Here is a 126,191-nt window from a genome sequence, read left to right as displayed (position 1 = left end):
TGGTGCATGAGGGAGAAAACAGCAGAAACACCTCTCCCAAGACCTGGCAGTAAAATGCATCATAACAATGTAAATACTGTAACTATCAAGATGCTTCTTTTTTTTCAAACCCTGCCCTCTAAACAATCTGTTTTCTCAGGTTGCCACCTTACTCTGCCTAACAGTAGGACCATCCTTCTTTGGACTGCACTGAAGCAACTGACATTTGGAAAATGTGGAAATAACTCCCACAGTAAGAAATATATAGGAAGTGGTCTAATGTTTCCCATGTGGAACAGGTCACATGTCTCCAAAGCAACAAGGGTATCTTTCCCAAGTAAGATGGGAAGTTGCTCAATTTACTTTCCATTGTTGCTGTATCTTAGTTGAATCATTCTGCAAAAAGAATTTAAAAGCCTTTGAGCTTGCGTGGGCTGCTTCACTTTTATATTCCTCTCAATCTGTCCTCCTTTTGTTCCTCCTGCTTAACACCATGCACTCTGACAGCTACTTATTCACTGGGATGATCCAGCCTCCTCCTCACCCTTCTCTAAAGTTAACATGGGATCATACTGTAAGTTAAGGGACGTGCATATTCCTCACAATTAATAGGCTTTTCCTCCACCGACAGATTATTTTCTCAGTGGTGGGTGCCTCACCAATCAGACTTGCAACGTCAGCTTGCGTTCACCTTCCAGTGGCTGGCCACAAAACAGAATCTGGATACATGCAAGATACAGGGGTGAGGAAAACCACGTGCTATGCTAAACATAGGTTTTCAACACTTCAGGAAGTATTGCTTCTACACAAAAATATTACTCTCTGTTTTCATTTTGTTTTTTACTAAAACTCTCAGAATACCTCAGCCAACATAGCCATGGCAGGGGTATTCTGGGCATTATGGTCTTTAAAAATGATGTTTTAGAACTCTAAATATACAGCTATACTACAGGCATTAGGTGGTTTTAAGCAATGTGGCTTTATGGCCTGGCTATAGAAGCCTTTTTTATTTAGGGCCAGAACAATAATGAAAGAGGGAAATGGTTAAATAACAAGAAAGCAAAGAATAGGAATAAATGGCCTTTTCTTGCAGTGAAAGAATGAGAGTGGGATCCCTCGAGGAGTGTATTGAGTTTGAGACCAAAACTTTTTAACAGAAATGATCTCAAGTTCCTGGTCAGTAGTGAGATGGCCAAGTTTCCTAGTTGTTCAGGACAGAGAGAAAACAGAAACAGATCTTCTTTTGTTCTTATGATTAAAAGCCAAAGTTATGTGATAAATGCAGCTTTTAATTCAGTAATAACATTTTTGGTTTGGAAAGCACAAACATGAATTTGGCTGTACTGATTTCCTGAGCAACATTAGAGCTAAACATTGTGTTAGGTGTCACTGTGGGACTTTCTTCTGCAACACACACAAACCATGCACAACTATGGCCAAAACACCACAACAACTCCGGAGCGCTTCTTGTGGTACCTTTAAGATTAACAAAAGCTTAGGTCATAAAACATTGGTTCATCTCTATGGTGCCAAAACCCTTGTTACCTGGGACTAAATTCTACCTCTAATCACAGCTAGAGTAGCTTCACTGAAACAATGGCTAAAAGGTATCTCAACAGTTATGTAAATCTCCCTAATTCGATCGGTCTATTCTAGTTAGCCAATTGCATTCAGAACTTACTCATGAATTACATGTATATACTGCCTTTCTAGCAAAATTACAATCAAGCATCTTAAAACTAATCTACGTGTTAAAAAACAAAATCATAATTTAAATACTGTATAGGATTAAAAACAAGTTCACAAATCCATTAAAATGCTTTTTTAGAAAAAGGAACAGATACAGCCCATCCTATTAAATTCCATTTCTCCAACAGGCTGGCTTCTGTGCCAAAAGCTGATTAAAAATGGCCTGGCCTATTGCATACGGAGGGAATATTTAGGGAACATTTTAACCAAAATTTCCAGTGGCCTCTCACTTGATCTCTCCACGAGCCAGAAGATGCACAGGGGACCCACATATCAAGCAATGTAAATCACATAAGACTTTCCACTTTTCTCAGAGAAGCAGTACTTTATTGACATTTAGAAAGGATAAATGTTCGATTTAAATTAATCCAGTAAAGCTAGGTCCAGTTTGCAGAAGGTTGTTTTGACAAAATGGTATAACACCCTGGAAAAGTCTGGTGTAAAAGGCAAGGCTGTATCCTCATCTTCCCGGTGCTTCTCTTTCTCAAGCAGAATTGTTCTGTTCAACTCTGAGTTTGTTGTCAAGATCACAGGTCGCTATCAACAAGCTAGGGGAAATATAACTTTTGTTAATCACTTAGTTCCATAAAGCCACTGTTTATATACAACTATTGTCCTATCCTTGGGTGCAGTTCTATGCATATTCATTCAGCAGCAAATCCTGCTGGGCTTATACTGGATGTTGGAAAAGTTCTTTTGGGGGGTTTATAGGTCCCAGAATTCCCTAGCTTGGTGGAGGAGTCTGGGAGATGTAGGGTGTTTTCAGACCAGCATTTATCCCTCTGTAAAAAGCAGATCTTCCATGGAGGGTAGCCTTGTTTCCTCCAATTTCTATGGGATGTTCTTGTTGATGTTGACTACAGGCAATCTTATTGTGTGCCTTTACAAGCCCTTTGGTTCATCTTGGAACATGTGTGTGGGATGTGGGGGGATGTGATTTTCTTTTTCTTTTCTCAGTGATGTTCTGACAATTTGTGCAATACTGGGTGGTGCAGTCAAAGGCATTTATACTTTCCATACCTATGACAAGTGTGTCTTAGTGAGGCATGCCCTGCAAATGGCTCTCCCCTCTTCCTTCTTCTCTCTTTCTATCTTTGTTGTTGATTATGATCACAGGGGATCCATGCTATCATGGAGCGCTTAGGATATCAGCATTTAACAGGGGAGTCTGGCTCCCATCTTGATTTCATTAGGGAGTTATCTTATTTATTTATTTATTTATTTATTTATTTATTTATTTATTTATTTATTTATTTATTTATTTATTTATTTATTTATATCCCGCCCATCTGGCCTAAAAGGCCACTCTAGGCGGCTGTCTCTTCCAAATATGAAATCTCACTATTTACCTAATCAATTAAGATTTATTCTATCTTCCCCAGATATTTTCATTTGGTTTAGCTTGGAAAAATACATGATCTAAAGCAGTGGTCCCCAACCCCCGGGATCTCCCCACCGCTCCCCCAGACTCCCTCCTGCATGCATGCACAGATGCCCCTTCTCATATACGCAGAGTACTCCTGCATGCATGCACCGCCCCCCCCCACACATGCTAGACCAGTCCATGGTGTCAAAAAGTTTGGGGACCACTGGATAAATGTCAATAAAGAGAATAACGGCAAAAGGGAAAAAAACATACTTGTTAAGAGTTGGAAGACCCCTTTTTGAAAAACATGTTGCAAGTTTGGACTGAACAGTTTGTTGATTTCCCCTTTAAACACCCTAGAAGCTTCTAGAAAATTTTGAAAGTATTTTTCATTACTTATTAAAAAGGAAAGATGTATATAGATTTGAAGATTCCCCCCCCGTGATTCCATGAAAAACTTGCAGGGACAATGCCTGGTGAAAACATGTTTTGTTTGCTGGATTCTTGTTTTGTTTTGTTTCTTTTGGGGGTGGGGGATATTATTACTATCTTTGCTGACCTCAACCATTGACAGATAAATCTCCTGTGCCTCATTTGGAAGTCATGTGTCTTTGAAATTAACTCTTTCAAAAATCTGTGGAACACCCTTTAAATACTGATCCTCTCTGATAGATGTTTGTTAATGGTTTAGTACTAACACTGAAACCTCCCCCACCCAAGAAACTTTTCTGCCTGCACTTGACTATTTGATGTGAGTTAGCAAGATTTGTGGAGTCTTTGAGGCAAGTTAGCAAGATTTTTTAAAAGTACTTTGGAAATGGCTTGATCTCCCAACTCAAGGGTTCCATGCTTCTGTTAGGGAGAAGGAGGGGATAGATGTGGTGGACAGGTGAAAAGGGTAGAGAAGAGGGGACTGGGGGCTCAGGGGTGTCACAAGGCAATGCTCTTCTTGGTTTGCCCTCATTTGAAAGTGGTAATGTCAGATCCTGATAAGGGATCTGCTACTCAGAATTGTGAGGCCCTAAGTGGGGGTGATTTGGGAAGTGTCCCTCTCCCTCTCCACTGACAACAATGGCAGAACGGTATGTGATAAACTAAGGCTGTTGTTCACTCTAGCTGGGGAGCCCTTGCCCATGGGTTTTATGTAGCCTTATAGCCAGGCTTAGATGGTCATTTCCCGTACAGTTCTTTCTTGTTTGGTTTTAATAAATGTAACTCTATTAAATTCATCTCTTGTGCCTCTCTCTTTTCCTTCTCCTCCATCCATGATAAAAGTGATTTGCATTTTCTGACAGCACTATGTGGAAAATGCCAAAGATGGAAGTATGCCACCAGGTTAAATCTAACTGTTAATTCCCAAACAACAAAGACTCACTGAATTGGCAGGACTGCCAAAAGGATTCCCTTACCAAAGTCTCATTTCTCCAATGGATCTACTCCAGCTGGGAATAATCATTGGATTCAGCCTCCAACTTTCCATGACAAGTGACAATATTTAACTGCAAATGAGTCCAAAAGGTAATGTCACCTCTTGCAACGCACTTGCCCCTTGAGCTTTCCAAGCTGAGGTTTTATGAGAGAGTTAATGTGGTCCCATTTGTACCCCACCTAGCACTCACTGTGTGCTAGTCAGGAATAGGCATCTTCTCTGGAAAGACATAAAAAAGAGGAATTGATAAAAGCTCCAGTGTTCAGTCCTAGGCAGAGATGAATGTGTGCTATAATATCACTCAATAATAGTTTGGTATTCACCATGTTTGAACTTCATGGCACAGGTGAAACCTTTTCAATCCTTTTGTCTCATGTGATTGTAATCTGCACATTCAATATGGCAAACACTCGCCCAATCCTAATTTTGCTCTTGGCATTCAGAAAATTGGCCTTTTATTTTCAGACTTCACCTTGCTTGGGAATCCTTACAACTGACAAAATAATGACCTTAAAAACAAAAGTATTGTTTACTATGGATAACGAACTCAGAAATAAGAAAATCACAGATAAACCTGTCAGCAAATACCCATCACTCTCAAGTTCATTTGTTCACTCATCCTTCATTTGCTTTCTTTACATATTTTTACTTCAATGTCATTTTATTCAACTTATAAACTGGAAGTCTGCTGGTGAACTCAGAACACTATTCCCAGCCATACATATCAAATGCTGAATATTGTACGTTAAAATAACATGATTTCAGTAAAGCCCAGAGTGTGTTTATGGGTAAGAAATCCCATGGAAGGCAATGGAATTTATTCTTAAAGTGAGTGTCTTGGGGACTGCAGCCTTGTCACCTAATCCGATGCATGCTGACTCAGATATGTAAGTCCCACTGTGCTCCATGGGGGCATCTTCTTAGGTAAGTGTGCAGCATTGCAGCTTTAAGGGCTTGCCTACACTGGACATTTGTTCCAGGAGAATTTGCTCTTGAGCAGGCCAAGAACCTTATTTTCTGGGGTGCCTCTGTATTCAGAAGACCAAAGTGGGTACAGTGTAGTATCAAGACTGATCCTTTTATTATAGCCGGCAGGGATGGGGACTCAAGTCACGGGCCTTGCTGTCAAGTTGAACTTTAGTTGCACTGTTCAGCTTGCTTTCCATGCATGATACCTGTGCTTTTCCCAATGCCAACAGCAGGGTCAAAATGAGACTGATAGGCTTACTTTGCATAGGTTGGGTTTACACCAGCACCAGGTATTACTGTATTGTTTTCTTTCACATTGTACCAGTTCATGATCTGCTGGTGTGGATCCTTGTGGTGGATGCATGCTGTTTGTGTGTGTGTCTTTCAAGGTGATCTGTTGGTGTGCTTCCACTAGTTTTACACACAGAGACACACACACAGACACACACACTCCCATTTGCATCTCAGCACCAATCCCACCTGTTTGGTTTCTAGACAACAACCTTTCTCCCATTTCCTTCTTCCATCTTTCTTCTTTCAGTGTCCTATATTAATTGGGTGTCTGTAAGAATCAGGAAGACATCCTCATCTGCAACAGTACCTTTGTAATAAAATATTTCATTTACGCTTCTCCATTCCCAACCTCCTTGAGCTGGTAGCTCAAGCAAGGATGATCCAGTCTTCAGGTGAGAGGAAGGATCAAATGAAATGCACACCCCTTTTAAAAATTCATTGAGCTTCCTCTATGAACCTAGCAGCAATGCACATACTTTAAGAATTACAGCTTTGATACTGTGCAAAGCATTCTGCATGCCATTTCAACACCAGCGTAGAATAAACGACAGAGTATTATGTGAGGGAATAGCAGGTAGCAATTGTGACAGCATAGTGTACAATGAAAGTCTTGCATGAAGATCAACTACTGTAGTCCAAAAGCAGAAAATTGAAAAAGGTGAACTTAAAGGGAAATATTGTGATGCAGTGAAATAGGTAGATGGGTTAGAATTGAAAGGCTTTTCAATAGGGAAATAATGAGTGTGTGCCGTGGACAGGTAGTGAGTGGGTGAAACAAGGGAGCTAAGGAAAAGAGTGAGGGGGTGGAAATAGGGAGGGGAAGATAGGCAAAAGAGAAAGGCAGTAAGGGTCAGGAGCAAGACGTTGAGAGACAATTCAAGCTCTCTGGACAGAATGTACCAGTACATCATGGTACATCCAGCAACAATTGCCCTCATGCATCTGGATGCGAATATGGGGATGATCAAGTCAAAAGTTCAAAGTGAAAATGCAAACTAACCAGAAATGCCCAAGAATGACCAAGGATTAACACCATTGTGTGAATGAGTTCTCAGTTACAATACGATGTGTAATCATCCCTTTGTCCTGTCAAAGAGAGTAGGTAAAAGAGCTGAAACAAATCTTACCAGGTTTCTGTTTTGGCCAGAATCCTATTGCTGATTTATACTTGTGTAAGGGAAAGTACTGGGCGGAAATTGTTGCTCATTAGTGAAGTGCTGATTACATTATTGGGCATGAATAGGCTTTTGCCCAGGTATGCAACCAGCAACTCATGAATGAGAGGCAATTTTCAGCCAAGACTTAAGCAGTTTCCCTTATGTGAACATAAATTTGCAATAGGATTTCAGCTATGTCCCAGGGTGCCCCAGAAGAAGGGAAGGATGAACCACTTCTGTGTGCCAAGAAAACCCCTAGAAAAGGGTCACCATAAGTCAGAATTGACTTGAAGGCATCCAATATTATTATTATTATTATTATTATTATTATTATTATTATTATTATTATTATTATTATTATTATTATTATTATTATTATTATCATCATCATCATCATCATCATCATCATCATCATCATCATCATCATCATCATCATCCCAATCACATACTTTCATTTTTCTTCATATTACCAAATGTTTCTCTTGAATCTCTGTGGGAGGAAAAGTTAGGTTAAAGGTCAAAGGTCTGAAGACTGCTAAACAGAACTGCAGTTAGTGTGGTCAACGCCGTTGCAACAGGGGCCAGGTAATGGGCAGAACAGCTTCACTGGATTTGAATCCATCTCTGAGCACTAAAGTGGGGGTCCTTCGCTTTAACACTTTAACCGTAGGTCTTTTTTTCTTTCTTTTTTCTTTTTTTAGGAGAAAGGCAGGGTAAAAACATTTCATACAGTAAACAAGGTTTAGAATGTGGGCACTTGATAGAATGCCTGTTTCCACAACAGCCCGTCTGTGCACGGCAGCAGTCCTTGGGGAGTCTTGCTTCCAGGACAGCGTTTGTCAGGGCTTGAGCACAAAGAGCAACATCCATGAATTTTTAGCAATTTAGTGGGTGCCCTGCACGGAGGAGTTATTTCTTGAAAAAGTAGTATATTTGATGCAAATAAATGCCTTGTATAAATGGCACAAGTAAATTTCAGGCACTCCTTTATTTTGATGTGTTGGCTTTCTTTGTATTTCTCTTTTGTTTGTCTTATAGCTAGACAGCAGTCATTATGACCTGGTTCCCAAATCTATCTCATATGGAGCCATGTTTGTGCAACCCCTAGTCTCCAGCACCATCATACAGTATGCAGCTGATCCTTTTTAATTTTATTTTATTTTTATTTTCTGGCCAGGTTGTTTACACCAAATGTCAGCATTGTCATTGTGTTGCCACATCAACATCTGTCATGCTTTTAGAACAAATGGGGCTTTGGGCAAATAAGAGATGTTGTATCAGCACTCAATATATCTGCCACAGAAACAAAAATAACCCTGTTCTCTTGCCTTTGTATTCCAGAGTGTACAGTACGGTGATACGGAAGAGCACACTCACAAAATAAACAATCACACAGCTCTTCCTCATCTACCCCCACTCCGCCCCACAAAAAAGTAGGAGAGAAGCATTTGGTAGAAACATCTGTCCTATCAGCTTGTCTGCCTGAGAGGACTTCACCAGGGGCCTACACAGCCCAGATCCAGCTCTCCTTTTAGAGATTAGAAATCCTTGCATTAACAAGGCTTCCCAAATCTATGGTATATGCAACAGTGCAAAGGATCTCCATCCTCTGGCTGCTTACTCAAAAGCCCTCCCTTTGAAAGTATGGAGATGAATGAGGCTAATTCTCTGTTTGTCCGGGAAATCCAGTGGGGGAATTTTAGTGTTCCAAATAGAGATGGGGAAAGTTCCAAGAAAATGACACTCAGCAAGGCCAACTGGTCATCCAAAAAGTATTTTCCTCCATCCCTGATCATCTCTGACCTAGCCTATCTCATTTAGAAAGGTTATTCTTATGACTGCATGTCCCAGAATCCCCCACTGGCATAGCCAGTGGCCATGCTGCCAACCCATCTCTGTTTCCAGGGAATACAGGCAGGAAAATTATACAGCATTCCCTCAGAGAACAAGTCATATCGTGTACAGAAAGTCACCCAAGAGAAAAGGCTGTCAGCTTGAAGCTCAGCTGGACTTGAGTAAAGCCATAGAGGCACAAGTCCTATCCCCCCCACCCCCCGTTGTTACCATTTACCTCTCTTGACCTGTTCAAGTTACCCAAGGCAAGGCACTTTAACGTCAATCCCAAAGCATCACCTCCTCAAATGGATATTTCCATCAGTGTCAAAGCAATTCGTCACACAATGTGCAAGGCTATATCAAAAACAATGCTTGGGGGACTCGGGAGGGTGGGTTTAACCTCCTGTTAACCATGATCTTTAGCTTGCTGGTGCATAGCAAGCAGACCCTGCTTCTGCACACACGCAATGAGGAAAGGCTGCAAAATGGATGGCCCAGTCCTCAGACTCAGCAGCTGTCCTCCTCATAGCCTCATCAACATGCACTCCCAATTCCTTCTGATGAGGCTGGTCAAGTTGGGCATTGCCCCACTCAGGCTCCGGCTACCCAAAGCCCCAATGTGCTCTCCCATCTGCCCGGGTCCTCTTCCTGCCAAGCAGCTGGCTTCCTCACTCTCTGGGTGATAGTGGGCGGGAAAAGAGAGAAAATGAGAGAGTGACTGTGAGTGAACAGTGTAGTTGCCCACCGTTGAAACCTGTCCAGGGGAGGCAGCAGTAGCAGTGAGTAACATTTGTAGTATTGTTCTGTTCTTCAGCTGTGTTGTGGAGTGAATAAATGGGATGGTGGGTGAGGGAAAGTCTGAGAGAATGCTTATTTGCCTGCCCGCCTGTGTGTGACATATGTGGATGGATCGTGTCTACATGTGCATTTGCACCCATGCATATTAGTATGAATACCTTCCTTTGGCTCCCTTGCTACGTATATCCACCCTTGGTGGGTGCGTTTTCAATCCACCAACCACTACTGGACTGTAGTATCAATCTTTTTTACTATTCATACTCAGGGCACTAGTCATATAATTACCGTGGTCAAAAATTCCATCTTGAGACAAAGACTTCCGAAACCAACCAGCCTGCAAACTATGTATATAAAAAAGTTCAGTTTATGGAATAGGACTGCAAGCCTATGAATAATTACCAGGGTGATGTAGTGGACAGAATAATGGAGGCCTGGATTTGAATCCCCTGTTCAGGCACCAAAATTCACTGCGGCTGTGGATCTGGTAAAACCACTCCTTACATTTCTCACTGACCTTAGTAGGATTGTGAGAAGTTGGTTCCAACTTGTCGACACAGAACACAGTCTATTGAAAGCAATTGTGCTTTGCTATGCCTGGCTAACTTCCATCGCAAAATTTGCACAAAAGCAGACATCTTATACTGGAAGAAGGTCCATGGGAACAGTTGCATGGTGAATTGCGTGGTCACTGCATGGTTTGTTGTGCGGTTTGTTGTACAACCAGTTGTACAATTAGACACTTAGACTGCCTGGGCATAACTCTCTGTGAACTTACATAAATGTAACTTCAAACTATGCCACATCCAACAAGATTTCAGCCCTTGTCTAGAATCCTGTTTGAGAGCAACGGTGCATGGAATGGTCCGTGCCAGGTATGATTCCTCCTGCTTTACACTGCCTGCACAAGGGGGAGTCCACCAACCCCTTGCACAAGTGTAAGGGCCCACTGTCTGCAACAGGTCAGTCACTGGCTTGTGCAATGGCAAGAGACTGATGGGACAAATGCAGAGCACTATGGGTTCAGAGCCTGTTTGTAAACAGGATACTAAGCGAGCATTAATAAAAGATCTTCAGCCAGTTGAAATAACTCTTGAAATTTTACTTTGAAGTACAACCAAGAGACAATAAGAACGCCATTTAACTGTTAGTGTGAGATATGAACACCATTAAAGAAAAGAAGAGGGAACTAACCAGCTTCTCCATGATTTTTTCCTCATTCTCTGACTTCCTCCATGCTAATGTATCACCGTCATTGTTCTTGTGCTGTGAAAAAGTCCCACAGCCACGCCATCTTGTGCTCCTCCTCCACTACACAATGGGAACACAGGAGCTCTGTCCAGGTGTTCAATAGTAAGGTTCATCTTAATCCATGGGCAGAGGAACATTTTTCAAAAGGCTGGGAGTGCTTGGATTCCTACTGCGTTCTGTCTCGGCCTTCTGGTGACAGCATTCTGCCTGAGGCTGTGATGAAGTGTTTCACACAGGTCCCTGGTTGGTGTTGCCATCTCTGCAATGGTCCACTCCCTTCCTGGCTCCAGGTCCTCATTTGTACTGCCAAGCAATTTGCCCTACTCAGCCACCACAGCCTTGCCGTCATCACTTGGGAACAGAGTCTTCAATACTTACCGAATCTATTAAAGAATGATTGGGGGACCAGGAAGCAAAACGGCCATATTGATAGCGATGCGCATGAGGAGCATGCCAGAGCCTTATCTCAATAAAGGAACCAGGGCTTTCACTAATGCAACATGGCTCCCAAGGGAGAACATTTCCTCAGTGAAAATGCCATTTTGAACAGTGACCTTCATGATCCCTTTCTGAAGCCAACAAAATCTGAGGAGGATGAGAACTAATTTGCTCCATCCTCTCATACTAATACTTCCTTCCAGAAAGCAAACACAGGAGTGTTTTCCTTGGGCCTTGACGCAAATTCGGTGTTTCATATCTACACCTTTTGTGAACAATACTTCCCATTTCTTATGGGAAGGAAGGCAGAACATTTTTAATAGATTTCTAATTTAATGCACTTTATAAGACATTAGACCTCTGTGCGGATTTTGTTCTTGCAACAAATGGCTGAGAAACATATAGAAATAATCTTTCTGTTTAATATCTAATATCAGTGATAATATTAATACCTCTTGAGTTGCCAAGGCCATAAACTCAGTAAGCTGAGTTTCACTACATATCATTTAAAGGAAGTTCAAGTGATTTGTAGATGGCTGCTATATTGTTTGTGAGGGGTTTTTATTTGCTTTAATAGAGATGGTACAGTAACTGCATAATATTGTACACCACATACCTGTATTAGTATTAACATACTGTATATATATCATAGGGGGGGTGTGAACCACTCAGAGACTGCATATCACACTTGGGTGGTATATAAGTTTTATATATATATATATATATATATATATATATATATATATATATATATATATATATATAAAACCTATGAGAAAATCACACACACACACATACATGGTTCACACACACCCCTATGATATATGTGTTCATTTAAATGTCCTTTAAATGAAATGTAGTGAAACTCAGCTTACTGAGTTCATGGCCTTGGCAACTCAAGAGGTATTAATATTATCACTGATATTAGATATTTTTATAGATTAAAAATATCTAATATCAACAATAATATTAATGCCTCTTGAGTTTTTTATATATTAATACCTCTTGAGTTGCCAAGAGTTGAATTTTACTTCAGAGTAAATTCCAGTGAATACTTCTGAGTAGACATGTATAAGATGGTTCTGTTATTTACTGTAATTAACAGACCTTGGAAAATTTCCTTTTGGGGGACTACAGCTTCCATAATTCCACAACCAACATGATTACAAAAGAGTTTAAGGATATGTGGTTATATATAACCACATATTAAGGATATGTGGCTATATATAACCACATATCCTTAAACAATTTTGTAATCATGAAGGTAGCTGGCTCAAGGTTAACTCAAGCAGTATAAGTACCTAGCACCCATCAAATCAATTTTGACAGGTGCTTGAGGTGGGACAAAGGGGTCAAGAATTGACCTAGGTTCCTCCCCCAAAGTTGGTGGGGCACCTCTCAAAATTGATATGATGGCTGATAGGTACTTATACTACTGACTCAGCCTTCCATCCTTCCAAGGTCAGTAAATTAAGTATCCAGCCGCCTGGGAGGGGCAATGTATGTTGTTTGTTGTTGTTGTTTAGTCATGTCCGACTCTTCGTGACCCCATGGACCAATAGGCCCTCCTATCTTCCACTGCCTCCCGGAGTTGTGTCAAATTCATGTTGGTTGCTTCGATGACACTGTCCAACCATTTCATCCTCTGTCGTCCCCTTCTCTTGCCTTCACACTTTCCCATCATCAAGGTCTTTTCCAAGTATAGTCTTCTCCTCTCATGAGATGGCCAACGTATTGGAGCCTCAGCTTCAGGATCTGTCCTTCCAGTGAGCACTCAGGGTTGATTTCATTTAGAATTGATAGGTTTGTTCTCCTTGCAGTCCAGAGGACTCTCAAGAGCCTCCTCCAGCACCATCAATTCTTCGGCGGTCTGCTTTCTTTATGGTCCAGCTCTCATTTCCATACATCACTACAGGAAAAACCATATCTTTGACTATTCGGACTTTTGTTGGCAAGGTGAGGCCTCTGCTTTTTAAGATGCAGTCATGGTTTGTCATCACTTTCCTCCCAAGGAGCAGGCGTCTTTTAATTTTGTGGCTGCTGTCTCCATCTGCAGTGATCATGGAGCCCAAGAAAGTAAAATCTGTCACTGCCTCCATATCTTCCCCTTCAATTTCCCAGGAGGTGATGGGACCAGTGGCCATGATCTTAGTTTTTGATGTTGAGTTTCAGACCATTTTTGCACTCTCCTCTTTCACCCTCATTACAAGGTTCTTTAATTCCTCCTCACTTTCTGCCATCAGAGTGGTATCTTCTGCATATCGAAGGCTGTTGATATTTCTTCCGGCAACCTTAATTCCAGTTTGGGATTTCTCCAGTCCAGCCTTTCGCATTATGTATTCTGCATATAAGTTAAATAAGCAGGGGGACAATATACAGCCTTGTCGTACCCCTTTCCCAATTTTGAACCAATCAGTTGTTCCATATCCAGTTCTAACTGTTGCCTGTTGCTTCCTGTCCCACGTATAGGTTTCTCAGGAGATAGATAAGGTGGTGAGGCACTCCCATTTCTCTAAGGACTTGCCATAGTTTGCTGTGGTCCACACAGTCAAAGGCTTTTGCATAGTCAATGAAGCAGAAGTAGATGTTTTTCTGGAACTCTCTGGCTTTCTCCATAATCCAGCACATGTTTGCAATTTGGTCTCTAGTTCCTCTGCCCCTTCGGAATCCAGCTTGTACTTCTGGGAGTTCTCGGTCCACATACTGCTAAAGCCTACCTTGGAGAGTTTTGAGCATAACCTTGCTAGCGTGTGAAATATGCAATTGTAAGGTAGTTCAAGCATTCTTTGGCACTGTCTTTCTTTGGTATTGGGATGTAGACTGATCTTTTCCAGTCCTCTGGCCACTGTTGAGTTTTCCAAACTTGCTGGCATATTGAATGAACCGTAACAGCATCATATTTTAAGATTTTAAATATGTAGTTCAACTGGAATGCCATCACCTCCACTAGCCTTGTTGTTAGCCAGGCTTTCTAAGGCCCAATTGACTTTACTCTCCAGGATGTCTGGCTCAGAGTCAGCAACCACATTATCTGGGTTGTCCGGGATATCCAAATCTTTCTGATATAATTCCTCTGTGTATTCTTGCCACTTCTTCCTGATGCCTTCTGCTTCTGTTAAGTCTCTCCCATTTTTGTTCTTTATCATGTCCATCTTTGCACAAAATGTTCCTCTATCTCCAGTTTTCCTGAACAGATCTCTGGTTTTTCCTTTTCTATTATTTTCCTCTATTTCTTTGCATTGTTCATTTAAGAAGGCCCTCTTGTCTCTCCTTGCTATTCTTTGGAAGTCTGCATTCAGTTTTCTGTAACTTTCCCTATCTCCCTTGCATTTTGTTTCCCTTCTCTTCTCTGCTATTTCTAAGGCCTCGTTGGACAGCCACTTTGCTTTTTTGCATTTCCTTTTCTTTAGGATGGTTTTTGTTACAGCCTCCTGTACAATCTTATGATCCTCTATCCAAAGTTCTTCAGGCACTCTGCCCACCAAATCTCTTCCTTAAATCTGTTCTTCACTTCCACTGTGTATTCATAAGGGATTTGGTTTAGATTATAGCTGACTAGCCCAGTGGCTTTTCTACTCTCTTCAGTTTAAGCTTGAATTTTGCTATGAGAAGCTGATGATCAGAGCCGCAGTCAGCTCCCGGTCTTGTTTTTGCTGACTGTATTGAGCTTCTCCATCTTTGGCTGCAGAGAATATAATCAATCTGATTTCGATATTGCTCATCTGGTGATTTCCATGTACTGTATGGAGTCGCCTCTTGTGTTGTTGGAAAAGAGTGTTTGTGATGACCAGCTTGTTCTCTTGACAAAACTCTATTAGCCTTTGCCCTGCTTTGTTCTGAACTCCAAGGCCAAACATTCCTGTTGTTCCTTTTATCTCTTGACTCCCTACTTTAGCATTCCAATCCCCTAGAATGAGAAGAACATCTTTCTTTGGTGTCAGTTTTAGAAGTTGTTGTAAGTCTTCATAGAATTGCTCAGTTTCAGTCTCCTCAGCATTGGAGGTTGGTGCATAAACTTGGATTATTGTGATGTTGAAAGGTCTGCCTTGGATTCGTATTGATAATTCTATCATTTTTGAGATTATATCTTATTACAGCTTTTCCCACTCTTTTGTTGACTATGAGGGCTACTCCATTCCTTCTACAGGATTCTTGCCCACAGTAGTAGATATGATAATCATCTGAGTTGAATTCGCCCATTCCTGTCTATTTTAGTTCACTGACCCCAGGATGTTGATGTTTATTCTTGCCATCTCCTGTTTGACCACCTCCAGCTTCCCAAGGTTCGTAGATCTTACATTCCAGGTTCCTATGCAGTATTTTTCTTTGCAACATCAGACTTTCCTTTCATTTCCAGGCACGTCCACAGCTGAGCGTCCTTTCAGCTTTGGCCCAACAACTTCATTAGCTCTGGAGCTACTTGTACTTGTCCTCCACTCTTCCTCAGTAGCATGTTGGACGCCTTTCGACCTGAGGGGTCCATCTTCCAGCGTCATATCTTTTAGCCTTTTGTTCCTGATCATGGGGTGTTCTTGGCAAAGATACTGGAGTGCAATTGCCGTTTCCTACTCCAGGTGGATTGCGTTTAGTCGGAACTCTCCACTATGATTTGTCCGTCTTGGGTGTCCCTGCACGGCATAGCCCATAGCTTCTCTGAGTTACTCAAACGCTTTCGCCATGACAAGGCAGCAGTCCATGAAGGGGCAATGTATAGTCTGCTTAATTAAATTCTAAATCACCCAGGGGGTACTTTAAGTGCTGTGGGGCAGTATATAAGCAGAATACTTTGCTTTGCTCTCCAGAAAAATACAGAGAAATACTGCTGGCTCTTGCCAGTGGCTAATTCTGATACTCCATCCTGAAAATGCAAACTTGTAGGGCTGTGTAACCTGTTCAGCTGGATTCTGAATATCTAGCCAAACCAGGCCAATATGGATCAAATCCAAAATAGATCAGATCTGAATCCGTCTGAATTTCTCCAAGTGAAGTTCATGATTGAGATGATAAAAGAAAGACAGAACATGGTTTCAAATGTTGCAAAAGAACATTATAAAAGAAGAATCCCAGGGTGGAATCAATGGAAGGGGAGGGTTGGACTTTGCCTTTTGACAGTTCTAGCTTTTAATCTTTGACAAGAATCTCATGAGCACTTTCCAAGTCTAATGCTTGCAGGGAGGGACTGTGTGATGCAGTGAAGTTACATGCTCGGTTCTCTCATAAAGCTCTACATTTCATTGCTTTTCTTCATCTGTCAATAGCACCTTATTGAAAAACCTGCCATGTTTGTTGGTGGTCATCTTCATTGGTTAAACCTCTGTCTTTTAACTTCTCTCCCATACCTTCTGTCTCATGAATTTGAATGTTCTAATCCTAATTTTGCTTTCTTTCTAAATTGTTTAAATAGTAATGTGTTTATTATATGTGAAACTTTATGTGATATAGTGACATTTATCCAACCCCATCCTGCCTGTCTAGCTTCTGATCTGGGCTGGTCAAAAATATCTCCAGCAGTCCATGATCAGAGTTTTGTTGGGATTTGGTGGTAGTTTTGTGTTCACCATAGCTTGTATTTGTCCTTTGACTGCTGCATGAATTCTCCTCTCCTGGTTCTTTCCCAATGTAGCCCTATGCTTTATCTTTTCTATTTGTTGCTTATTTAAACAATTTGGCATGTTGACCTCAGTGCTGTTTTACTATTATTTCTTCTTACCTTGTCCTTTTATACTCCTCCCTCTATTTTTGGCCCTTAATTTTTTTTTGTTATGTCTTATTTTGATTTCAGTCTCTATTGCTTAGCGTGTTTGTTCTGTCTTTGTAAGTCTTACTGTACAAAAACCATATACAGTTGTGTTCAAAATTATTCAGCCCCCAATGCTGTAAAGGGGTTTAGGGACTATAGTGTACATTTGGAATTGTATTCAGAATGAAATCCTACAAGGACGTTTTAAAGAACTAAATGCAACTAAAATAACATCAATTGTTTATGTAATACAGTAGTAAATGTTTCTTTTGTGGTTTCTTCATTGCCACAATTATTCAACCCCTTAAAGACTACCACTCTGAAGAAGAGAGGTTCATTCAGGTGTTTTCGATCAGGTATTGAAAACACCTGTGGATGTTGTTACATACAGCACTGATGTTACCTGTCTGTCATGGGTTTGGAGGGAAAGTTCCATCCTATGGGGAGTGGAAGGCGGGACATCAGGAGGAGGGGCTGTACTGTATATATATGTGGAGCGTGTGTGGTGAAGTTCAGCAGATGCTGGGATGTGAAGAAGCAGCAGCTGGGAAGAAGAAGCTGGTGTGGGAGTCTGTGTGTCAGACAGGGTACTACTGTGTGTCAGTACCAACCTGATAGGTTCAGGTGTCTGAATGGTTAGCCAGAACTGATAGGTTCAGGGTCTGTGCTTCAAGTTAAGTGTTCTGTGTGAACCAAACTGTATGCATGTATGAATGAGACTAAGCCACGTTACTATATCTTATTCACCTGATCATTTTATTTTCCCTGTGTGTTGTTTTAAATAAACCTTATTCTTTTATTGGTTAAAAATCCATCCCTGGTCTGTGTGACTTCTTATAGGGAATGGTTGGTGGCAGCTTAGTTAACGTGTGGCAGATCCCAGTAGGTCTGGGTTTGTCACAGATGTCACCGAGCACCAATCAAGCATAATAAGCACCAATTAGGCAGCTTTAAAATGACTGTGATACTCAGCTCCTTCTAGACATTTACTGGTGTGGTTACAAACATGGTGAAGTCAAGAGAATGGTCCAGGAAGACAAGAGAAGAGGTGATTTGTCTTCACAGGAAGGGCAATGGCTATAAGATTGCAAAGAAGTTAAACATACCAAGAGACACCATAGGAAGCATCATTCGCAAATTCAAGGCAAAGGGCACTGTTGAAATGCTACCTGGTCGTGGAAGAAAGAAGATGCTGACTTCGACTGCTGTGCGCTACCTGAAGCGTAGAGTGGTGAAAAGTCCCCGTGTGACTGCTGAGGAACTGAAAAAAGATTTGTCAGATGTGGGTATAGAAGTTTCAGCTCAGACAATAAGGCGCACACTGCGTAATGAAGGTCTCCATGCCAGAACCCCCAGGCGCACCCCCTTGCTGTCTCCCAAGAATAAGAAGAGTCGACTGCAGTATGCCAAAAGTCATGTGGGCAAACCACAAAAGTTGTGGGATAGTGTTCTGTGGACTGATGAAACAAAATTAGAACTGTTTGGGCCCATGGATCAACGCTATGTTTGGAGGAGGAAGAACAAGGCATATGACGAAAAGAACACCTTGCCTACTGTGAAGCATGGCGGAGGGTCAATAATGCTTTGGGGCTGTTTTGCTTCTGCAGGTACAGGGAAGCTTCAGCGTGTACAAGGTACCATGAATTCTCTTCAGTACCAGGAGATATTGGATGAAAATGTGATGCAGTCCATCACACACCTGAGGCTTGGGAGACGTTGGACCTTTCAACAGGACAATGATCCCAAGCATACCTCCAAGTCCACTAGAGCATGGTTGCAGAGGAAAGGCTGGAACATTTTGGAGTGGCCATTGCAGTCACCAGACTTAAATCCGATTGAGAACCTCTGGTGGGACTTAAAGAAAGCAGTTGCAGTGTGCAAGCCTAAGAATTTGACTGAACTGGAGGCTTTTGCCCATGAAGAATGGGCGAAGATACCCGTAGAGCGCTGCAAGACACTTGTGTCAAGCTATGCTTCACGTTTAAAAGCTGTTATAACTGTAAAAGGATGTTGTACTAAGTACTAAGATTGAATGTCACTTGGGGGTTGAATAAAAACTAATAATGATGTGAGCACAGAAAAGACATTTGTGGTTATTTCATTATAAACTTAAGGTTATATTTCTCTGACCTACAAGTGCCTCTTTCATGTAAATGTAAGCAAGATGACTGAATGATCAAAATCAATGTCAAAATGGCCAAAACATTCAATTTCAGTGGGGGCTGAATAATTTTGAACACAACTGTATGAATCACTGATAATACCATATTGCACAAAAGAAGCACACATACGAACAATTCTTTTTATCATGTGTTATCAAGTCACTTTTGAGTTATGACAATCCTATGAATCTGTGACCTCCAGAAGGTTCTACGATTAATTGCCAACTCAGGTTTTGCAAATTCAAGGCCTTGGCTTTTATTAAGTGAAACAATCTCAAAATCGATCTTCCTCTTTTCCTTCCTGCCTTCTGCTTTTTCTAGCATTGTTGCTTTTCTAGATGGCCTTGTCTTCTCATTATTATTTTATGTCACACTCTAAAGTAATGTGTAATAATCTGTTTTATTACTTGTGAAAGATAATTCAGGTATACCTCTGTTATGCAAAAAGTAACTGTCCACAGCTAACAGTTTGCTTATTATTAGCTATTTCCAAGCTCTGTTTCATGCTTGCTAGGTCAAGGTTTGTTTTTCATTAATCTTCATCATCTTAGAACTGCAGAGCTGGAAGGGACCCAATGGGTCTCCTGTCAAGGAAGCACAGTGGGGAATCAAGCTCCCAACCTCTGGCTCTGCAGGCAGAATCTTAAACCACTGAGCTATCTAGCAGTCCTCCAACCACATATGGGTGCAAAATGCAATGTGCATAAAAGGTGTGGTAGAGAAGATCCACTCTCACAGCAGCAATATGGGGGCAACCCTGCAGATTTCAGAGAGGACAATGGGTGGCAGCCTCCTTTTCTCCCAAGGCTATGAGTCAGGAAAGCTACCATCTGGTTAAAGAGGAAAAAGATACCACAGTGTTGTTGCTACACATGTATATTTAGAGGGGATGCAACCTTGCTAGCAGAGAACCCTCAAAGTACTGGAACATTTCATGTTTCCTGCAGCATTCCTGCCTGTCCAACTATCTCTCCCCTGGAAGAGACTTTCAATATGCAGGGGGGGGGGGGGGGCGCTGTAAAGGAAAAGGAGATTTCCCTCCCTGCCCAGGCTCACTCATGGAAAGTGTTCAGCCAGAAGAGCAACACCAACCCAGAAGTAGATCTTCTGCTTGGCACAGGGTTGCTGCAATCCAAACGTCCCTGTGTGTTCCAAGGTCTAATTTCATTCTAAAGGCATCTCTTAGAGTTTTTCTTGCATAGGAGTAGGAAGTATAGGATATAGCAAATGCTTGGAACCCAAAACATGCTTCTAAAATTTGAAATATTTTCAACAGCCATTCCAGAGATACATTTATATTATTTCTGAGAGAGAGAGAGAGCAAAAGCCCCATCTTGTGGTGAATAGATGACGAATTCCTTGTGTAGCAGTGTTATTCCCCAAGTTGAAACTGAGCTGATCTTTTTAAGAGTTTAAAGAGGAGCACAAATAAAATATTGTGTTGAAAGTCTGCGTAGCCCCATTTGTCTCCCAAAGGTTTCTAAAGCATTTTCCTGGACTTTGGAGAACAGCACTTTTTGAGGGGCTTTTGTCTGGAACGAGAAGGGTTTAGAAGCTCTGCCCTGAAGCGGCATACAGAAGTGTGAACCGTTTTGTATACCTCTCAAAGGCAGAGCTTCTAAACCCTTTGGGGGAATAGTTCGTAGATTAAAATAAAATAAAATAAACTGTTTGAGTCTATGAAGTTAAAAGGTATTTGAATTTAAAGCACGAGAACTTAATTTTCATGAAAGACTGTATCTTTCCACCATCCCCCAAAAGACACCACATACATACTGGCTTTGATTCCAAATGTTTCTAGGGCCAGACCAAATAGACTGCTAGCTTAAGAAAGATCCTTGTGCTTCTCTAGAAAATTGGTGGTATTACTTTCCAACTTCTTATATTTGTCTTTTGAAACAATGATGTTTCAGGAAGATGGGGGAAACACTGTGATATTTGCCGATATCATACAATTGACATTGTCAGTGCCTCTCTTTTTTAAAAGAAATTATAGGTAATGAGATGTAATTTTTGTTTTCATTTGTGTTAAGGAGGGTTTTTGTTTTGTTTTGTATTGAGCAATGTTTTGTCTTTAATCTCTTTTTGTCGTGGCTTTCTTATTTTCAGTATTTTGCTGTATGGTGCTTTTGTTTTCTCTTGCTAATCACACTTTGGAATTTTTAGAATAAATCCCAAGATAATAATGTTCTCAAAGAAATAAAGGGCAAATAATCAGGCATTTATAGGACATATAAATTCACCCATGAGACTCTCACAGAGCATCTCGACCTCCAGCAGTAGAGACTGTCACCCCACCTGCAACTTACCCATATTGCTTTTAGGGCAGCGTGGGCAACATGCAGCCTATGGAGCTCACATGACCTTACTGCCATTTGTATGACCCCTAAGACTATCTGAGGTGACTCCATTTTAAAACCAAATAGGATTTTTGAGATATATGAGATGTTCCAAGAATGTTTTGCTGTTGCCAACTTCCAATGAGTTCCTGTGGCCAAGCAAGGATTCAAACTCAGGTCTCCCGAATCCTAGTCTGACACTCTGTCCGTTATACCACAGGGGCTCTCCTTTCTAAACGTCCTTTCATAGGTTCATATACATCTAAATACAGACCAAGACATCTCATAGATGACCTTCTCACAGCCTTTCTGACTATAGAGTGTTCTGATCTTCTATACACATTTCTATATTTCTCTATTTCTCATTGTGTGTGTATAACATATGCCGATTGGCATCTTTTCTTTTCTTTTTTGTTTTACGTTTTGATGCATTTCCTCCTTTTTGGGTGATATGTCAATAGCCACCTTATCCATATTCTAGGCCTGTCATCTACCAATTTGCTATGGCCCTTCCTTACCAAACAAAACATAAATGCAGACTTGATCCAAATGACAATCCTCAAAAATGCAGTGTTTTGTTTTGTCCATTCACTGCCATGCTGCAGTCCTGCTACGGCTGTGAAGTCGTGTGCAGGTGCCGCAGTGAATGGAGACACCCCAGTTCCTTGGGGTTGCTCTATGTGATTTCCCATGGAGCCCTGAACTGCGGTTACTGGCTGTTCCCTTCAGGTCCAAGCTTTCCTGAAACTTGGGTTCAGCTACATGCATAATATCAAAGAAGCAGTTTATTGAGAGGGAAAAGGCCCAGAATGAATATGCATGTCAAGTTGGCTGGAGCTTTCTCACATTTCTGCGTGTCACACAACTGCTAAGAATCAGAAATGAATATTCATTACCATTTTGTAACGAATTCCTCTGGATTCTGTTTGCCATACTTGAGTTGCATATTCTGCCAAATACATTTGCTGGCAAAAATGATTGTGGTGAAGGAAACACCCACAAATATTTAAATGCATCCGTTTAACCATGTATTTAAAAAGTGGCTGCAAGTCCTTGTGGACACAGGAAGTTGAATTCAGACTTTTCTCAGCACACCTTATGAAATCTATGGGACTTCAGCTGGACCAGTTTAGTCACATTTACTGATTCAATGGGACTATTACGAGACTATCGCACTCTGGATCCAAGTCAACATACATACGTTTCTCACTGCATTAGAGAATCACAACCCATCCATATGTTATGGGATTAATACACTCCAAGGACCTTTACTGCACTTTCAGTGTCGCCCACGTAGCAGATTTACTTAAGAACAATGTGGTGTTCTTTCCTAATCTTATTGTTCAAAGCAACTTGCCAGTGGTATTTCAAAACATCACAAATCAATAAGTGAAACAATAAACATTTGGAAGCCTGAAACAGTAACAGAAACAGCAACAAACCTAAGACCACCACATTTCATACCAAGCATGAAGGACAGTGATGGACCTACATTTTGGGGGGGGGGGGGGCTCTGATGCTTGAACTGTTATGAGGGCCACTTTGCAACCAGCAATGACGCCTGGGGAGCCATTGTTATCTTCTTCAATGGGGCTGCTCCATGACAGATCACCACAATTAAAAAAAAAATGCAAGCTAAAGTCATATCTGGGGGCCCTCCAGGATTAGTGGCTATGAAGCTTAAGTCTCGTTAGTTTCATAGTAGATCCACCCCTGATGAGAGAATAAGTAAGTCTGAACTTGGGAAATAAATGAGATCACAGTAAGCACCAAGTAGACATCTCAGGGGAAAATGTCTCCAGTCACCTCACCTCTGAAAGCATGGAACTTCTTACTTATAGAATTATCACATAAGAGGTCATCTGCTATGCATGCTCTGTGTGGTGAGGGCTTCAAGCCATCCTTGACCCCCAGTTACATACATTCATAGAGAAAGGGGTAGAGGACATGCTCCAGTTAACTTTCACTGAAGAGTCAATAAACCCATCTTGAAGTCAACCAGTACCAGTTCCCAAACCAGATGACATAGTTGACTTCCACAGGGCTTAGCAGGATGTCAAAATTCAACACTAATCCTATGCCTGGAATAGACAATTTACTGGAACACTTGGGCCAAGCAAGGTATCTGATGTCATTAGATCTAGCCAATAGGTAAAGGCAAATTCCTCTAGTGAAAACAAATAAAGAAAAGACAGCCTCTGTAGCCACTGAGGAGTTATTTCATTTTACCCAAATGTTGCAGGCGCCTTCCAGAGGTTTATGGACTTGGTTTTGCACTCTGCCCAAGACTGTGCCAATGCCCATATTGATGACATTATTGTGCTTAGGAGGAACATATCAGAAATCTACAGCAACTCTTATATGCTTATAATAGATTGACAAGACAGTCAAGACCAATGTAAGGTCTTGCACAGTAGTATATATAGGTTTCATCATGGGCAACGGGGAGTTCCAACCTGTCCTGGGAAAAATACAGCAGGTATCTAACTAGCCCCAATCTCACATGTAAACACAAGTCCATCTGTTTTGGGGGCTTGCAATAATTAATTCACCCCAGGCTTTGCCTCTTTCGCCACTCCTCACAATAACCTGATTGATCAGATACCCCTTCAAACTATTTTTTGGGGAGAATTGGAGGAAGCAGCTTTCTAAAACTAAAACAGTCCTTATGTAGGGGTGCAGTCCCATAGGCCCCCAATTTCTCAAAATCATTTATTTTGCAGACCGGTGCCTCAGAAAGAGGCCTGGAGCCATCCTCATCCCATCATAGTCATAAACTTAACCCCTGCAATGATTGAGCAGGTTTCCAAAATTCAATGGGCCATTCATGCCCATCTGTTGAGACCTATGACAGCACCTTTCACCCACATGGAAGACGCTAACCCATTACCTCACAAGATGGTAACTGACTCTGCAAACATATGTATTCCATATTCAGTTTTGACACTGGAGATTGCTCACTAATGAGAATAATTTCTCTAGGAAAGACCCATGAAATGTGGAAGGTAATGGCAGTGAAGCCCTCTTGGATTGGGCTGTGTGGAGTGGGCTCTAGTGGGCCCACCGCTATGCCTACCGGGCTTTACTGGCATTCTGGTGGCCATCAGGATGAGCCGTGTGACTACTGACCTTCCCACTGAAGTTGAGCCAGGTGCTGGGCTCTCCCTGCACTGTCACAACAGAAGAAAAGCAGCAACACATGCCACCTTGGCATGGGGTTGCCTGTCCATCTGTTAGTGTCAGACTAGCAACAAGGAGAAGGCAGGGAAGCAAGGATTATAAAGGAATAACAGGGAAGATGGCGAGAAGACCTCAAGGACAGAGAGGCAAGAAAGGCAGGAGACCAGGGTGGTGCGTGATGAGACAGAAGAATGCAGGAGACTCAGGAGAATAAGGCAAAGAAAGAAGAAACTGTGACATGGCCCTGGCAAGGAGGCCATCAGGAGCAACAACACCCTCCCTTTAGTGGGATTCTCAAGTGGAATGCTAGCCCACTCAGAAGGGGTTTGTCAGCACAAGGTGAATGGGGAGCTTTGCCCAGGGGGGCAAGGAAATGGTGGGTCCTCAGTCCAGGTAGCTGGCTGCCCAAAGCAGGGTTGGGTGTGGACTAGGCCCCTCCAACAAGCCAGAAAGTCTGTCCACCATGACCTAGCTGGTTGCCATTAGCCAGCAAAACCCAGGAATGGAGTCCATCTGCAATTACCCTTCCCCTCTCCCTCAGAGACCAGGACGCTAGCCCCTCAAGGTGAGGAACTCCATGGGCTCTAACTGATCCACCAAGAAGCCAACTGGAGAGAGGGACCCCCAAGTGGAAGTCAGGCCCTGATTGAGGACTTTGCCAGGCAAGATTAGAAGAAGCTGCCCCACCTCTTAGTGACTCTTGCCTCATCTGTCCTTGCTTTATTTCAAAAGTTTGTCCCATAAAGACACCTCCTACTGGCTCCTCTTCTGCAGAGGCTTGCAAGTTGCCAACAGAGTACCTCAGGGCATTCAAGACCTCACCTAGTCTGAGCTTCTATTTACCTTCTGATCCAGTGCTCACTGGTGCAAGTGTTGCCCCAGATGCTGAACCTACTGATACTCATGAGAGGCCTCATGCTAGCCCTCTTGACACCACTTATGTCTAAGACTCACTCTCTGCTGATACTTACCTGGAGTCTGCTTCAGGGGCCACCAGTACCTAAGTACAATGGGGTAGGTAGGCAACACTCCTCATAGGACTTAGGGATGGGGCTGTGTCAGAAGAGCACTATTAGAGAGGAAGACTCCACAACTTCATGAAAATAGATTTTATGTAAATAAACTGAGTTTTGAAACAATCGTGCGATACCTGACTAGAACATATGTCCTGCTACCATTGGATAAGGTAACATCTGCCTTATGATTCAGCTGACCTTGGATTATTGGCACTGCTTTGTACTGTATGCAGGTTCCAATCCATAGGAAGAGGGAGTTTTTTTTTAAAAAAAAAAAACCCTGAAAAATAGAGGGCCATCAGTGGGAATGGAGTTTACAAGGGTCCTGAAAGGAATTCTCTCTGATTTGGACAAAAGAATCATGATTGCCCATGCACTGAATTGTGACTAATATCTTAAATGCAAATGCCAACACACAGGGTGCTATCCAAAATGCAATAGTGGGCTCAGAAAGCTGCTAATGTACCCATGTCCTGGATGCGGACAAGCAAGAACGCAGGCAGTTACATTTCTTGACACTGTATGTATTTTCCTAAAATGCCACCATCTTACATTTGCGAAAGTACAAGAGAACACCTGAGCTTTAAAAACAAGTCATATGTCTAAGTGTATACATGACTTTTCCCCTCAACCATTTTCTGCAGAATTAACTTGATGGCACACATTATTATTGTACTGTATAAGAAAATATGAAGGGAATTGTTAGGATAATAATATGGTAAAAATCTGCTCCAAGAATACACCTCAAGCTACAGCATATGACTGTTGTGTATAATACTACCATGACAGCATTGGAATGCTATTTATTATATCAGCTTACAGATACAGGAAACATATTTTGCAGATTTCACTTGCAAAATTCAGATAGTTTTTTTTATAAAAAAATACTATATCCAGTCTGGTTAGTAGGTAAAAGCAAACAGTCTTGTTGTTGGTTTTGTAAATAAACACACACAGAGAGAGACATACATACACACACAAACATTGCTTGTCAATTCTCTTTAGCAATTCCATTATTTCAAAAAAAAAAAATCCAAATTGCAAAGATTCTCCTAGGTTAATGCCCAAAAGTTGACCAATTTAGTTTAATGGTTTCACTGCAACAATCTAATTAGATAACCTGTTTCGTAACTGATTATGTTTTGGTAATTTCAACCATCTGTTTCAGCATTTGTTTATATGTGTATCAGGTTTCAGTGCTTCTCTGCTCGAATCATAATTATTGATACTTTTAATAAGGTACAGGCATCATTTCATGCAGCAATAATTCACCAAAGGATCATTTTATGAGACAGATTATATTTAGCAGTGATAGAAAATGCCACACACTTTTGCATGTTGCATACTGGTAACTGGTTGTTTTACTTTCCTCTTAATGAAGCTCCTAATTAATGTAATGCACACTTTATGCATAATCTGAACATTTAAAGACACCATTGAGTCAGATTTTATCATATTTTATTTGAAAAATGCTGTCTACTTTTCAGGGCACATATTCACCAGACATGACACTTCTACACACGTTGCAAGAGACCTGACAATGTTTTAATTCTGGGCTCACTGTATTCCAGAACAGATCTATTCCTACCTCTGGTTTTCGAAACTGATTCTTATGATTTTACTATATTTTTCCTTCCTTGTTTTGTTTTCAAATGTGAAACACTGAAAATGTTGCAGCAGGATTCAAACAAGAAACCATATGCATCTCCTTTCCTCCCTCCCTCCCTCCCTTTGATTGGGTGGTTCCTCATCTTTAAATATAATTTAGTAGTTTAGGTATCTGACTGTGGAGCCAGAGGTTGGGAGTTTCATTCCATACTGTGTTTCCAGAGAGAACAGCCATCCTGTATGGCCATGGGCAAACTGCACACTCCCAGAGTGTCCACAGGAGAAGGGAATGATAAACCATTTTTGCGTATTCTCTATCTGGAAAGCCCTGAAAAGGGTCACCATAACTCAGAATTAACTCAACAGGACATCATCATCATTATGGCAGACAAATGAAAATATGGCCCCTCCACCTCGAAAATAATATTCAGTTTTAATTTGGCTGCTACAAGTGAGAAAGAATTTCACTTCAGGGTTTTTTTTTTAAGCATTACCAAAATTTGCAATGGTCTTCATATTTGAGAGTTTTGTAGTTCATATTTAATAATATTTCCTCTCTAGAATTGAGCATTACCTATTGCAAATCTGTAATCTGCCACACATGTAAAGTTTCTGCAAGACAATTCACGAGAAATCATGGAAGCTAGAACTATTCTTATAATTAGTTACTCTGTGTCACGTAACAAGTCTTTAGGCATGCAGGAATGTTAACATCTCATTACCACTTATGTGATAGCTAACAAAACATTAGTAAAGTGGCAAATGTTGGCAAAGTGGTAAAGTGTGAAGCTGCAAAGTGACAAATTTTCCACATGAATGGTACAGATCAGAAGCGTTGGACCCACAGTTCAATTATGAAATTGTGAATACGAAATACTTAACAGAATTTGCATGAATATTCAGAACAAACCTAATATTCAGCCATGCGTGAGTGCATCCACAGTCTGGAAGACAAGTTCCTCCACCTTATTAGCAAAGCAGCTATTTGAGAATTCCAGTAAGTGTAGCAAAAAGAACTACATGGGGGGGGGGGGAATATATGGTTTTAAAAGAAGAACTAAAACCCACTGGTAGCATTCAGTTACATTTATGACTGGGAGGTCATACTCTGATCTCAGGTATTTTGATCTGAAAATAAAATGTAGGAAGCAAAACATCAGCTGCAATGAATTTTTAGGTGACTCAAAAATAGTTCATAAATCCCATGTAAGCTGCCTTCCAAGGAATTAGCCTGACCAAAAGCAATGGGCAGTTATAATTAGTTAATTAATTACATATGATCATATTCATTCTGACATATGACAACACTTCTCAGGATTTTCTAGCTATAAAGTACTGAGAAGTGGTTTACCATTTTCCTTCTTCAGCTACTCAAGGACTACGCAGCTTGCCAAAGGATACACACACTGGCTCTTCTCCTGGGATGCACAGCGGGGAATTGAGCTCCCAAATCCTAGCTCTCACATTTAGGCCTCTCGTGATGCAAATACATGAAATAATAATAAAATTTAAAAATTCAACCTATGTGGTTATTTGATTTTGTATTGCATGTGTACCTCTGCCTTTCTTCCAAAAGATTCAGGGCATCCTTGCCAAGTGGTCTCCCATCTCAGCACTGACTGATTCCTCACCTATTGCTATGCTTCCAAGTTACTGAATACAAATCACTTGTGGTTCAGTTATGTTGGATTTCAGAGATAGTCTGCATGCTGAAGCTATATAATCAGTCATGTCCTGATGCGTGCAAACAATCTCTCAGGTTCTTCAGACTGTAAGTGCTTCCTTTCTTTTCCCACTTTTTTTTTCCACAGGAGCGTAAGGTCAGCCTGAGAGCAGGGGATGAAGGAGGAAATGAACTTGGGCTAAATCTCTAAAAAATTTAACCCTGCCTTGCCTGGGTAACAGAGGGAAACAGCTGACACTGCTGGGTGGTTTCTTCCTATAGACTTTTAATCTCATTACATGGTGAAAGTATTCTAGCTTTTTGCACATTATGCCTTTTATAGCTTTTATAGCTTCTTAGTCTTAATTATTTTATGTTAGTAGTTCTTCATTGGTCACCCTCTTAATCCAAGAAACTCTTAGGATCTTCTGATAAATCCACATTTCAAATGCTTCACATTTAAACTGCACTAAAGCCCTCTATTTCATGATGTACAGTCGAGCTGACAGTACATAATATGAAGTGTTCTCAAACACTTGGAAGAAGTAAATCATCAGGAGTATATGGGATAACAATAGAATTATTTCATGCTATGAGAATGAATGTGTTGAAACCCTAATAAGAATATGCCAACAAAGAGGGAAAACAAATAATGGCCCACAGACTGAAAACACTCAAGAAAGGATATACTGTACTAATGAATCCAGTAACTATAGGACCATTGTATTAATTTCCCATGCAGACAAAGTGATGCTCAGAGGTTTCAACAAAGACTTTTACCGTATATGGAGTGATACACACCCAATTTTCAAGCTGGATTCCAAAAAAAGGAAAAGGCACTAGAAATTGTATTAGAAATATATGTTGATTATTAGGTCATACCAAAGAAGTTCAGAAGAAAATCAGTCTTTGCTTTATATATTGAAGCAAGGTATTTGACTACATGAAAAAAGAAAAGCTATGGATTGTTCTGAGAGAAACGGGCATGGCTCAACACTTGGCTGTCACAATACATATCCTATATTGTAGATAATAAGTTACTGTTAGGACAGAATATGAAGAAAAAGATAGTTTCCCGTAGGCAAAAGTGTCAAACAAGGGTGCATTTTACTTCCCTATCTGTTCATTCCGTATGCAGAATAATATATCATATGGAAAACCAGATTAGATATAGACAAAAGGAGGAGTGAAAATTGGTAAAAGAAATATAGATACAGTGGGGTCTTGACTTGAGAACTTAATCCATATTGGAAGGCGGTTCTCAAGTCAAAAAGTTCTCAGGTCAAATCTGCATTTCTTATAGGAATGCATTGAGAACCATTTGATCCGTATCTGCTCTTTTCCGTCCATAGAAACTAATGGGAAGCTGCTATTCTGCCTTCGACCACTAGAGGGGGATATTTTGTTTCTTTTTTTCTTAGGTCAAGAAAGGTTCAGGGAAGGCAGGGAAAATACAGTCCAGGCAGTACAGAACCAGGCAGTCTGAAGACTCCCAATCCACTCTCTAAACGCTGGGAGGAGTGAGGAAGCAGACAGGCACCCTTTTCACTGGCCAACAGTTAACTGAAAGTTCAAATTTTGCACTTTCCCTGCCTCGCACGTGGTTTTTTTCAGTTCTTAACTCAAATCTAAGTATGTAAGTCAAGTCAATATTTTCCTATGAGAGTGGTTCTTAAGTCAAAATGTTCTTAACTCGAGCCGTTCTTAAGTCAAGACCCCACTGTAATCTAAAATATGCTGATGACACTGTATTACTGGCGGAAAGCCACGATGGCTTGAAACAACTGCTAGTGAAAGTGAAAGAAGAAAGTGCAAAAGCAGGACTGGAATTGAACATTAAGATGACAAATATCACAACTTCAGAGGAACTACACAGCCTTAATGCTGAAAATAAAGAAACTGAAATAAAGATTTTGCATTCCTTGGTTCAGTCATCAATTCAAATGGAGACTGCAGCCCAAAAAAATGGAGGGAGATTCAGACTTGGAATGGTAGCAATGAAGGATAAGAAAGATCAACAAATGTAATTATGTGTCACTGGAGACCAAGGCCAAGATCATCAACACTATTGTACTTCTGATTACTATGTATAGATGTGAAAGCTGAAAAGTGAAAAAAGCCAAGAGGGGGGAAAAATCAAACTGATTCATTTAAAATATGATGCTGGAGGGGAGCTTTATGGATACAGTGGACCACCAGAAAGATAAACAAGTGGGTCTTGGATCAAATGAAGCCTGAACTCTCTCTAGAGGCAAAAATGATGAAACTGTGACTGTTACTGTTATACTTTGATAAATGTTACAAAAGTTGAAGGCAGCAGGAAAAGAGGAAGACTAAATATGAGATGGATTGACTCAATAAAAGAAACCATGGCCTTGAGTTTTCAGGAGCTAAGCAGGGCTGTTAATGATATGACAATCTGGAGTTCACTGATTCACAGGGTCATCATGGGTTGGAGGCAATTTGACAACACATAACAACAGGATGGTAGATCTCACCTCTCTAGAAGTAATTTGGTTAGACAAGACACCACAACTCAGAAATCTGTCTGCCTCTGATTTCAGTGGAAATCAATGAGACATAATTCTTACAATAAGCTATTATGGTATAATCCTTCCATTTTCAAGAGCCATGTGGATGAGAAAGGCAAAAGGAGTCCTCCCTGAACTTTTTGGGAAACTGCAGGCTAGACTATGTAAGTCAGTAGCTCTAATTCACCATTGCTCTTCTCCTGTTCTTCCATGCAAATTGCAACTGAAGTTATTTGCAGTTTCCCATCAGACTGTGCCCCAAATGACAGATATGTATGTATTAGGATCTGAACTCCTCACCTTAAGATGCATTTACAATCTGGTTAGTTTTCAGACTTTAATCAGAATATGTTTGCACTTTTCTTCGCCACTGTGCTGCACCCTTCCTCACCACCAGATTTTAACAGTTACAACTGTTAAACCTTGTTGTTGTTTAGTTGTTAAGTCGTGTCCTACTCTTCGTGACCCCATTTAACCCCACCCCATTTAACCCCACTGTTAAGCCTACAACTGTGTTAATTACAACCTTTCAGTCTCATCTCTTTCAAAAACTTATCTATGCCAAAGTTTGTTCTAGTTTTGAACCATTGTTTTCCAGAAACATTTGCTTTCTTTGCATGCCAAACACCCAAATACAGAGCTTTCACCTTCAAAATCTTTCTTTGGAAGTCTTTTATCAAATATGTTTGCAGTAAAATGCTAGCAGAGAAATTAATATTGTGGTTTAGAGCTATGCAAATATGAAATGAAGTGGATTTGCTTAGCCACTTCATAGTAGTCTTTACAATACAGTAACAGGAATCGGCAGAACCAAATATTTCCAACTTCAAAGGACCGTGCTGTCAGATAACCTTCAGGGGAAAAACACAAGTAACCTAAAACTAGTGGGCTGTGGAACTTAGCATTTTCTAATATAAATTTGTAAGTCATGCAAAAATGACTTCTCAAATTCTTTTAAAATGGAGCAGAATTCTGATTACTATTTTTTAAGGGGAAAATTCCAGCTGCAATAATGTATGCACTTGTTTTTGTTAAGCAAGCTAATTTTACAAATCCCTAAACAAGTTTTTTGTTTTATACAGAGAGGGGCTGCTTAAGGACTGCTTGCTTTTGTGCCTGTGAAAATGGTATTCAAGCTTGTAAAACTCAGCATCAAGGATTTACATTTTAAACGGCATTATTGATGGCATTCAGTGCAATTTGAGAAAGCTTAATGATACCATAAAACAGGTATGAACTCATTACTGGTAACAATAATAGCACAGAAGAAAAAAGAATCATCCTATCCATCTAGATCTGTGTTAATATTTATGGCATATCAACAGCGTCAAAGTGAAGAAGAACAAATTAATTTCCAATTTATGAAAACTTCCCAACCTAGAAGTTTTCTAGGTTGGGGGAAAGGGGAAAGAACCCTCCTAGTTTTCTTCTTTTAACAAATAAATGATCACACAATTGGTTTAGCAAACAATAACTATGAGATAAGAAATTCATCACACAAAGTATCTATTGTTAGACAGTACCGTGTTACTTCTTATTTAATTTTAGTGAAGCATTTCCATCCCATTTGAAAAATTAAATACCCCACAAAACAGCTTAGACATCAGGAAAGAATTACAGTAAAAACAACAGTTACTAAACAATGCAGATTGTACTGGAGAGTGTCACCCATGCTAGATGGAAAACTAACATTATCAGGTAAAACAGTGGTCCCAACCTTGGGTAACCCGGATGTTCTTGGCCTGCAATTCCCAGAAGCCTTCACCACCAGCTGTGGCAGTTGGGGTTTCTGGGAGATATAGTCCAAGAACACCTAGATACCTAAGGCTGGGAGCCACTAAACTAGAAGATTTGCATTAGAAGATTCTACCTGATAAACTGATATAAACTCACCAGGAAATAGTTTGCAATCTGGACTGCTTGTAGAGCAGTCCAGTGAAATATTTTCCCCAATGATCACATGATGCATGGGGAACTGCACGCCAGACCAATCCCACTCCATCCTCAAGCTGAAACTTTTTGGCCCACCTGTAAGGCCTCTCTTTTTTGGGTCAGAGGCTGGAGCAATTCTCCAGCAGATGGAAGGTTCGCTTTAAATGAGATTGCTGTCTTGTGTGATCAGGCATGCACTTTTACAGCCACCTGATTGCTCCCTTAGTTTGTACAAGAGAGAGCACTCTGGAAGTTGAATCATGGCAACTTGACTTCTTTCTTATTAGGTTGAAAATGTTTTGCTGCTCATCCAAGTAGCTTCTTCAGAGAGGGTTGTGTTTGTGTGTGAAATGACAGAGTCCAGCTCATCACATCCTTTACCACTCTGGTGTCAGTAAGAGATGCTCACTCTCTATTTCAAGATCATCAATGGATTCAGGAAAGATGGAACCTGGGCTGCACAATACCTTGCATCAGGGTGGCACTCCAGCAGAGCCAGGGAGAATCTACAAGGTCATAAGCAGAACTATTACAGATTCTCAGTGACTAATGGCAGTCTTGCAAACCATGTATTTTTACTGACTTTTCAGGTCTGGACCCCTGGCTTAGTTGACAGAACACAGTTTAAAAAAAAAGCAAATCAATCATATCCTGGCTGATTGGTAATGCTACTTCAGATTTAATTTTAACAATGGGTTAAACTTTCCTTTCCAGGAAAGCACAATACAATATTTAACACAGTAAGTGTTAGCATTATCAGGTACTTTTACTTGCAGCGTGTCACGCCCTAATACTAAATTTGTGACTGTTCTGGAGTCTGGTAACAGGGCCAAAAGATACTGTTTATTTACTCAGGGCCAAAAGATACTGTTTATTTACTATTTAGGAGAACAGGAAAGACAGCGTACTTCCTATATCCTAGGAACATAAGACCATAAAAAGTTGCCTTATGTTGAGTCAGACCACTAGTATTGTCAGCTCTGAATGGCAGTGGCTCCCCCAAATTTCAGCCAGGAAATTTGCCTCTCCTAGCCCTATCTAGACATTCATGATCTTGTGGCTTGCAATCCAATCAAGAACCAGGTAAAACACTGCTTAGCATGTGAAATCAACTGTGATCCAAGTGGCATGATGGTAAGAAAGGGTAGTTGGCTGCCCTTGGTAATAGAATCCCCCAGAGCTGGGTTTCCTGTGTGCAGACCTGTCTCTTTAGAATGGAAAAGCAAAAAAAGCAGGAAGTGGCCTCAGAGAAGAGGACGGAAGCGTCTGCATTTGGATTTAGAACAAACAAGAGACAGAAGGATACCTAAGCTGTCTACCTGCCACTTGTTCCCAATGCCCTCCCCTTGTGTGTAGTTCAGATCGCTTGCCACATGCCTTGGTGTTGTGTTCCAAGAATCAGACACCGCAATTTCAAACTGGAAGGGATCAGGTGTGTGATGGCTCGCAACGCTGTTGTGTAAAACTAGACTTTATAGAGGTGTTAGGCAGAGGTGGGATTGATTCCTTTCTGAACCTCTGAGGAAAAACTTCCCTCTCATTGTACTAGTAAGTACTATTAGCATGGTAAAATCACCCCCTTTTCTCAAGCCCTGAATTTTAGAAAATTAAATGATGGTTTGTTAAAAAAAACTCTCTTGTGTTTTATTAAACACCAGATTTTCTTGCCAGTATGAGACTGACCCTCCATATTATTCTAAAGTTAGAGTGGCCTGGACTTGATTAATCAGTCCAGACCTATAAATGTTGCTGTCTTGTGCGGAGCAGATCTGTTTAAACAAACCCTGCCCATTTGTATTTGCTAAGCAGGAAAGCCAGATGGCAAAGATTGCACTGGGCCTATTTGACCATGCCATTCCCAGCTGTGAAATGTTTCATGATTCACAACATGCAAGCACAGTTTATAGCAAAGGTATTCCCCTCGATTCACTGTGCACTATGCATTCATTTGATGAATAAGGGCATCTGGTTGCAGCATCCCATTTTGTTTTGGCAAATCTCCTCTAGTCACTTGCTGGCCATAGCTGTAACAATCCTGATATCTGTATGTGGTAATTAGAAATGTTTGTGACCACAGAATAGCAGACTCTACTGTTCTCATTCAGCATGCAACCTACGAAGATGTGTAGATGGATGCTACCTCTACCAGGAACACAGGTCTGGCTCTACCATTAGGCAAAGGGAGGTAGATGCCTTAGCCATGTGATGAGAGCTCATCACAGTACTGATGAGAGATGTTGGAGAACATAACTATGTGTGTCACATACAACCTGCCCTCTATATTCTAAACTAGCGTGCTGCTCTCAGGTGAATTGGAGGACATCTCCAGTACTGAAGTTAGCTACAACTCCACAACAGATGGCTTATGTGTGTGAAAAGGGAGCCATCTTCTCCATCGCCTCAGGTTGGGCCCGGCTTCCCAAAAAAAAAAAAAAAGCAGTAAGTGCAGTATAAGGCCATACATTGGCTTGAAAGGATTAATTTTGGTGATATTTTCTTTATTTGTATCAGAGTATTGAATAATTTAAAATTATGATCATATATGAAGTACTGTATAGGTAAAATTAAAAACAAATTAAAATATTAAGATAGTTTTTGACCAGAAGTAGGATACTTCCAGCCAGTCCTGGTGGGAGACACTGTTTAGCATTCATCCATTTGGCTGAAGTGCATGGCCTTGGTACATGTGCCAATGATCTCCAGGATTGACTACTGTAACACTCTCCACACAGGGCCTCCCTTGAGGTTGACCCACAGATTGCAGCAGGCGAAGTTGCCAGGTTGGTGGAGGGTGTAAATACTCGGCATGCCAGCACTGGTTATCAGTGACATCTCAGGTCAAGTTAAATGTATTGGTGCTCACCCATAAAGCCTTCCAGACTTTGGAACCCCATTACTTGGCAGATAATCTTTCCCTGAGATCATCTACCTGCATCACCAGATCCTCCCAGGCAAAGCTAGAAGCCAGGCCCTCCCAGCTGTGGCACTAAACCTTGGGAACTGGCTCCTAGTCAAGCTGCATCTGGACCCCTCCCTGCCCACCTTTAAGAGGATACTGAAGAATTTGCTCTTCAGAGAGGCTTTTGATTGCAATCTTGTAAAAAATTTTGCCTTGTGCTCCGTCATTCGATTATGAAAATGTTGCACTATCTCAGTTATGAATTAATATGATTTGACTGTTATCTTTATGATTTTCATTGGTCTTTTCCCATTGTCTGTTTGACTGTAATGACTGTTAACCACCCAGAATAGTGCATTGCACTAATGCGATGGTAAATACAAAACTATGATTCATTTCCATTCCCCATCATCCACATGCAAAGCTTTTCCTCCTCGCCCCCTCCACAAAGATCATACTTCTGTGGAGCGGTCATTTTTATTTGTGCATTTTGTATACTAATATGCTTCCATTTTTATCCTATGTAAACTGCCCAAGGAACATATCTGAAAGGTTAGTCCTACATTTAAAATAAATACACCCACCATCACCCAGGTTTTGCTCCTCTGAATGTCACTGAGAGGCTATCCTATCACTATCAGACACAGAGACCGAGAATCGTCAGTAGTGAGGAAAAAAAGGTTTTTACACATGCCCAAAGGCAATCTTTTTTTTTTTTTTTTTTTGGTAAGGGGTGACATTGCATGTTCCATTAATGCTTGAGCCATGCCACTCAACACACCACGGTTTAAGTATTTGTTAAATTACGTGTCCTCAAGTTGCCTCTGATTCATGGTGACCCTATAAATGAGAGACGTCCAAAATGTCCTGTCCTGAACAGCCCTGCTCAGCTCTCGTAAACTCAACCCTGTGGCTTCCTTTAGGGAGTCTGTCCATCTTGTATTTAGTCTTCCTCTTTTCCTACTGCCTTCAATCTTTCCCAACACTACAGTATTGTCTTTTCCAGAGAATTCTCCATTCTCATGATGGCCCCAAAGTAGGAAAACCTCAGTTTCAACATTTTTACCTCAAATCAATCCTACTTGATTCGATCTAGGACCCATTTGTTCATCGTTCTGGCATTCCAGAGTGTACACAAAACTCTCCTCCAGCAAATTTCAAACGGATCAATATTTTAAACATTCTTGATGGTCCAGCTTTCACACCTATACATGGTGATAGGAAATACAAGAATGTGGATGATCTTGGTTTAAGTATCATCACTCTTTTAATAGTTTTTACTTAAAGTTGTTAACACCCTGCTTTAAGAAAACGTTTATATATTTTTTTTTTAAAAGGAAGAGAGGAAGCTAGGAGAGAAAGTGAAATCTCTCTCAGAGGAAAAAGGCCAAGAGTGGCGCCCACTTTCGAGTAGGCCAGGCTAACGAAAGCCCACTTCCCTGTGACAACAAGGAAATGCCCGCCTCAGAAAACTCGCACGGTCCGCCTTGCTTGTTGCCTCAGCTTCTTCCCCCAACAGACACGAGAAGGTGCAGCCGGGCAGCCCCGCTCCCGCCAAGTTTCCAGGCTTGAAATGGTTTTCTTCTGGTGTTGAGTTACGAGGAAGAAATGGGAGCCGGGCAGGCGGGAAGGAGGGCGGGAGGCAGGCGGGGCGGGGGAAGTCCCATTTCTCCAGCTGATTCGCAGCCCTCCCGTCCCGTCTCCTTGCAGCGTGGCGGACCAGGGAGAAGTGGCGGAGCGGGGAGCAGAGGTCGAGGGAAGGCGAGAGGGGTGGGCCGAGTAAGGTAAGGTTAAGGATCCGAGCGGCTCGAAGCGGAAGCCTCTGCCCACGGAGCCACGCGTGGCGGCCGGGCGGCCGGCCGGGGCCATGCCATGCGACGGCATGGCCCACGCGAAGCTGCGGCGGCGTGGCTGCCCCGCCGCAAACCTGCCACGCAAGCAAGGAGCCGCCGCCGGCAGGAGCTGAGGCTGCTCCCGGATCGAGATGCAGACGTGTTCCAGGGCGAGGGGGCTGCCAGTGCCGTTGCTCTCGCTGCCTTGTTAGAGGTAAGCAGGCCCGCAGGGAGAAGGAGGAGGAGGAAGAGGAGGAGGGAAGAAGAAGCAGGAGCGTTCGCTGTAAACTTCTCAGAGAAGCCTCCAAACTTTCTCCAGGATGAACAAACTCCGGAAACTTTTCCGAGGCAGTGGGAGAGCCTTCGCGTTCATCTTCGCCGCCTCCATCATCTGGCTGCTCTTTGACATGGCAGCCCTCAGGTTTTCCTTCAGTGAGATCAACACCAAAGTGCTGAAAGAGGAGATGATCCAGCAGGAGAGGCAGAGATTCCGAGGGTGGCGAAACCCGGAGAAGAGGAGCTTGGGCAGGTGGTCCAGAGAGGAGTCCAAGGGGGCTCCTCCTCCACCCCCGCCACCCCCAGGAAGGTTGGGAAGGGATGGGAGAGATGATAGGGACCACCCGGAGGATGCTGGAGCTGGAAGACCGGAGGAGGGACTGGAAGAAGAAGTGGGAAAGGGGCAGAAGCCACCCACTGGTGCGAAAGGAAACACAGAAGTAGCTGAGGCAGCAGAGGCGGCGAAAATGATGGTCCTTCGCAGGACAATCCCCGTCAAACTGTGGTGGAGTCCACCTCAGCCCTTCTCCATTCCCATGGAAAAGAAAGACAGAGAGGGGGGTTTAAACTCAACCAAGCCTCTGCAAACAAAGCCAGTGCTTCCCAAGGGGGGTCAGAGGACCCACGCAGCAGCTGCCACAGGGCAGCCCCTTGTCAAAGTGACCCAGAGCGTGGCTTCTGTCAAAACCCAAGCCACTCCCAAGGTGCAGAGGCCATCAACTGAGAGGTCCAGGGAAAGAAAAGGGGCTTCATTTCAAGTGGGATTAGAAGGAAAAGATTCTTTGGCTGCATCAAAGTGGGAATTGCCAATTGGAAGCAAACAGGATGAATCTCTGGAGAGCCCCCAAGTACTCCGTGTGATAAAAGTCCCAGTGAACAGGACTGAAGGGATAGTAAGAACTGAAGATATCCATGGTGAAATGGGAAACTTGGATTTACTAGCTAGCAAGGTGGCACTTTCGAAAGCAGCAAAGAAGACGACGTTGGAGGCAGTAGGTGCAGGAAAGCTGTCCAAAGAGGGTGATATCAAAATGGCCCATGCAAAGGAATATCTTGGGAACAATCAAGTTGTTATTATAAGCAAAGAAGAAGCCCGGGTTGTCTTTCCAGCCACTCAAAATCTTCTGGCTGATGCCGAAGTAAATGGATGGATGGAAAAGACCATACAGCCTCCTGACAGCAAAAGCAAGCATAATAAACTGGAGGTGGTTAATATGACTAAAACAGGCCACCCTCTTACAAAAGCAATTTTGGCTGAAAGAACAAAACCGGGGAACATTGGCATGGCCAGTTTAGTTGATAAGGGCCAACTAAAGAAAAACATTCCCAGTGATGATGTAGTCCATTTTGCAGAAAACACTAGGCTGCACAAAGTGTTGACCATTGATAGGACACTTACCCCAAGAGATCCCAAAGCACCAGGCCAGTTTGGACGTCCTGCTGTGGTCCCAGGGGAGAAGCAAGAAGAGGCAAAAAGAAGATGGAATGAGGGAAATTTCAACGTCTATCTCAGTGACTTAATCCCAGTAGACCGAGCCATTGACGATACAAGGCCCAAGGGGTAAGATCTGTTTTCTTGCATTGCACAGCAGAGATTTTGGTTAGCATGAGTTCCTTATTGGCCTCCTTGTCAGTAAGTTGGAGTAGCAATGGAAATAATAGCACTTCAGAAAATATAGTGATTAATTTTAAGGAAAACCACAAGTATGAGCCTGGATGCTTTTCATATAATAGATGAAAACAAGTAGTTTGCCCGTAGTTCTACTCTGGTTGCTGAATGAACTGCTGGATAGCTCAAGAGTTGAGCTATGTGGCTGCGAAGCCAGAACGTGGGAGTGCCGATTCCCCACTGTGCCTCTTTGATAGGGGCTGGACCTTCCAACTGTGTAGTTCTAAGATGATTATTATGATGCCTGTATAATTTCTAGCTGCAGCTCATACTTTCACCCCATATCAATGCAGCTCTCCATATATTTATTTAATATATATATTTATAATAACTGCTTCTTGAGTTTCATACCCAGCCTTTCAACTTCTGTCATACCAAATCATTATAGGTTAATGTACAAACACCTATCTCCCCACATAACACTATTGTAAACATCTCCCTAATAATACTGTCATTATTGCTTAGAGATCTGCTTCAATTTATAAAATGGTTAGGTGTGTTTTAATTATTTAAGCGATAGATGCCATGTAGCTGTTTTTCTAGAAAATTTGTTTCCACAACCTTTCCCCAAGATAAATCATCATTCTTTTCATTTAGAAAATTAGGACAGTTGTTTAATAAAGCTTATTCTATGTTTGATACAAACATGTACCCACACATATCCCTATAGTTGAGCTGGAAATTAATAATAATTGGAACTGCCAAGCTGGAAGGGAACCTATGGGTCATCAAGTCCAACTCTTGTCAAGCAGGCACACTGGGGAATCAAATTCCAAACCTCTGGCTCTATAGACAGATATGGAAAGTCTTAACAGGTGTCCACTGGAGTACAGAGAGCTCTTTGGACCATGCTTGTTGTTAGGATTTGATAGGCAGTGGCCAGAGCTTGGTTAAGATACATTTTTAGACTGTACGTCCCAGAATCTTCATTTGTCATGGTCATTAGTATGGCTACATAAAAAAGGAGGGTGAGTTTCTGTAACTTTAATAGGTTTCTGGCAGAGGGAAATTTCAGCAGGTGCGGATTGCACAGATTGGGTGCATCTGATGAAAATGTCCTCTGCCACAGAACTTCTAAACATGCAAGAGTACTGCTCTCCCTTTCATGTGCAAATACAGTGGTGCCTCACTTAGCGACGTTAATCCGTTCCGGGAAAAAGTCGCTAAGCGATTTTTAAAAGCCCATAGAAACGCATTAAAATTTGTTTAATGCGTTCCTATGGGCTTTAAAACTAACCTTAGGCGAAGATCCTCCATTGCAGCTGCCATTTTCGGTGCCTCTAAAGCGAGGCAACACAGCGGACGGCCATTTTGAAACCGCCGATCAGCTGGCCAAAAATGGGGGCTTTGCCGTGATCGCTTCCCCACGATCATCGCAAAGCGATTTTCCCCCATAGGAGCCATTGCTAAGCGATCACTCTGGCAATGGCCAAAACCCCATCGCTAAGCGATTTCATCGCTCAACGGAGCGATCGCTAAGCGAGGCACCACTGTATTTGGGTGCTGGATTCTGTATATTTCTTCATATGATGATTCAAATGGCCACTGACTGTGTTAGAAATTTCTGAGTGCTAGGGTGCAAAAATAATATTTCCAGGCTTTGGTAATAACTGTGCTGAACTATAAGAGGACTGTGGCTTTGAAGTGCGTGGCATTGTACTTAGTGGGCATTCCAGGACTTCCATTTGCAACATTTCTTCTGTCTTGAGTGCTGGGTTGTGCTCCAGTGTTATTGGAAATAACAAGAAGAATAAAAGAGCATGATGCAGAGATAGCAAAAAGAAGTGAAACAAAGTGTGATACTTGGCATTTCTGGAAGACCCTTGGCTGGTAAATCTGTCCCTAGTGAGCACTTGATGAGTGCTAATTCTAACTGTCCCTTTGGATCCTCTCTTGTGATGGTACTAAAGCCAAAAGCATTTTGTAATGAACAAGGTTGAAACTTCTAGTTTCCTTTAAGCAGCTTCTAAGACCTGCTATTAGATGGAGTGATACAGCAGATTTTGGCAGTCCTGAAAGGTGAGCAAGTGATTAGATTTAATTTATTATGATTGTATTTTTACTTCCAGAGAGAGGTGTTTATGGGATTTGTTTCTCCTCCAGGTGCCAAAATAATTTGGCTGGACTGGAGTTCCAGTGGGTATGTGAATCCACCTTGACTTCACCTGTCTCCCCAGTGATTTTGGGTGGTTTTTTATTCTAATTATTGTACAGGTACTTTGTTAGCTTTCTTGCATCCACTTTTGACTTCTTACAAAATAAAGCAGGTTGCACATTTCTTTCAAATAAATATGTGTAATATGTGACTGTACCTCCTTAAGTGTGCAGGGGTTTGTGGGATTTGCCACAAGCAGGCATGCCTAGCAGTCTATTCCTATTCAGTTTGTATTCACTTTGATTCACTTCCCAGTAAATGGGAATAGAATTACAAAGTAAGTATAGTTAGGGTAGTATTCTGGAGTCAAAAAAAGGTGAGGCAAGTTTAGCTTCAAGGAAAACACCCCGGACAATTATGGGAGTTCTAATGCAAGCATCACGATATTCACTGGAAACTGGAAGTGTGCCCATCAGATTAGACAGGCCACATTACTACTGAAAACGTAACAAAATATTTGGCGACAGACAGGTTTCTTCCAAAAAAAGAGAGACTGTTTCTGTAGCCTTGAATGTAGAGCACAAGGATTTCCTTTTTGCTTGAAGAATACCGTTGGCCTTTAGAAGAAGCAATATTCGTGCCAAGAGAATCGTGCTTGATACCAGCTGCCTCTAAAATAACACAAGAGCTTCCAGTCAATTGCAGAAATGGGCTGTGCCAATTGGGATAGGCCAGTTTATGGACTGCCAAACAAACACTGAGTCACTGACACAGAGCCTGAGCGCTTGACTTTCGTCCACATCAGCAAACCAAATTATTTGCTCTTTCTATTGTCAAGGTAGCATGAATGCATTTCTAACTCTATTTTCCCCCACCCCTTACAGTGGGTATGCTGTAACACATTCACTATTGCATACAATTTATTTTTTTAAATAGCTTGCTCTCTGTTATTTGTTTCCTTTCCCCCAGTTTACATTTGTGAGCATTTAAGGTTTAAATACTTCCCTTTACTGTAGGGCACAGACAAACTATATACAGGCAGACACAACTTGGCATAGAACAGGTGCTTTACATTTGATCACATGGTAGGTATCAATTATTTGTGTAAAGCAGACAGAATCAATGCATTAGCCGCAGCATCACCTTAATGTGAGCTGACAGGGTCTCACAAAGCAGTGTGGTTCCATGCATGGGTTTCATGCAAGAGAAAGGCAACAAGAAGGATAGTTAAAAAAAAAAGATAGTGCAATTGTTTCTCTTTTGAGAATGAGTTCCTATTTTGTTCTCTAACAAAATGAGTTCCAGCAATTCTTTCATTAAGTAACTAACTGGACAGTCGTATTTATTTGGATTTATATTATATTGCATTCAAAGGTATTCATTTGTGCATTTCCTAGTTAATGTTTGTTTGGGATTGTGAACCGGAAAACTAGATCTGGTGCAATCCAGAATCAATAAAAGAACTGTGTACTTATCATAGACGTCAGTGGAAAGTTGAGTTCACTTTGAATCCACAAGATAACATTTGGATCATTCATGCTGCAATCGGAGCAATTCAGTTTTGCTGCAGCTTGATTCTCAACCTGTTTTATACAGTACTTCTGTTTGGATTAGGTGATTGCAGGGAAGCTGTGGATTGTTTTGGTGCCAGTGTCCACACTGGCCCCTCATTCTTTATTTATTTATTTATTTTATTTATTTATTTAATTTATATCCTGCCCATCTGAATCACATAGGACCACTCTAGGCGGCTTACAACAATGACAATTTACAATAAAAATTAATAAAATTTTAAAGTAGGGGAAAGACAAGAACGAAGTGAAACGAAGACTAGGGCAAAGGAAAAATAGGGAAGGTCAGGAACTGGCGGTGGGGAAGGCCTGCCGGAACATCAGTGTTTTTAATTGTTTTTTAAAGATACCCAGCGAGGGGGCGGTGCGAATGTCAGGGGGAAGGTTATTCCAGAGGCGAGGAGCCACCGCCGAGAAGGCCCGATTTCTTGTCTTTTCTTTCTGGGCCTCCCTCGGCGTTAGGCTCCTCAGCCTCACCTCCTGACTCGCGCGAGTGACACGGGTAGAACTTGGTGGAAGAAGGCGTTCCGCCGAGTATCGAGGCCCTAAACCGTTTAGGGCTTTATATGAAAGCATCAGCACTTTGAAGTCGATGCGGAAACGGATGGGCAGCCAATGCAATGCGGCCAGAGTGGGAGAAATATGTTGGTATTTTTTTACGCCACTGATAAGTCTGGCCGCAGCATTCTGCACCACCTGTAGTTTCCGCAGCAGCCTCAAAGGCAGCCCCACGTAGAGCGCATTACAGTGGTCTAATCTTGAGATTACAAGCGCATGTACTAAGGTAGTGAGGGCCCCCACATCAAGATAGGACCGCAGCTGGGCTATCCGCCTAAGATGGTAAAAGGCGGTTCGGACCACGGACGCCACCTGGGATTCCATGGTGAGCGCCGGGTCCAGATGGATCCCCAAGCTGCGGACCCCATCCTTGGCAGGGAGGGTCACCCCCCCAAAGGAGAGGGAGTTTCCCAACCCCCCCACTGTGGGGGCACCCACCCTCAGCACCTCCGTCTTGTCCGGGTTCAACCTCAGCCCGTTCTCCTGCATCCATTTCAGTACGGCCTCCAGGCAGCGCTGGAGGCACAAAACGGCATCTCCTGCGGTAGGTGGAAAGGAGATGTAGAGCCAAGTATCATCAGCGTACTGATGACACCGGGCTCCACACCCCCGAATGACCCCTCCCAGCGGCCTCATATAGATGTTAAACAGCATTGGGGAGATAATTGACCCCTGTGGAACCCCACAATTGAGACTCCACGGGGCCGAAAAACTCTCCCCAAGCTGTACTCTCTGGGGGCGGTCCTCCAGGAAGGAATGGAGCCAGGCCAAGGCAAGGCCCCCAATTCCCACCTCGGAGAGCCTCCCCAGGAGGATACCGTGGTCAATGGTATCGAAGGCCGCTGAGATATCGAGGAGGACCAACAGAGACAGTTTGCCCCTGTCGGCCTTCCTCAATAGGTCATCACACAGGGCGACCAATGCCGTTTCTGTACCATAGCGCGGCCTGAACCCCGACTGAAATGGATCCAGGGCATCTGTTTCATCCAGAAGCGCTTGAAGCTGGTCGGCCACCACCCTCTCGACCACCTTGCTTAAGAAAGAAACGTTGGCGACGGGTCTATAATTGCCAATTTCATCTGCCGCCAAACTTGGCCTAATGAGTGTCTCCTTGAGGGCAGATGGAAATCTGCCCTCAAGGAAAGACCCATTAATTATTACAGTAGCCCATTCCGTTGTTGTAGGCCTGGCCGCTTTGATTAGCCAGGCCGGGCAAGGGTCAAGGGAGGAGGTGGTGGCACAACAGCGGTCAAGTGCCCTGGCGACAGTGTCAGGCGTGACAGGGTGAAAGGAATCAAAAATCACCAGGCAAGACGGAGCGCTGGACATCTCAGCTCGACTCACTGTATTCAAAAAAGGAGAGAGGTCCCGGCGGATGGCCTCCACTTTAGATTTTAAAAATGCTGCAAATTGGTCTGGTGAAAAACTAGGGGGAGGCCTATTGCCCGGACCAATTCCGGATAGGTCGCGCACTATACGGAATAATTCCGCCTGCTGGTTGGACGCTTCGCTTATCCGGTTAGCGAAGTATGTTCGACTGGCAGCCTTTACCTTAGCCAGGTAAAGGTTAGTGGCGACCTTAACAGCTATCCAATTATAGTCCGTCGGGTCCTTTCTCCATTTGCGCTCTAGCCGTCTCCTAAACCGCTTCCACGCCCTGAGGTCCTGGTTAAACCAGGGTGCCGGGCGGTCTCTGCGGTGGAGAGGGCGCTTAGGTGCGATCATGTCTACTGCCCTGGCCGCCGCAGAAAACCAGCTGCTGGTCAGAGCCTCGACAGGAGCGCCAGCCAGGTCAGTCATAGCACCTCTCATGGCATCCTGGAATCCAATCGGATCCAGTAACCTTCGAGGGCGGACCATAACAATAGGTCCCTGCTCCCTGCGAGGGGGGAGGGCCATGTTGAGGTTACATTTTATTAGGTGATGATCTGACCATGACAGAGCGGCCGACACAAGGTCAGTCACTATCGGACCACTCTCACTCCAGTTGGTGGAAAAAAACAGGTCAAGTGTGTGGCCACCCACGTGGGTGGGGCCGATGACATGTTGGGACTGATGTGTTTTATCTGCTCCCACCCTCTGCCAATCCCCAGCTCTCCTTTTTTAATGGTTCATTTGGAGGTCCTATTGCAATCCATTTTCTGAGAGTGATATCTTAATTTGCAGTGTTGATACACATACTATTTTAATATTAGAATATTAATAAGATGACATTTTGGTCCAACTTCATACAAGACATCAAACAAAATAGAATATCGTAGTCAAATCTAATTAAATTGTTTTAAAATTATGAGAACATATCCAAGGATACATGAAAGCACAATTCTGCCCGTATAAAATAACATGTGCAGAAAAGTTTAAGAACACAGCAACGTGCCAGTAAAATGCCTCAGTTAAAAGTAATTCAGAACAGATGGATTTTCTGTTGTTTCTGAAATATAACAACAGAGGAGACCAGCCATACATCCCATGGAGAGGTTTCCACAAACTGGAGGCTGCTACTAGAATGAGCCTGTTCTTAGCTTCTGGCAATCTAAGGGGTCTCAAAGTTACACCAGTGGGCAAAGGCTTGCAACACATCTAGCTGTCTGTAAAAGCCCAACTAGACCTGATTAGCCTCATTCCAGCTCCAGCTTAAAACATGGCTCTTCAGTCAGGTTTTTGAGCTCTACGGATTGTGGTCTGATTTGGTCACAGACTTCTGTTACAGTGTCTATGCTTTTAAATTGTTTTAAATAATTTTAAAGTGTTCATTGTTTTTTACAGTTACTGTATATTGTGTGTAAGTTGCCCTGAGATGCTTTATTTATGGTGGAAAATAAATACTTTAATAAAACAAGTTTGGGTGCAGGCGTTTTTTGAAACAACTTATGCTCTGATTATGTGGCATATAAATACTGTTGTATTAACTGCAGCTTGCCTCCTGCTTCCCAATGCCCATTTTGTAGCAGTACCCATGAAGGTGGAAATTTCCTTTATACCAAGGGGGTCTCATCAGGTCCATCAAACTTGACTCCCAGTGTATCTCCAGGGCTTTTGTTAGAAGCTGTTTGCACCGTTTGCTATCTTTTATCTAAAGGTGTCAAGAACAGAGCCGAGAGTCTCTTGCATGGAAACCATGGGCACTAACAGTGAGCTACAATCTCTTGCCAGAAAGGATACTTGGAAGTGTAGTAGCCGCTTCCCCAAACAAAATGCTATCAAGCAGATGGGGCTTTCTATCTGGATGAGAGGTCAACAAATGCATAAAATATTGGCAAGAAACAGTCAAGAGAATTGACTATGAGAAGTTCTTTGGGATGATGTCCTGGGCTTCTCAAGATCCACTTGGAGATATTAGAGCTTAGGGAGCGAAGGTCCCCGTAAGGCACACATCAAACCCATAGCTGAATTGCAAGTAGAAAATGAGAAAAATGCTTTTCCTTCAGCCTTTTGTTCATGCAGGAAAGACTTAGACCTGACCCAGCCCTTTGCCTCTTCTTTTTTATTTTACTGCCAATGATACAAAATGACAAATTCATTGAAATGGGAGAAATTATTATCAGCTCCTTAGATCTGCAGATCTTCTGCTGTTGCTTTATGATAGTGGGTTATATTCAGACTTTGTTGCTTTGTAGACTGGCGATGAGACTGTCAACTGGAAGCTTTTATTTTGACAAAATGACAGAAAAAAATGTTTTGCAAGTACCTTTCCTCTACTCCTAGGGCTTTTGATTTCCAAACAAAAAAAATTCCAATAAGCATTTCATTATAGACAACTTTAACATTCAAAATTCATATTGAGATATAATTATTAAAATAATAATAGCAATGTGCTTTCAAGTTATTTCAGAATCATAGTGACCTTCCCGGGGTCTAAAAAGTGGTTTACCACTCCCTCCTGGTGGTGCTCTGGGATGGTACCGCTTGCCCAAGGTCACAAAAATGGCATGACACACAGTGGGGATTAAAATTCCCAGTGCCAGGCTCTCTTAACTTGCTAAGCTGTACAACTCATACATACAGTGGTGCCTCGCAAGACGATTTTAATTGTCTTGCAGAACCCAGTTCCCCATTGAAATGCATTGGAATCTATTTAATGCATTTCAATAGGGGGGAAAATCACTGTCTTACAAAAATTATCCACAGAAAACATCATCTTGCAAAACACAGTTCCCCATACCATATTGGGAAAAGCAATCCCCTCACCTGCACTGCCTTTGGAAATACATGGGTCTCTGATGACCATCCCCCTCTTTTTCTCTCTAGCAAAAAAAGAGAGTGAAAAGAGTCAAAGCAGCCACCTGGTTCCTGGTAATGATGACTCCTTTTGCCCTGATCCTTTACCATAGGGGAAAAAGGAGGGAAAAAGCAATACAAAAATATCACTAGGACTTAGTGCCTTTGTAATAGATCATAATGAAAAAAAAAACAATCTGTAAAAACCAGGAAAATCCCCCATTAACACAAATTATGTAGCTGAGTTCCCCACATTTAGGAAAATCACAGAGATCAACAGTGCACCAAAAGTACAATGGGTAAGCTTTCCTGTAAGAAAGCCACTTTTATGACAAGGTATTTCTCCTGCAAGGTATGAATTGAAATGCCTCTTTCACATCCTGCCCCCTTCTGTTCCCTGACCCCCCAATTCATGGTGACCCCCTGGCTGCACCTCCGACTCATTACAGGGCTGCACAGCCCCAGTCCTGCCAGAGGCCAAGAGAACTCCTCGTTTTGGGGTGCCCTGCAGGACCCCCATCAGAGGCTAAGTGTTCCTCCCACAATCCTCTAGTCATGCATAGGTATTAGCATAAAGTAGCTAGGTGTTCCACCCACAATTAGCATAAGGTATCAGCATATGCTAATACCTGTGCACTAGAGGATTGTGGGAGGAACACCTAGCCCCTGATGAGGGTCCTGCAGGGCACACCAAAACACTGAGGAGCTCTCTTGGCCTCTGGCAGGACTGGGGCTGTGCAGCCCTGTACTGAGTGCGAGGTGCAGCTAGGGGGTCACCATGCCTTGGAGGGTCAGGGGACAGAAAGCAGTAGGAGGTGACAGAGATATTCTAACTCATATCTTGCATGGGAAATACTATGTCATAAAAGTGGTTTTCCAGGGGGAGGCTTATCCATTTTGCTTTGAGTATGCTGCTGATCCCTAAGATTTCTCCAAATGTATAAAACTAAATAGCATAATTTGTGTTAATGGGTGATTTCTCTGGTGTTTTTACTATCTGTTTATCTTTTACTTCCTAGCTGTTTTTACCATTTAAATTTGTAACCATAGCCCTGTTGGCAATGCTTTGCAAGATAGTTTTTTCTCCTATTGAAACATATTAATTACATAAGATCTACTTTTTTATCCCAAAAAAGTATATACAGTATTGCTGTTTTTCTAGGAGGCAGACCCTGGAAAGCCAGCAGCATACACTTTTCCCCCCACTTTTTTGGGATAAAAAAGTAAGTCTTATGTAAATAATGTGTGTTCCAGTGGGGGGGGGGGGGGAACCATCTTGCTAAACAGGGTAAAAAAAAAAAAACACCATCTTGCGAGGCAAGGACCAAACCTCATCCAGTGAAAATTGCCCATAGGAACAATCCTTTTGCGAAGTGTAACATCACTCACCATTCATCTAGCGAGGCACCACTGTATTTATTAGGCCAACCCAGAATACATTGTAAAAAAATGCAAAGCCCCCCCCCCCCCCCCCCCAAATTATGTAAACGGTGGTGGTGAACTTTTGGCACTCTAGATGGTTTGGACTACAACTCTCACAGTCCTTTATTATTGACAATACAATTTGGGGATTCTGAGAGTTGTAGTCTAAAACAGCTGGATTGCCAAAGGTCCAAGGTCCCCCCCCCCCAATTACAAGCTTTCATGATTAATGTCTTATTCAGGCAAAATGTGAAAAGTAAGAAGAGAATAGAGAAGAGGAAAAGTGGGGTCTTGTTGACTGCTTGTTGTTTCAGGATGTAATGCAGGAGGGATGCTGCAAATGAACAGGTCGCATCAGGTGATAGAGTAGTGCTATGCTTCAGCTGAATGAGACCCAGTGAGAGCTGGAAACTTACAAAATTCTGTCCCTGCATTGTAGACAATATAAGTCTTGCTCCTAGTGATCTCTGAGCCACATCCCTTTTGTCTGGTCCCAGATGTTCCTTGGGCAATGAGAGTCACTAATTAGTCTACATTTTCAAATGCTGGAATCACTTTTACATGAGGAATCAGAAAAATTAAAAAATAAATAAATCTGCTGCATCATTATAGCAAGGGTACCCCAGATGTTCTTGGAATGCAGTTCCCATCACTCCCAGCCATCACAGACAACAGTAAAAGGCAGTGGCAGTTATAATTCGGTAATGTATAGAGGGCTGCAAGTTGCCTTCCTCTGTGTTGTAGCATCCTTGGCAGCACTGAGAGGGGCCCTGGGGTAGGTTTGTCTTGCTGAATATAAATTCTCACAACAGTCATGTGTATTACTAGTGCCAATGGAACCCCTGTAGACTAGTTGGAGGTGGCAAAATCTTAGGAAGAGGCTCTAATTCAATATATTTCATTGGAAAAGAAAGGGAGAGCAGGAGAAGGTAAGAACTGCTATTTGAGGGATGGTATCGGTCCTCACCCCCTTGGTTTTGGGCTTTAAAGATTGTAGAACTGAAGTTGTTTCCTTTGTGTTACGGATCACATCTGAGATTTTGTTCCTGAGTCCTGACCAATTTCACTTCAAAGAAACATTGCTTTGCTCTGTTTTTCCGACAAGCAGCTCCTACTCTGACACAGTGTTGGTGAAGAAAATTCAAGGATTTGCAATTTGTAATATCCAGTTGGGGGCTATGCTTCTATTATTATTGGTGGTGATGGTTTGTCATTTTGGGGGACGGTGTATCACATTTTCATAAAGTTCATCATGTTTGCAACATTCATTTAGAGACATTAGCCGCAGAGAACCAAGGCAAGTGGTAGACAGGTGTGAGGAACACCTACGAGTACGAGCACCTGCAAGTCAGTTCCTAGGGATTCTGGCTCGGGGGGTGGTATTTTGTAAATGTTTTTATTTTGTGGAATTTATGTCCTCCTCAGTTTGCCTACTTTCAGAGAGACTCACAGTAATTTTTGAAAAATAAAGTATAAAACAAAGAAGGAAAACACCATGTAAAAGCATCTAAGCAATGTAATAAGGTAATAAAAATACAACTTCAGAAACGCCCGTGTGAAGTGAAGCAGTATTTTGAAAAGGCAAATGAAAGGTTATCTGTGTAGCACTGAAGAGCCATGAGAATGAGCATGAACTTCCTAGAAAGAGTAGTCCCAGAGAGGAAGTTACTATTGAGAAGATTTTCGATCCAGCTCTTCCCCAACTTCTAGTGACAGTGGCTCTAGTAGGGAAGGGCTGCAGATGTAATTGGGATTGCATTTTGCATTTTTGTCCCCTCATTTAAAGCTGCCCTTTAATAAAAAGAATTCCCCCAGTTAAAAGCATTAGCTCGTTCCACTGCTCTAATTTCCTGCCCTCCACATGGGCAGCAGCATTCCACTGTATCATCATCATCATTTAGTTGTTCAGTCGTGTCTGACTCTTCGTGACCCCATGGACCAGAGCACGCCAGGCCCTCCTATCTTCCACTGCCTCCCGGCGTTCTGTCAAATTCATATTGGTTGCTTCGATGACACTGTCCAACCATCTCATCCTCTGTCGTCGCCTTCTCCTCTTGCCTTCACACTTTCCCAACATCAGCATCTTTTCCAAGGATTCTTCTCTTTTCATGAGATGGCCGAAGTATTGGAGCCTCAACTTCAGAATCTGTCCTTCCAGTGAGCACTCAGGGTTGATTTCGTTTAGAATTGATAGGTTTGTTCTCCTTGCAGTCAAGGGGACTCTCAAGATCCTCCTCCAGTACCACAGTTCAAAAGCATCAATTCTTCGGCGGTCTGCTTTTTTTATGGTCCAGCTCTCACTTCCATACATCACGACAGGAAAAACCATAGCTTTGACTATTCGGACTTTTGTTGGCAAGGTGATGTCTCTGCTTTTTAAGATGCTGTCTACGTTTGTCATCGCTTTCCTCCCAAGAAGCAGGCGTCTTTTAATTTCGGGGCTGCTGTCTCCATTTGCAGTGATCATGGAGTCCAAGAAAGTAAAATCTGTCACTGTATACAATTCCACTGTATAGCCTTTTTCATAAAAATAATCAAGAGTAAATGGCTACATAGCAGATAGAGAAGGTGTGTTGATTTCCTAGGTGTGCTTTAAGACATTTGCCGTAGCTACCCCAGTTCTCTCTTAGCTCACCTCGTTGTTTGTACAGTATGTCCTTAATGACTTATTCAAAGGAGAAACCAATTTCTTCTAGAATTTCAGACTTACGGTGTGCAGCCACTAGAGTGCACTAGAAATCTAGTTTTCTTCCCATTTGGAATGAAACCAGGATTGTTTTTCTCTTTCCAAACTAAAAAAACACAACATCTACTATATAAGTAACATGGTATTTTATTTTAAAGAATGTCCAGTGTCCACACAGTCATCCTAGTGTTGATTTAACAGCAGCAGTTACTAGTAGTGACACTGACATTTCTGGGGGGGCCAGTGCAAGGGTTTAGACTCCACTTCTGCAGGTCAGGAAATTGTTGTTGTTGTTTAGTTGTTTAGTCATGTCCGACTCTTCGTGACCCTATGGACCAGAGCACGCCAGGCTCTCCTATCTTCCACTGCCTCCCGGAGTTGGGTCAAATTCATATTGGTTGCTTCGATGACACTGTCCAACCATCTCATCCTCTGTCATCCCCTTCTCCTCTTGCCCTCACACTTTCCCAACATCAGGGTCTTTTCCAGGGATGCTGAAATTAGTCCATTCCCTTTCCATTAAAATCAGAAGATTCTTCCTAGAATCTTCTTGCCAGCTAACTTGGAGATGCTGTGAGTTATAGCCTGAAAAGTTAATTTCCAAAGCTCTGAACCTGGCAGTGGCTCTGGTAACTTCAGGGTGTTTTAAGCGAAGTGCTTCTGTTAGTACTTTGCTGTTGCTATGGCAACATATGGGGTTCAAGAAACCACACATTCGTCACTGGTAGGTGCTGAAGAATAACTAGGCATGTGGAGAGATATGACAACTACATTTCTCTTAGTAGTCAAGGCTTGGTAGTACATATCAAAGGAATGTGTGGCCCTCCAGGTATCTTTGGAAAAGTAATTCCCATCTCTCCCTGGCCAACATACGTAGCTAGTGGTGAGATGGGAGTTGTAGACCAACAGTATCCTCAGCCCAGCTCTTATGGCAGTGCCTATAGGCCTGAAGGGAGGAGCCACTCTGATACCTTCCAGTTACCAAAGAGACTCGTTCAGGTTCTAAAAAGTAACATAATTTCAATTAGGCATGATTTTGAGCAAAGGGATTGGGGTTTACATTTTGATTGTTTTTAAAATCATTTAACCAGAGTCCGGGTTGGAAGCACTGAGGTGGGACGTGCCTTAGTGCAGCCACACATTTGATGGGACACACCATAGCAGGGTGGATTTGATTTAAATCATGATTTAAATTTTTAAAAATCAGATTTTTTAAAGATTTAAATTAAAAAAATCAAATTTTCTATTTAAATTGTGATTTAAATCAATTTGGTTTTTTAAAATATCATTATCTACCCTCCACCTTGATGAAGCCACCAATCTAAGTGGTGATGACATAGTCAAAGTTTGGCATATGAACTGAGTCCCTATGAAACAATGCATTCCAAGTGACTTAATAGCTATTTCCATTGTGTTTGAACAGTGATGGCTGATTTATAGAACTCGTGGATGCTTGATGTTCTGTTTCCTCACATTTCAGTTGTACCATCAGCTTTTTCTTTTCAGTTGTCTTCCATATGCTACAACATCTAGTGCACTTCTCCTTTGCAGAATATTCCTGACTCCACTTCATTATAGCACACTGCAGTTGCCAAGCTTTTAAAAAATTATTATTCTGGAAAAACCATTTGTGGGCCTTGGTGTTATGAGACTATATTGGCCACCCTGCTTCTTCTGTGGAGGCGGGTGCTTTTACATGCAGAAGCCAACTGTCTTAACAGGCTGGAGCCTAGATTTCATTTTTATTTTTATTGCTGGCTAGGGAATATTCTTTGCCAGGAACAAAACTGATTTAGTGGTAAGCAACAGAAATTTTAGTACAAGTCTGTATGCCTTATAAGGCATATCTCAATTAAAGGAGATGCAGCAACTCAAATTTTCTGTGTCGATTTTAGCTTCTGTCTGGGAATTGAGAACACGCCTTTCTAAATTCTGGGACCAGATATGGATCTAAGGAGGCCTTTGACAAAGTGGTCTTTGGTAGGCCTAGATGTAACAGCCATGATCCAAGCAGCATCAGCTGATTAGATGTAACCTAGCCATTAAAAAAATTATCTCACGGCCACACAACCTTTGGCGCTTCAGATTCCATTGGGCAGTAATTCCCACTAGGTCTCACCATCCTAGTCAATGATGAGAGATGATGGGAACAGCAGTTCTTCCACATCTGGAAGGCCACAAGCTCCTTACCCCAATTCCAGAGAGAATCTGCCTGAATGCCCTAGTAGTTCCTGCCTGTGCTTGTAGACTTCTATGTCATTATTTTTAATCACAAGAAGTTATTCTGGATGTTAGTATTTTTTTAAAAAATGCTAATGCTACCTGACCATAAGGTAGAGTAAAGAAGCTTCTTTAGATAGCAAATATTGTGAATTAGTGAAAAATAGTCAAACAGCCCAAGGTTGTTGTTGCCTGAGGCACAGTAGTAAGCATCACACTCCTGCACCCATGCCAAGTTGTGCAGTACTCAAAACCAACCACATTATTTTGACAAGAGAGAAAGCAGCATTTTCCATCCCTAGCCGAAAATACAGTGGTGCCTCACAAGATGATTTTAATTCGTTCCTTGGAAATCACTGTCTTGAGAAAACATCATCTTGTGAAAGCTAGTTCCCCATTGGCATGTATTAAAATCTATTTAATGAGTTCCAATTGGGGAAAAAATCACTATCTTGCAAAAATCATCTTGCAAAACGCAATTTCCCATATCATCTTGGGGAAAAGCAGTCTCCTCACCTACACTGCCTTTGGAAATTCAAGGGGTCTTAGATGACCTTAGCCCTTTTTCTTTCTCCAACAATAAAGAAAGAGGATAAAAGGAATCAAAGCAGCCCTCTGGCTCCTGACAATGGTAACTCCATTTACCCTGATCTGTTCACCACAAAGTAAAAAAAAGAAAGGAATATAAAACATTACCAGGACTTACTACATTTTTGTAATAGATCCTGATAAGAAAAAAAGAGATGAAATTTAGAAAAAACAATTAATCATAAGTGCAATCTTCCATTAACACAAATTATGCAGTTGAATTCCTCACATTTAGAGAAATCACAGGGATTAGCAACACACCTAGAGTATCATAATGAGCCTCTCCCTTAGAAAACCACTTTTGTTACATGGTATTTCTCTTGCAAGATATGAGTTAAAATGGCTCTGTCACCTCCTACCCCCTTCTGTCCCCCGACCCCCCAATTCATGATGACCCCCTGGTTGTACCTCCGACTCAGTACAGGGCTGCACAACCCCAGTCCTGCCAGAGGCCAAGAGAGCTCTACAGTGTTTTGGGGTGCCCTGCGGGACCCCCATCAGAGGCTAAGTGTTCCTCCCACAATCCTCTAGTGCAGTGGTCCTCAACCTTGGGCCTCCAGATGTTTTTGGACTTCAGCTCCCAGAAATCCTGGCCAGCAGAGGTGGTGGTGAAGGCTTCTGGGAGTTGCAGTCCAAGAACATCTGGAGGCCCAAAGTTGAGGACCACTGCTCTAGTGCACAAGTATTAGCATATGCTGATACCTTATGCTAATTGTGGGTGGAACACCTAGCTACTTTATGCTAATACCTGTGCACTAGAGGATTGTGGGAGGAACACTTAGCCTCTGATGGGAGTCCTGCAGGGCACCCCAAAATGAGGAGTTCTCTTGGCCTCTGGCAGGACTGGGGCTGTGCAGCCCTGTACTGAGTGGGAGGTGCAGCCAGGGGGTCACGATGAATTGGGGGGTCGGGGGACAGAAGGGGGTAGGAGGTGACAGAGCCATTCTAACTTGTACCTTGCAAGGGAAATACCATGTCATAAAAGTAGATTTCTTAGGTGGAAGCTCATACATTGTACTTTGGGTGTGTTACTGATCCCTATGATTTCCTTAAATCTGGTGAAGTATAACTTATGTTAATAAATGATTACATTTATAATTTCTGCTTTATTTATAATCTCTTTTTGGTTTCTTGCTATTTTGACTATTCTTGTATTATTTAAACTTGCAACCACAGCCTCTTAGGTAATGCTTTGCAAGATGATTTTCTTCCTAATTAAAACACATTTATTATATAAGATCTACTTTTTTCTATCCTAAAAAAGTTGGGGAGAAAGTTTATGTTGGTGTTTTTCTAGGAGAGACTGTGGAAAGCCAGCAGCATACACTTTCGTCCCCTTTTTTGTGTTCCAATGTGTGGGGAACTGTCTTGGAGGCTCTGTCTTGGAGGCTGGGGTGGGAAAACTTGTGAGAACTTGTGAGGCTTGTCTAGCAAAAATTGTCCATAGGAACAATTGTTTTGGGAAGCATAACATTGCTCAAAAAAAGTCACTGTCTAGCAAATTCTTTCATCATTCATCATTTTGCGAGGCAATTGTCTTGTGAGGCACCACTGTACAATAAAACCCAAGTTCATGATACTCGTAACACTGCTGTTTGAGGCTGCTGACTCACTTTGCCTAAGGGCAGGCACAGGCCCGTGGAAGACGAAGTAGTACTGTATATACTTCGCCTGCTCTGCTTTAAGTGCATTGGAGGTTGCTATTTGGTTGCAAAGATGAGAGTGGTCTTATAGACCAGATGGGTGGGGTACAAATCAAATAAATAAAATAAATAACTCAACCAACAAAATATTTTGCAGCATTCCAGTTGTTTGGCAAGACCATCTCCCAGTCACATCATGTGGATATCTCATACAAAACAGCCTCATCTTTAGCTCTGGGAGGCATGCTCTGGCCCCGTGGTCCAGTGAGGTTCGTTTGTTTGCAGTGTGGACTAGAGGTTTCTCTGCTGTATAACAAAAATAAAGACAAGAAGACAGTTGTGACACCTTAAAGACTAACACATATATTTCAGTGTGAGCTTTCATAGATTATAGTCTGCTTCCCTAGACACAATAGGGTGTGCCTAATATGTGGGAAGATCTCTCCATTGCTCTTAGGGGCACTCTCAGTATTTCGGCCTTCCATTAAATATCAGTTGATTTGCCTGGGAATTTTTCTTAGTGCTAAGGTTGAGTTACCCTGTGTTTTTTAAAGAACCTGTTTTCAATTGATTATTTTATTTCTTTTATGGTTTTATCTTTGATATTAGTCATAATAACTGGTTTTATTGTACCTGGTTTTATTATAACAGCTTTGAGATTTTAAGAAGAGAAAGGCAGTATTAAAATATTATGAAATAAATTTAAGAAATGAAAAGGATTTTCTGCATGGTGCTTCACCCACCAACTTTCGTCAGTTGAATCTAGAATTTAATGTTATGCTTTGTGGCAAGATAAAGAGAAAGATGCCAACCCTCTGGCCGTCTGTATGTGGTTGTACCCATTGCACGTTTGTTATGTCAAGGCTCTCCACCTCTGTCCCTGTAGATGTTCAGATCTTCTTGTCCACAATGAGCTTCCCACCACCAGTGTTATCATGTGTTTTGTTGATGAAGTGTGGTCTACCCTCCTGCGCTCTGTCCATAGTGTCCTCAACCGTTCTCCTCCTCAGTTTATTAAAGAAATTATTTTGGTGGATGACTTCAGCACGAAAGGTAAGTCAATATTTTCCCCTTACAACTGGTACTACAGCTAGGATATATTCTGTTTTTCAAGCAATCTGTTATTTAGAAAAGAATTGCCAGTATTTGGGTACAAATGGTGCTGCATTATTCTGGTCTGTTGACATTGCTTTCATTTCATTCGAATCTCAGACTCATTGACTCTCTATATGGCTCCCCACCTCCATCCCCCGTACAGGGATGTGTAGGAGAAATGGATAGTTTTTATTTCGCTTAAATGTACACAGATCAAAAATTTATTGGTTTCATGGAGGGGGAGAGACAGTTTCAACAGTGTGGCAGGTGCAGAGGGCACATCTTAAGGCTGATGGACAAAGAACTCCATACATTTCCAGGGGCAGGAGACTCACCTGTATGATGTAACCCAATAGGGCCTTCCTTTAAATTATTTTGATTAAACAGAAAGGAAAAGCAATTTTTATGTCTTGAAGTAGCTTTAGAACTACAATTGGTGTGAGCAGCCATCTTTTCTATAAATATGCTGTTTTGCACTCTGGCTACGAATGCCATTTGAGAGAGACAGTTTCTAGATTGCAAAACTATTATTTTATTTTATATTAAATATTTTTACCCCCCCTTTCTCCTTAAAAAGGACCCAGAACAGTTTACATAATTAAAAACACAATTTTAAAAGCTAAAAATAGTAAATTATTCAATCAAAGAAGAATTAGTAATATTATATTAATAATGGTAAGTAAAAGCGTTGCTAAAAGCAAAGCATGTGGCTTATATACTGCCCCATAGTGCTTAAAGCACTCTTTGGGTGGTTTACAAGTAAATGACAAGTACACATACTGTACACTAAAAATAGATTTAGAAGCAACAAAATGTAAACCATCCTGTCTCCTAGACAGTCAGTTAGGGAGCATAATTAAAAGAAAGAAAACATGTCAATTGCTGTAAGTGAAAAGTTGTGTATTTTAAAATATCTGTCACCTTGGCATGCTTTTGATACAAGAGGTGATATGCTTCTCTCTGTTGTTTCTTTATGAGGTACCCGCCTACTCATTCACAAGTTGATAGTGGTATTGATCCTTCACTAGAGTCAGCTCAACAATAGCTAATAGTTAACCAACAACAGATAGCTTTGTAACAAGGGTAACAGAACAGCACTGTAGTGCTGAAAATAATCCATATTGTCTGCCCCATCGTAGCCACCAGGAGAAGGCAACGTGTTGCTATTTCCCAGTAGCCAACAGCATGCAGTGACTAAGGACAGGTGCTTTCCTTTCTCCCTCTGTGATGTTTTGAGTAGACAGAATCTGTGATGCATTCATTTGCTTTTTCTCTGTTCCAATTTAGCATATCTCAAGGACAAATTGGACAAGTACATGGCACAGTTTCCCAAAGTCCATATCCTTCACCTCAAAGAAAGACATGGCTTAATACGAGCAAGATTGGCTGGAGCAGCAATTGCCAGAGGTAATTATCCAGAATTATCCAGCTGGAAGTCATTGCCTTATAACAAGGCAATAAAATCTGACAGATGTGAAAGAGACCAAATAATACAGATCAGCAGGTGAATTCTTTGACAGGTATTGCTGAAAGAATCCTGGAAAGAAGTGACATTGTCAAAAATACTCACAGTCAACTTAGCAGTAGTTAATGCATCCGAGCACCCTTGTTTCTTTCTCTCTTCCCTAGCCAACTTCTCCCTTCTTTTTTAAAAATAATGCATCTACATTTGTTGACTATATTGGACCTTTATATGATGCTTTTGCGAGGCTTTGGCTGAAAGGGAGTTGCAGTGAGCATCAGTTAATGCAGTAGTGACCAGTTGTTTCCCTCCCTACCTCAGATTTTTCCCCCATCTTTTTTTTCCAGTCAGGGCTCAATTAGTGGTCTGTCAGTGTGTGAGTTATGGAGTCAGAAGTGAACAGTTAGAGTGAAGTGTAATGTAATCAGTTGATTAGTTAATAATGATGTAAATCAAGCAGGGAAGCTTAGTAGTGTAACAAGTTAACATTTCCACCAAATATGATTTTTGTTTTTATAGAAGAAAAACTGTATGTACATGGAAACATTTTAGTCTTTCTAATTTACCAGAATCTCTGAGTGAATGTATACAAGCAAATAAGTGCCAGCTAAGGTAAACTAACAAATAAGGGGCAGCCTGCTAAGAGAGATTGTAGTTCAATCTGTTCTGTAGGTTCCTGTTACTTCGTTGTTTACATTATTGTACTGATATTATTGGGGGACCTTTCCAATGATCTCTTGAAGTATCTTAAAGCCCTATCCACTAATAATACAAATACATCTACTAATTTAGTAAGTATACCTACTTACTTGCCAGAACTCTTAATGACCTGGTTTGGGGTGCAGCTTTGTCTATTTTGTATCACTTGGGTGGAATTCACATTCAACATTATTCTTTCAAAAAGTCTTTTATCATTTTTAATGTCGAACAAAGTTCTGCACAAACACAACAGAATATTTTTAAGAAGTCTTCTCTTAGTCCAGATAGTGGACACCCAGTTGCTGGTCACACAGAGCTAAGCAAACACCTCCAATGATACTCCAATTCACCAATGAGAATTCATGCATCAGTAGATGCATGTCTTGGTTACTCTTATCAGTTGATTAGCTTTTTATTATGTCTGTTACAGTGTTTGAATGTCTATATTAATAGGAGGAAAAATGTTGCCACAGTGTTTTCCAAGTCAACTAATGAATACTGTCATGGGCATGATTGATGAATTGAAGTAACTGACATAATCCAGCTACTGTAGAGAGTTTTATGATTGCATGAATTTCGTACTAATTATGAATTGGTGTTGATATGGAGAAAATGAATGTTTAAAACAACCCTGAAAGTTGATACAGATCTAAGTCTAATTGTAAATTCCAGATAGAGGAAATACATAGAATCCACAGAAATTACATAAATACTGATTTACTGAAGTCTCATTCATTTGATCGACCTACTATATGGAGACTAATGATTGGATTTAGCACTTCCATTTTCAGTGAGTGCTTTTTTTAAGTGTTGGAAATAAAGATGTAAATCCTCATTTGTTCTTTTCTCTTATGTGAGAATGACAAGCTGCCTTTGCAAGAACAGTTTTTGTGCAGGTTGCATAAACTGTACAAGCAGTGTAAGTTGTTCTAGCCATAAATTGTACAAGCTGCATAGCTAAATGACAGTAGCTACTGCCTTGTTGTCTGGACTTTTAAAGTTTAGAAACATTAGATGTGTTGTTTGTATCTTATTGATCAACCAGCTCGTCCTTCTGTATGTCCTTGCTGTTTGTGTGTGATTGCTTTGCTTCCCAAATGGAAAACTCATTAGGTTTATGCATAAACGTTTATAGAACCTATGGGAACTTCAAAGGGGTGGGCGGAGTTCAGTGACTGAAATTATATTGGACTTTTATACTATCATATTGCAATCAACATAAAACTTGGTAGCAAATTTCCACATACTAAGAAGCTAGCGTAAGCATTTGCTGTTGCACATCAAATCATACAAATACCAGCACTAGCAGTTTAACTTGCAGTGGTTCACTGACATTTACACTATGTTTTGTCAGCAGGTATAAACTAGTAGGATTTTCACCATCATCTCATTCACACCATGGAGCTGAAAAATCTCACATGGGTTAATTAAGTCTCATTTTTTTCAGATTTGTTCTGTCTCTCCTGTTCTGATGGAAGTAATCCATTTTCTGTTTTCTTCATTAGGTGATGTGCTGACTTTCCTAGATTCTCATGTGGAATGCAATGTAGGATGGCTGGAGCCATTGCTGGAGAGAATCCATTTAAACAGAAAGAAAGTGGCTTGCCCTGTTATTGAAGTAATCAGTGACAAAGACATGAGGTGATTTCATTTGATCTGATCCGTCTATGGTTATCCATGGAAAGAGAATTGTTTATAACATGTGCAAGAGGCATGGGGCTGCACATGCTGATTGTGCCTCCCAATGATCCCGCACACACTCACCTCATTCCTCCTGTTTTGGAAGAAAGAAGGGCCAATTGTTGTTGTGGGTTTTTCGGACTCTTTGGCCGTGTTCTGAAGGTTGTTCTTCCTAATGTTTCGCCAGTCTCTGATGTCGGCATCTTCAGAGGACAGCACTCTGTGCTCTGGTATAGTTTGCTTGGGAGTGGAGTATTTATGGCTGTGAGATAGGCTTTTGTCCTATTCAGGAGATGAGTGATTAGTGTATCTTGTTGTGGGTGTATTGTTGTGATAAGGAGGAGATCTGTCACTGTGATTGATGGGTGTCATTAGCTGGTCTTTTGTGTGTAGTTATCCCCTGTCCTTGTGGCTGGATAGAGGTTGTTGACTTTTTGCACACTGTATTTTTCAGAACTGGAAGCCAAGTTTTGTTGTTTCAAACTTTCCTCTTTTTTGTTGAAGTTCTGCTGGTGCTTGTGGATTTCAATGGCTTCCCTGTGCAGTCTGACATAATGATTGCTAGTGTTGTCCAGTATTTTGAAATAGAATTTCGTGTCCAGCTTGTTTTAGGGCATGTTCAGCTACTGCAGATTTTTCTGGTTGTTTTAGTCTGCAGTGTCTCTCATGTTCTTTGATTCTGGTGTGGATGCTACGTTTTGTGGTTCCAATGTATACCTGGCCACAACTGCAAGGTATCCGGTATACTCCTGCAGTGGTGAGGGGGTCACTTCTGTCCTTTGTTGACCGTAACATTTGTTGTATTTTTATGGTGGGTTTGAATACTGTTTGTAGGTTGTGTTTTTTCAAAAGTTTCCCCATGCGGTCCGTGATCCCTTTGATGTATGGTAGAAATACTTTATTTGTGGGTGGCTGTTTTTTCCTCTCTTCAGTTTGGTATTGTTTTCTTGGTTTGATGGCTCTTGTGATTTCATTTTTGGAGTAGCCATTTGCCTGTAGGGCCCAATTCAGATGGTTGAGTTCAGTGCTGAGAAACTGAGCTTCACAGTTCAGATTTGAACGGTCTACCAGTGTTTTTGATTACGCCTCTTTTTTGCTGTGGGTGGTGGTTGGAATTTGTATGTAGGTACCGGTCTGTGTGGGTGGGTTTTCTGTAGACCTTGTGTCCTAGTCGGAGGTCTGGGACACAAGAAGGGCCACTTGGTCCTCCCTTTACCTGTGTTGAGAGAGAGGTCTGAAGGAAGACTCTGTGAGCATTTACCTGAAGTTGAGTAGAAGCCTTCAGACAATTTGGAAGCCTAATACACCAGCTGGGAGAACCCATGGGGAGGAGGAACACTAACATTGTAGGAGGTGCCCCTGTCCAGTGATGAGCCATCTATAATAAAACAGAGTTTCTAATTGCACAGAACTTTTTACATACAATCAATCACACATAGAACTCATTGTCTACCTTTCCTTGTCAGCATGGGAAGATCAGGCACTGAACGGACAAAGGACATTGAGGACAGGGTGGTGGACATGCCTTTCATGTGAATGTACCCTACTAAAAAATAATACAATTTGGTGTAATCCTTTCTCTTATGATTCTTCTGGTTGTGAAAGTTTATGTTAAAATGATATGAAATAGTAAAACATGGTAGACCACTTCGTAATTTCAGAGAATTCATAATTTCAGTTTTTCAGGGCATGTGTTTTCATGGTATCAGTTAGCCTTCCTTACCCTATCATCACCTCAAAAGTATGTCGTTCAGTTTATAGTTTATCTTCTCTGATGTGGTCTCTGCTTCTGCCTCTGACCTCTTTCCTTCAGCTACATGACTGTGGACAGCTTTCAGCGTGGCATTTTTACCTGGCCAATGAATTTTGGATGGAAGCCAATTCCTCCAGATGTGATTGTGAAAAACAAGATTAAGGAAACGGATACAATCAAGTAAGTATATGAAGTTAAGAGGTTATTGACAACAGTTGTTCCTTCTGGATTAAATCCTCACAATGGGAGAAAGGCATCAATTACAAGTCGTATCTAATATTTCTTTAGGGTGGAAGTTCATTCTTTCTTGGGTGCAAACAGAAGCACAGTTATGAGGTGTAGGCATCCTTCAGTCTCGAGAGACTATGGTAACGTGCTCTGAATAGAGGTCTTGGAACAGTGTCTAGTGTGGCTGAAAGAAGGCCAATTCAAGAGTGAAATCCCTTCCACACTGAAGACAAATACAACTGTCCCCTGTCCAGTTCCCTGATTTTGCTGGTTTCGGGACTGCTTCTTTGCCTTGGCCTGCTGAACAGTGGTTTCTCCAAACTGGGAGAGGCCACGCTGTACCACCTGCCTCCAAGCTAAGCGCCCAGATGTCTAAGTTTCCCATCTGTTGAGGTCCATTCCTAAGGCCTTCAGATCCGCTTGCAGATATCCTTGTATCGCAGCTGTGGTCTCCTTCTGGGGCACTTTCCCTGCCTAATTCTCCATACAGGAGATCTTTTGGAATCCAACCATCAACCATTCTCACGACATTCCCAAGCCAATGTAGACGTCACTGTTTCAGTAATGTATACATGCTAAAATTTCCAGCTTGTACTAGGACTACTCTATTTGGAACTTTGTTCTGCCAGGTGATACCAAAAATGTGTCAGAGACAACGCATATGGAACATGTTCAGCTTCCTCTCCTGCCTTGCACAAACTCCTGTATTGCAGGACTAACTGCAATACAGGACGTGTTCAGGACACAGGCTCTATAGACCTGGATCTTGGTATATGCCACCAAATTCTTATTGAGCCATACTCTCTTTGTGAGTCTAGAGAACATGGTAGCTGCTTTGCCAATGCGTTTATCCAGCTCAATATCTAGAGAGAGAATGTCAAAGATCATTGAGCCAAGGTACACAAAATCATGAACAACCTCCAATTCTTTTGTAGATATGGTAATAGAGGGAGGCAAATCCACACCCTGGCCCATGACTTGTGTTTTCTTCAGGCGGATCATTAATCCGAAATCTTGGCCAGCCTTGCTAAAACGATTCATAAGTTGTTGGAGGTCTGGCATTTCCTCATGAAAGGACCTGATGATGTTAAGGAGTTGAGGTGGACATCCAATCTTGGGAAGTATTTTTAAAAAGGCCGTACCTGCTAACCAGATCAAAGGCCTCTGTAAGATCTATGAGGGCCACAAAGAGTGGCTGTTGTTATTCCCTACATTTCTCCTGCATCTGTCCGAGGGAGAATACCATGTTAGTGGTGCATCTGTTAGCTCGATATTCACACTTTGATTCTGGATAGACTGATTCTGGATAGACTCTGTCTGCAAGCACCTGGTGCCTCTTCAGCACAACAAGGCAAGCAGCTTCCCTACAATGTTGAGAAGAGAGATGCCATGGTAGTTATTGCAGTTGTCCCTGTCACCTTTGATCTTGTACAATGTGACGATGTTTGCATCCTTCATATCCTGTGGTACTCCACCTTCAGCAAAGACAGAAGATTTCATACAGCTCCGTGGTGATGATCTCTTTACAACACTTCAGCGCTTCAACAGGGATGTTATCCTTCCCAGGTGCCTTGCCGGAGGCAAGGGAATCCAAGGCCGCTTTTATTTCTGCTAAAGTTGGTTCATTGTCCAACTCTTCCAAGATAGGCAGGCACTCAATGTTATTTAATGCCTCTTCAGTTACTACATTCGAGTTGCTTGTAGCAAAGTCCAACAGACTGCCAGAAGATGTTCTAACCATTATTCAGCTCTGCTCTCAGATACAGACAGCAGCGGACACAGGTAACATCAAGGGACTGTATGACAGTATCAAGCAGGCTTTAGGTCTAATACAGAAGAAATCTGCTCCTTTGAAGTCTGCTACAGGCGTGATCATCCAGGACAGAGCACAGCAAATGGAACACTGGATGAGAGCTAGATTCTAGAGAGAATGTAGTAACCAAAGAAGACAGCTACGAGAACACTAAAACAAAATGTGTGTGTGTGTGTTTTCAGTATGCAGGAATAGGAAGCAGATTTCAAGGTATAAATTTTAAAGATTAATAAAAGAAATCTGTCCCTAGATCTGGCAAAGTGAAACTGTAGCCACCCTGTATATTTTGAGTAGTTTTGAATGGGCATTTACAGCATAATTGAGAATTTCTTCATGTAACAAGCCCAACTGTTATGGCCTATAACAACAGTAAAGGCTCCTGCTAAGTTCTGATGATGTGTGTAGCAAGTCCTGATCCTTTTTGACTATCGGTAAAGCAGGGATTGGAAACATGTGCCCTCCAGAGGTTTTTGGATTGCAGTTCCCACCATCCTGAGTGTAGCGTTCCCCATTTATTAGGTCAATGGTTCATGTTATGTTATGTTATGTAATGGTTCCTGCATATTAATGTTGCTGAGAGGCGGAGCTGAGAGAGATGCTGTAAGAGGCGGAGTCAGAGAGCAATAGTCAGTCAGAGTAACAGAATCAGTAAGAGTGGAGTGTGAGAGAAGGGGATAGAGTGTGGAGTTTGGGGAATTCTGACGTGTGATTAGAATTAGGAGTGTACTACCAATTAGAAGGTTGTTGTTAATAATACTTTTACCTACAGGAAATATGCATGAATCAATTTCAGTCTCTGTAATCAATAAACAAAAGTTCTATTTAAAAGACCTTGAAGTGTGGACCTGAATCTTCCTGAAGTAATGGTGATTTAGTGATTACCTGGTGGCAGCAGTGTAAAAGAGAGGATTGTTTGTGTGCTCAAAGTCTTGATGGTCAAGCAAAGGGGCATGAGGGTGAACGCCACACCAAGCTAGCACAGATAGTGGCAAATGCAGTCCAACAACATCTGGACAGCCACTCGTTCGCTATCCATCCTGTAAAGCAGTGGTTCTTAACCTTTGTTACTCGGATGCTTTTGAACTGCAACTCCCAGAAACCCCAGTCAGGACAGCTGGTGGTGAAGGCTTCTGGGAGTTGCAGTCCAAAACTCCTGAGTAACCCAAGGTTAAGAACCAGTGCTGTAAAGGAACACTGATTCAAGAACACAGAATGTTGTTGCTACACTTTCTAGAATAGCAGCAGACTATATTTACCCCAATGTACAATGTGCATACCTTATTTCTGGTTCACTTGCTAGATGTCCTGTGATGGCTGGTGGCTTATTTTCAATTGATAAGAAGTACTTTTTTGAACTTGGGACATATGATCCTGGCCTTGATGTTTGGGGAGGTGAAAACATGGAACTGTCATTTAAGGTATGTTGTGTTACTGTAACAAATATTTGTACTTATATATATATTGCGCTTAAATAATGATCAGTAATCATAATCCAGGGCCAATAAAACTCATACTTACTGTATTTTTCTGTTTACAAGACGACCCCCCTTTTCTAACCCCCAAATTAAAAAATTTGCACACTTGCGCCCCTTTGATCTACAATTGTATTAAAGATGGAAATCATACAAAGAGAAAAAAAAACATTATAACAATTTTCCATAATATTTATCATTACTGATCTTCTATTTTCATGGACTTTCTCTTTTTATCTTTAAATTTACTGGTTTTATAGGTTTAATATTACTCTGCAATCTTATACTGTATCTATTGTTCTAAAATGCTCTATTGTTCTAAATTACTGTTATAACCATTATTTTGTGTTTATTTTATCATATATTCTTTCACCACAAAATACCTTCTTAGATTTAACAACGTTTCTCTCCACTGCTCTATCTCCATATTCTAACCCATATTTTGTGCCTCTCTTATCATGTCATCTGTCATTTTCCATCTTATGGACCATGCATCCATTCTCAAGAGCTTCATGCACTCCAGGTATTTTCTCCTTTGTTTCATCTGCCAGTGCATGTGTCCCATCATCTCGATTCTTCTACCTTTCATATTGAAGTTCCTAATAAACTTCGCCATTTGCTGCACTTCCACTGTTGACATCTCCATAAGGGGATTAACAAATCGGCTCTCCACTGCATTGTATCTTCACCTTTTTCTTCTAGAACCTTCTGGGGTTTAAGAATAAAATTGTGTTTCTCTGTCTGTGGTTTTAAAATATTGATTCTCTGTCATAGTTTCACTTCTTTGTCTTCACTGTAAATTCCATTTGTGTCCCTACGTCTTTAATTGGTTCAAATAGCTGATCCATCTCTGTTTTCATCTGGAGCAGTCCATTAAGTATAATGTTTTGAATATTCTTGAGGATGTCTTGTTGTCCCATAACTGGAGGTATTATCTGGATTTCTTTCCAGCAGGTAGTGACCACAATAGTTATTCACAATAGTAGCTTTGGGCAGAAGGTTGACAGGAGGAAGGGCTTCTCCCAAGACTGTTTCTGGCTGCTTCACAGATTTAAATCTATTAATAGCTTATAGTTATATTGTCATGTGAGAGCAAGTTTTATTGCCGCAATAGAAGCAAAGTTGATTTCCTCCTCCTTTCTTTCTGTTTCTCTCAGCCAAGCCTCAGATGGGGTGGGGGAGTGTTCGATGGTCTGGCCAGATATAGGTCTAGTCACTTTCTCTGATAGATTACATCCAGTCTCTTCATTGTATTAACAGTTCCATATGTAAAACAAGCCACTTACTTCAAGTTTGGTCAAGATTATTTTTCCAAAATCCTTCTGTACTTTTCCATTCTCTGTCTTGGGGCATTCACAGCTCTGTGCCAAAGATGGCGCCCACTCAGTTCTGCTTCCAGATTGCGACTTCAAAGAGAGGCCAGTCCAGGAATCTCCCATGCCACCTCCCTTCTCAGTCAGATTCTGTTCCTTCAGACTTTTACTTCTCCTAGTAAAAGTCCTCCCCCCCCCCAAGTTTGGAGGGATCAAAACTGAGTGGTCTTGGTCAGTTTCTGGAGATTCCTGAAACCTAACCGATCTCACTGTGACAAAGCTCCACCTCCTACATACATATTAAGTTTTTGATAGAATGTTTATAAAATACCTTATAAAATATAGAATTATTTATTATTTTATTTTTATGCACCACAAGAGTTTTGTGATACTTTGATAATGTTTCTTTAGAATAAGCTTCAGTACATTGCAGCACACTTTGCAAAAGACTAAGGTGGCTACTCCTCTTGAAAACTGCCTTTCATGGGGAAAAATTATCCTAAAACTCCACCATCGGTTCAGAAGTGATGCACAGGAACAGGTCGTACTTCATGTTCAAGCGTCCTGCAACAGCAGGAATTATGTGTTGAAAAGGGCTTGCAAATCATGGCTGAATCAAATGTGATGACCTTGGGATCTCTGGTCCCTCCTCATCACACTCTTCTAAGTGTTGAAAATCCATTGTAAGGTTTCCCATTGTAGGGTGGGCAACTTCAAGAAGAAAGATGTTCATTCTTCCTATTTCCATTCTCCAAACTAATTTCCACACGTAGAAGTACACTAGTGGACACTGGTCCACAATCTTTGCCGACTGTGGTTGGGATAATATCTGGAGTGATATAAACTGGAGTACTGAGCAGATGGAAAATGAAAAGAGTAAAGCATCTGTGAACCATGAATGGCCTCTACAGTTGGAAGCTGTGATTACACGTTCTAAACCACGTATAATTACAAACCACAATTTGGCATTAGGGGTGGGACTTTGGGATTAGCATGGATGGGGGAAAACAAGAAAAAGGAACTTATTTCCCTTTTTAGATTCTGTTGCTGATTCCCAATAGAGAGGCTCTTAAACCTGGATGTTTTGTTTTAGTGAAGAAGAGGGATGTGAAAGCTTCAGGCTCTTTCCCGTTTCCTTTGTTCATTTCCTCTTTCCTTCACCTTTGGTCTATCAAATGAACCAGGACATATTTAATCAAACAGTGTTGTGAGGGCTGCTGTTAGCAGCCAATCAGAACATCCAAGAAGGGGAGAGGAAATTCTGAGTTGTAGAAGGGCCTAGATTGAATGGCACCTAGTTAGGAATATGTTTTTGTTTTTTTTACCTCAGTGCTTCCTTGTGGGTTGAATCTGTGTGCTACTGAGACCCGTGGTGCCCTCCATCTTCATGGTGCTATCTGTATGTCCTTGTGGATCCATTTTTTCTGCCTTTTTTCTGGATCCCCCCAATTTCTTTGGCTTATGTTTGCTGCTGATGCTGCTAGGCAGCCTGCCTATGGTGCCAGTGTACCTGCTTGGAATTATTTTTTTAAATTTCCCCCTTGGTTTCTTAGGGATTCTCCCCTTTTTTCTTTCTTTCTTGGATTATTTTTGTTGTCTGTGGCTACAGAGAAGGCATCAACGGGGGGCGGGGAAGAAATCTCATGTTCTAGTTGTTTTGTTGGGAGGGGGCTTGCATTTTTTGCTTTATTTCTTTCCTTGCTTTCCTTGGTTTTGGGGAGAGGGGTTGGTGTGTCTGTTTTTTATTTTGTGTTTTTTTTTTCCTGTGTGTCGTGGTGGTATTCCCTGTTAGACTGATTTTTTTTTAAATGGTACCTGCTTTTTTGTTGCAGTTTTTAAGCAATCTTTAGGGCTGTTGAATTAATTCTCTGTTTTTTATAGTACTTTAAGGGTTCTTGAGGGCTTTTGGGTGAGTGACAGGCAGAATGAGGGGGAAACCAAAACAAAAGAACCCGAAAGAACCAAACCCTTTTGCGTTTAATGAAAGGGCTGGTAAATGAAAGACCCAAAAACAAATTTGGAACCTTATCTATGCAGAAGCATTCTAAACGGAATCATGTGATAGTGTACATTGACTGAAAGTGACGTCTAATTGTTACCTGCTTGTTTTTATCAGGTGTGGATGTGTGGAGGGGAAATTGAAATCATCCCTTGTTCGAGAGTCGGCCACATTTTCAGAAATGATAACCCTTATTCGTTCCCTAAAGACCGCCTCGCCACAGTGGAACGGAACTTGGCTCGGGTTGCAGAGGTTTGGCTCGATGAATACAAGGATCTCTTCTATGGACATGCTTACCACCTCATCCAGAAAAACCTAGATGTTGGAAACTTGACTCGGCAGAAAGAACTGAGGAAGCAGCTTCATTGCAAGAGCTTCAAGTGGTATCTGGAGAACATCTACCCTGACCTGGAGGCCCCTCTTGTGAAAGCTGGTGGGATGGTATGTTCCTTTTAACAATTCAATGCACAGTTATTATGTAAGGATGTGACCACCTGGGGAAATAGATTGCATTTTGGACCATTTGTGGGGTGGTCTGGTGCAATTTGTTTCCTGGTGATCACACAACACAAGGGGGATTGTGCTGTAGTTCAATCCCAATCCATGCCCAAGTTGGATCTTTTTTGGTCCAACAACAGGATTATCTACTTTCAGGGGAGGGGCTGGATCAATTCCCTGACAGATGGAAAGGTTGCTTTAAGGGAGTTTTCTTCCTACAAAGCAACCCTAACCAGTGTAATCAGACATGTACTTTTCCCACTGCCTAATTGCACCCTCAGTTATCTAAAGGATATTTGTTTCCCTGCTTTATTATGGAGTCTCCTTATATAATTATGAATAGCAGTTTGCATTGGCCATGGTTCAGACGCAGTCAGGGAAGGGCCTTCTGTGTGTTCCCCAGTGCCCCAGACTTCTCCCAACTCCTCATCACTAAAATAAAAATGTTCGGTCCAAAACAGAGCATTTTGCATCCAGAAGCATGATTCACAATGTAATGGCTGTCCAACCCTGGAATACCTCAAAATGGCCTCCCCTCCAAAAATGGGAAATAACCTTTTGGCTTCTTTCTGGTTTGAAAGTAGCTGTGACGCTCTGTGACTGTCCACCCCTAGAGTAAATAGTACTGCTTGAATGTAAAATTGGCCTGGTGTGGTGTTTTGCCCAGTGCTTCCCACAGTTCTGAAGAGACAGGCCAATGGGGTCTACTATATAATACTGTTTTAAATTAAACTGTCCTGACCACTGATGATCCTTTAAAGCACTGATTCTTAACCTTGGGTTACTCAGGAGTTTTGGACTGCAACTCCCAGAAGCCTTCACCACCAGCTGTGCGGACTGGGGTTTCTGGGAGTTACAGTTCAAAAGCATCTGAGTAACAAAGGTTAAGAACCACAGGGTTTCACACAGTGCACTCGGCCTTCATCTTGAGGAGGGAATTCTGTGTCATAAATACAAAAAAGGGTCTGCAGGGCATATTCATGTCTGCCCCTGTGAAAGCATCTCAACTATGGCAAGGAGTGATGGAAAGAGAGTTGTCATAGAGACAAGCTGGCTACTGGGTTGACTATGTGGAATAGTGTCCACCTTTCTGTCCTGCTTTCTTTGGGAGAATCCTTTCTCTGTGAGCTAAAAGCTACAATGGCAGTTGTTCGAAGTTGGGCTGGGTTAGTTGGGAAGAGGCTACAAAATGAGCAATCAGTATTGGGGTAAATTAGGGTGTAGTCAGAGAGCAGGAAAGGGACACAACCAATTGCTTTGCAGGGTTGCTTTACAGGCAGAGAAAGGGGCCCAATTGAAAATTTTGTCTTAGCAGCTTGACCGCTCTCATTCTCCAGACCTATTTGGTACCATTGTTACTATGAAAATGATCAGCTCCTAAAATAATTTTCTTTCTGCTAAACATGTGGGCTGATTAAAACTTACACTTGTCTTCATAAGAATTTTAGCTTTCCCCCTTAAATGTGTACTTCTTTAATTATGTTTTCAGAGACAAACTCCCTTTAGGATTTCATACTTCTCCTTGCAACCACTAGAGTGCACCACCTATCAATTTTTCCCATTCTGGAATAAAACTGGGATTGTCCAAACCAAAAAATTGAGTTCGGTAAAACAATGATGTGACGTGTATTTATGACCTTTTAATACCCACTATAGAATTCCAACATTAATATTAACGGCTGTTAACTGGTAGTAATAATGTGATGTCAAGTCAATCCTGACTTATGGTTCAGGGTTTTTCAGGTAGAGGGTACTCAGGTTTGCTTTACCATTCCCTTCTTCTGGGGGCTTCCTAGGACTGGGCAGCTTGTCCAAGGCCACACTGGCTGGCTCGACTTGCAGGAGGCAAAGTGGGGAATCAAACTCCCAACCTCTGGGTCCACAGCTAAATAGCTAAATCACTGAGCTATCCAGCCAGCTTGTTAAGTGGTAGTATGGCACAAAATTTATAACGAGAAAGTCAAACTTCAGAATTCCTCACCCTGTACCTAACACATTAATAAGCCTTGCACAAACCAGAAAGAGTTGGAAACTTTGAATATTTATGCTTGAGTTAGACAAGCATCTAACTTGGGTTTCCTCATTGCTGTGCCCATTTATGAAAGCCACAGAGAGATCTCTTGGTGCCACCTTCATTTGGTTCTTGAAGTTGCAGCAACAGCATGGGACAGGGACTTCCTCATAGGACATGGTTCTTGAAAGCTTGCATCCCAAGCATGCGGAATTAAAGCATGTGTGGTTCTTGTAGTTCTTGAGTTGCTCAAGAAGATATACTTCCCAGTTTTCCCAAGGTTCTTTGCATGGGAGATATCATCCAGCGATTAAGTCTAATGGAGGTGTTGTCCTGAGGCCTTCTTGTCTCAAATGTCCCTCTTGCTGCCTCTGCTGCTTTCTCGTGGACTTAAAGGGAAAGAAATAGCAGTAGAATATAAAAACCGTCATGCTCTGGTATATTACCAGCATCATAGAGAGAATACAGGAGGATCTATATGTTCAACAAGGGTGGGAGAGGCAACATGCTTTATTTTCCAACATGATTTTCACGTAAATGGTTTTACACAAGCCCTTTCTTCCTAGGAACTGTTTGTTCATCATTATATGGGGAAATACAGTGGTGCCTCGCTTAACGATGATAATCCGTTCCAGGAAAATCACCGTTAAGCGAAAACATCGTAAAGCGAAATAAAAAACCCCATTGAAACGCATTGAAACCCGTTCAATGCATTCCAATGGGGTAAAAACTCACCGTCCAGCGAAGATCCTCCATACAGTGGCCATTTTCACTGCCTGTATAGCGAGGAATCTGTCCCTAAACACAGTGGGGAGCCATTTTAATTACCCAGCAGCCATTTTGAAACCGCTGATCAGCTGTTAGAAAAACATCGTTTTGCGAAGAATCAGTTCCCGAAGCAGGGAACCGATCATCGCAAAGTGAAATTCCCCCATTTAGACCATCATTTTGCGATCGCAATTGCGATCGCAAAAAGATCGTCGTAAAACGGATTTGTTGTAATGCGGAGCAATTGTAAAGCGAGGCACCACTGTACATAGGAATTAAAGTATACACAGATGGCAAAGAATGATTATGTGATTTATTACCAGGATATGCAACCGTAGACTGTGACTTCTGCAGTGATCCGAGAGCTATTCTTGTGGCTTTTAATAAGCTATGCCTGTTTGGTGGTGGTAACTGGTGTCATTGTACTGGTGTCTGTATTTCTATTCCTCATGGAGGTTATTCCCCATCCACTGTGAAATAGGTCAGTTGGAATGACAGCACCAAAGGACACACAGTACATTTTATGGCTGTGAATCCAGGCCTTACTAGGGTGATTTCATTAAACTTTACCTTTAAAATGTTCCATGTAACTATCCCATGATCATGATCGCCTTCACCAAGAACTATTTTCCACGCTACCCAAACCAACACTAGATGAAGTCCTAGATTTTGTTCACAAAGCACAACTGGCCCAGCACTTCAAAGGCAAAGAGAGGCAAACCAAGAAATTTGATATTCTTATCTTCCGAAAACAGTCAGCAGGGAAACTTGACAAGAAGGATGACGAGGGGACCACACAGCAGAGGACACAAATGACAAATGGGTGAAGAATCTCTCAGACAGGAAACTCACTCAGTCCAAGAAGGAGGTCTTAGCCAAAGGCCTAAATTTTGCCATCACACCCAAACAGATTCTGGTTGTGGACTTCATTATAGCCACAGAATTGGCTATCTGGAACAACAATCTACCAACGGCAGAAGCTGAACAGCTGCAGATAAAAGTTTCTGCAACACTTTCCAGTGCTCAACCATCACCATCCAACCTCACCAGATAGGAAAGAAGTGCTCTGACATCCCTCAGCAGGGATGAGACCATCACCCTTCTGCCTGCAGACAAAGGAAGATGCACTGTCATCCTTAACACTACAGATTACCATAGAAAATTAAGCTCACTTTTGTAAGATCAACACACATATGAGAAGCTGAAGAGGGGCCCTACCAACATCTATAGGAAGAAAGTGATAGAATGCTTGAAACACTTGGGAAAAGACCACACAGTCGACAGGGCAGCTTACCACCAGTTGTATCCGGGAGAGGCCCCCCCCCACACTGCCTTTATGGACTTCCAAAGATACATAAGGAAGGAGCCCCCCTCAGACCCAACACCAGCAGCATCAACTCAGTACATACAACATTGCTAAATACCTGGCCACCATCTTAGCACCATTGGTTGGACACTCGGACCACCACGTTCACAACTCAGAGGAGGTTGCAGGCAAGATCAGGAGACTGAAACTAAATGTACTGACAAAACCATGGTATCCGTTGATGTCACATCCCTCTTCACTAGCATTCCTTCCCCTGATGCCCTAAAACTGCAAAAAGGAGACTGGAAGAAGGCAACACCCTCTCCACAAGAAGCAGGGCCAACCCAGACCAGATATGCCTGCTCCTGGACCTGTGTCTGAGCACCACTTACTTCACCTACAGAGGTGATTTTTTACAGACAGAAACATCGCTGTGGCATGGGTTCCCCGGTGTCACTCATTGATGCCAACTTATATATGGAAAAAGTGGAAAAGAAGGCACTAAATACCCTTTGGTTCAGGAATGTGGATGACACCTGGGTGAAGATCAAGATTGAGGAAGTACAGGTCTTCACAGACCTTATAAATACCTGTACAGTGGACCCAAATATCAAGTTCACCAGGGAAGATACCAAAGATAACCAGCTGGCTTTACTGGAATCTGCAGTCATCATAGGATCCAACGGCAGTTTAGGAATATAAATCTACAGAAAACCTACACATACTGATCAATACCTGCAGTTTGACTCTCATTACCCAATGCAACACAAACTAGGCATCATCAGGATGCTAATGATAGAGCAAGCAACTTCCCCACCTCCACAGAAGCCAAGTAGAAGGAAGACGGGCATTTGAAGACAGCTCTTAAGGCCTGTGGATATCCAAAATGGGCCTTTAACAAGGCAATGTCCTGAGCCAGCAGGATAATGGAAGAGTCTGGGACCCAGAGCTGATGGAAGAACCAGGTCATTCCTTACATGGCGGGTGTGTCTGAAAACCTCAAAAGGATTTTTAGTAAACACCACATAGCTGTGCACTTCAAACCCACAAACACATTGAGGCAGAGACTTGTCCACCCAAAAGACCAGACACCAAAATACAACAGGAGCAGTCCAATATAAAGAGGAGTGTTTGGACCTCTGTATTGGAGGAAACAAACAGCCACTAAATAGGAGAATGGTCCAGCACAGGAGGGGCAATGGCTCAGGACCACAATCAGCACTGTTTCTTCATTTGAAGGACAAAGGACACTAATTTGATGGCCAAGATGTACTCATTTTGGACTGAGAATATAGGTGGTTTGAGAGAGAGGGGTCAGGGAGGCCATACATGTGCATATAGAAAATCCCTCACTCAACAGGGGGGGAGGCCTTAGATGCAATCTATTTATCATGCTGCCCTTTCATCCCTCCCCAGAAAGATTGGGCCACACACATCAGAAAGACCACTGTTAATTACTGTTAATGACCCATGACAATGGGTGGAGCAGAAGTGGGATTTTCAGTCACCCCAGTCCTTTGTCCATATAATGAGCATTTTCTAAACAGGGGAAAGTGAAACCAACCTGGAGAATATATCAGGGGTCTCCTACCAACTCTCCTCAGACTGAAGAAGCTACTTGGATGAGTAGCAAAATGTTTTAACCTAATAAGAAAGAAGTCCAGTTGCCATGACTCAGCTTCCAGATAACCTCACCTGGATGACTGAGAATCTTCAGAGATATACTGTATTGCATTCAAGAGTATGGAAGGAACTGTCTGAAGAGCTCTCAGAATCATCGTTATTTTCTTAAAATCATGCAGGATAGGTGAAGTGCCAATTGACTGGAGGAGGACTAACATTGTCCCAATCTTCAAAAATGGCAGAATGGGGGAATCTGGGAACTACAGATCAGTCAGCCTGACATCAATCCCAGGGCAAATTTTTGGAGCAAATTATGAGGTGGCCACTTTGTAAGCACCTTCTAAATAATGTGGTAAATAACTAGTAGCCAACATGGATTTGTCAAGAAGAAATCCTGCGAAACTAATCTTATCTCATTTTTGATTGAGTAACCTTCCTGGTAGATAGTGGGACTGCTGTAGACATAGTATATCTTGATTTCAGCAAGGCTTTGTAAAGTGTCCCATGATATTCTGACTGGCAAGCTAACTAGGTGTGAGCTGTATAGAATAACTGTCAGGTGAATACACAGTTCTTTACAGAATCATACTGAGAGTGTTTATCAGTGGGTCCTTCTCAAACTGGGAGGCTCAGTCCTGGGCAACGTACCCTCTAATTTTCAGCTCGGCTGGGTGGGGCTCCACTCCTCTCATGCACAACTCTCCCCCCCCCCCATGCAGAGTTTTGCCACAAGTGGAGCCAAAGCAGCTGTAAACATTCACTGTTGGTGCGTGCAGTAGGAGCAATGCTGTGTAGAAGGGGGGGAGTCACACACGCTTGTGGAGCCACACAGCTTAGAGGGAAACTTGGTCCTGGGCCTTGTGTTTTGCAACATTTTTATTAATGACTTGAATGAGGGGATGCAGGGATTGCTTATCCAATTTATAGGTGGCAAATTGCAGGATACTTGGCTCAGTAATACTACAAGCAAGAAGGATTTTGGAATTTTTTTCAGTCACAATCTGAATATGACAGCAGTACAATGTGGCTACAAAAAGGCAAATGCTATTTTAGACTTCAGATCCCATGAAGTATTTTAGTTCCCTTATATGTGGCACTAATTAGACCTCATATTGAGTACTGTCATGATTCCACGTAGCCCCTGATTGTTTCACCAAACAAAGAGCTCACGCTACGTGCCCCTCAGGTGCCTCTAGTTGAGTTCATTAAAAATACCTATTTTTAATAATCAGGGTCCAGACCGTATGTCATTTTAAAAGAAACAAATAGAAATTGATTATTGATACAGGTGTTGACAGAACAAGCAATGTTGTTAACTCTTAAGCTTTGTCTAGGGGGCGGGATAGAAATCTAATAAATAAATAAATAAATAAATAAATAAACAAACAAACAAACAAACAAACAAACATTCTCCTTTAGCCATTCTCAACCACCACTCTCCCGCCCAGACTCCTAAACTCGCTCTCAATCTCTCTATCTCAAAACCCTATCTCTCCAACTAACTCCCCCTTCTCCTGCTGAGTCTTTTATATCTCTTGACTCCGCCCCTCCATCACCCCCATTGGTCTATGCAGATAACATGAATATTCATGACCTTGGCGGACACCACAAGTACCATGTGCAATTCTGGACACTGCACTTGAAGAAGGATGTCAGCAAACTGGAACAAGTTCAGAGAAGGGCAACAAGGATAATTGAAGAACAAATTGGACAGCCACCTGTCCTGCTTTGATTTGGATTCCTGTCTTGAGTAGGGGGTTAGATTCAATGGCCTTATAGGCCCCTTCCAGCTCCATTATTCTGTGATTCTGTGATTCCTTTTTTTTTTTTGAGATAATAACTTTTTAACCAGAAAAACCTAAAAAATAAAACAAATTATCACCAGTCTCTCTGTGGATAGTATAACTATTGTACATTGTCCCTTTTTCACATTCACACAAAGGTCCTCTCCCACAGTGAGGTTGCTTTCTGGGTTCGTTTCATGACAGACTGTGATATGAGAAGAAAGTTACAGTCCTGTTGTTCAGTTAGTGACATCAGATGAACTGCAACCTTTTTTCAAGAAGGACAAAGTTTACTAAATAATTGGAGGGAATATACTTTAAATAGGATGAAAGAAAGAAAGAAAGAAAGAAAGAAAGAAAGAAAGAAAGAAAGAAAGAAAGAAAGAAAGAAAGAAAGAAAGAAAGAAAGAAAGAAAGAAAGAAAGAAAGAAAGAAAGAAAGAAAAAGATCAAGCTCCTGTACCTTTTACTAATTTTGTAGAAAAGGTAATTTTAACAAGTGTCACTTGCACAATAAAGTTGGTGTGTTCTAAACAGCTGTTAACCCATTCCAGAACCCTGTTCTCTTTTGCATCTTGTCACTCTAGGGACAGAGAATGGGCTATTGGCACCCCACAGAAAGCACAGAACTGAAGAAGGGTGTTGTGAGGAGGAAAGAAGAAAAAGATACTGGATAATCCATTTAGAACATGACTGGAAAAATGCAATATGCAATCAGTGATTGAATCCATTAACAGGCCGAGATGTGATGACAGCAGGAGGGCTTAGCCACTTATTTATATTTATTTATTTGACCTTTACGTTAACAAATTACAGCTCACATCATTAACCCAGAAGAGTTTGTTTAAAACTCTGAATTCGTCTTGGTTAGGCAAGTTCATTTTAAGAGGGAAGATTGCTGTCATGATGAGTTGGGCAACCAAATTGACTGCATAAGGTCAGCTGTGGAGAATTGTACTCTTACCTGTTCTCTGCTTAAGATGTTGATGGAGTAGAGCACAAAGAGTAACAACTCCCTGCCGTTGATACTGCCCTGCACAAAACTAAATCACAACATTTGAAGAAGTAAAGAAGTATCAAGAAGGGTTAGTTTTAGGACAGACCCAAGTATATTAATCAGAGGTGGATGTTCACCTTCTTATTTGCAGTGGTTTTGACCTTTTCCACCTTGTTTAAACTTATTTAGTGGCTAAGTATTGTCCACAGCATTTATTTTATGTAAAGTTGTAACGTGTGTTGGGTGTTTGTTTTGTTTTGGCCTTAATTATTCGGAAAGTCTTTAGTTGCACCGAATATTTCTTGGCTTCTTTCTGGCATAATTGCTGGTCAGAAACCAGGAAGTATTTAGTGTGGCTGATGACTTCCTGAATCAATTAAGATTTTTTTTAAATTCATTTTTACGCAAAAAATAAATGCTGTAAAAAATAGTTAACCACTAAATAAATTAAAACAAGGTCATGTAAATTCATAATCACTGTACATTAGACAATAGAGACCTGGGAGCAAAGCTATCATTTTCCAGAAGCAGATAATGCTACCCTTTTTTTGTGTAGGTTATTTTAAAAATGATACTTTTGAGAGTTATAGTAGCCTGAAGCTCCCAGCATGGCTAATTTGAGTTGAGCACAACCAATTAATCATCGAAATCTGTGGCTGGATAGTGAAAGCATGAAGGACCAAACGTAACTCTTGATCTTATTTCCTGTGATTCTGAATCTTATCTAGTTCTGCTGATGCTGTAGTTCTACATATGCTGGTTTTTGAGACCACTCCTCTGGGCACTGGCAGCCTAACATCCAAGTAGGGAAGAAATACCTCATCCTATGACGATATGAAGTACTGTACCTTCTATTGCCTAGACTACAGGGCACTCACTGGTAATTCTGGGCGTCATTTCTTCTTGTGTGAGAGGTAGAGAGTTAAAGTGGTAGGGAGAAACAACTATACAGTTCATCAGATTTTGCCCACTTTGGGTTCTGTGTTACTCACTTCTGTCTCTGGCTGCAGCCAAATTAGGTTCTGGTTTTGCCTGTCAACATATGATAATTATGTTTCTACTGGAGTGATCAGACAACTTACTGTTTCAGTACAACTAGTCCACTAACTAATGTGCTGGTTATTTCAATCTAATTACAGTAATTCTCTGACATTGAGTCAATTCTGATTTATGTTGTCCCTTCCCTAGGATTTCTGGATACAAAATATTCAGAAATTGTTTACTCGTTCCTCCTTGTTCGGATATGAGACTTATGAAATTTAACTTTTTAAAATGAAAAGGAACTAGAACCCTGAGAGTTACCAGATGGAACTAGTTACAAATAGTGAGCCAGAGGGGAAGACATGCTGAGCATTAAGTGTAATCGATCAGTATGAGACACAAGCTCATGAGTCCTTTGACTTGAAAACTCAGTTCTGTTTTTTTTTCCTCCAAGAGTTCTTTCTCAGAAATGAACTCTTCTTTTGCAGAGAAAGGAGTAGGTTTTTAGTTGTTGTTATCATTAGACAATGGAGAATAATTTTTTAAACACAACATGCTAATATAATGCAAGGCACCCAGAGATCTTACCTACTCTCTCCTCAACCCTGGTGTAAGGCATGTTGGATTCAAAGCCTGATAGTAGGTTTGGGGTCAAGGTAGTGACTGACAGCAATGACAAAAGGTAGAGCAGTGATATTCCCACGGGCATAATCAAGAATGGGAAGGGGCAATGCAAAGAACTTCCTTTATCGAATGAGTGGTACACAGCCCTCATTTATAAAAATGGTGTAAGAAAGTTCGTCCTTTCCCTCAGGCAGCCCCTCCATTTCGGCAGGAAATAATACAGGTTGAGTCCGGATAACTTTAACAGAAGAATTTTTATTTTCCTCCACACCCTCCAGCACATCTTTGAACGGATTTAACAATTTCGAACTCGGCAACAGGCCATCATTAACAACTTCCAAACTTTGATTAAAGTCCCAAGGGGTTAAAGGCGGCGCTCCCCATAAGGTTCCTTGAGCTCCGACTGAGGGGGTGGGAGACTCCTCATGGCACAAATTGTCCCACAACATTTGTGCCTAATCCACCCGCGCTCGTCTGGTCCTTCGTCAAACTCAGCTGTCAGCCACTCACGTTCACGCTGTAATTCCACTTCTCTCGGCGCCACAATTACATTCCATTCCTTTACAGTTATACGTGGAGAAGTCCCTTTAAAACTTGGGGGATCGGGTAGAAAGCCGCCTATCTTTAGGTGGGGAAAATCTCTCATCAACCCCTTTCGACCTTTTCGAAAGCTCTCCGTCTTTCTTCCCGCTTTCTCCTTTCATACTCCTCCACCACAATACTAAACCACACCACCCCCTCCTTGTCCTTATAACCCTCCCTAACTGTCACTTCTGACTCCTCCCACTCCCCATCAGCCAAACATACTTCTATCTTCACCTCCCCCTCCTTCTCTATCACCGCCTTTCCCTTTTCTTCGTCACTTTCGCCACTAGCTCGTTGTTCCTTCTTTCCATCATCCTTTTCTACTTTCATTTCTGCGGACGGCACACTCTTATTCTCCACACTTTTACAAATGGATCCTTGTTTTTTGCTTCCTTCTTCTCTTGGATCCATCAATGAACACAATTCTTCTGATCACTGAGCTGAAACGGGATCCAGCCAGTGCCCATAATGGTCTCTCCATTTTTCAGGTAATACCTCTCCTGTCTTGTCTAAAGCATCTCAGGATCGAAAGGCAGGCAGGAGCTCCCAGACAGAAGGGTTTCCTTTAGAGCAGGGATGAGCAACCTGTATCCAGAATGTTAGTTAAGCTACATCTCCCATAAGTTCATGTCACATAGGCAGTGTGTGACGATGGGAGTCCAACATCTGGAGGGTCACAGAATGCCAGATGCCATCACCCATAAATATAATTTTACTTGGCATACTTTTATCTAATAGTTTCATGGTTATTTCTTATGGGTGGAAGACAAGTAGAGAGCTGACAGTAACCATTAAATACATCGTTGAATTATTTCAACATTTCTGTTACCGTATTATACCTTTGAGGCTACTTTTGGTTCTTCTGTTAAACTTTTCCTTCATTTATTTGTTTCTTTTAGATCATGAATAGAGCTTTAGCTAAATGCATCACTGTGAATCAATCTAGTCTGGCCTTTGAACCATGTGACATTAAGAACAAGGTAAGACCATTAAGTTAGTTCATTTTGTATTCCTCATATTAGATGCCAAACTGGGGTGCTCTAAAGCCTATTTTGAAATATCTGTTTAGAAGACCCAGCTATTTACATGCTGAGTAGTTTTTACCAGTTGGTTCCCATCATGACTGTGATAGTGTAGAGAAAAAGGAGTCTTTTAATATTCATCAAAAAGTCTAGGTTATGATGCAGGTGGGCAGCTGCCCACGTCCCCCCCCCACTACTGTTCCAGCTATGTTGTGGCTTGGACAATAAGCCTTGTTTGAATACACTAGACACCCGCTACTTCAGGAGAAGAGTATGAAGAAGATAGAAGGAAATGTGACTTTGTCGATAGTTGTAGGATTGATAAAAATCAGTAGAATTCACTAAATTTATAAAGGACTATCAAAAGTGTTCCAGAGAAGAGCACAGAAAATTACTTTTAAAAAGTAATTCATTATCATTATTTGTTACAGTGTTTGAGAAGCAATCTACTTCAGTTGCTGTGTCAGAAAAAAGTAAATTTATTAGCGTTTTTCTTCCACTGCTCATTGCTATTTTGTTACCTTGTTTTTTAAAAAAAGAAATTAGGATTAATTAAAGAAAGGGGAGGAAAATGAAAAACAGCTCTAAAATGTCTTAAAATATCTTTAAATGTACTTTTAAGGTAACTTTTCAAAGTACAGTAACTAGAAAGCATTGCTCATTATACCAGTGGGGAAAATGGTCCTAATCATAACATAATGTCTGAAATATGATTTTCCCTTTGCTAGCAAAAACATAGCTAGTTGCAGGTAACTGTATTACTTATAACTCATTACATCTAAGCTCTGTTCTAGAGCCCACCTTTGTAGAGTTTATGGCCAAGCAATCTTGAGGGAAGTTCCCAATTAACACCATGCTTACACTGAAAACACACTTAGGCTTTAATCCTGAACACAATTGTGTAGGGCTAAGACCCATGGAATTCAGTGTTGATTATTTCTGTAGTGTTATGCTGCTTTTCAGATTTTATTGTTCAATAATGGTGGAATGAGAAGAAAGAAATTAGTAGTAATAGTCCACAATCAAAGCTTAGTCTGTTATGTATTTTGTTTTTTCTGTGTACAGAACCAAAAGTTCAACTACACTTGGTTGAGACTGATCCAACATGGAGATTCTTGTGTGGCACCAACTGATGCTAAAGGGACACTGGGCCTGCACCCTTGTGATAAAAGAAACAATGGCCTGAAATGGTTGCATAAATCACTGGTGGCTTTTCATCCAGAACTCGTAAGTGCTGCCTTGGCAAGTGACTGCTTCTCTCTCACTGTGGCTCAACTGGAAATGGTGCAAAACAAAGGGAACCTTTTACATCATTTCCATTTGTATGGCAATGCCAGACACTCATCACTCAGACAAAGCAGTTTTGTGCAAGCTTTATTTGAAGCTATATTTTATGGGTAGAGGAAAACTGAGTATATATGATTTTTTAAAAATTTATCCTGCCCTTCCCCCAAGGAATCCAGTGTTCTTTTCCCACTTATCATCCCATAAGGTTCTCACCCCTTAGAAGTAGAGTTGTTTTACCCTCAGAACGAGCTGCGGCAAAGCTTAGGGTGAGAGAGAATGTCTGTCCCCAGGGTCACCCAGTCACTCTTAACGGCCTCTTTGAAACCAGGTCTCCTTGACTCTAATCGGATGTCTATACCAACCGCATTGAACTCTCAAGTGCCAAGTTCAAAATTTTGACATTTCAAGTATCTCCAGACCAGGATCAAGATAGATAGACTCACTGTACTGTATAAAATGATGAGAACTGAGGAAATTGTTACAACAGTAGTGTGACTCAGCCAGTCGTACATCGCTTCAAAGGTTCAGAATAACTGAACCAGAGCTACTTGCATCAAATCTATATAGTGCTGCCTTGACTTACGAACGTCCTGACATACGACCATTTCGAGTTACAACCAGCTCCAGCCGCAAAATTTTGCTTCAATTTGTGGCCGGAGCTTTGAGTTACAACCAAAAAAAAAGGCAGGGAAAAAAGGCAGGGAATTCAAACTGCTAACCGTTGGTAGGAGAAGAGGCTGCTTCTTTGTAGCACTTTCACCCTAACGGTTAGTGTGAGTGTGATTGGAGGAGGCTTCGGACTGCCTGGTAAGGTAAGGTGCTGCTTTCTGCTTTTTAAAAACTGTTCTGGGTGGGTTTTGCAGTGTGGTATTGGGCTGGATGGTGGAATTATGTTTCGATGCTCTGATGGGTCTTGGGGGGTTTGTTTGTTGGGTTTTTCCCCATTTCTGATGGGTCTTGGGGATTTGTTTGCTTTTTGGGGTTCCCCCCCCCATTTTCGATGGATCTTGTACGGTTTGCTTGCTTTTTGCTTTGCTTTTTTGCATTTCTGATGGGTTTTGCATGGTCTTTTGCTTTGTTTGCATTTCTGATGGGTCTTGCACAATTTGCTTGCTTTCTACTTTGCTTTTTTTTTTGCATTTCTGAAGGGTATTGCACAGTTTGTTTGCTTTTGTTCCCCCCCTTCAGCCAGAACGGATGAATTGTGTTTCCAGTGGGTATTGCAGTGGGGGTTTTTTGTGGGTTTTTTGATGATTATTTCCTTCTGCTGGAATGAATTAATTGCATTTTAGTGCATTCCTATGGAAAGTGGTGCTTCGATTTGTGACCATTTCGAGTTACGACCATCTTCCGGAACAGATTAAGTTCGTAAATTGAGGCACCACTGTAATTATGAGATTCTGATGAAGACCAGTTTTTATGGAATTTCCCCATATGTCCAATTTAGTAGTCAAATAAGCAGGCTGTACCTCTCTGACTCTGGCAGAAATCTTGAGACAAAATCTGAAAATGGGCATTCACAATAAGAGAAATAGTAACATTTCCTCATCATGTGCTTTGTGTGACATTGCAAGTAAGCTTCTTTTTACTGAGTGGTGACATTGGTTATTCTAGGTGGTTATTCTAGTGGTTGTTTTCTTTATTGTCATATTCCTGCCTTAGAGCCTCCAAGATAGTATATAGCAGTTAGAAGCAAAATTATAAAATGAAAAATTCAATCCAAATAAGTTAAGTTGTAAGCAATAATAAAGAACAGATCCAATTCAAATGCACACAAGGCTCAGATGCAGATAAGAGTTCCCATCCAAGACAGGCAAGAAAAGCCCAAAGGGATTTGTGAGGGGCGGGGATATAATGACTTAAAAAAACAAAGAAAGTCAACCTGTTTTCCCTTGCTACAATAAAGGGGAAACAAGACCTACTTATTAAGTAAGTGCTTAACACTGTTATATAATAGGTTCTACAAACTGGGCTCATGAAATGACTGTGATTCAACGATGGAAAGTGTGGAGTACTGTATGTTCCTGGTTCGGACCCTGGTGATACAGCTAAAATTCTCCCACTGAAAGTCAAGGCTTAGGAGCAATAATACTGGATAATATGGATTTCTGCTTTGACTCAGTACACAGGAGTTCCTTACATCTTGGGCAGCGAGTCAGAATTTAGGAATGTAACTTTTTTTAAATGCAATCCTGAAGTTCCCTTAGTCAGCATGGCTACTGGAGAGACAGTGTGAAATAGTGGATAGACTCTATCCACTATTTCACTCTATCCGATAGAGTGTCAGACTAGGCCTCAGGAGACCTAAGGTTCAAATGCCGTTCAGCCATGAAAACTCTCTAAGGGGGCACAGCTGGTAAAATCACCCCTTAAATATCCCACATACCTCAGAAACCCTACAAGGGTCACCATAATTGACATTTACTACACAGCTAATACTGGGTTGGGCTGTGGCAATGGGGCTTCTTTTAAAGGCTGGTTGTTTCCGCTTGGTTTTTGTTGTTCTTTCTTTGAAGAGCTAAACCTTGCCTTGCCACGCATTGTGCATTCAGTTCCTCAGGGACCATTTATCTTTCTGGAAAGCTTTCCATACATCATAAAATAGTCATTTATAAAGCTGCAACAATCAAAGGTAGTTTCTCTAAACTCCCCAGGTCCAAAGTTCAATCTAATGAGTACATTTTAAAATATATATATAGAGAGAAGAATTGTTTCCAGTCTTCAGAACTATACATCCTAGTTTTCTTTTTTCTGTACACTGCGAAAGTGCCAAAAGTAAATTAAAACATTTTTCCTGTTCTGAAAGGATGTGGGTTTTTTTTTTCAGTGCCAGGTGCAAAAGCAGATAGGGAGGAATAATAGCAATTACAGTATCCGGTCGATAATCTTGTACAAAATCCAGATATTGCGGCTCCTTCTGATTGTTCCCTTTTTTCCCTACCACTCTTAGTACACAACCTCCTTAAAGAAATGAAAATACTTCTTTTTGTGGCTGTGAGTTTTTGTGAAAGCAGATGAAAAACAATTGGCCATTTAAGTTACCAGATAGCTTGTCAGGACCCATTGATGTTCTTTGAGCTACTACTGAACTTGGAGTCTTAAGACAAATTGGTGCTTTCTACAATAAAGAAAGTTGTATTTCCTTTATTATTATTATTATTATTATTATTATTATTATTATTATTATTATTATTATTATTATTATTATTATTATTATTATTATTATTATTATTATTATTATTATTATTATTATTATTATTGTACAAACCTATATTACCCAGTTCAGCTCAATTGGACACAGATGATTGCACCTGTATGAGACTGAGCTGGCGGCCAGCTGGGGCTATACAATTTTATCCACTGTGGTAAGAGATCAGATTAGTTTTTATGAAAGCTCTGAATGCTGGAGGAACAGAGTATTGTCCCTGTGGGAGAAATGCAGCCTGAAGTTATCGCTGTCATACAAAACCAAAAGTTGGATTTATTTTCTACAAACATAATGTCCGTCTTCTATGAGCCTATCTTGTATCCATGCTGTTTAAAATGAAGAAAAATCAACCACAAAGCAGTCTCTTTTTTTTCCTTTCCCTTTTTTAAAGGAGTGATTTGGAAATTTACTTGTTAATGGAATCTTGTTTGGTTTATTTTAATAAATCACTTAAGGCATAAAATTCAAACAACACCCCCCCCCCCCCGATCTTTTCCATTCACACAGCACAGGTGGATTTACCTCAGAAAGATCCTTGGTCCACTTAGCTGAGAATTGTGGCCACATCTGTGGCTTTTAGGCAGGATTCAGTTCTAGTTCTACCTGAAGATGCCAGGGGTGGAACCTGGGACCATAGGCTGAGCTGTGGCCTCTCCCCAGAGTTAACAAAAGAAAGGGCAAAAAATATGGCAGAAGAAACTCAAACACCTTGCCTTCACTTAGTCTCTGTGGCTTTGTTCTAACAGCATCTGCAGGGAACATGGCTACATATTCAGTAATATTTTCATTAGAAACTCAAATTAGTACAAAGTAATTAGGCTATTTAATTTTAAGTCTTGTACATGTTACATTATGGCCTAATGGTGAAGTAATTTATTACATTTGTAAGCCATTTTTCCTTCATGACCTTAAAAGTGGCATTTGGGGCTACAATCTTAAAACGTCCTAGTGTATACCTTCCTGGTGTGTTGTAGTGAGAAGATGGTGGCCTCCTGATCGTGTTGGACTCCAATCCACTACACCAGACATTCTCAACAGGGGCCACATGATTGCCTGGGGAGGCCTGGCACATTTGAAGAGTGGCATAGACCAGAAACAATTCTTGACACACTACTTTGTAAGATTTGTTATGCAACTTCTACAATCCTGATTCGGCTTATATTTCTTTGGCAAAAAAAAAAAAAAGGTTCAGAATGGTTGCGCTACACAGTGTACCTTTGCCCAGTTACCTGGGAATAAATCACTCAGAACTCAAGAGGATTCATTTTTTATAGACAAACATAGGACTACATTGTTTGGTGCACAGGAACCCTGAATGGCTTCCAGTGAGTTCCAGTGAGTTTGGCTTCCAGTGAGTTTCCTATCTGAGCAGGGAACGGAACCTGTATTTCATGGATCCATGACGAATGCAAAGGGGTTCCAAATAGATGTTATGTGGAGTGAGTACTCCCCGTGATTAACTCTGTGATAGTCAGGCCCTGCGACAGCGAGGGCTCCTCAGTGATCTATGCTTCAGGAATCAAACTCTCAAAGTAAGCCAGTGGCCAATCACAAACAAAGCACATTCAGTGCAAAAACTGCTATGACAAATGTATCTCTTTACCACTTGAAATATTTAAGGAACGTTCTAACAGGTCCACATCTCCAGTGAACTTCCATGACTGAGCAGGGATTTGAACCCAGGTCTTTCACTCTATCCACTACAACACATTGGGTATCCCACTAAAATGTACTTATTACTAAATAATAAATTACTCAGGAATGCCCCCTAAATGAGTTGTAAATATACCTTATATTTTTTTTATTTCTTTCAATACGGTGGAAGGAAAATTAAAAACTGAACATTTTGGAATCTGGGAGCAGTTGTCTCAAAAACAGAATTGTTTTGCTAAAGCAAATAAATTCAGAGAACACAGTGCTGGGAGCACTTTTGGAGTTTCTAGCAAACATCAGCTAATCAAAAACATTCTGTCATTCCAATGACAGTTATGGATTGAAAATGGCATATTAACACAGTCTCTCCAAGTGGACCATGTACTGTATCTGCCTATGTAGCAAGCAAGCAAAAAAGAGCATTTCAGTTGAAACTATGCAAGAAGAGGGTGGGTATTCCTTGATACTGTGTGTTCATTTTCTGAAAGTATTTGTCACTGATTACTAAGATTACCAGTTACAAGCTCTGTTAACAGTTTGGGTATGTGATCAATGCACAAAGGCTCTGAGTAAATAAAGACGTGGGTGTATTGTGTACCTTGGCCCCATCCCCTCAGCCTTCAGCCATCCTGCATTCAGGGTCTTAAGGGATATTTTGTATGCATTTATTTGCACATGAATAAATTGGGGAGTCTGTGATGCATGTAATTGGGGAGTTTGACCGCCTGGTGATTTCTTGTGATATATGCAAAGGAAGGTAAACAGAGCACCCTTCAGAACCCTCAGCCTAGTGCTGGGAAATTGGGGGCTGAGAGGCCAAATGGCACATGGGGAGCTGCAGCCTCACCCCCCCTTGCTCTTCTCAGCGCTCTCACACATTCAGAAAAATGCCTGAACACAGATCAGTGTGCACCAGGATAACATAACAAAGTGTTGCTCTGGGAAGATCTTCCTTGCTTTTCAGTAAATCAGAGACATGTAGAGTTGGAAGAGATGTAGGCGTCATCTAGTGCAATCCCCTGCCCATGCAAGAAGTCTGCCACTAAAGCGTAACATGGTAGGTGCCCCCATGTTGTTTAAATACCTCTGAGAAAGGTTCACACTGACCAGTGGGAAAGTCTATTGTCTTTGGTTCCAGCAAGGGCCTTTGCTTTGGGTGGATCAAAAAGAAAACACCAGGGTGGATTTGATGTAAATCAAATTGATGTCAATTTTTAAAAATTGGGTTTTTTTATGATTTAAATTTTAAAAATCAGGTGTTTTTTTTACTTAAATCGTGATTTAGAGATTTTTTTTTAAAAAAAGCATAGATTTTTATCCACCTTGATAAACACAAGACAGTCACTTTTTGGGGGGGGGGGGTACATAAATTCACCTCTTTTTGGAACATCCATAATATTAAATTGGGATTTTTTTGCACTTCGACTAAGTTCTAAGCATTGGGACTAAATTTTGAGTATTCACCATAACATGTATCTAAATGTATTATTACGTCCTATACCATTATGCTCTTAATTTTTTTTAAAAAAAGATTTGTTATTGTGACCAATGCTCCAAAATCTTAATGCAGTAGGTCACAAAGTGAGTCTTGTTTCTTCCCTTGGGATAATGGTAGTATTGTCAAAATGGAGTATAGCCAAATTAGAAAAAGATAGTTGCACCAAAATACAAAATACAGAATACAATCCTGCTTATCCACAACTCCTCACGATTTCATAATCCAATTTTGCACCCCAGTACTTGGACTTAATTAACAGATTACCTAGCCTGTTTTTCATCATGCTAAGTGTCCTTTTACTTCATCAGCTGAGAAATAATGCAGTAGGAATGCCAAGATCTCCTGCCGTAAGTTGCCCTATATTAGAAATGCCACATGAGGTTGTTTCCTGTGCATGATAATTAACATTCAGGCAGCCAGAGTTTCTGCAGCATTTCGTTTTTGAAGATTTAACAAGCCATGCAGCACAGAAGGTGTAACAAAGTTCTTGTCCGAGAACAGGTGGGCATTTTGGATACAGTCCAATATCCCTGTTCAGCTTCTAAATGAATTATACAATACAGTATGTATGCCTTTGCTTTTATATTTATTTTCAGATTTTAAAAATGAATGAATTGTACATATTGAACTGACGCAGGAAGGAAAGACATAATTTGGGGGAGGAAGAAAGTGTTTAGTGCCCATACATGACCATATACATGGAAGCATATTGCTAGCATCTTCTCTCTTTCTCTCTTTAGATGGATCACATTGTTTTAGAACACCTTCCACGGGCCACGTGTTTGGAAGTGGATCAGTCTCAGAAAGCCCTGAGGGCAAACATTTGTTCCTCCTCCAGTCTTTATCAGAAGTGGCAGTTTGGAAATTATTACGCTGACTGAAGAGAAACATGAACTAACAAGACACAAGAGCTGCTTTGTACTCCGACAAATTCAAGCATGACAGCTGTGGAACTTTGGAGAGTGGCAGGGACAAAAACTGAGAGCATACTTCCAAACCACAGTGGAAGCCCATCAATTTAAAAGCAGCAGATGGGAACATCAAAAGATGGAGCAAGAACAGAGCTGGTTTAGCGTGGCTTAATGCAAGCCAGGCGTGGTTCCTCAAGGGGTGCTTGCTTGGCTGGAATCTGGCCAGGGGAGGGAATTTACAGAGAAATTATTTGCAAAGTCCTTCTCTGCTAGATCTATGGTGGCTTACCTGCCAAAGAATAAATCAAAGAACAGAACCTCACCACTGTTATATTTATGCTCCTATTTGTAAGAAACTTTACGAAAGTTCACTAGCATTGTCCTTCTTTGCCTCTCTCTGCCCTCTCCTCACAATCAAAATACCTGTCACCTGGGACCCTTGTAAATGTACATTTCTCAGATGTCTATCACAAAGTCTGTCGCCTCGATACAGGAGTTGTCAAATTGGTTTGACTGTGGCGTCCAGGAGAACCCTCCAGCCTCTACCTTAGAATTGTGGCAAAAGACTGATGATATGCTAGAAAACCAAAGGGTGGCCAGTAATGTGCAAAGAAAGTAAGCAAGTCTCTTGCTGACATCTCAGAGGACAAGGGAGGTCAGCGGTGGCCAAGATATCCAGAAGGTAGGGTTCGAAAATACTGCCCTGCCTCTGGAATTAAAGTCATTCAGGTATCTGCCAGGCTTTTCTATATATGGGAAACAGAAGAAATTCCTGACAGAACTAGAAACTGGATCCAAATATTGGATCTTATGTTTCAATTAATTTCAGTGTTTTATCTTGGTGATCATTACTAGCAGTGGATTCCACCCATTGTTGATCAAGGTTCCTATTGCCATAATGGAAATCTTACATGTGAGTGGAAGAATTCCATAGCAGCTTATATTTGGTGGGACTTCCCTTTTAACAAGTCTGACTGGTGAAGAGCCAGTTGTCTGAAATCTCTACCTGGACAGAATCGAGCACTATCATGCCTGTGCTGCTGCCTAGAACCACAAGAATGCAAGAAAGAGTGCTTACACTTAGAATACTGCATTGCTACAAGTGTCTGGTCCCATCTGGTACATCGGCCATTGGGTTTCAGGGGATGAAATCCTGTTACAGTGGTGCCTCACGGGACAAAAAACCCACAAGACGATTGGTTTTTGCGATTGCTATGGTGCCTCGCAAGATGACCATGCTTCGCAAGACAGTTTTTTTCGAGACCAATGCCTCGCAAGACGAATAAATTTCATTCATCCATAGGGAACCTCACAAGACGATTTTTTCACAAGACAGCAATTCTCGCGGAACAAATTACATTCGTCTTGCGGGGCACCACTGTACTTGTTTATGCAGGTGGAAGGCAAATGGCATAACATTCACTCACTTCTAGCCAGCATATCAAGCAAAATCCAAAGAAACAAAATAAAACAAAGAAAAAACTGAAAGACTAACTATTGTATTTTAATGTGAGCTTTTGTGGACAAGTCCCCTTCATCAGACATATAGTAAAAATGAAATGCTAGATGGAGTTACTTCTAGCCAGAAACTAAAGAGTTGCTGCTGCAGTTCTTAAGGATGTACACACTTGCTGGCTTGGTGCATGCTTGAGAATCCCAGTGAGACTCAGTAATTGCTGGCTAGAGGCAAGTGAACATTATGCTGTTTGCCATCTATGTAAAGTACATAAAAAAGCAAAAGGATTTTGACCATTGATTCCAACTGCAATGGGGTTGGGATGCTTACTCATGTAAAACCAAATGAAACAGCTCCCTGGTATGGGTTTTATTTTAAAGAATGTGTGTCAGAGACTCCTCCCTACCTCTGATTTTAGACCGTGTGATGTCATTTTCCCAGGAACTCGTCTATATTTTGCATTTCAAAAGTAATAATAACTTGTGCTCCTTAAAGCACGTTTCTTAGGGCAAAAATAACTTTGAAAACCTCCAAAAGGAGATCTTTGAAATTTGTCTTGAATCTCTCCTTTCCTTGCCACAAAATAATTTAACTTCCTCTTGAGATCCCCAGATGTGATTTCCTTGTTTCCTTTCACATGAAAATGTGCATCTCTTTTTTCCAGAGTTAAAAAAGAGTAAAAAGAGATGCTAAAGGTCAGGGAAGCTTTCACTTCTCCACCTACAATCTGAACTGTCATGGTGGAGTGATAGTACGTAAAGCTGTTGGTTGCAAAGTGTGTACTGTAGGGATTAGTTATGGGCACAAATTTAAAAAATGAATCGCCAAATTCATTCAAAAATCACTAATTTGTTGATTCATGTTAATACAAATCAATGTCACCGATTAATAGATTAGAGCCACCCAAATCACAAGCTTCCCCTGACTGTCCTCTACAATCCCTCCATGTTTAGGGAAAATTGGGTTTCTGCAAGCCAGCTGCTAGGGTGGGGCCCACATTGTTGGGTGTATACCTCAGACACCTGAAGTCCAATCTTCACCAAAGTTGCAGGACTTGTAGAGGAGAGTCAGGGGAAGCTTCCCTGTGATTTTGGTGTCTCTAGGTGCTTAGGGAGTGTTTCATAGGATTTTAAAGGCAAAATGAATCAGTGAATCAAAAAAATTGTCATTTATCTGATTCATGCCCATCTCTAGGTGGGATTTATACATGGATTTTTAAAAATATACATATTAGATCCATGTAATCTGGGAGGAGTGAAGAGATGCCCTGGACCATAGCATCCATATGCTCAACCAGGGTATTTTGTAGCCCCATACCACCTTTCTCCGTCTGTACGCAGGTTGCCCACTCAGCAGAGAATGTTATGTATTAGGCAGTCGGCATGTGTTTGGAGTCTACATAAGTGCACATACCTTTTCTAATTTTCCACTGGATGTGTAAATGCCGGATGGGGACCAGTGTCCTCCACATACACATTCATAGATTCAACATGTAGAGTCAGTATTTTATTGCTAGGCTCTACTAAAGTAGACCTGTTGAATCAACAGCTGAATGATGTCCACACTTATGTAAATTCTGTTGAATCAAACAATCTGATGTTCTTCAGACTAACAATAGAATGCTGACCGTAGAAGAAACCAAGTAAAGTCGTCTTCATTGATTTAGAGTGGCAGCCACTGTTCTTTTCTTCTTTTCCTTTTCCTTTTCTTTTTTTGGGGAGTGGGGATGTTGCAGAAGTAGGGAGGCCTTTATTAGGGGTTGTGTGGGGTTCTGAGTTTTAATTTTTAAACTGCCCAGAGTAGTGTTTCCACTATATAAATCAAATAAATAAATAAATAAATACATTTAGTTGTCATTCTCAGACTTTTCCTTTCAAAGCAGCTGACAGCACACTGAGCAACTGCAGAGTTGATTTGTTGAAGGACCACGTCTGCTTTTGTAGCCATAGGGTTAAATTTGTTATCAGCCCTACTTACAGCAGTCCCATTAAAATCATGGGACTTAACGTTACTTGTGACTAACAGGTCCCATTCATTTTTGTGGGACTACTCTAAATAGGCTTAACATAGGATTTTGGCCTATCATCTTCACTATACACAAATATAGCAGGATGACACAGAGGCAAACCAATTGAGGATTATCATCTTAGAGCAGTGAAGTGAATGTGTCTCTCAAAATGCTAGTTTAGATGACAGCCAAGCTTCCATTATCTTTAATGTTTACAGCCTATTCCGAGTCTGTTTTATGTCCAGGAGGGCCTCTGTATAACGTTGCCATTATATAATGTATCAACACTGATAATGTGTGACTTTCCAAACCTGCCAAAATATTGATTTGCCTCAGTCAGTTTTATTTCTGTATTTCCAATTCTCGTCCTCTCCACCTTTGCCATCCTTCTACAGAGCTTCCCTGCAGTCACCATCGGAATAATTACACACAGTTTGTCTGAAAACTCCAGTTTTATCAAGAGCATGAATTTCATTACATCCTGTGTTCTGATGTGTCATCATTTGTCATTTGGTAGGCACAGTGCAGCCCATACATCACGGTCACGTTGCATTCACCATCATACCAGTTGCACTTTCCTGCATTTGTGCAAAGGTGCACACTTCACTTTTGGCTCTGCTTGTTCTTTCAGAAGCATCTTGTGGACTCTGGCGTAACAAATATTTGCAGCGTTGGGAAGCAGGGATTATCCCAATGAAACTATTTGTGCAGAAATGAAAGGCATTTGGCTAAGTATTTTGAAAAGTTCCTAAGTACATTTTGAACAAGTCGTCTTGTGAAAGCTGAGACCTCTCTCATTCCTGGTACTCCCAAGCAGATAAGCTAAATACAATTTCCAGTCTCAGGTGCTTTGACAAATGGGAGTGAGCCCATCATTTAAACTGAAGTTGTTTCCTTGGCTTTGGAAACATTACACACGGTATACATTGCCATGTGCTGGCTAGATATCATAGTGAATTACGTATCTGGCCGTGGAGCCAGTGATTTGGAGTTCAATTCCCCAGACTGTGCATCCTAGAAGAGCCAGTCTGTATAGTCTTGGGCAAGCTGCATAGTTCCAGGATGCCTCTAGAAGAGAATGATAAACCACTTCTGGTACTCTGTGCCATGATACTGGCCACCACAGAAAGGATCCATTAACCACTCAGATGCATTATCTTTGTTGGTCCTGATGTGGGTACTTGCCAGGAAGGCTCAGTGCACTAGTGATTGGGAAACGCTTCCTGTGTGACCCCTTTCCCAACACTACTGAGTCTGCCTGCTCCTTTAGTGCTCTAGGGAGAGACAAAAACTTCCAGCCTTCTGCTTGTAGCTGCAAACCAACCCTGCAAAGCAGGAATACCAAAAACCCACAAAGTACTCCTAACTTCCAAGTGCAAGGCATCTTCTTCAGTACCACCAACCACTTGGTCTGTCTGAGTGATTACACAGCTGTAAAACTATATTATTTTTATTGAAGGTAATTCAAAAATGCATACATGTCCAAAAGTAGATTTAAAGCTTCCAAAAGAATCAAAATGACGTGAAGCAGTTCCATCATAAAAAGAAAAACAAAACTTATTCAGAGATTAGGCCATTAAAACTGAAACCCACAAAAAATACTAAAGCTATCTACCACCATTACATTATGTTGTAGCATAATTCCAGTACATGTGTAGAGTTCAGCAGAGTGGCAGGCATAGATTATATTCTCCTGAGAGATTAAGCTAAACTAGCACAGTTTTGCAGGAGCTAGTTTGGCATACGCTTGAATGCTCCATTCTTCTGCTCCTACTTATATCATCTCCTCTCTGTATGTTTCAACTCTTTGCATCAATCAGGTTGTGCTCCTAACTGAACCTTTTTGTAGGTAACTTCTGCAAAAGTAACTATTCAGACAAGGCAAATGCCACTAATTAAGGTACTATGAGACACTAAGAAAAGATGCTTCGCACAGCATTCTCTTAGCCTTGACATTTTATGATAAGACTCTTCACAGCCGTGGCCAATTCCTCTAAATGGGAGATGCTTCACCTCCTCCCATCCAGGCCAATTCAGTTACCAGGCACTACTCTCACAGACTACAGGGAATGAATTAACCCTCTTTTTGCCAATTCCATGAGACTCTCTACCTAGAAAGCCCTGAAAAGCAAGTGAGAATTCTTGACAGCGCACAACTAATACATGAGCACATATTTTGCAATCATGGGCAGTGTACATAAAGATAATTTAATTCTTTAAAAAATTTCCAGTTTGTGAATGCCGGGTATTGGGCTTCTATATTCATAATTCAAAATACTAGGAAATGTCCCAATACTGCATGATATTGTGTCTGTGCTGACAGCAGGAAAAATGATGGCAGGCTTTACATAGCAAAGCCTGAATGTTTACAACAGGGGTTCCCAACCCCCAGTCTGTGGCTTACTGCTGGTTCGTGGCCTTTGCACAACTGGGCCACAAAGACAGATCTCCCACCCCCGGCATGCACCCCCCCCATGCATGCACAGCCCACCCACCTGCATGCACATGTGTGTCCTGCTCACTCGTAAGCACACCATGATCACCTGTGCATGTGCCCCATTCACCCACGAGCGCACCACCCCCACCCATGAGGGGGTGCCTTGGCCCCTCTGCACATGGACCCTGCCTCACCAACCAGTCCGTGGTTTGGAAAAGGTTGGGGACCACTGGTTTACACCACCAACGGCAGCAGTCAAGATGGTTTACAGGATACCCTCTTGTGGTCACTACCATTCACACTTCTCAAAAAGCAGCCCTGATTTAGTCATGCTTAGAGCAAAATCATCAAAATCAGCAGGACTTAAGCTAATCATATTTAAATTTAATTTTATTGATTAAAATCGACCTGCATGATTGGATCCAACCCATAATAAACAGCTCAGCAATTAACCTACATGTATATATCACTAAAATGGATTGGAGAGCCTTAGGCAACAGACCCAAATATATCCTTTTAGCAATGAGTCATATTTTGAGTTTTGAGGATTCATGTCTGAATAGACAGTTTTAGGGCTGCACTCTGTTAATCCTGATCTTTTAAAATGAGCTTGTACTGAGTTCCAGATGTGAGCACATCTCTTATATATGATCACAATCTCATAAATGCCACAGACGTCTGTTACCTCAAGCTGGCCAATTTATTGCCAACCAAAAATTTGGAGGCATACATGAGATTTCAGGGGAAGGCAGAAAGAAGAGTCTCCTTGCTTCCTTTCTTGGCATGCTGTTTCTGGCTTCTTCTCATGGGGGTTTCTTCCTAAGTGATCCAGACATCTCATCCCTTATAGTGTGGCTATACATGTCATCGTGTAGTCAATGAGATGTGGTGATTTACATGATGATTTCATGAAGCCCAATCAGACCAGGAGCCAGTAGCTTTGCCAGTGCTCTGGAAGCCTTCATGAGATGCCATGTCGCCAACCCAGTTTAGCTATGCGACAACATCACACAGCCAAATCAGGGAGCAACAGAGTTGTTTCCAGCCCTTATTCTAAATGAGCAAGTGTTCTCACTCTGTTTTAGGTCACTCCCAGACAGACAGCTGGAACAGGGCACATTGCATGAGAAATTGTTTTGACTATCATGTTCCTGCAGCCATGATCTGCCCTTTAATTAATCCTTTTTTGCTTTGTATCTCTTTATTACAGTTATCAGCCCTCTTGAGTCTTGCAAGGCAAATCTCTAAGTTAAAAGTTGCCAGCCACAGACTACACACTTACATAGCCATATCCATTGATAACAATGCTAATGCTGAAATAGTTTGTGCTTAAACACAATGGAAAAGACAATCTTGAATGACTAGATATTACAACAGAAAGATATTGAAGTCTGACAAAGAGTCAACCTCACCTGTTCACCTTTTAAACTGCAGCCTTGGAATTAAGGAGAAAAACCTCACCTTAGTTATAATAGAAGCATTTCTGCAAGGATCTCATGAAAAGTAGTAGTTATCCTAAAGCTATTGGGATGAGTGGGATATTCTCATTATAAATATTTGAGATGGAGTATAAGCATCAATAATTTTGTGCTGGCTTAGGAAACCAAGCAGGAAGATCTGATGCTCCAAAGCTAGTTAGTCAATCTACTGATTTCTGAATTGTTCCATTTTTTTGGCAAGCAAAAATTTAAAAATACCCACTACAATGTCAACTATATTCAGCTATGTACAGATATATTCTTGCAAATCCTCATCAGCTGATCATAAGGGGACTTTCATTAGCCTAGTTCAGATCAAAGGAAATGCTTGCCATGTGTGTTTGCCATTCTCTATGGGGGACAGAGCATGGAGGAATGAATGGCAATAACATATTGAAGCCATCTACAACTGAGGAGTGTCAGGATGAGTATCATCCCACCGCATCTCAGTGATGTATGGTTCCAACATATCCTTCATTCTTCATAGCATCAGTCGCCTGAACTTGTGGGAGGGGCTCCTGTAGCTCTAACAGACAGGCATATATTCACCAGGTTCAGCTGTTCTGTACATGTGAATGGTAGAAGCTCTGCTTGCTGAACTTCTGCAATATCGAGATAAAAAAAGTAACTGTTTACCTGGCCGCTTGGGAGAGCAAAACAAATAATAAAATGAGGCCATTACTAATCAGGAACATGTCATGAGCTATAATTTTAATTTCCTCTCACATATTTAAACTCCAAAGGACTTTCTAATATGTACAGTTTGCCAGCATTTTTTCTATTTATTATTAATTGGAACTACACACAGTAGGAGGCACATTCTCCGGATGAAATAGGTTTGAATGTGAAATCTATGCAGGTCCAGAATTTGTCTGCAGGACAAACAATAATTACTACTACTGTATACTGTACCTTGTGAAGAGATATCCTCTGAGCTTGTGCAAAACCAGAGGGCAGATAAACAACTTGCACTGGTACAATGAGGTTAGTGTTCATGTTGTACAATACAGAACTGTCTTTTTCTATTTAGACTAATAAAGAATTGCTTTGTATGACAGACAAAAAAATCCAAAACAATATTTGACCTTGCCAAAACTGTGAAACTTACTATAAAAGAACCTTTTAGTTGTATAGTAACATAGGCCTCTTTTGACTGACTGACATTGGCCTCAAAAAACCAGCTTTGAATTCCAACTTCACACTCTTTCTTTCACTCCATTTCCCCACACACACACTTTTATTTTGTGTGAAGTTTTCCATGCATAGACAATTTTTTTCTACACACAATGTTTGTGGCAATGCCGGTGGACTAAATCCAACATGACACATCTTACACAACAGGCCACCATCTGAAAATATACACCCAATAAAATATTCCTTTTGAGTAGTGTGTTTAGTTTATATTTGCAGATAAAAAAAGTGTTGCTGAGAGTTACCACAATTTCATCAGGTGATTCATAGCATTAGGGACTGCAGTAATACTTTGAACTGAAAATACAAAACAATGACCAGCATTTAAGAACATAAATTTATCTGAGCTGTTCAGTTCCTACAATGATATATAAAATATCTATATCTCTGGCCCTGCTTGGTATTCTCCACCATGTCTTCTGCCCTGCAACAACTAGTGGTATATGAAATTATACCAATGGAATGTTTTCATTCTTACTATCAGTTCATCTCACTGAACGGACATTTGCCATGGTCTCAACTGATTACCACCATGTCAACATGGGTGTATGAATCATGGAAGAGACTCTCACTAAACACTTTTCAGAAGATGAACATGGAAGCTAGAGCTTGGAACATGGCTTTTTTTTTAAAGAACTTCTTTGTGTCACTCATTGGAAAGGCCTCAAAGGCAACTTACCACCATTCATATTATAGTAGAACATTAGTTTTTGAAACAATTATCTTACTCATTTCAGAGACTCAAATGCTAACTCATTACCATAAGTGTTTCAAAAAATTATAACTTACTGCTTTTCTTGTAACTTTTGGAAGTAACAGCAACCCCGCCTCTAATACCTAATTAGGGATTTAAAGGAATTGATTAGGTATTGGGGTGGGGTTGAGAGTAACCCCATGAAAAGGGAAGCACATAAGCCTCAGTCCTTCCTCATGCTTTCCATCATTCTGCTCACGTAGATATCTGAAGAGGTGAACTTCGAACAGAACAAGGTTCTCCACACCATTTGAGAACTTTAAAAAGGACATCCTCATTAATGCAGCTGATTCAGTAAATAGTATTATCTGGTTGGTTTATGCAGTTTTCCAAATTTTTTTACTTGCGAGAAAAATCTTCCACGGGATTTCAGAAGTACTGTATTTGGGTTACATGTCTTAACTAAAAAACAGCAACTGGCGCAGGGGAAAAAAACTGTTCTCACAGACTGAGTTTAAACACATCCAACTCCATTAAAAGAAGAGCTTCTGTTAAAATATGTCTGTGCACCAATGAAATGGACTCTAGGTTAGAAATGGATGCCCTTTCCACTGCAATTCTCTCTTTCCCATTCATCCCCAAAACCTATATTGGGACAAGCATGAAAGGCAGGGAAGAGGAAAGGAAGGAGAAATCCTGTTACAGAAGTCAGACATCTGTTGTCCTCCTCTTGATTCAAGTGCCAAATGTTTAACATTGAGTAATGCACTGATCTGTGTTTCCGCAGTCTTCCTAGTGTACCAGCTATAGATGACAATTGAGGTACCAAGATTTTAAGACCAGACATACAAACATTACACATAATGTCAATGACCAGACTGTAGATCAGTGAGTATTAGCGTGTCATGCTGATGGTATCGGATGCTGACTTAAATGTGTTGAAAGAGTGTTTGGCTTAATCAAGGCACAAGGCAGTTGATTTATGAGACTACGGTAGTTAGAATTATTTCCACAATGAATCTACATGGATTATAAAACTTTAAAAGGAAAAACAAATAGCATATATGAGGGTAGTTTTATTCAAGGCATATTAATTTGGCTGCTAACAATATCCATCCTGTGTAAGGAAGAAGGCCAGGTTACAAGAGGCCAGGACTGCTGCGCATTTCAATAGCTGCAAAGGAGGACATTTCTAAGCCATTGTCATTTGCATGACGCCACAGTAAAAGGTGCAAAAACTGTGTCTTCTTTTTCACCTAGTTACTTCAGCCTATCAACATTTTCTATTTAATAAAAAGAGGTGCAGCACAGTCCCAAACATCTCTATTCAAAAGATGGTACAGTTGAATCAGTCTGGCCCTACTGTCAGGCAGAGTACAGCAGTCACCTCTGGCAAGAGATGCAGGATGACTTCAAGGGTCCAGCAGGAACATTTCCTTACGTGTTCCTCACTTTCCCACAGAAGTCGAGTTCTGGGCTCTAGACAACATGTCCTGCATGCTCTAAGCCAGCCTGCTGCTTTCAGGCAAGGTGAAGAGTGGTGTCTCATCAGCAGAGTGTTAGTGAGGTTCACTCTGTCAGTCTAGTTGGCTTCTGCAGGTGGACTGGAGAGACACAAACTTGTCCTTCAGGCACCAAAACGTTTTGGGCCAGCCCTGAGGAATCTGACAGAATTCACATTCTTGCAAGTATGCATCCAATACCAAACATATTTTCTCTGATATATGATCCACGATGCTGAATAAAACATGCCCCCCTTGCACGTCCACACAGGATTACAGCTAATTAACCCCCACATAGACATCAGTAAGACAGCCACTTTAATGCTCAGTGTGTTACTAGATTGTTTCAGTAATGTAATGTAAGACTAACAGAACTAGCGAGTGTAAATTTATGTAGTTTTATCTCCAGAGTGGCTCTATAGAAAACCTGACAGATTGTGTCAAATATTTCATGAACCAGCAAAATGGCAGTTTGTTATAGTTCATTGAAGTCCATAAACCATGAACTTCCCAAACTTTTTTTGGGGGGGGGGATGAATCATGAATTGGTTTGTTTTTGATTCAGAAGTTTGGGAGTCCTAGAATGGGCTCTGTAAATTGGTCTTATAATTCCCCCAGAGCCCTTTAAGTCTCTCAGGTGCCTCGCAGGGTTGCCTAGTGCTTCCAATTGACAGGAACAGGCTGTTGGGATCGAGGGGGGGAGAAAATGGGCAAACGAACTAAAAATCACTAATAAAGTTATTTGGTTTGGTTCATTTTGGTTTATCTTGATCTGAACTTGACCTGACTCAAACCAGTAAACCAACGATTCTATACAAACTTTCTGGTTCTTTTTTTAAAAAAATTTGTGCCCATCTGTAATTTCAACCCATTAAAACAAAGAACATAGAAATTCCAATGTTAACATTTTATTGTAGTTATTTTAACCTCACATTAGTCTGTTTGTCATGGAATCAGCCAAATGGGATATAATCTTGAAAGACTGCCCATTACTCTAAAACTGTTTCTTCAACGGTAATACCAAAAATGAACAGTATGAAAGGCTTTTCTTTAAATGAGGCTTAAAATCAAGCTCAGCTAAATTTATTAAAATGCTGATAAATGCTACAGATATTTGTTATTTCATACTGAAATATGAAATGTGGTTACATTTTTGAAGCATATTGTCAAATTACACGTATTGGGCCCAATCCAGGTAAAATTAGTTTTGACTAAATCCCAGTAAGAAAGAAAGGAAAAAGTTAATCGTAACTAACTTTTTTGTTGGCTTCAGTGCAATTTATAGCTCAAACGTCATAGATCTACTCAGGAGTAAGTCCAATTACACTCAGTAGGACTTACTTCAGAAAAATGTGCACCGGACTTTAGCCCAATCCAAGGCACATTTACTTTTGGAGGGGGAAATCTCCATGCGGGCTGTGAGCTTTACTCCATGGCAGGAAGGATATCTAGGATGATACTCTTAGTCATTACTAAGTTTAGTTGGATCAAAGCCACAAAAGACATTTTGATAACTCGGTATTACATGTGGAGTAATGTCTGGCACTGCGATGGAATGGAGAAGAGATGAATTAATGACACCATGTCAATCAAATTCTCTGCCTCAGTTTATGAATGCATCATGGACTCAAATTCATCAATTCTCTGTTTTGTGTTTCCTTTACGGATCTTCCGATAAGATATCGTATTATATCGAGAATAACTGTGCCGGGAGATATCACTTTTTCTCAGAGTGCCTGGTTGCTCATCAGGTGGCTCAGTCTGAGAGTTACACTGTGGGCTGGTAGGAAGAAATTCTTTGCTGTTGGCCTCTTGCCCTTTTTTATGAGAATCGGAATCCTTACAATTTTCTTTCTGCACTCGTTCTTCTGACTCTTCCTCTGTTGCATTTTCTGTCGCTTCCAGTTGTGTCGCTTCTTTCATTTGCTCCTTGATTTCATTCAACTGCACTTCTTCTGGTTCCTCTTCTGCCTGGTTAGTGTTGCAGACCTCCTCATCCTGAAGAGATTGGACATTCCTTTCTTCCTTTTTAATTACTTCCTGTTCCTTGGTGGTTACAGGATGAGTCTCCTCACAAGTCCCTGTTAACACATAACAACAACCGGAGCAGATCAGTGCTTGTACATACAGTTGGAGACTGTCCAGGCAAGCCTAGATGTATCTACTGATACATACTGTACAGATTTAAAGAAATTAAAATTAATTAAAAAAGTAATACAAAATTTAAAAAGTGGGACTTGCTTCACAGGTAAGGGATTTCAGATCGCGGCCTAAGCCGGGTACCTGGAAACCACTTTTGCCTCAGACATAAATTCATTAGGTACTGATAGAAGCTACTTTTATTATTCTTATTTAAATACAGTATATATTATCTGTTTGTACAATAAATTGCATTTATTCCTAAATATATTTACTGTACTTAACCTCAAGGTAGCAAAAGCCAATTCTGTTTTGTTTCTGTCATCATGAAATTGCCTTCAATTTCAGTGAGTTTAAAATGTGAAACTGAACAAGGGCTAATATATGTTTGCTTGTTTATCTGTTTTGCTGTCTGAGTAATTGGTTTTAGCTTTATCGAGAGTAGCAAAGAAACAGGCGCCAAGCATGCAATGCCCATGGGAACTGAGAGGAGAACTACTGTGTCAACTGTAGACTTCACAATTCAAGTTATATCTTGAGCTGTCCAAAGGGAAGCCCTGCTTGTGTAAATCGATTGAATCCTGGGTCTAAAATTATTAACTGCACCACTGCCTCCATCCACCTCAAATTTGCTATTTAGGAACTTCCAGAACTGATGTGAGGTAATACTGCAATGGTACTGTATTTGTGAATCTTTTCAAACTCTCTAAGGCAAGGGTCCCAAAACATCTATGACTGTTACGCAGGACTGGCATTTTTAAAGAAAATGTTAAGGCCACGGTTACAAAACAGCTGCCAGAGGCAGTATGTAGGAATCACAAAACGGTTGCCATCACGGGCATATTCAGTCACAAAAACACCAGTTTCACAGAAAGTTAAATCAGTAAAGCTATAATACAGATAATCTGCGTAACAAGACAAGATGAGCTTGAATTCACAAAACTAAACCACTCAATAGCATCCACGTTTTCCTGATTCACCAGGACACCCATTTTGCAGAAAAGCAAGCCAGTTAATCAATTTCGCCGAATCAGTTTCTCCAAATTTACAGAGAGATCATCCATAAACATACTAAAGAACAATAAATACATTACATTCTGGAAGGACACTAAACCATTATACTTTTCTCTCTCTGGATCGCAACTAAACAGGTTTTTTGCTGTTTTTCTCTCCTAAACACATTTACAACATACACCATATTTATCACATAATTTATCCAGGCACACCTACACATCTCAATTATCCAAGACATAAACATATTCACAACTCCCTTCTCCTCCTTTTCCCCATCCGAGCCCTCCCCAACCCCATCCAGGCTTTGAACATTTGCTGCACTGGTACTTGGAGGCCCTGTTCCCCAGCCTCTCGGTGGCCCTGCAACTCTGTCATTCTGGATCACACTGCACGGCCTGCCATGCAGCCCTATAGGCAGACAAGTAGCCAGCCAGAAGCACCTTCGTCTTCTGAGGAGTTTTAGTGGGCAGCCTGAACAAACTGTCCTGTAGCTGTCCACTATCTCTATTTCCTAAAAACACTACATGAGCTACATAGGACCCAGAAGCTTCCCAGGAGGAGATAATAATATGGTGGATGGGTGCATGAAAGGGCGGGGGGGGGGAACACCAATGCAAAATAATCAGGCAATCAAAATACAACTTTTTAGACATAATAGAACGAGAAAGAAGCAGGAGACCTCAGAACCACATTGGAAAGATCGATCCTAAAGCACCGTACACATCACAATGGAATTATGTGGCTGATGTCATTACACAATTTAGTCAGAATGTTGCACAAGAATTTTTGTTGTGTCTGGGTGGATTCAGAAGCTTCCTGTGTTTGTTGTGTTCTTGATGGAAGAAGACAATAAAGTTCTTGTCTAGCTTCTGGTGTTTTCTCCGTGCTTTCTGCGATCAGGATGACAACAACAACTCAATGAATGAAAGCCTGTCGCACAGCTCTGTGTGTGCAACACAAAGCTGCTGCAGCATTTGGGGAAAGCACAACAGGGCAGAGGTGCTATTGACAAAGCTCCTCCACATACATGCAGCACACCAGGCAAAACTGGAACCATGCAATCAATTACGCTGGGGTAACTTCTATGTTATGCCAGGATTTCAGAATTTATTTATTATATTGTATTACTGTTGAACAAGGAGATCTTGTGTCTTAACTTAGAAGGAGGCTCACAGTTCACATGAATCATGCATGGGCAAAATGCAGACCTCCAGATGCTCTTGGACCCCAACTCTCAGCCTTCTTCCCCACTGGCTATGGGGTCTAGGGATGATGGCAGTTCAACAACATCTGCAAAGCTGCTGAGTTCAGTTCAGGGCAGAGATTTACAGAATTTGCCCACTTCTTGCCTGAGAACGACAACACAGGATTTTATAATAAAAGACTAATGACTAGGGGTGTCTGCTAGCACCAGAATTTGGATTTGGAATTCAGGATCAGTCCTTCTGATTGAGAATTCAAAACTTCCAGATATCCAGAACTTCATTACAGCCAACTATATAGTCATTATTTTCCCCTATAAAAAAACACAAGCAAGCAAAACGTTTTAAAGGATTTCCCTGTGTCCTCTGACACTTTCATGGTGACTGTGCCAAACAGAAAGGGTGCACACCAATAAACAGCCTGCAGTGCCTGGGTATTCGGAAATGACTACAATGGCCATACGGATTGAACCCTGAACGCCAGCAGGAAATGCCAGCAGCATTGGGGAAGCAGCAGACAGATTGCATTAGGGAGCATTGAGAATTTATTTATTTATTTATTTATTTATTTTATTTATATCCCGCCTATCTAGTCGCGAAGACTACTCTAGGCGGCTTACAACAAAGTTAAAATACAATAAGAATAAGACAACAAATTACAAAACAGGTAAAAGAAAAAATAATAAAGAAATAAGAAAATCAAAAATAGACTTATGAGAAGGCCTGCCGAAACATCCAGGTCTTTAATAGATTCTTATTTATTTATTTATTTATTTATTTATTCAATTTATATGCCGCCCAAACTACCCAGAGGTAGTGAAAGTGCCCAGCGAGGGAGCTCCGCGAATGTCAGGAGGTAAGTTATTCCACAGGCGAGGAGCCACCGCCGAGAAGGCCCTATTTCTTGTTTTCTCTTTCCGGGCCTCCCTCGGCGTTAGGCTCCTCAGCCTCACCTCCTGGCTCGCCCGTGTGACCCGGGTAGAACTTGGTGGGAGAAGGCGCTCCGCCAAGTATCGAGGCCCTAAACCGTTTAGGGCTTTATACGTAAGCATTAGCACTTTGAAGTCGATGCGGAACCTGATGGGCAGCCAATGCAATGCGGCCAGAGTGGGCGAAATATGTTGGAATTTTTTCACTCCACTAAGTAATCTGGCCGCCGCATTCTGCACCACCTGTAATTTCCGCAGCAGCCTCAAAGGAAGCCCCACGTAGAGCGCATTACAGTGGTCTAATCTTGAGATTACGAGCGCATGTACTAAGACGGTGAGCGCCCCCACTTCCAGGTAGGGCCGCAGCTGGGCTATCCGCCTAAGGTGAAAAAAGGCGGTGCGGACCACCGATGCCACCTGTGACTCCATGGAGAGCACCGGGTCCAGATGGATCCCCAAGCTGCGAACCCCATCCCTAGCAGGGAGAGTCACCCCTCCAAAAGAGAGAGAGTTACCCAAATCCCCGACTGTGGGGGGGCCCACCCTCAGCACTTCCGTCTTGTCCGGGTTCAGCCTGAGCCCGTTCTCCTGCATCCATTCCAGTATAGTCCCCAGGCAGCGCTGGAGGCACAGGACGGCTTCTCCTGCAGATGGCAAAAAGGAGATGTAGAGCTGCGTGTCGTCCGCATACTGGTGACACGAAGCACCACACCCCCTGATGACCCCACCCAGCGGCCTCATATAGATGTTGAATAGCATTGGGGAGATAATCGACCCCTGTGGAACCCCACAATTGAGGCTCCACGGGGCCGAGACCCTCTCCCCAAGCTGGACTCTCTGGGGACGGTCCTCCAAGAAGGAACGGAGCCAGGACAATGCCAGGCCACCTATTCCCAACTCGGAGAGCCTCCCCAGGAGGATACCGTGGTCAATGGTATCAAAGGCCGCTGAGATGTCGAGGAGGACCAACAGGGACACTTTACCCCTGTCGGCCTCCCTCAGTAGGTCATCACACAGGGCGACCAAAGCCGTTTCTGTGCCGTGGCGCGGCCTGAAGCCCGACTGGAATGGATCCAGGGCATCTGTTTCTTCCAAGAGCGCCTGAAGCTGGTCGGCCACCACCCTCTCGACTACCTTGCTAAGGAAGGAAACATTGGCGACGGGCCTGTAGTTGCCAATTTCGTCCGCCGCCAAACTAGGTTTCTTCCTAATGGGCCTAATGAGTGTGTCCTTCAGGGCAGATGGAAATCTGCCCTCAAGGAGAGACCCATTTATAATAGCCGTGGCCCACTCCGTTGTTAACGGCCTGGCTGCTTTGATTAGCCAGGCCGGGCAAGGGTCCAAAGAGGAGGTGGTGGCACGACAGCGATCAAGCGCCCTGGAGACAGTATCAGGCGTAACAGGCTGAAAGGTGTCCAAAATCACCGGGCAAGACGGAGCGCTGGACATCTCAGCTCGACTCACTGTACTCAAAAAAGGAGAGAGGTCCCGGCGGATGGCCTCCACTTTTGATTTAAAAAATGCTGCAAATTGGTCCGGCGAGAAACTAGGGGGAGGCCCATCACCCGGACCAACTCCGGAAAGGTCGCGTACTATACGGAATAACTCCGCCTGCTGGTTGGACGCCTCGCTTATCCGGTTAGCGAGGTATGATCTACTAGCAGCCTTTACCTTAGCAAGATAAAGGTTAGTAGCGACCCTGACAGCTATCCTATTAAAATCCGTCGGGGCCACTCTCCATCTGCGCTCTAGCCGTCTCCTGACCCGCTTCCTCGCCCGGAGGTCCCGGTTAAACCAGGGTGCCGGGCGGTCTCTGCGCCGGAGAGGGCGTTTAGGTGCGATCATGTCAGCAGCCCTAGTCGCGGCAGCAAACCAGCCATCCACCAGAGCCTCGACAGGAGCGCCAGCCAGGTCAGCCGTAACACCTCTCATGGCATCCTGGAATCCAACAGGATCCAGTAGCCTTCGAGGGCGGACCATAACAATAGATCCCTGCTCCCTGCAGGGGGGGAGAGCCATTTTAATGGTACACTTTATTAGGTGGTGATCCGACCATGACAAGGGTACCGACTCAAGGTCAGTCACCATCGGACCACTCTCGCTCCCATTGGTAGAAAAAACCAGGTCAAGTGTATGACCCCCCACGTGAGTGGGGCCGTTGACATGTTGGGACATGTTCAAGAAGGCCATGGTCTCCAAGAACTCAAGAGCTGGACCAGATGTCTCCGCCCCCGCGCGCACGTTGAAATCCCCCAGCACCAATAGGTTCGGGGAACCCAACAGTGTCGCGGAGACGAAGTCCACCAGCTCCGGTAGGGAGGTGGCTGGGTCGCGGGGAGCACGGTAGCCCAGCAAGATCCCAATACCGTCCCTGGCCCCAATAGACACGTGGAGGGCCTCAAGACCCGGCTTTATCACCGAGGAGCGCCTAGTGACCTCCAAGCTGGACTTATGGACAATGGCTACTCCCCCCCCGACCCTCCAGTCTGCCCTGGTGTTGGACAGCATAACCGGGCGGACAGATGAGAGCTAGAGGGGGACCCCCCTCTCCGCCGATCCAAGTTTCGGTTATGCAAGCCAGGTCTGTATCCTCCTCCAGAATAAGGTCTTGAATTACCTGGGCCTTATTGGATACAGACCTGGCGTTCAACAACACCAGGCGTAGAGTGGAAGGCAGGCTGGTCTGGCTACCTCGATACTGGGGGCTGGTCTCCATCTCAGAACAAGGAACAGCCTTTAAACATCTGTCCCTAGTTCTTCTAACACGAGCAGGGACGGAGCCAACGCCATATCTCCCCCTACCCGTAATCACAGAAATATTCTGGGGCCCCTCGCTGGGAAGGCAGGCCTTCCAAGCCATATCAAAAAAAAAAAAAAAACAAACAGGTAAGTGCAAACAGATCGCATTAGGGGGTGGGCAAATACACTGGGCAGTCCTGGCAAGCAGATTAGAGCAGCAAAGAGCCTGTGATGGGTAGGAACTGTGCCAACAGCATGGAGCACAGCACAGTGGAGTGAGTGCGCACAAATATGGAGTAGCAGCTGGAAGCATGAAGGAGGCAGAAGGAGAGGGCAACAGACCGAAGCATGCCATACCTATGAGCACTCCGAGCACTCGCCCTTACATAAAAGGACTTCAGGGAAGCCCAGCAATGGTAGGCTGACCTTAAAGAAAATAAGGTTTTCTGCAGATCCATGTTCCAGGGGGAGCTGTATGGACTGACTATGTCCCCTACCTGACAGAACACTCTCTTGTGGGGCACACGAGTGGGTGGGCAAGACAGCCGTCCCCACAACCACCTTGGCCAGACCTCCCCAAACCAGACTCCTTCTGGTCCCAGCAAGATAAGGGCTCCATCTCTTTTGGCTTGCAGGGCTCCTGCACGTACACCTCTACCTCGGCCTCGGCCATGTCCTTCCTCTGGAGTGGTGTCTCTGGAAGATAGGTCCCTGCCATGGCTATTAAGAAAGACACTGTCCCAAAAACCATGCTCTGTTGTCATGGTGGTGTGGGACTTTGAATTTTCAACACAACTGCTGGAACTGTGGTTTGGGATGCTAGGAAGCTTGCTGATTGCTTCCTCCTCTGTGTGACCAACTGGGTGTTCACTACGTCTTCTTCTCTAGTTGCTGCTGCATGTGATGGAAGGGCAGCTAGCATTGCCCCCCCCTTCTGTTACTGGTGCTTAATATCCATTGCTTGTTCAAGGTCCAAGGGGGTTGCTAAATGTATTCCTCTTTCTTCCACAAGGAGGCAAATCTGTAGTGGAGCGGGTGTGTTAGCTTCCTAGCCAGGGCCACCACTTCAGGCTGGGGGGGGGGGGGAAAGCTCTTCTCCCTCTATGGAATCCCCCATCCACCTAGACTGTCCCTCACGATGCTTTCTATAATGCCAACCAAGCCCTGAAACATTGGGATCCCCTGACTAAGGATGTCATCCCACTAAGCACCTGTGTTGCACTCTCAATGCAGTTTAGAGGACACTTGACCCATAATGTCACCCTCTTCTCTGCCCAGAGGAGCAACCACACCAAGGGAAGTCTCCAGGGTTTAAACATGGAGTGCCCCTTGCTGCTCCAGCACTCTTTCAAGCAGGTGGACCGTGGAGTTCCTTTGGGCTGCCCACATCCTGGATTAGGTGGCGTCGTGGCAATCCCAATTTTTCGTGCCTCTGCTATTGCAGCTCACTGCCCTGGACACGGTGGCCCACTCAGTTATATTAGGTATGCGTGTGCCTTTCAAACCTTGCAAAGCACCCCTGAACTACTAGGTTTTAGAGTGTGGGCCATACACTACGCCCCTTTTAATCTTCCCAGCCTATAGTGCTGCCACCATGTTTGCCCCATCCCCTGACTAAGGGGCCTAGGCTCCACGACTGCAGCACGTCCCCTCAGAATCTCTTGAATGTTGCGAGCTGCGTGGCTCCCCTCCATCCCAGCCACACTCAACGGGGCCCGCCTGTGTATCCTGCCCTTGTATGTCGCTCTATACCTGATTGCCTCCACCTCCCACCAGTGTTCTGTCAGGGAGAGATAGGCATATCTTGCACCCTGGCTGCTCCAGATGCACCACCTCTGCCCTGGCCGACTGCTGCTGTACCAGTTGCCTGACACCCCAGTATAAATCTGGCAGTACCTTGCAGCTAAGGGTCATTTGGGTTGGTCACTGGTAACAGGTGCTGGTTCTGCCATAAACCTATAGAAACCAGTGTTCTCCACCAGAGGAAATGGCTGGTCATCCGGAGCTACAACCTCCTCTAGGGCAATGAGTAACCCCGGCATTTTTACTTTTTGCAGAAGGTCTTTTCCTCTGCATCCCTCCAAGCTTCTCCAGGAACTTAGCCAGGAACTTATTCTTGAGATACATGTCTGGCATTTGCTTCCTCCCACTTCTTACTATTTTTCTATCTACTTCCCCGCTTCCCTGGGCTGGTGTCTCAACCTCTGCCCTCTGATGACTCACTCTTCACAATAAGGAAGCCACTTGCCCCCACAGTACCCAATTCACTAGCCAGCAGCAATGCCCTGTGCTGAGTCTACAGGTGGCTGAGCAAGCTATTATTGGAGTGGTGGCCCATGTCCTGCCCACTCTTGAACAAATTCTTGTGGTGCACGTGCTCAGCTACATGAGCATCTCTTTCACACTGTTGAAAATGCTTCCAGATTATCGATGTCTTGAGAGCTTCCATTTTTGACCACATGTTCCCAACAAGGATTGCTAAATTGGCATCACGGCTAGTTCCGGCAACTGGTGGGGGAAGGGAAGCTGGAGGGGCAGGGATGATTTCAGTGTCACATGCTTCCGAAATAGTGCTCAGCTGAGTCCCCTCAATCTCCTCCTCCCCCATATCAGATATGCATCTACTTTAAGAGGAGTTCCTACCAACCACAAGGCTGCTTTGCACAGGAGAGATTTGCGGGGAGTGGAGGGTGGGGGCAAACCCTTCCTCGAATATGATGGAGCGGCATGGTACGGATCTGGAAAACAATGTCTTCATAAATCTCTTTCCCAACCACAAAAGCAGCAACACTGTTCTTGCTCAAGTTGACGGTGTCTGTCTGAGTTCTGATGCCATCCTTGTCCATCTCTGGCATATCGGCTTGTTGGGGGGAAAGTGCCTTCTTCACTATCTTTTTTGGTCCCTTGCCCTGGACGCCTTGGCTGGATTGCACAAAGATGCCACTGGAACATGTCTGAGATCCACTCATATGTGTCCCACCTTGAACCAGAGGCTTCTCTGCCACCTCCTTGGCAGACTGCTGTCTGCTGCTCTTTCGTGGTGTTAGTGCTGAACAAGGCAGCTGAGTGACAGATTTTGTTTTGGAGGCTCATAAGAGCAGTTGTAGACTGTCTTTTTCCCTCTCCCACTCCTCAAGGAACATTTATCCAGCCTTCCCCAAGTGACTATTTCTTCAACTGTTAAATCCACATTAAATACTGCCTGCAGACTCTACCCAAAGAAGAACAATATCTGATTCTGCTACAGCAGAACACAAACCCTTCCAATGAAAAGACAACCAAAATCTATTAACCTAAGATATCTGTTGATACATAACAAAATCTAATTCCCTGTCTGATATAGCTTAAAGGGGGCCTAAACCTAATACAGTACAGTATTTCTCTATTGATATATAATGTAGTAATCTATAAATCTACTAGTCCTAAACCTTATTCCTAACTATATTAAGTAAACAATACAAAATGAGATTTAGAGAATGTAAATATAAATGGAGAGTTCAGAAACGGACATACAGAAAATTGCTGCAGTGCAGGCTTGCACCAGAGCATATCCTAACTGCAAATGTTCAGTGGATTTAGAAGCAGCTACATCCATCTTTCAACTGTGCCTGCTTCTAGATTTCTTTGGTGCAGACAGATGTCATTTACAGGTTTTATTCTCACCTCAGCACCCCCTCCCTTGGGAAACCCATGACAATCCCAATCAGGAGACACTGAGTTCTCTGCCCCCACAACCCTTGGTGCCAGAATGTCTTTAAGTTTCATTTCTCAAGAAACCACTCCAGGATACCTGAGAAATAGGTTTACTTTCACTTTTTCCTCTAGCAAGCAGAAACCCAGCCTTTTGCTTTCTAATCTGCAAACTGAACTCTGAATATTAGGAATTATAGATATTCAGAACTATCAAATTCAGATTTGGATATATTTGGAACTAACTGAGTATGACATTATTTGATGAATTCCAAATATTTCTGAATCTGAATGCACACCCTACTAAAGACCTGTGCAGACATTCATAGGAGTTGGGAATCAAAGCAAGCCAAGCCATCAGCTCTTAACTTTTCTTGCTTCCACTGCCTGCTTCTCAGTTAGAGATACCCGCACTGTCACCCTGATTTTTTTTAATTTTGTATGACAACCTGCTCTTCATTACACAGATGTAAAGAGACACATGTTTATGACATACCACATTTTTCTGTGTATAAGACAATACTTTTGTCTAAAATATTTAGATTAAAAATTGAGGGTCATCTTATACACGGAAGTAAGAAATTTGAGGTTAGAAAAGTGGGGGGTCTTATACATAGAAAAATGCAGGAATTCCCATTCTAAAGCTCTCTGCTTGGGTCCACTTTCATGGGAGGCTGGGATCCATTTGCTCTATATTGTAGAGATGGGGGTATTTATATACGAATACATATATCCCTGCACAGGGGTCCGGGCCCTAGGGCCGGACTGTCCACTCACATACCCACTGGTGACTCCACTCATCCTTCCAATCGCTCCTACAGTGTCACTCTCTTCCCACTCAGTTAGCCACTCAAGGCAGGGGGAGGGAGGACGAGTTGCATGGCTGCTGAGTGGCCAGCCAAGTGGGAAGAGAGCGGCACTCCAGGAGCGACTGGAAGGATAAGTGCGGCCGCCACCACTGCCGGATCTGTGAGTGGATGTGTGACCCCCATTCAGTCCAGCTGTGTAGGGATATTTGTATTCATATACAAATACGAATACCTCGATCTCTAGTTGTAAACATTTACACAATCTCTCCCAATCTGTTTTTGAGAAATCAAGAGAATGATGTTTGTCCCGACGAATGTCATCCAGATGTGTTGTGTTACAGTCACCCTCATGGATCCCACTGGCCATGCTGGTTGAGGGTGACAGGGGCTATATAGACTGACTCATCAGGACAGCAACAGCTTAGGCGAGACTTAGATGCAATATGTTCTCAACCATTCTTCTTCACACCTGACTTCACCAGTATTGTTAAATGGCAGACTGCGCCCTGTACTGCACAATGCCTCAGTGTTGGTGTCCATGGATTTATATCAGAGCGAGAAACATTCAGCCTGCTAGATGTTGATGAACTGCTACTCTCACCCTACCTCATCACTGGCCATGCCAGTATCACAGGCTTCCCATATCTTTCCTGCTTTATTTTCATCCTTTCAAAACCATCACCTCCACCACCCTCAGACTTATTACATGAGAGTCACCTTGCCTAGCTTTTATTTATTAGCTTTTTCAATCTGTTCAGTGGCTTTTGTGCAGAGCAGGGAAATAGCAGTGTGACTACACTAGAAAGAATGTAGGAAATGCTACTATTTTCCCCATTTACCACATAATGCAAAGGGAAATGGGAATCAGTCTAGAGTCACCTCCCTTCCCTCTGTCACTAGTGCTTCTACTTTAAAAAAAAAACACAATTCTCATTGGTTAAGGCACACAATTTCTGGAACCGATGTAGAAAAGCCGCTGCAATGGCACACAGTTGGGGAACAGCAAGCAAAGCCCATCAACAAGATTTTCTTTTTTAAAAAACAGCTAACGAGAGGAGGAAATGAGAGCAGAAAGCCCTGTTTAAAGGTTATTAGGCAGCTCCTTTGTAACCACGCCTCCTAAAGGGGTTCAAACAATGCTGCAAACATGGTGCAAACAAGGCTAAAAGCAACAAATTACTTATGTCACTCATTACTCATGAGTAATGTGCAATATGTTACTTGTAAAATAAGAATAACAACTGACATGATTCTTTTTAAAGTAACTTTTCTGAGCTCTGTTCCCCCTCCTCATGCCACCAGGGCAAATATATCAAAACCGGTTTACTCAAAAGCAAAACTTTAAAAATGATGAGATAGAATAACCAAGTCTTTTATCTTCCTGTATGTCCATCCATTATATGTCCATCTATCCATCCATTTACTCAGTGGTGTGTATCTCACCCCCATAGATGCTGCATGTCTTGCAAGATGGAGCATTGGCACAGGAGCCAAAGAAAGGCATGGGGTTCCATACTACTGTCTGCAGATTGAATTACATCTGGACATAATTATCACAAGGAATATCAGGTTGGAGATGATTATGTGCTAGAACTCCCAGTGCCATTTCTTCAGGATCTGGAGTACTTTTCTTGATAGAATTTCAGTGCACATCTACAAACCCTGCAAACTTCATTAAAAACACAGTAGCATCCTTTCCTTCCTCTCTGTAGCACTGGATAATAATGGCTTTTGGCATGTAGTTAAAGTGGATCTAGCTGGTTGTTTATGTGGTTTATGTATCTATTTATGTATCTATTTGGCTGTGGAGCCAGAGGTTGGGGCTTCGATTCTCCATTGTGCTTCCTAGGAAAAGAGTTAGCCTGAGTGGTCTTGGGCAAGCGGCATAATCCCAGGGTGCCCCCAAGAGAAGGGAATGGTTAACCATTTCTGAGTACTTTCTACCTAGGAAGCCCTGAAAAGCATTGCCATAAATCAGAACTTATTTGATTGCATGTTGTTGTTGTTGTTGTTGTTGTTGTTGTTGTTGTTGTTCAAAAACACCAGGCAGAGTGTTCTGATTTATGGCAATGCTTTTCAGGGTTTCCTCGGTAGAAAGTACTCAGAAATAGTTAAACTGGGGCCATAACAGTTGTCAGAGTGGTTTTGTCATCCTTGATTTAATAATGACATGTGTTACCACTGGGGGAAATCAAGGCAAGAGAAAAGTAAGTGGCAAAGGCACCTCATATGATCCTTCATGAAGGCCTGCATGTAGCATTCCCATTATATCTGAGGACCAAATATAAATGCCCATGCCAAAGTGGATCATGTAGGCACTGAGTTTGGGGAAGTTCCTTGGAAAAAAACATGACAACAAACCATCTCAACCAAGCAGTCGTAAGATGATGCCCTGTGATCCACAGCATCATCCTACAAATGCTCCAGTTACCGTGGGCTGCATCCCATCGTTACATGCATTCTTCTTCAAAAGGAATGGCCCAAATTCTGTGACCCTTGAAATAATCCCAGACAAACAAAGCTATCTGTTAGGAGTTGTTCCTGTCAAACCAATCTAAGTTAGGGATCCTAAACCCAGAACGTTCAGTGTGTTGTTATAGGCATTCTTTTTCAGAACAGTGTCCCGGATTCTGCCACCCTTAACCTATTTCCAAACAAAGAAATCTGTTATGAGATGTTCCTATAAACTAAATTAGGGATCTGTGGGCAGGAGACAATGTTTCAGCAAAAGGAACCATGCAGATACCCCCTCACTTTTGTTCCGCTAGTTACCTATTCATGGCATTCTGCCCCCCAACATAACACCTTACTAGATGAGTTAAATCCCTTGTTGGAGGAGGAGGAGGATGCTTGATCATCTGATATTTAGCTGAAGTCACCGTCAAAACCATGCACCTAATCTCCAAACTGGCCCTTTGTTTTTTAATAATGGAAAGCAAGAGATTTCGACCAGATTAATTGCTGAAAGGACATCTTCCAGTTCAGCACAAAAATTGAATAGTGGGTGCGGAAGCATTATGCAAGCTCCCTGGGACTCTCGGTCTTCTTGGGTTTTGTTCTTCACTGGATGGAAACACAATAGGGCATATGAAAATGACGTAGTGGCTGACATCTGGTAGTAAATCACGTTAGCAGGAGAAGAACCACTGAGTCAATAGAAAGTATGGGGGAAGCGGATTCACCATATCCCCACTGGGGGTCTACTCAAATTGTGGCTTGCTACTGGATATCAGCCATTGACTTTGGGGATCTCTGGAGCTGGGCAAAGATGCTCCCAGCTGGAGCAGCCTCAAGGTGTTGCAGGGGCAGTCGTAGGTCCAAGAGCCACTGCAAGCAGCAAACCAAGTAGGAGGGCATTCTTGAAGCCCTTTTAGCTGCCCCTCCCCAGCTTTGCACCAGTGCTGTTCTCCCTGGTGTTCCAACCTTACTCACCCCCTGCCAACTGCTCTGGAGCACGGCTGCCCTGCCCTGCCCTGCCCTGCCCTGCCCTGCCCAGCAGTCTGAAGCCTCCTGCCATGTTGCAAGTTCTTCACCAACCTTTTCCGTATGAGCTGCTATCTGGATGAGATCCATCAGACGTTCTCCCTATCGTTCCATGCAACGATTTCTTTTTTTTATTGCGAAACAAAAGCATCCAGACACCAGCTGGATTAATCACACAGACTATTGACATATGAAGCCTTCATGGATTTTTGCACAGCTTAGAAATATTGCCTTTCTGGACTAAAAAAACAAAACAAAACAAAACCCAGATACATACAGACAACATTTCCAAGCCCTGTGTGTTTGCTTTTGAATTTCTAAATGTATTACAGTCGTAAGGAAATGGTGTTTCCTAAGGCGACACAGCCGTTTCCCAAAGATGTCAAGCTCCATCATTTGGGATGTCAAACGCTTGTCATATTCTGCTCCTCCATGACTTAATTGATGTTTTAATGTTACAACAAAACGTTCCATTCAACTTCTGCCTCTGGTGTCTTAAGTATTAATTAGGTTAAATTGGATTGGTAGTAAAAAAGCTGTCTGCAATTTCGAGATAAAGTGCCTGTGCCTGGGAATTGGGGGGAGCAGAAGGGGAAAGATGTCAAATAATACTTAATAGGCTCCATTGTGTGCTTGCACAGCACAGTGTGTGTCTCCAGATAGGCATTGGTGGGAAATCCCATTTGTCGTGAGCTGACTCCTCAAAAACGCTGAGAACCCAGGTACCTACAGGCAGAAGCAGGCTTTCCCATCACTACCTTTTTTGCATCCAAGATAACCATGAAATGAATACCCTACAATTCCATCTCCACAACACATGCACACATGCAGTCCTAAACACAATGGGTTTTTTACTCCTGAAAAGGTTGGCATGCTTATTTTATGTCCACCTCTGAACGGCCCAAGCTATCCTTAAAAAAGATTCTGGAGACCTCAAAGGATATGAGGTCTTTCCAACTTTTCAATTTTGTGGAAATTTTTCAAACTTTGTTCAACTTTTCAACTTTGTGCCACTTGTCATTATTCTTTGTGCCACTTTGTGCCCCTTGTCGTTATTCTGTTTGTAGCTCTCGGATCTCTCTCTCTCTCTCTCCTCCCTCTAATGGAGCTGCTTGTTCTTTTCAGAAATAAGGGTAAATGAAGCAAGTAAACAAATGTACTAACTAGCGGAGTGGATAAATAGGGTGGATGAGGGAGGCAAATAAACAACCCCATCTGTAGGACATATTATCAGATGTGTATCACATTCCTGCCATCCTTTATTCCTTAGGTGCCCCTGATATCATTCAAGGAGGAAATAACTGTTCATGGAAATGTGCTCAACATGTTGGGGGAAAATAATCCACAGTTGTACATCTCTCCCCAAAGCAGTTGCCCTACAGTGCAAAATCCAGCTAACATCAAACTCTCAGAGTTAAATTGAATATAACTTCAGTTTATATTTCAGTGGGAAAGATTTAAATTTGCATTTAATTGGCCAATTAAAATCATTTGGAATGAACTGCTTCACTTTAGTAAGATTGTGCACATTGTCAGCAAAATCTATTATTTTTCTTTATACTTATAAAAAAAAGGCTATAGTTCTCACCTTCTCCAGCTTCTTCTTCCAAATCTCTTGTTTCCTGGGAAGAGTTAACAGCTTTTTGCTCCTTGTTTCCCTCTGGCTTTCCTTTAGAAGATAAAATATAAAGCAATGACATCTCCTAAAAAGAGATCAGTGATTACAGCTGCAATTACAAATCTTTCCAGCCACACAGTGCAACTTAAACTTCATCGCCTGGAGTTAGCTTTTAGTTAGCGCTTCATCTTGTGCTAATTATGGTAGAAATATGTTTCACAGCAATCAAAAGACTGATTTCCCCCCCCAAAAAAAAAAATTTGAAAAAAACTTTTGCAAGCACATGAAACCTTTGAAAGAGTTCAGTTAAAGTTAACGGAACTTTCATTCCTTCAGCACAATTTGGCAAACGTTAAGTCATTTGAAACCATGTTGATGTAGAGAAGATAATTTAGGACATACTTAAATCTCCTCTGTTTGAAATCAATGGGAATTAAAAACTTTGGCCAGGTCATGTTTAAGACCAGAAGCACATCTGCCTTTTAACACTTCTACCATTTCGATACTTGAAAAGATTTATTTGCATGGCATCAAAATTCAATCACTGTTCTTCATTCACACACAATAATTTTGTAGTATTAAATATGCTAATAAAAATGGAAACAAAGCTTTATAAAAGAAACACTTTTTAAAACACTCCTATTTTTTTGTAGTTCATGATGTGTAAAAGACCTGTTTTTATTCCCAAGGTAACTGGGAGGGAAAATGACACAATGACATTTTACCTTGATCTTCCTTCACCCCAGCTGAAACTTCGGATGCTTCAACATCACCTGTTTCATATACAGTGTTCTCTATTAAATGGTTGACTCCTTCTTGCTTTTCTGGCATAAACAGTAAAAGAGGTTCAGGCTGTGTCGTTTCATAAGGAAATCCCTCAACAGAATTGGCTATTTGATCAATAATATCAGTAACCTGTAGTTGGGGTTTTTCAGAGGGCACATTCCGATTATATTCAGACATGCTGTTTGGAACGTGGACATCTTCTGTCATGATGATGACTGCAGTATCCAACTTGTCCTTTGCAAGGATCCGTCCAGGGATGAACCGATATCCAATAAAATAGCAAAATTCAAATCAACTGATTTTCCACAGCTGCTTTTTGCAAATTATATGAATATGAAAGAGTCAACAACCTTCCTTCTCATAAACGTCCTGGAGCCAACGGAGGGAATAGAGTCATAATGTCTGGATTTGTCAGCGCTCCCTTTCCAGGAAGCTATCCAATCGGCAGCGTTCTTGTCACTTCGAGTCTTTCCGTTGCATAATAAAATGCACCATTTCAATTTACATAAACAAACAATCTACAAGCAACAAAGCTTTTTGTGCTGGCATCCAGAGCGGGGGGGCTTTCAGCCTCTCAGTCCAACGGTAATAAACAGAGATTGTTGTCCTTGAACCACAATGGCTCTTTGTATGCCAGCCTTGTAACAGGAGTGGCGATTGTTCTAAATCTTTAATCCACACCGAGTGACCACCTTGAGTCACATTAGCTGTGAGTAACCAGCTTAACATTCCCAAATCGGGTAGATGTTCTGGTTAAACCTTGAACAACTCTCAGTGGCCGGACAAAGGGTTCGTTTGAAATTAGGGAAACAATACAAGGGGTGATGGAGTGTGTGTGTGATGTAAAGCATGTGTGTGATGGTGTCACTTTCCTTCAGTTATACCCAGTTACATTGGAACAATATCCAGTTATATACTAGAGAGCCATTTCTCTCCCACAATCCTTTCTTTCATTTTTTTAAACTTGCCCTCACCCACAATGGCTCACATGAGCAAACCTGTTTGTAAACAGCAAGATAAACTATAGTAATTAAAAGACAGAAGTCAGATGCTCTCCCATGCAGGGATTTTGTGCCTGTAATGTTGGTTTAAAGGGGTAAATTTTGGCTAGTTCATTTCCGCTTCAGCACCACCATGTGAAAATGACAATAGACCAGAACCACCAACTTGACTTCAGTATACTGAGAAATGGACCATGAAATAGGATTCCAGATAACCTCCATCTACATAAGGTTTGCAGCACATCCGGGGACACTGTATGGACACCTCCAGCTTTCTCTCCGCCGACCCCTGCCCATCCCCAGTAACACCCAAGATCCAGACACTAGTTGGTGCTGCTGCTATGCAACAATCCAATGGGAGGTGGAAGTGCTCATCATGGTCTAAGCTGAAGATGCTTCACCTCAGGGTTTAAGTGTAAGATACCCACCCACCCCAGCTCATACCACAATCTGCCTGTGGAAAGCAACCTAAACAAGCTCCTGCAAGATTTTGGTGTCTTAATCCTTCTCCAGGAGCTATTACAATTGTTCCAGCCACTTGGTACAGCAGCCATCTTCTAAGTAACTGGGCCTTGCCATTCCATAGTCCTATGCATACCAGATACGGCCAGATTCTGCCCACTTGTCTTGGCACGGCAAGGAGACCAGGGCAGAGGTTCGCTTGTGTATTTTTGGATTGAATATTCCAACATGCATCAACTATCCTTGGAGCTATGGGGCACGACTGTGCTGCCCCATGTTGCTATTGTGTATACATGGTAGAACCTTCTAAATGTGACTCTCTGTCTCATATATCACACATGTAAGGGAGGTTGATTTTAGTAACAACTATGCGTTGTAGGTCATGTGGAATAAAGAAGTTCCAACAAAAGGAGGGAGTCATCTGGCAACATTCCCTCATCATTGGAACATGAGACGTAAAGGCCGCCACCCCAAACCCAATTGTAGCTTCAACACAGGTAGGTAGTTACTAAGGATGTCTTAAAACAATTAAAGCAATGTTCCAGTTGTGACCTGGAGATGTGTCCCACAAAAGTGCAGTTGGGTTTATTGCCAAATCAGTTTGCATCAGACTGCAGCCTAAGACTACAAGCAAGTGTGTTTTTTCTCTTTCTTAGATCTGCACTTGCCACAAAGGCTTATATGAAGCAATCTTGGGCTAGGTTGCTAAGACTGAGAACAGTGAGGAGGACAGATACTTAAAAATAAGAAGGGAGTCTGTCCCAAACTCACCAGGAGATGGGTGGCTGGATTGTTTATTTATTTATTGCTCTTCATAGACGTTGCCTGTGTACTTGCCGGTTAGCTATGTTGTACTGTATGTACTCTATGTGTTCCTAATCCTAAAGATAAAACTATCATGTTGTTCCTTAATCTTGATCCTGATTTGTGGATACAATAGGCTAATCTAGTGGGTGCCAGATTTAGTATAGCCTGCTGTAACACAGAGAGTTGGAGAACAGAACCTCTCAGCTTCCTTAATTTTCCCCCCTTTTTGCTGGAATTATTTATGTTGAAGCTCGTCTCAGGAAGAGGCTGGCCAAACAAAGCAAAAATATCAGTGCTTAAACATCAAACCTACATTCTGAAGCGATGCAAGAGTTTATGCTTCCCATGAGAACTACCATCAAAAGGGGCCACAAAGGAATGCACCTGCTCATGTCCTGCCATCAGTTCAGTGCCACTGAAGGAGGCCTGGATGCAAAGTCTGCACCAATGTGCAGATTTCAAAGCTTCACTGGAGACTGTGCACTCAAACTGAAGCCAGAGTGCATTCGGATGCAAGGCAGCTGTAGTAGCATCTACTCACTCTTTGCAGTTAGAGATGAGAAGGCCTGGAAAAAAAAACTGGCGGAAAAATGGGGGGAAACAGGGTTTTCCCCCCATTTTTTACCAAAGCCATTTTTTTTTGTTTTTGCCGAAAAAACTGAAAAAAAAATTAAGTATGGAATATGTTATTTTACAATAATAAATAATATGTCTATGACATGTATTCAAGCTATCTAACAAGAAGACCTTAATCAAAGATTTCTGAAATTGCAGTATGGATCACGACTTTTGGATTACGACTCCCAGCATCCCCACAGCCAACATGGCCACTGGCTGTGGGTTTCTTCTGGCAGCTGGTGGTGCATTTCTGATTACTATAATCATCCAAAGTATGGATTTCCATCTATGCTGCAGCACTCATAGATATATGGCGCCCTGACCCCTCTGCTAAGCTACTTGGTACACTGTGGCCAGCGGTACTTTCTTTTCTCTTTCTTCCACTGGCGGAGCAGTCAGAGCTTCATAGGACAATAAGTTGCTCTTGTAAATGACATGGTGGTTGCCGTGGGCGCAACACTTTACATCTTATCACGTTTATTTTTGCTCAGTTCTGCTGTTTCCGTTCCCCCTTGCCCTGCAGGGCTCCTACCCAACACTGGAAATGGCACCAAAGCCCAAACAGCTTGTGATGATCACTGAGCTCTCATATTTAAATCAATCGTTGCCATTACAGTCACAAAAATGAGCCAAAGAGGAGGTGACTAATTATTGCTCTCACCCTTTGTGCAAATCAAATGTGTTTTGAAGCTGCAGGATCAGCCAGAACCTTTTCAACGAAAGCAATCTTCAGGAGAAATCCCCCACCCCATAAGGGAAACCACAATGCCTGGGACCCACTTACATACAGGATACCTGTGCTTGTGTGTGTGTATGCATAGCAAATCTTTACTTATTTTGTTTTTTCCTGATGAGGGGGAGAATGATAAAGTTTTGTCTAATGGGTGAGACTATGAGAGTTTTTGTTCATCTCCCCCATTTTGACCCCTTTTTGCACAATATGAAGGGAAATATTTTACAAATGTATACTTTGTGCAAAACAACAACCACTCCATAACCCAGGGTGTTTTGTTGTGTTTCACACATAATACGAGTTAGTTTTGCTGCTGCCGCCACTGATGGAAAAACAGGCTGATCTTTTAGCTTTTGTTCAGGAATGAGAAATGTCTTGGCAGTCCACCATTTCCCTGATGGGGATCAGCAATGTGTGGAGACACTCTATTTCATCAATAGAGGCTCCCCACACAATGCGAGGTCGGCCAGTGATCTGGATCTGCACCGTCCCTTTTCACTGGCCATACTGGGGCAAGACCATGGAAGCTGATGCTCAAACATGGTATGAGGTCTGGGATGGTATGAGGTCTCCTGCCTTGGGCAGGGGGTGAGACTAGAAGACCTCCAAGGTCCCTTCTAACCCTACAACGATTCTATGTATGATTCTATGTATAGTCTATATAACATCTGGAGGCCAAAGGTTTCTCACCCTTACTTTATGCCAGATCCATAAGGCCATTGGAAGCTGCCCTGTAGAGAGCCAGGCCAGGCATCTAGGCAGCCCAGTATATCCCAACAGTAAGGGGACAACTTCAGTCGGGCTGAACAGGTCGGGCCCACTGCAGTCTGCACCCAAACCCGTCCCAGCAAAAATGGTGCCAAAACTTCCAACTGAATATCTCATTTGATGCAAGCATAAAATAGGGTTTTCCTGGCTGGCCGCTCAAATTAGGCAGCACACAGTGGCAAGCCATGAAAAAGCAAACAGAATGCTTCATTTGAAGGGGGCTTCCTGCGTTGGTGCCAGGCATGGAATTTGCTGCTAGATTTCAGTGCTGCAGGGAGAACTGGAGGGCAGAAAAACCAACCTGGAGAGCTGAGCGGTGTGGACCCTTCGTCTATCTTTTTGTGCTCCCTCCCCCCAAGCAGAAAGTGGACACAGACTCGCACTATCTTGCGAGGACTGTCCTGGCAGCCAGCGATCCCAGTGGCTGCAATACAAGAGAGTAATTATAGAGCCTCTAATTATCCCAGCCATGAAGGCATCTCAAAGGGACCCACAAAGGGAAGAAGAACAGGCCGATCTTGCCTGGCACTGGGCATGCCACGTGACTTCAGAAGGCTTGATGAATGGAAGACTCCAATGCAAGTCTGCACGGCGGGTGACAGTCCCCGAAAGGCAGAAGGCTTTGGAGAAATGGGGAAGGTGCGGCTTGAAAGCACGGGGGGGGGGCAGCCACCCTCTCCGAGCCAAGCCAGTCTGCGCGAGACAGCCTGGGAACTCCATATGTTTTGCTCCGAGTCTCACTACAGAATGATGGTGGGAAATCGTTTCCTCTTAACATTGTGTACGTGAGGAGCACCGACCACTCAAGATAACCATTGAACTGGGAATTAAAATGAGGAAATAAAGACCGAGATGAAGGCTGGGGAAGAAAATAATGGGTTGCACTGAAGGGACAACAGCAACAAATGCCACAGTCCCATGTGAGGTAGCAGGCAGAATGTTGGCTTGGAATAGGGGGGCGGTCTGAGTTCAGGTCTCCACTCAGCCACCAGAGGCATTGGGCCAGTCATTTGCTGGTAGCCTAGCCTACCTCATAGGGATGTTGTGAAGATAAAGTTGGAAAGCTGAGAATCCAAGTGGATCTCTCTGGAGGAAAGGTGAGATATATACAGTAGATTTCACCAGATAAGCAAAGACTTCATTGTATTAAGGTTGTTGTTTTTTCAAATCACATTGCCGCTTTTAAAGACATACCTGGTAAGCATGACATGGGGCTGCTTTTAGGCTTGTGATTTTGCCAAAATCAA

General features: G+C 42.1%; 2 protein-coding genes and 1 pseudogene across 3 annotated transcripts; 1 reads left to right on the top strand and 2 right to left on the bottom strand.

Moving 5' to 3' along the window:
- The first annotated feature begins 38,343 nt into the window (after window positions 1–38,343).
- On the top strand, window positions 38,344–94,692 carry GALNT5 (polypeptide N-acetylgalactosaminyltransferase 5). Of its 2 annotated transcripts, XM_020801174.3 has the most exons (10): window positions 38,344–40,002; window positions 57,998–58,164; window positions 59,494–59,613; window positions 61,873–62,008; window positions 63,861–63,980; window positions 67,142–67,259; window positions 70,743–71,066; window positions 82,701–82,781; window positions 83,889–84,050; window positions 91,210–94,692. In XM_020801174.3, the coding sequence occupies exons 1-10, from the start codon at window positions 38,486–38,488 to the stop codon at window positions 91,348–91,350; spliced, it is 2,886 nt and encodes a 961-aa protein (XP_020656833.3). In that variant the 5' UTR covers window positions 38,344–38,485; the 3' UTR covers window positions 91,351–94,692. The 2 variants fall into 2 exon arrangements, with proteins under 2 accessions (XP_020656833.3, XP_078232535.1); XM_078376409.1 differs by lacking the exons at window positions 82,701–82,781; window positions 83,889–84,050; window positions 91,210–94,692 and adding an exon at window positions 78,820–78,925.
- Window positions 48,760–48,912, bottom strand: LOC144586201 (U1 spliceosomal RNA; annotated as a pseudogene).
- Window positions 94,693–103,038: 8,346 nt separating the features above from the next.
- On the bottom strand, window positions 103,039–121,066 carry ERMN (ermin). Its single transcript, XM_020801175.3, has 3 exons — window positions 120,495–121,066; window positions 119,740–119,820; window positions 103,039–104,227 (listed from the first exon to the last, which is right to left on the bottom strand). Exons 1-3 carry the CDS (start codon window positions 120,760–120,762, stop codon window positions 103,755–103,757), a joined length of 822 nt encoding a protein of 273 aa, XP_020656834.3. The 5' UTR covers window positions 120,763–121,066; the 3' UTR covers window positions 103,039–103,754.
- Window positions 121,067–126,191: the final 5,125 nt, after the last annotated feature.

The sequence above is a fragment of the Pogona vitticeps genome, chromosome 1 (assembly GCF_051106095.1).
Source record: "Pogona vitticeps strain Pit_001003342236 chromosome 1, PviZW2.1, whole genome shotgun sequence".
NCBI classification, from domain to species: Eukaryota; Metazoa; Chordata; class Lepidosauria; order Squamata; family Agamidae; genus Pogona; species Pogona vitticeps.
The sequence above is the reverse complement of the archived record's forward strand: the minus strand, read 5'-3'. Positions and strand labels throughout refer to the sequence as shown.

Coding starts and splice junctions, on each gene's coding strand:
- GALNT5 (XM_020801174.3), top strand. CDS start 38,486: ATGAACAAACTCCGGAAACTTTTCCGAGGCAGTGGGAGAGCCTTCGCG. Junction 40,003..57,997: donor GACGATACAAGGCCCAAGGG/GTAAGATCTGTT, acceptor CTGTCCCTGTAG/ATGTTCAGATCTTCTTGTCC. Junction 82,782..83,888: donor CATGTGACATTAAGAACAAG/GTAAGACCATTA, acceptor TTCTGTGTACAG/AACCAAAAGTTCAACTACAC.
- ERMN (XM_020801175.3), bottom strand. CDS start 120,762: ATGACAGAAGATGTCCACGTTCCAAACAGCATGTCTGAATATAATCGG. Junction 119,821..120,494: donor TGGGGTGAAGGAAGATCAAG/GTAAAATGTCAT, acceptor TATCTTCTAAAG/GAAAGCCAGAGGGAAACAAG. Junction 104,228..119,739: donor GGAAGAAGAAGCTGGAGAAG/GTGAGAACTATA, acceptor ATGTGTTAACAG/GGACTTGTGAGGAGACTCAT.